Source organism: Nuphar pumila, chromosome 10 (assembly GCF_984573655.1).
Source record: "Nuphar pumila chromosome 10, dmNupPumi1.hap1.1, whole genome shotgun sequence".
Lineage (NCBI taxonomy): Eukaryota > Viridiplantae > Streptophyta > Magnoliopsida > Nymphaeales > Nymphaeaceae > Nuphar > Nuphar pumila.
The window spans coordinates 99,766,516-99,893,803 of NC_143258.1; the positions used below are offsets into that span (position 1 = coordinate 99,766,516).

The 127,288-nt window shown below is 37.2% G+C and overlaps 4 protein-coding genes across 8 annotated transcripts in view; 3 read left to right on the top strand and 1 right to left on the bottom strand.

Annotated features, from left to right (window-relative positions):
• Positions 1-10,924, top strand: part of LOC149827557 (uncharacterized) — a 13,928-nt gene extending 3,004 nt beyond the window's left edge. For 2 of the 3 annotated variants that reach the window (XM_090019483.1, XM_090019484.1), the window contains 4 exons: positions 8,092-8,406; positions 9,186-9,387; positions 9,901-10,129; positions 10,232-10,924. In XM_090019483.1, the coding sequence (XP_089875609.1) occupies positions 8,092-8,406; positions 9,186-9,387; positions 9,901-10,129; positions 10,232-10,499 (1,014 nt within the window). In that variant the 3' untranslated portion in view covers positions 10,500-10,924. The remainder of the gene's footprint in view (positions 1-8,091; positions 8,407-9,185; positions 9,388-9,900; positions 10,130-10,231) is intronic. The other variant, XM_090019485.1, reaches the window with a different exon arrangement.
• Positions 10,925-22,373: 11,449 nt separating this feature from the next.
• Positions 22,374-64,095, top strand: LOC149827558 (serine/threonine-protein phosphatase BSL3-like). The gene is made up of 22 exons (XM_090019486.1): positions 22,374-22,658; positions 22,790-23,286; positions 23,701-23,761; positions 24,056-24,134; positions 24,221-24,300; positions 24,387-24,481; positions 24,614-24,713; positions 33,810-33,879; positions 41,915-42,016; positions 42,149-42,230; positions 45,196-45,375; positions 47,807-48,074; positions 48,235-48,478; positions 48,611-48,781; positions 52,118-52,356; positions 58,965-59,049; positions 59,154-59,252; positions 59,340-59,539; positions 60,268-60,343; positions 62,808-62,943; positions 63,023-63,162; positions 63,258-64,095. The coding sequence occupies exons 2-22, from the start codon at positions 22,857-22,859 to the stop codon at positions 63,339-63,341; spliced, it is 3,021 nt and encodes a 1,006-aa protein (XP_089875612.1). The 5' UTR covers positions 22,374-22,658; positions 22,790-22,856; the 3' UTR covers positions 63,342-64,095.
• A 4,703-nt stretch (positions 64,096-68,798) lies between these two features.
• LOC149827559 (RNA-binding protein CP33, chloroplastic-like) lies at positions 68,799-71,664 on the bottom strand. Its single transcript, XM_090018164.1, has 3 exons — positions 71,111-71,664; positions 70,296-70,709; positions 68,799-69,330 (listed from the first exon to the last, which is right to left on the bottom strand). The coding sequence occupies exons 1-3, from the start codon at positions 71,492-71,494 to the stop codon at positions 69,238-69,240; spliced, it is 891 nt and encodes a 296-aa protein (XP_089874290.1). The 5' UTR covers positions 71,495-71,664; the 3' UTR covers positions 68,799-69,237.
• Positions 71,665-72,042: 378 nt separating this feature from the next.
• LOC149827560 (protein SUPPRESSOR OF PPI1 LOCUS 2, chloroplastic-like) lies at positions 72,043-95,027 on the top strand. Of its 3 annotated transcripts, none has more exons than XM_090019487.1 (11): positions 72,043-72,500; positions 72,577-72,652; positions 72,781-72,816; positions 72,906-73,050; positions 73,133-73,291; positions 73,419-73,489; positions 73,572-73,650; positions 74,004-74,119; positions 74,204-74,351; positions 94,286-94,355; positions 94,648-95,027. In XM_090019487.1, the coding sequence occupies exons 1-11, from the start codon at positions 72,467-72,469 to the stop codon at positions 94,803-94,805; spliced, it is 1,092 nt and encodes a 363-aa protein (XP_089875613.1). In that variant the 5' UTR covers positions 72,043-72,466; the 3' UTR covers positions 94,806-95,027. The 3 variants fall into 3 exon arrangements, with proteins under 3 accessions (XP_089875613.1, XP_089875614.1, XP_089875615.1); XM_090019488.1 differs by having other exon boundaries at positions 72,586-72,652; XM_090019489.1 differs by lacking the exon at positions 72,781-72,816.
• The last annotated feature ends 32,261 nt before the right edge of the window (positions 95,028-127,288 follow it).

Consider the following 127,288-nt stretch of genomic DNA (forward strand, 5'->3'; position numbering starts at 1 on the left):
AAAATCACCATGTATTCTCTCTCTCTCTCTCTCTATATATATATAGATGTGTGTGTGTGTGAATATATACATACATATGATAAATGGGTTATTTATAATAATCATGCTTTTATTGATTTTCTCTTTTTGATATAAAGAATGGGGGCCTTTATTCCCTTAGAAGGGTGTGTAAAGGAGGGTGAGAACCTTAGTTGGCAAACCCGGCGATCCAACTCGGGAATCATCCAAGTCTGATCGGATCGTCCAGTTGGGCTGACGATCCATCCCAAACCTGTTTTAAATAGGTTTCAGCTGGAATGGTCCGACTCTGCATTGACTTGGCAACTCGCCAAGTCAATGTTGGATCGGATAACCCAAGACTGTTTCAAACATACCGATTCACCAAGCCGAACTGGCTTTAATTTATATTGCAGGGCTTGAGTCTCTCGACTCTTCCCCTCCTTCCCCATTTTCCATAAGGCAGAAACCCTCCGCCTCTGGTGCCTCCCCTATATCTTTTGCCACCATCACCATTGTTGGCGGCCATCGACCACCGACGACCACTGATGAACGTCGGGGGTTCTCTCTCTCTCTCTCATATATATATATATATATATATCAGCTCTGAAAGCCGATGCACATTTTGGGTGTTTTTCACCTTATCGTGTACCATGTATGTGTGTGCATTGTGTGAAACTGTGAATCTATGTCACACAGACTCTTCTAACAGGGCACCGCACCCAGGCGGGGGCGGGTGCGACACTTGGACACAACTTCCTTTGTCTTAGGTGAAGTCAACCACATTGAGGTCCATTTCTATCCAAAAGTAGATTCAGTTAACCCTAATCAAGTTCATTTTTATCTATATTATATATATAAATACATAAATGCACACACATACACGTAGTGTTAACTTAAAACTGTTAAAAATTATATATATATATATATATATATATATATATATATATATATATATATATATATATATATATATATACCCTCCCTGCACCCCCGCAACCCCTCACCCAAGTTTTTTTAAAGTGCCGCATCCGCACCCACACCTATGTGACATAGGCGTGAATCTTTTTTTATTTGTTTCATTTTGCTGTAAATAATTAAAATGTATGAAGTGATAATTGTGCAATTTTGTAGTTTTTGTCCTTTAATGCTTTGATTTTGGTGAATTTGCTGCTTTGGCCTTGGATTTTGTTTATTGACATTCATATTGTAGAAAACCATAGTGTTATATTCAATATTTAAGGTATTTTAAAAAAAAACACTAAAAAAACGTAGGTCCTAATCCGTCCGAGTTACTGAGTCGACCTGCTGACCCGCAAGTCAAGGGTCGGGCGATCTGAGTCTGAATTACGGGTTTGCCAACTATGGTGAGAACCATCCTGCACCTAGGGACTATATAAATGAAGTTACATGTTCAATGCAGAATTAGAAAACCAGCTTAAACATAACTTCTACGACCTAGTTTTGTTATGGGGATTCCCAAGCAACTGGCCTAATCCTTGTAGGCATAGTCATCACTACTTTCATCTGCAGTCTCTTAGTTTTGTTTTATCAGAGCAGGTAGAGAGAGATAACGATAGAGGGCATGAATGAGAGAGAACTTCAATTCAAGAAAAGAAAAAAGTTACAATAGAAATAGGATCGACTCCTTTCATCTAATCGACTGACTTGATCTGGACTAAAATAATCCTATTGACTCTCCAACATTGACCCTGCTGATACATTACAAGAATGGACAAAAATAACCCTACAAATAACAGTGTATACAAAAGACGGAAACACCAACTAAAATACAACAGAATATTACATTTTTCAACAGAAACTGTGTTTGGTTGGGCATTCTGGTTGCTTTATTCTGCATCTTATAAATGTTTGGTGCATGTCTAACTTGATGGTTCATTTGGTTTAAAAGGAATAATAGGTTATTTAAAGGTGCTTTGCTAATTTCTTCATGTGAACACTCAAACGAGTGCAAGATGCATCAGTTGTTTCTCAAAAACTTGATTATATTTGCATTGGCTCATGTAGGGTAGGAAGTGGGTATTCTTTTTCTTTGCATCTTTCATAAAGCTTGCCTTGCAACATGTAGCCTACTTTCACAGAGTATTCAAGAGCAATGGATATAAAGAGCTAAAAAGTTGTTCTATATCAAGCTATGTCACATGGGTGCGGGGGTGCAGCAGTTTCAAAAAACTTGGGATGCGGGGGTGCGGCAAAAATATAAATATAAATATATATATATATATATATATATATATATATATATATATATATATATATATATAAAGTCCAAAAGTTGGACATAAATGACCCTGGGTGCATTGACTGCACCCAGGGTCAGGTTGACCGCATCGGGTGCGGGTGCGGCACCTAGTTGGAGAGTCCCTGTGACATAGATATCAAGTGCTTCTGTTTGTGATAGAGAATAAACAGAACCCAACAGATGCATGTTGTGGGTTCCATGGAATGTTGTAATGCAAGGGATTCAAATGAGAGCTTTTGGATGTAATGGTAGTGAAACTGTATAATTCTCTCCCCTAGCTCAACAGATGCAGTTCTGTGTTATTGATTTCTTCTAGATCTTAGTAGCAAATTTGTGTATGCCATGCTAGGGCCCAGTGTATTCATAATGTTGACTCGCTTGAGTGCAATATGCCAATATCTATCCATATCCAGTCCAGACTTCTCCATGTAACCCAACCCCAGATGGTAGTTTCCTTGGGTAAAGATTTGGTTTATTCTCTAAGCAAGGTTTGTTGCAATGCTGCATACACACAAAGACAAGCTATTTTCTACAAAAGTCAATTCAGATCCATGTTATTGTACTCAACCATTCTCTTTGTTGAGTCCTGTATTCCATGCACAATTGAGATAGTGATAGTGATACACCATGTAATCATACTCAACCATGGCCATGCACCGTCTGCCATTTCTAACACGGTGCCCCATATTTTGTGCCTCATGGGGCAATTACTCACTACTTTTTGCATTGGTAATACCTTTTTTACATGTGAAAGAGAGCCTGACTTGTCAGCACCAAATTCCGTAGTCAACCAGTAGTGGGAGTGGATCATGTCCAAGGTTCCTTGGACAAAAGATTGTCCAAGGTACCCTGGCTGTCATTCATTGACAAGACAAGCGACATCCAAAACCCTTCAAAGATGTTAATATTTTGAGTGTATCTCGGCTGTCCATTTGGTGGCCATGGAGTAAGTTCTATGAATTTCTTGTTAGTATGGTAAATATCTTATGGTTAGACACCAAGAAAGAGATCATGACAGTCCATTTAAGAATTTGTGTTTTTTGTGTTAAGAAACTTTCATGTTTATATGGGTTTCTAGGAATGTTAGTTTAGTGTCCTAGATTTCACTGATTGCATTGTCAAAATTCAAAACAGTTTTTTACATTAAAATAACTCTACTACGAAGATGTTTTATACTAAGTGAACCATAATTGTCACGTGATGTAACAAAAGTGAACCTATCACTTTATATTGGATGGTAGGTTCTATCTAGTGAACCAAATGCTAATCTATCTAGGGATATATGCTTCTAGGATAGATAATGGCGATTTTTGGGCCAATATTTAGTCTCACTTATGGACTTAGTTGTCAAAGGCACTAGGGGGTGAGCCCCTAAAAAGCCTTGGCGGTACCCCAAATAAAAAAAAACATACAAAATATGTAAACAGATTACTAAAATTAATAACAAACATGTATACAACATAAAATCAATCAACAATAAGCAATAGACAAATAAAAACAAACATTGTCAAACACTGTAAAACAATTATATTATATAAAAATAGTCAAATAGATAACTTCTACGCTTATAGATTATATATGAATTAAGTGCATAGATATGTGTATATATATAATTATATATAATTAAACACATAATATTATAAATTTATAATATATGTTTATGATATGTTAATATATATAATTATATATATTTATACAAAAAACATATATGTCTGTGCAACTGCGCATCAAACCGAGAGACTACCTCGCCTAGGCCGCCTAAGCAGTGCCTAGGCTCCGCCTTTAACAACTAAGCGGAGGGGTGAAAGGAGAGAATAAAAAATGAAAACTTTTGGGGCGGGAGGAAGAAGAAGAAAAGAAAGAAAGGCGACAATTTTTTTTTAAAAAACATGACAACTATGTCCCTACGGCTTAGGTGACAGCCTAGGCACTGCCTAGGCAGCCTAGGTAAAAAAATGCCCAACAACCTAGACCCATAAGCCTAGGCCCTAGGCACAGCTTTTGATAACTAAGCTTATGAAATGAGTTTGGATGTGAAGAATAAATCAATGACATCATAGATTCTAAATGTAGAACAACCTTGAAAAGCATTGTTGTTAAAATCGTATGTTTGAAGGCCTGAGGTGTATCCTTTAATCCGAGCTTGAAGCCTCAAGGCGCTTAAATGAGGCGTAGTATCCACGGAATCATGCACTTCATCTCGTGAGCTACAAACATTTCCTTTAGTTTCTCTCTCTCTCTCTCATAAAAGGTTGTGTCTCATCATGAAGTGCATGCCTCATGCAGTGAGGGTCAAATGGTGTTCAAAACTCGTCATTTGGCTAAATGATGTCAAAGATTTCATAATATGTAAAAACAAAGGGTTTGAGGCCATTGGTGATTAAGTTAAGCAACATTATCAACATGCTAAGGTTAATGTTGGTAGCACTATGGATGGGATGAAACATCTCCAACAATCCATTTTGAGACATTCTCTTCTCCTGATCCACAAGCTCATCATCATTTTGTAATCACTGAAAGCAATAGTAACATGTAGTCTGAGGATGGCTCAAAGGATGGTTTGGCTCATGGTGGTGACAATTTTCAGGCATGGTATATTTTCATAAATGTCCTTGCCATAAAACAACAAATGTGTTTATTCCTTGGACATGTCGTGTCATACTTGGTTTGTAACACAAACAAAGCAAAAGGTGGCATGATTTGAGAAAAAGAAGAGGCAGAGAATGTTGAAAATTTGCAGGGAGGTGGTAAATATTGTAGTGTTGAGTTAACTTGGTGACTTGGTCTAAGTTGGAGATGATACATGTTAACAAGTCAGGAGAATTACCAAGTTTGACCTAAGTCCATCGTTTACATATATTAAAATTTTTAAATCATACCTGATTCAGGTCTAGGGTTTTAGAAAGGCGGGAGTGTAGTCATTGTCTAGTAATTTGTTTAGGACCTGCCTCGCTTGCAAGTTAGGAGCGCTAGAACACATTGTTCTACATGTCCAAGTTGACCACCAGAAACTGGTCAATGCTTGAAAATTTCAACATGACCAGGTTCTCATTGAGGCACACCATGCCGCTTAGCTCATTCAAATTGGTATTTTCTCTTGTGATACCACTCAACCGCCTCCTAAGCTTAGTCCTAGACATACTTGCATCTGTTCCCCATAGTCAATGGTTCCTTTGCCATGAAGCAAAGGGGCCATCTTGGCCTACCTCGGGGTATGGTGCCATCTTCTGGTTTGAGTGCTTGATAGATGGTTCCTGTTAAAATATACTTATATATATATATATATATATATATATATATATATATATATATATATATATATATATATATATATATATATATATATTCAGTTTTGTAATAGCTAATGCTCATTAGGGGCATTTCTGTCTTTTCACATATGTAATAAATAACTGTTTTAGAAAACAATTATTTTCTTTTATTTATTTTTTTGTTTTTGTAATTAATAATTCCATTGGGGGCATTATGGTCATCAGACCATAAGAGATGTTGGGGGCTCCCAACGTCTCTATGTGGGAGCCTCCAATGGCCCTCACTCTCCTCTTTTTGCTGTGTATAAATAGGGGTGTTTTCCCTTTATTCCTTAAGCTTTTACTGAAGCCTTTGATCAATAAAAGAGATTATATTTTATCCTTTTGTGTTTTCCCTTTGTTGGCTATTGTATTGTCCCTTAGTGGACTTGTGCTTGTGCACACTGTGATTGTGATCTTGTAAGCCCTTAGTGGCATTGGTTCTATATTTTTCGCTAATTCATTACATGGTATCTGAGCCATAGTGCTCTTGGTCTTGTGGGAAGCATTATTATTTATTAAGTGTCCGTGGTGATATTATCAAGTGTTCGTGGTGACTCAAGTGGAGATATTCTTCCACTCTTTATTCTCTTTCTCCCTCTCTCTCTTCTATCACTCAAGATGGAGCATGAACAAAAGATTGACTTATCCTTCAAGTTAAATGGCTCCAATCTAACTTGAATGATACAATACTCTCTTATGCTTATACTCATATACTTAACATGCCCCCTCAAACTATGCATTATAAGTAATAACCATGATAGTTCGCCTTTGAAAACCAATGTCGACTTATACAAATAAGTTGGCTTTTTGTTTTTCCCTATATTAAATAGGGTTTGTAGTTCTTTGTCTGTCACTTTTTTTTTTTGCACAAAAAGTTGATCTAGTTGATCATGTTTCATCTTGCTATGTTGATTCGGATCGGTTGCAATTGCTATCACACTTATACTGTCAGAATTCAATGTTAGGATCTCTCAGTATTATGATATAAAGCTGTAAGAAGATGATGTATGCATAGAATCTTGCTTTTACAACAACCACAGCTCGATGTTTAGCCTCATATTAGAGCTGTTGCAGCTTTTTACAGTATACTAGACCAAGAAACAAGATGAGGACCCAAGTACACACCATGCCCTGTAACGATTAATCTAGTACGCAACTTACCAACCCAATTTGCATGAGTTTGCTGCCATTACTAGAGAAATATTTGATCTCATCTCAAAGTCTTTTATAGACAAGCCCATCTAATGTCATTCCTTTTACATATCTCAAAATCCTTTAAACTGCTTCTAGTGAGTTTGTATTGTAGCATGCACCATACTTAAATATCAAAGAGCCTCCACCATGCTTTCTTCAACAAGTGGGACATCTTCACTCTTGACTTACCTTCATGTTGAGGGCTACAGGAGTTTTGGCAGGCTTACACTTGATCATTCCACTACAATGTAAAGGATCATGTGCATACTTTATCTGTGCCAATATCAAGATGCTTGTTGGTCTACTGTTGCATATCCCCCGAGGCATCCTTCATGTGAAACTTAGTAGAATATGTTACAGTTCCTCAATCCTCTTTAAACATTATTTCTAGTGACAACAATATAATCTACGTAAACAAAAACAATAGTCATGCCAAAATCATTATATTGAGTGAATAAAGAAACAATCACATTGGCTTCCAGTAAAACCAAGAGACCAAACAACTGAGCCAAAAGTTTCAAACCGTGCTCGTGAAGTCTGTTTTTGTCCATAAATTACCTTTTCTTAATATGAGAATGGTGCTATGAGTGTCTCCTTTTGTTAGCCTGATGGATGTTCCATTGGAACTTCTTCATATATATTACCATGTAAGAATGTATTTATAAAATCTAGTTGACATAGAATCCGTCCATAAGTGGATGCAGGGACAATACTAACAATAAGATTAAATGTCTCATTGGAATGCAAACCCTACTCCTGCATAACCCCTTTGCTAGGAACCTGGCCTTATAACATTCAATGCTATCATCTTTTTTGGGGGGGTTAAATTTTACGGACTCATATTTTGTCTGTGTTATTAACAACTTCCCATGTGTCACTTATGGAGTTACTTCAATTCACCGTTGATTTTGACATAGTTCTACAAAATGCTTGGGTTCTTTTTCCTCAAAAAGTGCTGCAGCCGAATTTTAAAATTGAGGAAAAGGTATATTCTTCATTGGTAGTTTCTTAAATACAATGGTACCCCTATTCAAGGACATTATTTAACAGATATTCTAGGAGAAGAAAATATACTCAGTCCTGTAAAATGCTTGATTCTATATTACATTTTTTGTTTTTATTTTTAATCCACATTGAAAGAACTTGACCAGGCCATTCCCTTTCTAAAATATTGCAGCCATGTTTATTTTGCCCATATCTCTAATTTGTCTGTATATTCCACTGTACCTTTCATATGGAGGATAGTGTGGCTAATAATCACATTATTCATTTGTTTGACTGTTATGCTTTAAATGATCTGAATCCTTCTGTTGAATTTATTTGTAGAAGCAGGCAAAAGCTAAAGACGTGTTCCAGATTTTTGCTGAAAAGGTGAGAGAACATAAAAAGCTGGAATCCAGGTGGGCTGTATTACAAGAAACAAGAGTTGAGTACTTTCGGGGCAAGGATTTCACGAACTTTCTGAAGAATCACCCAGAGGTCAAGGAAGTATTGGGATCAGAAAAAAATTTGGACGTTGAGAGCATTGGTAATACTTTACTTAGAAAGAACCTTATTGTGCGCTGCGATCGATTAATAAAAATAATCCGATCTGGCAAGAAGAAGTTGTCAACATGGCCAGCACATTTGGAAATATTTCCTGTAAGTACTTAGCTTAGTGGAAGAATAGGAGACTATCAAAATTTAAGCAACTGCTCTTCCAGTGGGCATTTTATTTGGGCATGCATTTTACATTGGTTCTTGTTTACAGTTATATCATGAGTTGTGTTCATGGAAAATTTTGTAGACAGTTCCTATCGGTTGATTTACTATCTAAGCTACTTTGATTTAGTCTTCATGAAGCAGATATAAAGCTTTCTTTTTGCAGTTTTTTGTTTCTGATCCCAAGTAATTTGAAGAATCCTGCCAGTTTAAAACTTTAAATGGTATGCCATCTAAGTTGACGTATCGCTTGAACAAGGCTTCTAGGGAATATGGTAGCTGGAGCATTTGATCAGACCCGTGTTAAACCATTTTTGTTCCTTGCATGGGGTATTCATCTAGGTTGTACAAGTTCATATCCTATGGAATCCATGTTTCATGCATTCTGATGAGGGGTGTTTTAAAACTTACAGGATTCTATCATTAGCTCCTTATGATGGACAAGCAAGTTAACACTTGGATAAGATAATATGCTGATTAATTTTTGGTGAACTCAAGCTTATCCTATGGCTGGTGATGATTTTAGATTCAAGTTTCCAGAACCTGATATCATTCAAAGGAAATGGATATCTTACTTCAAACTGATTTTTCAAAATGCTATTTAAACTTTAAATGATATTCAACAAATTAACTTTTCCATCCTTCGATGAGTAGTTGCATCACTTGAAATTATTTGCATATTCAAACTGCTGATATTTGTCTGCCTTAATTTGTTGCAGGATCAGGTGTTTTCTGAGAATGATGCTTTTTTTGCATGGACGTTTGTGAAAAGAAGACCCCTCTGGCAGACGGTTCTTTCATTCCTAGTACCTGTGGTTACTCTGGCATGCTGCTTGTTCCCAGTATTCCCCCATTGGTGCAAGCTGCTAGTTCTTTATTTTTTGGTTGGATTTCTACTGTTCATCTGCAGTATGCTTTTCTGTAAGTTTCATTGAGTAATATTTATCTGTATTTATTGCAGATGTGCCATTGTTTGTCACTTTTTTCTTTATTCAACAAAAGGGGTCTGCCTTTTGAATCCTGGAGCTTGCAGTGCATCCCTTCAGCATTTCGATCTAGCTTGGAGAACTGTCTTCTAATATATACTTGATTGAAGATCATTGGGTCATGTGGGACAGTATTATTCTGCACAATCTTCATACATTGATGCAATAAATGTAGAAGTTGGATTCTTTGAACATAGATTTGTGTTTAACCAAGATGATGAGTGCAAAGAATACAAAACTTGCTTTTTGGATCATGTATGACCATATTAGTGTGCGTTTTGAATTTCATGGACATCATAGTAATAGACAAACTTCATTCATATATCAACTAAAGAAGTGCTTCACATATTGGCTTGTGCAGTGACCTAAATATTCTGTACTTCTCTTTTGTCACCTCGTGTGCTATTTTTTCTTGGAATGATCTGATAAAGTTCTGTTTAATTTGCAGTGCGATGGGTGATCTTTGGTATCATCTGGATTCTCTTGGGAAAACGTGTATGGTTCTTCCCTAACATCCTTGCTGAAGAGGCAACATTCTCTGAGTTGTTCCAGTTTTGGCCAAGTAAAGATGAAGAAGAACGCCCTAAGTGGACATCGAGATTGACTTTTGCTGTTGGGTCTGTTATAATCATTTGGCTAGCGATGCGTCACGCACCTGATGAAGCTGCCAGAGCCAGGTAAGTTTGAAATTCGAACATCTCAGTTCGCAGCTGGTAAACAAACCTGTAACTGATACATGTTGCTTTGCCTTATGCTCTCTGTTATTCATGCATCTGCAGGTACCAGAAGCGTGTATCTAACATTATCGATGATGTCCTCGAGTGGTCCCCGAGGTTGGCCTTGTCCAATATGATGGAAAAGCAGCAGCCAGTGTTCAATGCAACACAGAGCAATTATTCTGAATCTGCAGATGGCACTAGCCCTGATTCTGAAGAAGATAGCACATTAAAGAATGCCAAGGTTGAGTTCGGCTCGGATGTCCTCGAGGACGATGATCAGGAAGATGAAGGGGTCAAAGTAGATGTGTCAGATTCAAAACAAGTTTGATTGGTTTTTTGTTTGAGCTATGAGTAATTTGAAGTTCAGATTTGCGTGCAGTTTACTAAAACGAATTATAGTTGATATGTGGTGTCATCATAGTCTAGAAAAAGAAACAGTGGTACCTTTTCTTTTATGTATAATCATAGAAGCTGATCCTATCAATGGGGGTCCGCTTGTCTGGTAGGAGCAGCTAGTGCACGTCACCTTATGTTGGGACGTTGCAGGTTCAAAACCCAATGGTATAGTTGTATAACTGGGAGGGATCTGCCTAACCCCAGCTTGCCTTTCAAAAAAAAAGCTGATCCTAGTCCATTCAAATTAGATATACTATAACGGAAGTTTGGCAGTTCAAAAAAAAACTTTGTAGCATGGATTAGTAGTATGGTCACAGAGCCAACTTAATGGAGGGGTCTCATGTTTCAAATTTTCAATCTCTATAAGGGGATACATAAGCTTGTGCTGCTGCTTGCTATGGCGACAATTGGGGATGAAGGAGCGTCTGAATATTGATCTCGCCTTGTTAGATGCCAGAATTTATTTTAGTCCGTCTCAGGGACACACCATTTTGGTGGTGACACAAGCGGACGCCTTTGGACATGCGGACAGGGATGAACAATATTTTCATATTATTTTAATAATTTTATTGTTTTAACTCTCAAGGTTTTATTTCAATAAAAAGTGCATTTTTAATATTAAAATATCAAAAATAGTTTTTATTTATTAAAATTTTTAAAAAATTTGTGTCATCTTGCCTTATTTTCCAAAAAGAAAGTTCAAACTTGTGAGATGAACTGTGTCATGTGTCCTCGTGTTCACGTGTCTTTGAGTCAGGTTTTAGTTGGAGGTGGAGTTGGTCTGTCCATAAGGACGAGAAACCATCCTAGGGATGCAGGTCACTTAATGGGCCTGTCTTCTTATGAAGTAAACCCTAGGTAGTCCACTGACTTACAAAGACTGAAGGGAGAAATTATGGGGTTTGATCAGGCATCCTTGATCTTAAAATCTTCTTGCCCCTTGCTTGTAACGCCCCCAAAAGTTTGACTTGAGACAAGAAGATTTGAATGAAATTCTCTTTGAAAGTCAGAGTTTGCAGCTAAGATTTTTAGTAATACCAAAGGTTTTAAATAAAAGCACAAGTCGATTCTTCTGCGTACGTTAGCCAAAAGATCCAGCAAAACCTATTTTTTAATTAAGCCAAGCAGTGAACAAAAAGATAGAAAAGATTTTATCGGTAAAAAGGTTCAGTCTGTACAGAACAGTGGGGTCATCCATCCCTAACAACAAAAATACAAAACTCAAAGCGAAGTAGTTAGAACGCCGACAAGAAAGGTGAGGATTTGATCATGTAGCATTGCACCGCCGCCTGTAAGGAGAACTTACATGTCACCTACACCCCAAAAAAATGGGGTCAGTCCTATAAAAACCGGTAGGTGTGCAAAAAGAACAAGGAGAACAACTAATCTAAAATAGAACCTTATGATAGAAATTGGTGCAACAGGCAGAAAGCAAGAGAATGACCAAAACTGCAGCAAAGCTATCATAAGTATCATCATGAGTACAACCAGGCTAATATTACATTGATAACAAATCTAACTGTAAGCAATTGCAATATGACTAACCATGCATATTATTTAACTATCACAAGTAGCAAACCAGTAAAACATGCAATCAAGCTCAAGAGCAAAGAATTATTATGACATCACCAATGTGTCAATCTAATAATACTGTGAGCATGTCATATTTTGTTCTGATTATTAATTGTCTATTGTGGATACGCACAATGTATAAAACGTAGAAACAGTCGAAATCGAACGGTGGTCTATTATGCTATATATTTTATTATACCCCGAACGATTGACAGAGTCTGCTCCTAAGGAGACGACCAGTGGCCAAGAGAGTAAGTTCCCAAAGGCAAACATAGCCTAAGGATGCATCCAACTTCTGCAGAAGTGTCAGACGACTACCACCTAGAATACTTATGGTAGCCTCCATGTTTCCTACCTTCGATGACTGGGAACAACCGAACATTTGCTCGAAATAGCCATTATTGGCCTGTCTATCGGAGTTTTTGTACCATCCATCATTTTTCTTTATGAACCATCTCGAACAAGTACGACGAGGGGTTTTCTTCTTCATCATCGCCTTGTTCTTTATGCCCTGGTCTATTCGACCCACTCGAGCATCTTGCTTGTGAAGGCACATGATTATTATTTAGTGAAAGTTCACAATTATGCTTTATTGCATACCATGAGGTTTATCCACCTCGTCCTACTCATCGTAGTATCACCCGACATCATTGTCAAGAGATGCGACTACGGTGATAGCCAAGGGCCACAAGGAGGCACCCAAAACAAGCTCAAACCTATCAACATTCTCGAGAGAAACCTGAGCAATAGAAACAATGACATAATCACAATTTACATGGCACAGACAAGAAATAAAGCAGTAAGAGTATAAAATAAGCAAGTCGAGAACAAAGCCATGGTACATAAAGCGTAGGACAACAAAAAGGTAAAGTGCTGAAAAGTAAATAGCCAAGACGCATGAAGCGCGGGGCGACAGAAAAGTAAAGTATTGGAAAGTAAATAACCAAGGGGCATAAAGCGCAAAGCAATAGAAAGGTAAAGTGCTGGAAAGTAAATAGCCAAGGCGCATAAAGCGCGAGGCAACAGAAAGGTAAAGTGCTGAAAAGTAAATAGTCAAGATGCATAAAGCGCGAGGCGACAAAAAAGTAAAGTGTTGAAAAGTAAATAGAACAAGGATCGTGAAACCACATCCTTTAGTTAAAAGGCAGAAAATCAAGCCTAGGCACATAAAGTGTGGCGACAACAGAAAGTAAAGTGCTGAAAAGACAAAGATGACAAGGATCGTGAAACCGCGTCCTTGAGTTAAAGAATGTACATATATATCTTATACGTATACGTATATAATCGTCCTCTTGTTCGATTATTTTGTTTTTAGTTTTAGTTTTGTTCATTCAAGGTTCTTTTACGCAACTTTTCCCTACCTTGGGAAGTTGCGAGTTCCCAAATGCCTGCGGGCGTAAGTGCGAACGATCTCAGGCCATGAGACGCGAGTGTGTTCTGTCGTGCAACCTGCAAGCGCATAAGAACAGTTAGCGTGAAAGTCAAAATCAGAAAATGGGTCTGGCAACACCTGCAACAGTGTCGGACCACCCAAACAGGAGCTCCCTATGAGAAGGCAGTGGAGAGAGCACGACTAGGAGGACAGTAGAAGCATAGCCCCCTGTCAACAAGAAAAGAGGGAAAGGGGGAACAAAGCCCCATGTCGACACAGCAGATGAAACGGCCCCCCCCCTCCCCCTTGTTGGAAAAACAAAGAGTGACAGGACGAAGCCCCTTGTCGAACAACGGGGGGCAGGGGGCTTTGCCTCCCTACCGACAACCAAAGAGTGACAGGGGGGAACAGAGCCCCCTGTCGACACAACAGATGGCAGAGGGCTCCACCCCCTTGCCGACAACCAAAGAATGACAGGGGGAACAGAGCCCCCTGTCGAACAGCAGGTGGCAAGGGGCTCCGCCCCCCTACCGACAAGCAAAGAGTGACAAGGGAAACAGAGCCCTCTGTCGACAAAGCAGATGGCAGGGGGCTCCGCCCCCCGTCGGTAAGCAAACGAGGGATAGGGGGAATGGAGCCCTCTGTCGACAAAGAAGATGGCAGGGGGCTCTGTCCCCCAAACGGCAAGCAAACGAGGGACAGGGGGAACAGAGCCCCTTGTCGACAAAGCAGATGGCAGGGGGCTCCGCCCCCCTGCCGACAAAGCAGAGCCCCCTGTCAACACAACAGATGGCAGGGGGCTCCGCTCCCCCTGTCGGCAAGCAAACGAGGGACATGGAGAACATAGTCCCCTGTCGACAAAATGAATCGGCAGGGAGCTCCACCCCCTGCCAACAAGAGAAAGGGGAACAGAGTCCCCCTGTCGACACAACGAATCGGCAGGGGGCTCCACCCCCTGTCGGCAAGAGAAAGGGGAACAAGGGGAACATAGTCCCCCTGTTGACACAACGAGCAATGAAGGGAAGGGGTTTTACCTGAAAACTACCGACGATGACTCAGGTGTCATCGACAGACGCAGAGGAAAAAAGGTGGCTACGGGGACATCGATCGAGGTCATCGGAATAGAAGGTGGAGGCGGTGGGTCGCTAGCGCCCACGCTACAAAGAAAGGAAGAAGGTGGTGGTCAGCGACTTTAGTCGTCGACGCTTGCTTGGAGGGTGAGATGGCCGACGGCTTTGATCGCCGACAACGGTGGTTATGGGAAACTGAGAATAGATGAAAGAAGCAGAGAGGAGAGAGAACAGATCAGACATTAATTTTCCCCTCGCCCGAGGTGTCTGTGCCTTTTTAAAAGGCACGGGCTTCTTGAATAATCGAGAAGCCGAGTCTAGGTTGGGCTCGGATCTGACACTGCATACCGATCGAGGCACGTGTCTGACACGTGCCTAGTGCGTGTCCGACACATGTCAGACTCGTTTGTAAGTGGACTTTACACCCTGCTAGCCATGTGTGTTGAACCCACTGGGACACATGTTATCGGTCCTTGTTTTTCTATTGGAAATGGGAAGGGATGCATTTCTCTCATTTTCCAGCCTGGTTGTGTAGGTTTGGTGCAAATGATCTTTCCAATCATACCGTCAAGATTCATGTCCTTGTTGGACCTGTCTTTATTCTTGTAAAACAAGCATTGATTTGATCTCGTGTATTCCTTAGGTACCAGTAGGTTCTACATTTGGATCTTGAGTCGGATTTTTTATGTTGTGGCTGATCCAATATGTTGCATTTAGTTGGGCTTATTGGTCCAGCCCGGTCCATTTAGTTGGCCGCAAAGTTCGCTTTGAAAAGTGTTGGACGAGAGTCAACAGGGCCAAATGGGAAACCAAACAACCTGTGTTCCACCCTTTGGTTGTGGGCCTTTTGACAATTCTACCAGTTGTACAATGATATCCTTGGGATTTGAACTCGCAACCTCCCAACACAAGTTGACGTGCACTGGCTGCTCCTACAGGACAAGTGGAGCCCCCTTAGGTATGTTTACCAGCTTTCCTTAGAGGCCCAGATGGTATAACGTAAGAATTAATAACATTGGGACTTAATTTTCTGCTGGCAAAGCATGCAAAAAAAATGAGATTAATTAAGTTTGTGTGCAAACTGCCCCAAAAAAGTTTGGCATAGTGGGATTGGGGCCTAGGCCGCTAGGCAGGTGGTCTAGGCTCAAATCACATGGGGGTCATTCAAATCTCATGGGCATCATCCCTTGCACAAGCCGAAGCATGGTGACACCTTGGGAGCAAGGGGCAAGTCCATGGAGTTTTAGGTTGCGTAAGTACACCAGGCAGAGCCAGTGTGGCTAGGTCTCGAATCCTGAGGGTGGTTTCTCCGTGTAAATACCAAAAAAGAGTTTGTGAACAAATTGATCAAACCAAGCCTAGGTTGTTCAATCTTAGCTCGATGCATCTTGCTCTCAGGTTGAGCCTGAGTGAAACGAGCCCAACCTAAGCTGAATCGTACTTGGCTTAGTACTTGAGCTCGAGTCAAGCTTGATCAGGTGAAGCTCATGCAAACTCGATATTTGCTCAGGTAAGCTGAGGCCACCTGATAAGGTAGAGAAGCATTATCTTTTTATATGTACAGAACCTGCCTTGTGTTATTTTGTCTTTATTCAAGAATTCCTTGACGAGTTTCGGTTCAAGCTCGATATTAACTTATGTGGACCCCACTCTTTAATTGGCTTAGCTTATAGGCTTGACATATATCTTGTTTCTTTGGCTCTTGACTGAGACTCTTTATCTTTGACTTGTCAACCATTAAATAAGTCATATCAGCTATCACGTAATCATCCTGAACTCATACTTTGTTTGTAGTACTCTGTTAACCTCTAGAGGTGACGTCTAGATCCTAAGCATTGGATTTGCACAATTTTTTAAAATTCAACTGTAACATATCACCTTAATCAGCACCACTTTGCCCTCAAAGTGGAAGAGACCATAGCCCAACTGATTGGTTGCTCCTAACATGAGGTTTTGATCGAGGATACAAGAGATCTCATAACAATTATCGACACCACTTGCAATGAGTTTGGCTTATTTGCTAGCTCGTGATCTACATGGGAAGAGTTACAAGATGATAGTAGAAACTTCATCAAGCAAGCAACACTATTGATGTTGAAATCCTGCTAGATCAAATACCACATGGACTCTGAACTCTGCATGGACTTCAAATGTGAGAATCTATTAGGCCCTAATAGGGAAAGAATCACCATATGTGGCAAGTTTGTCAAAGTGTTATTCAACTTTATATAACTATCATGCATGGATTGAGGCATCAAAAAATGCCCCAAGGCCACTATAGTACATGTCAATTATGTTCATGTTTCGATCCACATAATCTTCCCATGTATGAGAATAAGTCACTTGTACCATCAGAATGCACCACTTTCAAGACGCGTGAACGCTTCTGCAATACATGCCTAGAGAGGAACATTGTAATATATGAAAAAAAACTTGAGCTTAAAAACCCACTTACGTACATTCTCACCAGCAAAAGAAGGTACTTCGTATCAAAGTTTCTTACCCATTTCTCGTGAAAAATCATAAGGTTGCCCTGCAAGAATAGGTTCGATCAGGTGTCATCCACAAGTGAAGGCTGGCAAATCTATTTGAGTTTATCATTATATAGGAGTTAAGATCCCTCCATGATATGTTGTTCGCTTTGATACCACTTTGTTAGCTTGCTCAAGATCCGATTTTGAATATTCAGAGTTTGGACCTAAAGGAAGCTCTGGTCTAGCAACAGATGAGTACTCTAGTATGACCTTAAAATTCACCGTCACACACGCGATGCTAGCTGAGACCACAGGGAGAGAAAAAAAAGATGTTAGAGAAGAAGCAACATCTAATAGGGAGGAAATAACAAAGCAGGCATCAGAGGTAGGGATGTCAAAGAGACAAAAGGATAAAGAGAGGGGGGCAACAAAGCCTTTTGAGAAATACCTATCATTAATGAGCCCTTCATATGGCTCATTGAGACCTCCTCATATATATGGAGCTTGGGTTGAGTCCTATTTGTATAAATAAACCAATTAAAATAGGATTTCTTCTTAATAAACTCCTAACAAGAACAAACCAAGCAAAAGACTATCTCATAATATGAGAATCTGTTCGATCAGGTGTCCCATTTGGCCACTGTTGAAGTTCACACTCTGGTCGCTGTTATGCCTTCACTTGTGATAGCGTTCAACCGATCTTATAGGATTGTTGTAACACTCTCAATGTGCTCCAAGCATCTAATTTTGTCGCCACTCTCTTTCCTTCGCTGAAATAATTCAGTTTCGGTTTGCTTGACAATAACCCGAGTGTTTTTTGCATGTTGATGAATTTCTTTAAGTTTATCATCATAAAGGGGTTAAGATCCCTCTATAGTATGTTATTTGCTCTGATACCACTTTGTTAGGCTCTCTTCAAGTTTCAGTTTTTAAGGTTTGAAGCTTGGACCTAAGAAAGATCTGAACTAGCAATAGATTAGTACTCTAATTTAAGTATGACGTAAGAGAGAATATCAAACTTGAAGTTCTTGGTCTTCTAAGGTTGGGCTAGAGTGTGGACCTTCACTGGACATGATGGGACAATGGTCTAAGGATAAACTTGGTAAAGGTTTTGATTGGTTTGGGAAAAAGACCTATAAAATAGATAAATAAAGTAGGTTAAAAATGGCTTTCAGAAGAGGGTTTCAGTTCAGATCTAATATGAACTCAACAAAAGGCTTGTTAATCACCTAGAAAGATGTGTCAGGGTTAAGATAAGTTGTTATAAATCAGAGAATAGTAAAATTGGTTGTTGAAAGGCTGTGAGGGTCAAACAGTGAAAACATGATTTTTCAGGTTAATTAGGTAAAAAGAGTTTTGGTTCTAAGGCTATGAAAAGCAATCTATTACAACCTTGGGTTTGGTTACAAATCTATGAAACCAATATGAGAGAGTTAGAGGGCTAAGTACTTGAGTTAGGCTTCAGAAAAAGCAGTACAACAAAACCACGAGTGCATAGGCTTTTGAATTGCTTTTTCAAGCGATGTAGCCTTCTTGAATATTTGAAAAAAAATACGTGAAGGGCTTAGACCCTTTGCGTAGGTTGGATCCACCACAACGCACGTGGTGCCAAGTGAGACTAGTGGGAGAGAAGAGTAGAAGGTAAGAACGTCCAAGAGGGAAGAGATAAAAAAAACGGCATGAGAGGGTAGGGATGTTAGAGAGATAGAAGGATAAAGAAATGAGGACAACTAGGCCATCTAAAAAAACTTAATGCATTAATCAGTCATTCACGTGACTCTCCAATGCCTCCTTATTTTGGGTTGAGTATTGCTTGCATAAAGAAATCAACTATACTACGACTCTTTATTAGCAAAGGACATTTCAAAATAAGAAACCAACTGAAAGATTATTCTATAATTAATCAATTAAATTAACTTTAATTAATCTTCTATAACTAAGGGACGTCCCCTAAGACTCTTTAGCATGGAATGCCCCCTCAATGGACCCCACTCCTTAATTGGCTTGACATTTGTCATGTTTCTTATGCACATCTTTGACCTCACAACCATTAGAGAAGTCATGTTAACTACCACATCATCATCTTGGGACCCACAATGTGCTTATCAACCCCTATTAACACTTGAAGGTAGTGTTTGAATCCTCACCATCTTATAAATTTCGAGTTGTTACATTCGCCCACCATACGAGTGTTTTAACATCTTTAATATAGATTTTAGCCTCATATATGGATCTCATATTGCACATAAATACCAATAAATATTTAGAATTTGGGTAATTTGAGAAAAAATAATATTTTTTTTGATATATAAATGCTTGAATCATTGTCATATTGGATCTAATTATGAGATTTTATCAATAACTTCTATATTGTAGCCTCTAATATGAATATTGAATTGGATCAAAGTATAAAAAAATGCTCAAAAGTTGGGTAATTTGTGAAGAAAAAAGAATTATTGTTTTTTATTTACAAAAAAAACATAAATAATTCATAAAACCCTAAAATATAAGAAAACAATTGGTAAACAAACAAAAAAAACCCTAGACAATAAGAAAAATAAGCAGTGAAATCAAAGAAACAATAAATAAACCATAAATTAAAGATAAAAATCCTTAATTCAAACCCTAATCAAATAAAAGAAAAGAAAAATAACTCTAATCAAATACAAGAAGGTATCTAATAAAACTAACTATAAAATTCCTAATTAAAAAATTTGATTCAAAGCCCTTATAAAAGAAAATTAAAGAAATGCCCCAATAAATTCTCTATCAAATTAAGTATAAAAAATGTTAATTTAATAAATTTGATTTAATGCCCTATTCAAAGAAAAAAACTAATCAAATAAAAGAAAACCCTAATCAAATTAAATATCAAAATCCCTAATTAAGGGCGTTCGATTCAAAATCATAATCAAAGAAAAAATCCTAATCAAATAAAAAAAAGCCCTCGTCAAACTAAATATCAAAATCATTTGTTAAAGATATTTAATTCAAAGCCCTGATAAAAAAACAAAGTAAAACCCTAATAAATCTAAATGTAAAAAGCCATAAATAAAAAATTTGATTCAAAGCGCTAATCAAAACTTTTTCTTATTCAAAATTATAATAAAAGCCCTAAACAAAGAGAAAAAGAAGAAGAGAGAGAGAGCAGGGTATCGTCGTCGTCGGCCTCTCGCTAGTGGCGTTACTGCCCCACCGCTATACACATGAGAGAGGATCGGGCTAGATCCCCTTTCTCACTCATTTTTTTAATCCCTATTTTCAACGCAATTGGGGGGGGGGGGGACAATGTCACGGTGGATGCGCACCGATGTTTGATCGCTACGGCATCCTGTGCGATGATCAAACACACCCTAAATGTACTTTGGTCGACACCCGATGCTATCAAGACTGAAAACTATACTTTTGGTTTGTTATGCCAAATGTGAGTCAAAGCCAAATTTGATTTGCGTCATATAAATCCTAATAATTTGAGGTCACTTGTGGTTTCGATTCTCACATAAATGAGAAAACAGACCCCACATGCAAAGGCAAATGATAGTTGGTTTCTCACCACTCATTTTTCTGATGTTTGTTTAGCTAATGTCATCGAGATTCATTCTCTAATCTGCATGAGAGTCCAGTCTCTATCGAGACTCGATTAAAACTCAAACTGTTTCATAATTTCATTGTCAAGAGCGAGTGGAAAGACAATGATGGTGCAATTTCACGATCACAGTAGCAAACATCAACCTGCAATGATGATCGAGGCTATGTGGAAGAATAAAAAGTCACATGATTATTTAGTATTGCAATGTTAACTAACCGTGTGCAATGTTAATAAGAAAAAACAAAAATCAATTCCTAACAAAAAAATGGCCGCAACACTTCTGGTTTCTTCCGTCACCAAACCACGAGATAGGAGCGTCAGGTCACCGATAGACGTCATATAGGAAAGTCTATTCCTATCCCGTATCTTCTCTCCCTCTTTTTCTCTCTCTATAGGTCCATCTTATTTTATTTATTTTTCTTTTTTTTCTACAGAGAAAGCTGGGGTTAGGGCTACCATTTTCACGACCATACCATTCAGGGTTCGGGTTCGAACCTGCAACGTCCCAACACAAGATGACGTGCACTAAGAGTTCCTGCTAGTAGGGATGACAGTGGGGCGGGGCGTGGGGGACAAGGTCTCCACCCCCGCCTTCATCCCCGTTTCATGTCCTCCATTCCCGGTTCAAACGGAGATGAGGCTGGGCGGAGATATTGCAGGGAAAAGTGATGGGGACGAGATGGGGCGGGGTGGGGAAAAGTGTACGTCCATCCCCGAACGGGATGGATTTTAAGCTTCGTCCCCGCCTCCATCCTCCTTTCATACCCTTCATCCCTGGTCCAAACTGGGCGAGGCGGGTCAGGGCCCCGCTTTCCCCAAGTCCACTGCCATCCCTACCTGCTAGACAAGCTGAGCCCCCATTGGTAGGTCCATCTTATTTAACTACAACATAATCGTGGTGCAAATATTATCATTATATTGGAATATGTATGATTATGAAAGTTAGTATATAAGAATTTAGGGTTGGTTGACTTCAATCCAGTCTTTAAGGATACAGGATCTCGGGCTCCGGGGAGCAAAACGCGGGTCACTAACTCATTTGTGACAGGTTTGTATCTCTGGCAAGCAAAGCTGTGAGCAGCCCGTATGAGTCAAGCCTGAACGCATGGTGTTAAGTTTGGGTTGGCTCGAGAGAACTTGTATAGAAAAAAATATTTTTGTTATATAATATATATTTCAAGTGTAATATATAAAAAACAAACAAATAAAATACATATACAAATAAAAAATGCATGAAAGATGGGCAAATATTTGGTAGCAATGAAAGTACAAAACCATTGAAATCACTTTTATTTATATATTTTTTTTAGATGAGACTTTATAAATGTGATCGATCATATTTGTTTTGTTTTGCAGGAAATGGGTTTTTGAATCATGTGAATGTGACCTGTACCAAAATTTTACAAACCAAGAAATCATATTTACTAAGTTCTTTTATTTATTTTTTTGTTTCATCTCCATTTATTTTGTTCGAAAGGCCGGGAATCGGACGGTGACCAAGAGGCGGGGAAGAAAGAATTTCCATAAAAAAAACAAGGAGAAAGAATTTCCATAAAAAAAGGCCAAAAAAAAAAAAAAACCAAAGAGGCTCGGCGTGGTTGGTTAGAGCTGTAAGTGGGACGTTGCAGGTTCAAAACTCCATAGTACGTTGAATAATAACTGGTGGGGTCTGTCTAACTCCAGGTTGGCTTTTTTAAAAAAAGATAAAAAAGGATAAAAAGAGAAGCAAAGGAGGTTGGGGGACTTCGAGATAGGGAAAACAAAGTGGTGGGAAGGGGACGAAGGGGTTGGAAATTTTCTTTACTTAGCCGCTTCTCTTTTTTTCCCATCTCTTCATCACAAGTGAAAACGGCATCTAACACCTAATAATTAGAAGCAGAGGGAGGGGAATTCTCTTTTCCCTTTTGTCTCATTTCGGCCGGGCCAGGAGGTGACGGTCGGCGATCGGATCTCAATCGACGGCAGCCGTCGATCTGGGACAACGAAATTCCGTCATTTTCCGATGAATCAACAGGTAAGTTCATGGTTTATCAGGATCGATCGAGGCTTTCCATCTATTTTTTTTTCTTTGCCTTTATTGGCTAGGTTTCTTGGAAAGGGCAGAACCGAAAAATTGAGATTCACGGGAAAAATGGTTCTTCACAGAGGCTGCCGTAGGCTCGTCCCATCTGATTCGAAGAACCGGTGAGTCGACGGGTTTCTTGAAAAGAGGATGGACGCGGATGCGGCGATGGTGACCGAGGGAGACGCGCAGGATCAGAGCCAGAGCACGTCCGATTCGATGTCTTCCCAAGATCAACACATTCACCACCACGGCGAACACAACGAGCAATTGCCTCAACAACAGGAGCAGCAGCAACAACAACCCCAACAGCAGCAGCAACAAACTCCACATTCCGCGCCGCCGGTCGTCGGCCCTAGACCCGCCCCAGCGTACAGCGTCGTCAATGCGATCATCGAGAAGAAAGAAGACGGCCCCGGTCCCAGATGCGGGCACACGCTGACTGCCGTCGCCGCAGTCGGGGAAGAAGGAACGCCGGGCTATATCGGGCCTCGTCTTATACTCTTCGGTGGTGCCACCGCTCTGGAGGGCAATTCTGCGGTTTCTGGGCCGCCGTCGTCGGGCGCGAGCACTGGCATAAGTAATTCATCATCATTTTTTTCTTCTTTGTTAATTTCTTGAGATATGGCTTTCTTCATCATTTGGAGATCAGTGCGTTTTTGGTTGGTTACTGATGAATCCTGGGCACTTCTTTCATAGTATCTGATAGGAGAAGTTTACTTGCCCACAACATGGGGTTCTTTGGTACAAGATTCCTTTCCCAGCAGATGGGTGGTTGTTTGTTTTCTCAGTTTTCCTGTCGAGAACCGCTGTTTGCCGCCCTTCCTCCTTTCTTGATTTCAGAAAATTTGATCAATATTCCCTAAAATGTGTGTTTTGGTGCCTTATTATTTGTGGGCATAACCATTATCGCTTTCATACAGTTTCATGAGTTAGATTGGTTATATGTGTAACCGTGCTGGTTCTTGATCGGCTCAGAATCTTGTATTTGCAGGATTAGCTGGGGCTACTGCTGATATCCACTGTTATGATGTGTTGTCAAACAAATGGTCGAGGTATGTCTTGACAGAATTGTGTGATACGTCTTTCTCTTGTAAATCAGATTTTGGTGCCGAGGGTGATATATTGCTTACCATAAACAACTCTAATGTTTGTATAGCTGTGTTTTGTCCATGGTATTGAAGAAAATCTGATTTTCGACATCCAGGGTCTTCATATGTTTTTCTCGACCCTCTAGAAACTTAAAACTTTGAATAAGGGCCATTTTCATGTATTGTTCTGTTCTTCAGTGTGTAAAGCAATTCTTGTTCTTGTAAGCATCTTTCTGATGGAAAATGAAAAAATGACAGACTTTTGCCACTTGGGGAGCCGCCGTCACCTCGTGCTGCGCATGTTGCAACTGCTGTGGGTACTATGGTTGTTATTCAGGTTATTTCTACACATGGTCTAGTTCTTAGATTCAGAGGGTAGTATTTAACGAGGGATTAAGATCCATTGATTCTTTTGATTGATAGGGTGGGATTGGTCCGACTGGTTTATCAGCTGAGGATCTACATGTTCTTGACCTGACACAACAAAGACCCAGATGGCATAGGTTGCAGTTGTATTAAGAAATTTTCTTATTTCCCGTTGGTACATTCAGGCTTGTGCTTATTGAAAACGGTTGTCCTTCTGTAATAGGGTGGTTGTGCAAGGCCCAGGCCCAGGACCTCGGTATGGTCATGTCATGGCACTGGTTGGCCAGCGGTTTCTTCTGGCAATTGGTGGGAATGACGGTGTGTCTTCTGTTATCTCTTTGTTTGTTTATGCTATATATTTTGGGCATTGTGTTTTCTATATCTTTTTGTAAAACTTACAAGGTTAACCACTAATCCTTGTTCTGAATTGTAATTCCAATTTTTCACTAGGAAAGCGGCCTTTAGCTGATGTGTGGGCTTTAGATACTGCTGCAAAACCTTATGAGTGGAGGAAATTGGAGCCGGAAGGAGAAGGCCCACCCCCATGCATGTAAGTCATTGAAGGTTATTCTCTTTTATTATTGTTGACATTTAAACTCTATACAATGTGTGTCATATCATGCTGTGTTCTTGGATATAAGAGCCCACTGGATGTGGCTTTGGAATAACTTACACACTCCAATAATTAATTTTAGACATAAAAACAGCTACTGTTGAGATGTTGAAATCATGTGTGAGAAAATCCAAAATTAAGATTTTCCTGATATTTTTACATGGCCTAAATGTTGTATTACCTTTACTCTCTTTCACGAGATTTTTCTGAGACATTTGTCGAACCAAACAGTATTGTAAAAGTTGTACCATGTACCGTGACATGTACTGAAAGGGTCAAATTACAAAAAAAAATTGCATGGTATTGTATTTCCTAATAAGACAAAAAAATTTGCAGTCTAAATGTAAACAAATTGAAAAATCTAAACAATTAAGTGAAAAAGAAAGAATGAAAAAACTGTTTGACTACAGAGAAAGAAAGAATAAGCACTCATAAGTAAAACAAAAAGAGAGGAAAAAATAGCAATATTGCATGGTGAATCTGCAATACAATAAATAACACAAGAATCATGATGCTAATATTAAAGCTAATTGGAGTTGATAAACATTTGGTTAGGTTAACTAAAGGAACAACTATTTAGTGAACATCCATAAAAACCTACATAAAATTAAAGTCTGTCAGGATGATGATATATTACCATGAAGTCATAAATATCAAGATTTGAGAGAGCAGTAAGAGAGAAGCACAACTTAAAAAAAATTATAGAGTATAATTTCCATCCAAAAGAAGAGCCAAATCCAACAACAGAGATTGTTACAATACATTGATTTGGGATGTGTCATATCCCTTAGTCATACGACACAATTGTGTCATACATTTACTTAAAATATTTATAGGATTTGCCAAGGAAACCAGTTCTTTGTAAATCTCCCAAGAAAATTTTGTTGTCTAGAGTATCCCAAGGTGTCTGTGACCATGACTTGGTTTTGGTTGGTTAAATCTCTTGCCTAGCTTGTGAGAATACATTTCAATTGGTTCATGGCTTTATGATACTGTTAAATATAAAATTGTGCCATCGTGTCACTTACAAACATTTGATTATGAGGAATTCCCATGTCTCCCTGAGGATATTGCATTCACTTAAATATATTGGCTCCAGCCCAGCCGACTCAGTCGGCTGGGCCTGGCAGGGTACTACACAGGCCCAGACCGGGCCTGCATGCGCTCGGCCAGGGTCTGGCAGACAGCCCCATAACAAACTGTTTGTTTTTACAGTTTTACTTAAAATTCTCTTGTTTCTTTTTTTTTTACAAGTGCAGCCCCACCTCTTAGGCCTGACAAAACATGCCAGCTGAATCCAGTTCAGCTGGACCTGTGAGGCCCGACGGGTTGGGTCAGGTCTGCGCAGCTTGACCAGTCGAGTAGGGCTCGGCTGGTCTGTCGGCCAGACTACAAGGCTCCACTAAAAAGAAAAATTTATGATGATGCCGTTGCCTAGAATGGCATGTACAAAAATTTTCCAATAAGGGTTCTAATGCAGATTCAGCTCCTTCTATTTCTGCAAAATACATTTAGTGGTTATTCCAACTTTTAATCTGAATGCCTGGAGTATGATTTATGTTTTGACTACTTTATGTCATCTTGATATTTGTAGTTGTATTCACTGTTTGCCGTGTAAGTAGACAGATAAAATGCTTATCTACCCTCACTGATGATAGGGTTATTGTGAATTACAAGTTGCAAGATGTTGTACACTGAAAAGCGCTTGTACTTGGTTTTTTTTTTGAGTATATTGACCTAGACCGTAAGAAGCACATGAATTCTTGTCCAGAACTTTCTAAGAGCCCTCGATTAATAAAAGTGGGTGAGATCTTTCCTTTCTGTGTAGGAATGCTACTGCATGTTATAGAAGCTGGATAATGCTATAGTTCTTACAAATTTGGAACTGGGGCCTGCGACTCAGTCAGCCCAGTCTGGCAGCACCTTACGAGTACTGCCAGGCTTGGCCGTGCCCAACCAGGCTGCTGGTCGCCATGGAATGGGTCTAGCACGTACATATATATAATTTTTTTTTCAGGTTTTCGAACATATGCATATGCATATGCAAAGATTTATCATGTACACAGTTCCATGACAAACTAAGATTATGCGTGCAGATTCACAACTGAGGTAAGCATGAATATGCATATCCACATCCAAGAATACATATACATTAGTATTTGCACAGATTCATAAGCCAATACGCATGCTTATGCAAATTCATACGGTGATTTTCATGAAACAATAATTCACCATGGAATATACATCTATTTCATGAACAAAATCAAGTATGCATTGGTTATTGACATTCACATGCGAACTTCTGTGAAACTATACATGCTTACACAGATTTTCCTTTTTCATAACAACCATACATGATATATATATATATATATATATATATATATATATATATATATTGAGCAAAAATGTAGGAATCGAATCGACTATAAAACAAGTGCTTAAAAGCCATCTTTAATATAAAATAAAATTCTGTTTTGGCATGGAAAACACATATACATAATTTTATTCTTTTAGAGTGCAAAGAACCAAAAACACACACATGAAAGAGGATCCATGGATCCTCATTTATGTATTCTAGAGTGAACATATAGATTCACTTAACTATGGATTTACACCAAATATTGCATGGAAATTGAATCGACATTCAATTTCTCACTTGATCCAAAAGAGAGAACCCATATCTTTGCAAAAATTGAAAGAACAAGGAAAACCACCGGTGAAAAATATCATATGGCTGGAGAAGAAGGTCCTCCTTCTTCTTCTTCATCTCTTTTCCTCTCCTCTTTCTTTATCCTCTCTCTCATCTTTCCCTCTTCTTTCTTTTTCTTTCCTTTCTCTTTTTTTCCCTCTTAAATAGAGTGAGAGGGGGCTGGAGAAGGAGAGTTTCCAAATTTTTGAAACTCCCTTCTCTTGTTTCCAAATTTTTTAAAACTCCTCTATGATGACTTTTTTTAAAACTTTTCAATTATTTTAAAAGTCCTTTCTTAATCTTTCTTAAGTCTTCTTAGGTAAGGATAAGGACTCTTTTAAGTATTCCAAATCAACCCTAATATAAAATTTTGAAATTAATAAATTTTAATTAAATAAATATTAATTAATTAATTAATTAAATATTTTCAAATTTTCAAAGTTAGTTTAATTACTTTAGGAGCCTTCCTAACTCCCGTTAGCCTTAATTTAAAGCTTTAAATTGAATTTAAAGGTAAATATTTATTGGACATGGATTTGGGTTCAGAGTCGAATCCAAAATCCAAATCCAAATCCATATCCAAAACAAAATTGGATCATGATCTAGATTAAATCAAGATTAAAATGGGTCTTGAATAAGATCCAAATCCGTAATAATTCGGATCATATGCATTGGATCCAACTTCGGATCCAGTTCGACAAACTGCTCAATTTTTGAAAAAATGTGATTTTTGGGCCAACCGAAACTCAAATTCAGAAAAGTAAAAATATCGTTGTGCTCAGAATTCCGAGACGCATCCAACGGCATATTACACGAATATCAAAATTTGAATTTTCATCCCAAAATAACTTGAATTTCGCTTGAATTTAAAGGTTGAAAATAAAATTCTTTCTTACGCTTCGATTAGCTCGCCTTGACCTTGTCGATTAGACCTGGGTCAAGCCCAGACTAAAAAACATCGGTCTAAAACCGAGGCTCAAATGTTTTTTCTCTCAGACTTAGCCAAATTTTTGAAAAAAACCAGAAAAATGTCTAAGTATGAAAATATGTGATATTACAATTATGCCTTGTATAAATGCATCCCTCTTTGAAGCTTCCTGATGTGCTTTCTACATTGCCTGAATCGGTTTCTGTGTCACAATCCAATTCGACTGGTGGATCTTGTAAGACATCTTGGCTTTGATCATGAAAAAGATCCGGTTGCTGTACCCTATCATTCATGGTTGAAAATAGGCCATTATCCAGCCAAGGCTGATATACTTCAATATTATTCTTGTCTTGCAAAATATAATGGATGCACTGATCATTAGAAAAGTTGCACTCATCAAACACAACATTTTTAGATATTTTAATTCTATCTGACTTAGAATCATAACACTAGTAACCTTTGTAATCATCAATATATCCAACAAAACAACACACATGGGCTTTATCCTGAAATTTGTTTCTCAGCTGACAAATGCCTTTAACTCATTATAATTTGGGTGCTTCCTATATAACATAAAATAGGGAGAATTGCTCTGCAAAAGTTTCATGGGCAATCTGTTGATAACATATACCGCTGTATGAAATGCCTCAGTCTATAACTTTAGAGGAACTTTACTCTCATGAATCATGGACATCACACTCTCTACAATATGTCAATACTTTCTTTCAACAATGCCATTTGGTTGAGGTGTGTGTGGGTATAAAACTCTTTGACCAATTCCATTATTCTGTAAAAATTCAACAAATTCCTTTAACGAGTATTCACCACCACCATCACACTGGAGATGTGGAATATTTGATGAAAATTGAGTACGAACATAGGCCCAAAAGGTTTTAAACACACAAAAAACATCAGACTTATGCTTTAAGAAAAATATCCAAGAGTAACGAGAACAATCATCAATAAATGATACATAATATTTGCTACCAGAAGGGGAAGGAAGTGAAGATGGTCCCTATGCATCAGAATGAATAATATCAAAAGGTCTTGAAGCTCTTTTATTATATGAATTAAATGACAAAACATGACTTACAAACTTGACAACTAGGACATAGACTATTACAATACTCTTCACCCAAGAAAGATTTGGGTAGCAATTTATTTGAAACTAGTCTTTCAAGAAAAACTCTACTACAATGACCTAACCTTTTATGCCAAAAATTTGGCTGATTGGACTTTGAAATACTGAAAACACACGCATATGACTCAGGCTTCGAGTGACTATCTAATGTAGCTCGAACAATCAAGGGATCTTCTTTAAAGAGGTACATGTTATCTTTCTCCCTCAGCGAACGTCTTCCTCGTTTGAAGATCCTTGACATACATAGAAGATGATGTAAATTCAACATACGAATTGGTATAATCAACAAGCTTAGAAACAAAGGTTATATTTTTTTTGATATTAGGGAAATACAATAGATCCGACAACTGGATAAAATGAATTAAACAAAGGAAGGATAACATCTCTAGAGTATGTAATGGGGGGTGGTGTCTACCATCTTCAGTAACAATGTTATTTTTACCAGAAAAATGAATCAGTTTGGAGAATTTACCTGCTTCACCTGTGACATGGCTGACAACTTCTTAATCAACGTACCAAACACCCTAATCGTTTTGCTTAAAACTGAGTCCGAAAGGGCATCCAACAAAAGCTCTTTGTTAGGGCCAGTTTTCCCCTTGACCCTTAGGTAAATATTTGCATTTAGCTTCAGGATTGTACCTCGGATTATCTTTGAACAAACACTTTGCTTTTACACGTCATTTCTTCTTGCAAATGTATCATGTAGGAATATTGTTATTGAATGCACCTTTTCCTCTTGGAGGGATGTCGGGAGTATGAAGAATTCCTCGGCCTCCCTAATTGTAACCTATGCCTCTACCACCTCCTCCTCCACGTTCACGACCTGAAAAGGATCTCATAAACTATAAACACATCATGGAAATCTTCTTCAGTCTTTTCTGTATCTGACATCCTCTTCAACAACATCTTATAACTGTGGAGTTTGGATTTCAAGTCATCAAAAGTACAAACGGTCTCAGAATACTATAAAGTAGTGCACAACACATGAAATTCGGGTCCCAAGCCAACTAGAGCTTGCTGAATTTTGTTCTTCTTTGACACTTGACATCTAATTAATGCTAGCAGATCATGGACTTGATCTTGTTGAAATATTTTATAATAGACATGGATGCCTCCGTCTTCAATATTTGAAATTATCTTTTCAAATAAATGATCTTGGCCTCTGAAATATGTGAGCAGGTTTGTTGTAATGTATTCCATAGCGTTATCGTAGTGCAATCATTTGGAATTCCCATAAATACCTCCTGAGATAGGGTCAAAGTGATGTAGACCACTAAGGCTTGATCCCTCTTTATCCAGTTGACAAAATTTGGATTCCTAACGATTCTCGTTGGAGTTACAACCCCTTTGTCATCTTTATCTTCTTGCATAAGAAACTCAGATGAAGCAACAACTGATCTATCGTGGTGACTAGCAAGATTCTGACTCCTAATAAAAGGAATAATTTGTCTTTTCCAGGTAAGGTAGTTGGAGTTATTAAGTTTTTAAGAAATTAATTGACTAAGAAAGTTAGCAGAGATGGATCTTGAAGAGGAACTTGAATCCATGTCAGGTGAAGAATCAATGCAAAAGGAACAAAACAGGACCACCAATAATTAAAGAAGAAAATGAGATAATCAATAATCAAGATGCAGAAATTTAGTGATTGCAATTGACAACAATAACATTCACGTCCAAGGTTTTAAAACCCGTGACTCAGGACTCGACTCATTCTTTATTGACTCGTGACTCGGCGGGTCAACTCGGTGACTCGGACCGGGTTTTGTTAACTTTTGATTTTAAAAGAAAAACAATTTATAATTTGTCTCAAACCATGTTTTTCAGTAAACAAGAGATCTTTGGGTTGTGTTGAGGCATGTAATCACTGAAATTGGGAGAGAGATGTGACTCTTTCTTAGGTTGCTTTTGAACTGATAACAATTGGCATCAACTAAATTAGCTTGGTTTTTGCTTGTATTACTTCCTGGGTTTGTCATTTTCTAGTTAAACCATTCATAGAGAGCAATAGCATTGAAAAATGCATAGGCTGATCTCTGCAGGAATATTCCCAACTTACCAGTTACCCTTGTGTCATGCCCCCTTATACTGTATTCTTAATGAAAAATTGAACAACAATGACATGCCATGTGTCCTTTTTGTTGTCCATGTGACCATATATAAATGTACATCCTTGACAAATGAACAAAGGTCATTAAAAGCAACTAATGCTGTAGCAAAAAACTCTAGGATAGCCTGCTAAACGGCCTTCAAATTTCTTTTTTAGACAAAGGACTATGGAGTAAGTTGAAGAATAACTATGGTGTAAGTTGAAAAATATGAAATTAAGTGGCATGACAAAAATTCTCGAAAGAGATGCAGCATATAAAATCCTGGTTGTTCACTCCCAAATAGAGCTAAAACTCTTTTCCCTATGAACACTGGCTCCTAATGCTGTTTCTTATGAATTAGCGGGATTTTTGTATTTTGATGGTTCTGTGCATTGTCAAGCAATCAAGAACTTATGTGAAGCTCTGTTGACATTTGTCTTATTGGTAGAAATTTATGGAAACGTTACGAATCCTCTCTTGAGTGACTTCTAGCTACTGGCTACCACAAGGCCCATTACCAGTTTCCAACATATACTTAGTTCGTTAATTTTATGCTTCTGATAATACATGATGAATATTATAGTTGATTATGCTATGATAGTGATACCTAGTACCTGTTACGAAGTTAACACACACACACAGGGAAGATCCAAGGGCACACATACCACAAATCCAATGAGCACATCAGTCCACCAAATCAGCCAACAGAAGGACCACTATCAGCCAACATAAGGACCACTAAGGACACACTCACAACACAAGAGACCCTAAGGGTCTGTCTGATTGCTTGTCCAAGATTGAACAAACCCTTAGAACATAACAGACATAACATATGTTCTGTCTGTAACAACCGTACTTCATCCCATGTTTGTTTCAACTCAAATAAAAAATCAAACTTCAAACATCCCAGAACTCGCCCGAGTCAGGCCGAGTCAAGCCGAGTCAAGCCGAGTCAAGCCGAGTCAGGCCCGAGTCAAGCCCGAGTCTTGGCAAGCCGAGTTTGCCTTGCCGGGTTGACTCGTTGGAGGGCCGAGCCGAGCCGAGTCAACGAGTTGACTCGGCGAGTTTTAAAACCATGTTCACGTCCTCTTTTTTTTTGCAGAAAGGAACATGAACAATAAATTTGATATACCGCTGCAAATAGACTATCTTAATGAAATTATGCATCAAGGTCAACTTGAAATCCTTTTTTTTATTGAATGACGCAAAATAGGAATCACTGGCCTTAGGTGACGTCAATTTGTTTTTCGGATCTAATAAATCTGGTTCGGCTAGAAAAATGCGACCCAAAACACAAATGAGCCAAAATTTATAAAGGACATTTCAAATCCAAGATCTTAGGAAGAAAAGAAAGAGTTAAGAAATATGCAGATCTGATTTGAAGGGGAAAAGTAACGAGAAAACTAAAATAAAGAGAGTTTATGGAATTAAGAAATACACAAATATGATTTAAGAATCAAGAATCAAGAATCAAGAATCAAGAGAAGAGACTCAAATTTGAGAAAAAAGGAAATAAAAAAGCGGAAGAGAAAAGAATAGAAGACTCAACTGTTACCTGAAGAAAGAAAGATCGAATCTTGAAGGTCACCATGATTTTCTAGCTCCACTCCGGATCATGGCTCTAATACCATGTTAGATTTAGGTTTTGAGGTTCCTGAAGAGAGAAAGAAGACGAGAGAAATGTTTGGGCTGAACTCTCACGATTCCCAATATGGGAAAGTCGTGCCTCATTGTGACTATTTATATTCACTTTACACTAGAATACATCTTTACTAAAACACCCTTATTAACACAAAATACAAGAAGACTAATAAAGGGTATTTTAGGAATACAATATATAATAAAATACAATATGGAACTAGGAGACATGAACAGTAACGACATGAATAGTGATATGGATCAAGATCCAGATCCGATCACCTCAAACCTCACGCTGTAATACTCATGTCTCAGTTCCTTTGTTAATGCAAGTAATTTCTTTTGCTTTAAAAAAGACCTTTATTGCTGGTATCAGATTACATTTGTTCTTATATTACAGGGTTTGTTTGCTCTTGTTTTAATATTTGTTTATTTATTGTAGTTTTACGTTTACTGTTTCTATGTATTTCTTAGAAGTTACATTTTTAAGACTTAGAATTGGGCTTATTCTTTTCCTTTTTTCATTTTCTAAAATGAACCTGTGCAGGTATGCAACAGCAAGTGCACGTTCTGATGGTCTGCTTTTGCTTTGTGGGGGGCGAGATGCAAACAGTGTGGTATGTGATTGCGTGGACAATTTTTTATTGTATCGGTTTAGGACATATATTTCACTAGTAGAAACAGGTTTATTAAAACATCAATCATTTGTTTACTTTATTACTTTTTTTTTGGAATTATCAAATGCTTACACTTGACTGTAACTTGTTAATCTACCTAACAGCTTTTTGGTTGGGTTGCAAGAAATTGCTTGTACCATTGCACTGATTTTATTTGTTATTTCCTGTCATTTTCTCCATCAAATTGTGGATGTTCCTTGGGTGATGGTGTTGTGTCCAGCATGTGTGTGGCTGGCCAATATTCTTGGGCCTCATCAGGCTTGAAAGCATCATGAGTGCAATCTTTTGGGACTTCTTTATATGTAAAGATTTGTTTCATAAAAATTTGATTAGCAAATCCCTTAATCCTTGATGGATTTATCGTAGAAATGTCTATTGTGCCGCTTGAGAAGCAGTTGGCTAATTCTTAGTAAAACCCATATGCTTGTGTTCATGTATATGTATGTATGGAATGTGTGTTGCTCGATAATCTTGTGTCTGGCATAGATGTCAAAGGATGCCCTCCTGTCCTTTTATAATGTGTTTCAATCTGCTGACAGATGATTTAGTTCAAAAGAAACTTCTTAGCACTTAATTAGATTCCTTGAAGAAATGATTTCTCATTCTCAATTTGTAGGAGGAGATAAAGGTGATAAGTATTGCTCCACCAGTTTTATTAGAAGCAGCACAATTTGAAGTAAGAGCAAACAGTTTGGTGGATCTAGATTCATTGAGGAAATAGCTAGATGGGAAAACTTACCTATGGGTGGTGAGATACAGAATATAGCATATGGTAAGTTCAGCTACCTTTTGTAAACATATCAACCATAGCCATCAGGGATGTGGGAACCAGGACGTTTTCTGACTCAAAACTAGAAACTCTGGTAACCGTTGGTGTTATCATGTTTGAATGGGGGAGGAATTTGAGCCCCTCTCGCTGTTTCAAAGTTAGACTTCTGTCAATTAAGTTGAATGGTACCAGGTTAATTATATGGTGACATACGTTCTTCCACTGTTGGCCTTTAGGTAAATGGTTTTTCCTTTGACATTTTGTGCCTGATAGAGATCGGCAAGAAACATCTTCAGTGTGGTAGGGTATGTAATGGCATAAAAGACACATGAACCTTAAGTGGATATGTTTCCCTCATCCTTTATGAGTTCCCTCATCCTTTATGAGTTTGATTTGGGATGTCGTGCAACCATTTCAGAGCAGTGGTTAGATTTGATGGTTGAATGGTTCATGTGGATAGGTTTTCACAGCTATGGCATTTTGTAGTATGATTGTTGCTAACAAACTGGCTATCTTTTTTGGGGATGGATTGATGCAGGGAAGAGGTGAATGTTCTCAGTTTAATCCAGTAGTCACATTCATCACGTTACAAGGATGAAGCAAAAAGCAAATGATCACAAGGACTCGTGGAGCCAAGTTACTCAAGGCCAGTTATTATAAGATTGGCCACTATGGTGGTAGTGTGGTACCATTTTGATCATGACCACGACCATATATATATATATATGTTTTTTTTTTGTATAACAAGTTTCGAAATGTAAAATTGTAAATTAGTATGAATTTTGCTCCTTAGTTGAATTCCAAAATTTTTAAGAAAAATTCCATCAGAACTCTTATATTATATATGATGCTAGCAAAAGACTCATGATTTTTTTGGTATTCTAATACTTTGTGCAAGAAATCACTGGTTTGGGCATCTCAAGACTGATTAGGATGATTGGTATCAACGGTGTTTATTTATTAGTGGACCCAACAAAACCCCAATTCTTGATTCATGTTTGTGCATCATATTGAAGCATGAATCTATATGAATTAAAATAAATAAATAGATAATATGTATATAGGGAATATATTTATTTGGTAGTCATTTATATGTGCAAATAACTTAGAAAATCCTTTTTAAATTTTTTTCCACAAATCTAGTCCCATGGATGTTATTTCATATTTGCATGCTCCATTTAGTGGGGATCTGATGCTGGAGCAGGCTTTTTTGGAGGTTGAAAAATCAATGGCTGGAAATGCATACTTTTTTTTTTGACTTCAAGGGACATTTTTTATTGAAAAATATGATCCAAGGGTTGATTCCTAGTAGATAGACCATGCTGAACACATCTACGGTGTTAGATATAGTCAAAACAACTTGCATAATGAGATCTCAGGTTGATTGTAGCATGCACACACACACACAAATAGATTGTGTGTGTGTGTGTGCACTTGTGCCTGTATGTAAGCCTTCGGTATCATAAATCTGACATGGGTTCAGATGCATATAATTGAGAAAGCCCAATGTTCCTTGGCCTCTTTGGGGGTAATTGTGGCATAACACATTAACCAACATGTTTCACACAACTTATATTCCACATTAGTTGGATTTCAGTGACATCAGTGAAGCGGTTCAAATTTCTGAAGACAAACTCTGAAAGGATCAATGCTGATCATAAGCTGCCTATGGATTACAAACGCATCCAGAGAGAGTTTCTATGGTTGGTTGTAATAGGTTTGCTGGATGGGACAATACCCAGTGTTTGGTTTACTTTAACATATAACGAGAACAGTGGAAAGAAGAAATGATTAATGCAATGTATGATACTTAGGTGAAAATGACTCATATGACACAAAACTTTCAAGGATTTTTGGTACTCTAGATGACCTTGGTTTTCATCATGGTATACTTTTCAAGAGCACATGGATGTTCATAATTACCACGCCTAGAATATTAGATACAATCTTGATCCTTGTGAAATTGTTCTTCACTTATCACATCACTTTTAACTTCCTGATCTTCATCAATATCACAATCACCAATCTTTGAAATTAAATCCAACATAAAAGAATACTCATTTATTTTCTTAGTTTTCTCAATTTCAAATTTTTTTTTTCAAATAAAGTATACATTCCTTGAAACATATAACCTTTTAGTTTTAAAGTCAAAACATCTATAGCCTTTTTGATTATTTGCATATCCTAAAAAGACCCAAGAAATAGCTTGAGGAGTCAGTTTATCATTTTTGTCGGTAAAAACAAAACACTTACATAAAAAAAACTCTCAATCTAGAGTAATCTGGTACTTGTTTGAAAAGTTTTTCAATAGAAAATACATTTTTCAAATAAGAAGATGACATTCTGTTAATAAGATAAACTGCAGTTAAAGTGACTTCAAAAAAAATCTTTAGGTATTAGGTTTGTAATACGTAAAGTTCTTGTTGTTTTTATAATATGCCTATGCTTCATTTAAGCTAAACCATTTTGTTCAGGGGTGTAATGACAAATTTTTTAATGTGTGATACCGTATAGGTCTAGGTAATCTTTAAATTCTTTTAATAAAAACTGGTCTCCTGAATTAGTGCGAAAGATGAAAATATCATTCTTGAATTGGTTTTTGACTAAATTGTGAAATGTTTGAAAATGTGAGAAAACTTTAGACTTGTGTTTAAAGAAATAAATCCAAGTGTCTCGTAAAATTATCCACAAAAATTACATAATACATAAAACTACCCTTTGATTATAATATGTGTTGGGCCTCACACATCCGAATGTATTAACTCAAGTGGTTGGGAAGAAACTAAGGTTCTTTCTTGAAATGATAATCTCTTCATTTTGTCAAGAATACAATTTGCACAAGTAAAATTTTCAAAATTACAAAAAAAATTCATCTTTGGAAAAACTGAATCTTGGATATATTAGGATGACCAAGTCTCTTATGCCGTAGATCCAAATCCAATTTCTGAACATTGCAACAAAATGTATTCTTGAGTATTTTCAAAAAATCTATGTAGTACAAATACCCTTCTGTATTGCCTTCCCCAACCTGCTTCATTGACTAACGATCCTGCACTCGACAACCATGAGAAAAGAAAAAATATTACATCGATGGTCATATAATTGAGAAAAAGATAAAAGACTTAAGTTCAATTTCAAAATATATCTAATTTTTTGGAATATAAAATCTTTTTGAATTTTGAGAAATGTTTTCAAAATTTTCTATTCCTTTTATCTGAAGAGATGTTCCATTAGCAGTGAAAACATTTGACCTACTTGAGTTATGACATTCTGATAACATATCACCATTTTGTGTCATATGAAAAGAGACACCTGAGTCAAGAAGCTAAAAAGATTTACCGGGATCGAAGAAACCGAAGGAAGAGACCGCAACTCCAGTGGATTTGGATGCTCCTTTGAGTAGAGGTTGAAGAGCCTCCACTAATTGTGCCATAGACATGTTTCCAATAGATGAATCTTGTGTAATTTTTACATCACTTGGCTCTTGTGGAGGTCAAACAAAGACAACCTTCTTCTCATAAGGTTTCTTCAATTTAAGACAATATGTTTTCACATGTCTCGGTTCACGACATTAGTAGCAAATAGCTTTTTTTTCATACTCGTTGACTTGCTTCTCATCATTTGGTCTTGCATAGTGTGGTGTTTTGTAGGTACAAACATAGTTTTTCTGTCTAGATACGACTAGAACTGAGTCATAATCACTCTTAGAGATTTGTTTTTAAGCCTATTCTCCTCCATACTTAATTCTTATATAGTGTCTTTTATCGAAGAGACTTTCTCTCGATGAAAAAGAGCAGATTTGGTGGATTCAACTCTGCCTATTTGATTTTGACAGAGTTCTATGTCTTTCGGACAATGTCACTTTGGTTTAAAAAGAGCCAACTCTGCCCATAGTTCGAACAAACCATTATAATATTCTCTAATGCTTTTGTCTCCTTTAACTATATTTCGTATCTTATATTGCAAGTTGCACACACATGTGCAATATCTTTAAGCGAATACATTCTCTTAAGATAATCCCATGCGTTATTTGCATGTTCAAATTTAGTAAGACTTGAACACTTCTTAATGTCAGTGCTATTAATGAGCCAAAACATATTTTTGGCATGTCCCATTCTCCGTTCCTTCCAATTCTTCTTATAATTGGTCATTGCCTTGTTTTTTCAACCTTCGTAAAAGTAGTCTTTCTCACCTTCTACTTTGGTAAGAATTAGTTTGGGTTGCAGATCGGTCCCATCCACTAATCCCCACAACCCTTTTTGCCATATGAGATGCTTCATAATTGATGCCCATGATGCATAGTTTGAATCATTGAGCTTGCTGGGTTTTATGGTGACATTTTGATTGTCATCCATTTTAGAAGGGGTAAAGATAAAGAAAAAAGACTAGATAGGAGAGAACAAGAGCAAGGGTGAAAATCACGAGCACTCCACCACCGATCAAGATCACAAACACTCCTTTTCTACGCAAGCACCATCAATCTATTACTTGAAAAACAATCACGATCTTACTAGCACTTGAATATGAATTGTAAGAGAGCTTCAAGCCTTCAACACTTTAAAATTTGTAGTGTCACACTTCTCAATGTAGCAAAAAATTTTTTGGCTTTATCACCGAGCTTGTAAGGAAATGAGTTACTTCAAAGATGTTCACTCAATCACCAAGAGTAGACACTCAAGAGAGTTCCATTAAAATACCAAAATGAACACTCAAAGAACCATAAAGGTTCACTCACAAACACCTACTAAAGGAAAATAAAAACAAGTGATAAAAAATAATGATTTTATTTATCTCAACATATGCAAGATGCATTACATTATAGTGGGGCGGTGCCCCATATTTATACATAAGTGGAGGCCATAGAGAGTCGTTGGGACCCCAATGGTTCCTTATGTTGACTAGTTCACATAAAACCAAAAATATAAAGAAACTAAAAGAAACTATTCCTAGTTACATTACATGTGACAATATATATATACATACATTTTAACAGGTATTATGTTTTTATTGGAAGAAATAAAAGGCAATCGCTCGTTCTAGCACTGATGCTGAATATTGATCCTTGGCTGCAGCTTTATCAGAGGTAATCTGAATTAGATATTTGTTGACTGATCTAAACCAGTAGATGCCGAGTTTCATTTTATTCTGTGATATCCAAATTGCAATTAAGATTTCGCATGATCAAATACAACGTTGAAGGACAAAGCATATTTAGATATATCAACATTTCATTAGGAGTAAGATAGAAAGTGGCAAACTTAACTCAATTTATTGGGACTCAAGATCAAGTAACAAACTTGTTTGCAAAGGGCCTAAGCAAACAACACTTTTAGTATTTGAAGAGCAAGTTGTTCATGATTCTCACTATGTACAACTTGAGGGGAGGCTGTTGAGACGTGATATTTGGATCTGGATCCAGATCCACGTCTGAATCCAGTTTGACATTTTTCATTGTAACAAGTTATTTAATGTACATTTTGTTTCCTGTTTGGCCCTTTAGTTAAATATTACCTTGTACATTGATACACGGGGCAGTTTTGTACTTGTACACAAAAGGGAAAAGTTATATTTTATTAAAAGAGAACCCTACACGTCCCATATTGGGAATCGTGTGGTGAGTTGCTGCAGCCCCTCTTTCTCCTGTCCCGTATTTTCCTCTCCTTCTCTGGTGATGCAGATCTGATTTTACATGATCGTGCAATCCACCTTTGGATAAATTCAGAAGAACGACACTATTAAAACCTTTTTTTAGCCAAGTCTCATTGTCATGGACATGGATGCACTTTATTACATATATATATATATATATATATATATATATATATATATATATATATATATATAGAGAGAGAGAGAGAGAGAGAGAGAGAGAGAGAGAGAGAGAGAGAGCATGCATCTCTATGCATGTGCGTCTGCATATAGACTGTATATTGCAAGCTGGGGAGGCTTGCCTCCTGGTAGCCACCTTTAGATAAATTGAGAAGAAAATACTATTGAAATCTTTTTGTGCATATGGTCATGGACGGGTGCATTTTATCTTCTTGGGATAAGTGTGTATGTGTGTGTCTCTATGTAACACAGATACAGGCAACACAGTGTGGCACTTCGACACAGTTTCTATAGTGTCAGGTGTGGTCAACCGCACCAGGGTCCATTTCTGTTTGAATTTGGACTTGACCCTAACCAAGTCCAGTTTTATCTATATTATATACATAAATATTTACACTATATGTATATACCCAAGCTTTTTGAAACTGCTGCATGTCACCCTTCGCACTCACACCCGCACTTATGTGACATAGGTTTGTGTGTGTGTGCATGCATGTGTGTGGCTTATCTTGTCCCTGGGTTTCCAACCTGTGTGCCTCTTTTCTTCACTGCAGTTTCTATAAAACATCCTGGTGCATCTGCAGTTCTTATAGAGGAATTATTAAATGCGTAGTTTTGGTCAGCAGGTAGTGTCATTGGTCGGACACCTACAAGTAAGAGGGGTTTATCTTGTTGCCCTGGTCTGCAGTCTGTTTTTTTGAGGAATGTGGTGTCTGAATTACGAAAGCTCACCATAAGACCACGAACATTAAGGAATGAAGTGAGAAACTAATCACACTCTTTTTTTTTTGGATGGGTAAAAAGCTTGAATTCAAACTCGGACCACAACCAGGTGGAAACTTACTGTAAGAAACTGAAAATATGAAAATTTCTTCACAATGATTTTAGAATAATTCACAAAGAAGCTGAATTGAAGTTTATCAAAATATCTTGAAGAAATTGCGGAGTGAATTCCTGCAGTAAGGTTTAAGGCTTCTCTCTCTTTTAGCCATGCAGTTTTCTTTTATTAGTATAAAGGTAAAATTTACAGGGGCTGAGAAATACATGATATATATTACTGTACCATGTTCATTGTGGGAGCGAGAGGTTTATGATGTAAACGTCATGTTCCTGTATGAACTGTTTGCTGCATATGCCTTCAGATGAAGGGGTATATGCCGCATTATATGTTGGGTATATCTATAATTTAGTCATTTTCTTGTAGTTTATCATGTGTTGACAATACAATTTGTTTTTTTCCTCTTCGAAAAAGGCATCTTTCATGATCATGCTTTCATTTCTCTGGGGAAGTTTATTGTTTTTGTAGTTTTGGCCCTGTATTTTCTACTTAATAATTCTTTTCTGCATATATGTGTGCTCTTTGATGTTTCTTTGTAGCCTTTGGCAAGTGCTTATGGTTTGGCAAAGCATAGGGATGGTCGGTGGGAATGGGCCATTGCTCCTGGTGTTTCTCCGTCGCCTAGATATCAGCATGCTGCAGTAGGTTTTCTCTTCTTTTTTTATAACATTGAAATCCATCTTTTCAATTACTTATTTTTCTTTTCTTTTCCTCTTCCTTTTCTATAAATGAAATCATCCTTGCTTGTGTTACCTATCCTTTTCACCCTTTAGGTTTTTGTCAATGCACGGTTACATGTTTCTGGTGGGGCACTCGGTGGTGGTCGGATGGTGGAAGACTCATCCAGTGTAGCAGGTATGTCCTTGTGTTAGTCATGTCATTTGAAAAGTTATCCTTTTCTTTTGAGCAGTTTCCATAATTCTGGTTGCGAAGTTTATTAATATGAGTAGCTCTCCATCAGCTGTTTAAGTAATTCTAGAAATCAGGCATATAACTGCTTGCTAGATCTCTGTCATGAACTTGCTCTCATTATCTGTGATGACTGATATTACTTGATTGTATTTATTGTTACTAAGATATGAATAATACGATGGTATACATTGAAATGATGATTGAACTTTGGTGTATCAAATGCTGATCCATTCTTGAGATCGCCCTACAAGGACCTAAAATATTGACACATATATGCTTTCAGCCTTTCAGCATTTTGAAATAAACCCTTTAACAAGGTGACTTAGTAGTGTCTTTTCCTTATCATCGTAGTCTAGTGGTATCAAATCTCAACAACCAATGAGGCATCTTCTGTTCTCATACTGCCCGTTGTGACATTTGATTGTAGCATGGATGCTTTATGATGCCTTCACATGTCTATATTGTATAGCTTTTCTGCACTTTGTGCAATTGCAATATCCCTACAGTGGCAACCTTGGGCACTCCCTGTTTCCGCTATACTGCATAAGACATCTGTAGTTTCACCATGAAGTCAACTTGATCTAATTGTGTTGATGGTGGTTGCCATCTGTTGACAACAGGTCTCACACATTTTCCCTTTTCTGATTTTTCTCAAATGACGATCATGATAAAAAACCATCTATTCTTAAAGAACAGTGTACTACAGTCGCTGTGTATCCTCTGAATTTATATACTGGCTAAGCTAATTGCGAATTACTTTTTACTTCTCAAAAATTTGCGAATTACTTTTGGAGATTGTCATTAATATGAAGTTATGGATTGGGCTCTAGGTTTTATTCCAAGGAGAAGAGTCCACACTTCCAAGTTTAGTTGGTATGGCAGATACATCTGGTTACAGATTATGAGTAGGTTCATGTATGTAAGGATGCACTTGACAAAAGTGGTTGACATTAGCAAATTTTTTCCATCCCAAAATGCCTTGAGAGGTATATGAAAGATTTTATTGCCTGGAACCTGGCCTTGCTAGGGCCCCTTTCTCAGTTAGAAATTTAGTAGGTCCATTGGTAATCTTAAGTAAAACATTAGCAGTTTCCATTAGCTGGAATCTAATGTCTTCACCATCTATAATTTTCCTATATAAACTTCTTCAGAATTGTTGAAGTAATTCTTAAACTATTTTCTTCCCTCCCTTTTTAAAGGCATTGTGAGAAGAGCTCTTTCAAAATCTTGAAGAAATACTTAAAGGGCATCTTGCTGTCCTGAAAAGAAATTGAATCATGTTTAGTGGTTGATTTTGTTTCTTGAAGCATGCTGGTAAACTATTGCTGTGATTGAAGAAGAGATAGAATATGCTCCGAATTCTCATATCTTTTCTTGATGTGAAAATTAAAAAAAGTCGCAAGGGGAGACCATTACCTAAAGTGAAATATGAAGAAAGTTATAGGAGTCAGTCTTCTATGGCCTTCTCATGATTATCATTGTTGAAACACTACCCCTTTGGTGTTGATTTGAAAGATCATTATCTGAAAAAATTAGTGATGAAAGGAAAATTAAAGTTGTCAATCGTAATCCAAGCACAAAAGCTTATCAGAATATGATGATGCAGCAGAAGAGTAAGAGAGTAAGAGAATAAACAGACTTCTGCTTGCAAACGGACAAGTTGCGCGTCAGAAAGTGCATCACTGTTTAACCATGTGGTTTCCATCTTTTCATTTTTAGTGAATTGAAGCATTCCTCAAATCAAGCAAGAAGAATGGTTTGTATTGCCCATCACAATTAAAATGATTAGATTTGTAAATTTCAAAATATGGCTTGCTTTTCTTATGTGAATATTAGTTGGGCAATGCATGAATTGGCCTGTCTAATTGACTGCATAGGCAATGTTACAGGTTGGGTAATGGTAAGATATTGTAATGCCCAAACCATGATTATGTACATTTCTGCATTTGGCATCTTTTTCTCATTATATCTTGACTCTTGACACTTTTATGCTAAGGGAAACTGGAGTGTCTACAGGTTTTCTAGCTGTTGAAGTTAAAATATTGTAGCGTGTTCAACACATACTTTGTTTTATCAGTCTCATACTTCTCTCATCTCGATCGATCTCTATACTAGGAAATATTTCTAGATGCCTAAATCCTTCATCTTGAATTCTTTACAGTTTTACTTAAATAATGAATTATCTAAACTGACCTTATGAAGCCCTTGTCTTGTATGGCATTATGGAAGCTTGGAAATCAAGTGCGTGCAACTTGATTTAGCCTATAAATGGATCTTTTAACTTTGCTCACGAACTTTCTTGGATAGTTTGGTGGAATTCCATAGGTTGTTTTATGAGCACTTCCTCCTTCAGTTCCCCATGTAAGAATCCATTTTCCGCATCAAGCTGATATAGATGCTAGTCAAGAGATAATGCCTGTGATAAAACATGCACAGTAACTATTTTAATGACGAGGTTAAATCTTTTTCATAGTCCATATGGTGTGCTGATTGAAGGCCTTGGCTACAAGCCTTTCTCTATATCTTTCTACTGTCCCATTTTATTTATGCTTTATTCTGTAGACTCATTTGCTTTCAACTATGTTTGTGATCTTGCGATATGGAGTCTATACGTAATTAAGATGCATGGCTTCTGTTTCTTTGCTCATTGTATTTATGTACTTTTGGTCTCTAACAACTTGATGATAGGAAATTGGTTCCCTCACTTTATTAATTTGATGCAAATAAACTTGGAATTTATGTGTGAAAGCTTCATAAAAAACAAACCTTGATTAGATGACTTTCTCTAGTTGATCTCCTTGGCTCTTGTGAAGCTGTAGTTTGAAGTCAAAGGAGCATACTTCCCATGAAATGAATATGTTTATTTGTCTTCCATATCTATTTTTATTGACTGCTTCTATTTGTACAGTTTTGGACACTGCAGCGGGGGTTTGGTGTGACACAAAGTCTGTTGTCACAAGCCCCAGACCTGGCAGATATAGTGCTGATGCTGCTGGTGGGGATGCTTCAGTTGAGCTAACAAGACGTTGCAGGCATGCTGCTGCTGCAATCGGTGATCTGATCTTCAAATATGGTGGATTACGTGGCGGTAAGACCTGGTGCTTCTGTTACAAACATGTGTAAATATGTTTCTTCTAATGATTAGTCAATTTTATTTTTTTTAATTTTTGAGCAAAACAAAAGGTGAAGCTTTTTTGCTGTTATAATCTTTAGCATTGCACGGGTTTCAGTTGTGGGATATGTCTGGGCCTGTTTACTCTTCTTGATGCTTTTATGAATTTGATTCCCTAATTAATGTTTACTTCTGAAGCTACTAATTTTGTGCTTCTCTTTCTCACATCAAACTACCTGAGTTTGTGACCAGCTTGCTTTGGATTGCCTTGATGATTGTTGCTACATCTATCCCATTTTGAGAAAAAAATAGCTAGGTGAAATTGGTTTATTTGCATACTGCTATACTCTTGCTTGAAAGCTCAGACCAGTGCTTTGCTATTGTTAAAAAGTTCTAGTTTTGTGTTCAATATCTTAATTAATCAGATGTAGCTCCTGAGTTTGAGTATTAGGATGATCTAGAAGTTGCACTTGTGGTTTGTGGATGGAAAACTTGTGCTTGTCTGGGTACAATGAAAATGCTGAGAAATGTTACTGGAGGAGCTTCAGAGAAGCATGTTAATTGAACTTTGAAGGCTACTCCATGTACGTAGACATGTTATTTTACATGTATTGAATCACAGTGTTAGGTTGCATTATGATCCTATGTCTTTTTTTATTTGTCACATTCACTGTTGGTTTCTTATCTAAACAAACTTTCTTTCCTTCTATCACCTTCTCACGGTAATTGTATCTTGTAGCATTTCTAAAATGTAGGATATCTCACTCAATAAGGAGGGGTAGTCACGATAAAAAGTTTTTTCCTTTTATGATTATTTTTAAAGATAACATTGCTTTTCAAAGTCAGAGTTTAAAATTTGTTTTGCTCTTGCTGTTGTATGAAATGTTGTTCACACCCTGAACCAGTGCATATGCATCCCCTTTCCAAAGGCCAAAGCCATCTCTCTCTCTCTCTCCATCAAAAGACACATTCTTTTATCTCTTTTAGGCTATGTAGTCAAAAGCGCTAGGCGGTGCGTAGTCGGTAGACCTCTAAAAAGACTAGTCGAGAACTAGGCGGGACTAGTTGGTACCTCAATTATAATCTAAAAAAGTACACAAAATATACATAAAAATATGCTTAATTCTTTCACTAATAAGATATTTTCACTACACCAAGTACAAAATTACACACGCTTTCACAAAATATATTAATATACACAACCAGAATATACATATATATAATTGTACACACACACACGCACATATATATATATATATATATATATATATATATATATATATATATATATATATATATATATATATGTGTGTGTGTGTGTGTGTGTGTGTGTGTGTGTGTGTGTGTGTGTGTGTGTGTGTGTATTCAATTATTCATAACATATTCAGTATAATCAACAAAATATGCTTTCAACCTTTCATAGAAGCACAATAGGACATACATATATAAATAACATATTACATAATTCATAATACTAAACATGATTTCAGGCTTTTATAGAAAAAATCGTCAGAAACAAAGTAACACATATATAAAAAACATAACCCATTAAAATTAATGGTGCATGCTTTCAATGTTTCACAGAAAAAATCCCAAAAGCAAAGTAGCACACACACACACACATATAAATATAATAACTAAGCATGTTTTCATGATTACACAGAATAAATCACACAAACACGCACACATATATATGATTATATATACAAAAAATAACAAAATATATATGAATAATAAATGACTAAACTCCCCTTGTGCCTTGGCGGAGGCAGCTTAGTCACTGACTCAGTGCCTAGTCGGCAAAATTGGTACCTTTTAAGGTACCCACCTAGGAATTGCAAAGCCTAAGTGTTTTACTTACGCCTAGACTGACTAGGCAGACTAGTCGGTGCCTAGTCGGGGCTTTTGGCTACATAGCTTTTAGGAACGAACATGTATCCTGCACAACTTTTCAAATGCCATTGAAAGCGAATGCAAACACATTTTATTTTTCTTAGATAGCTTTTAATTGAAATTATTGATAGGCAAAGTGGCAAACCCCTTCCCTCCCTCCCTCTTTGGTTGTTTTGCTTGTTTCCATTTATATTATTTCTATTTATTTTCAGATATAATGGTTTAAAAAATATATGTTAAGTAATAACAAAAAATGGACACAAGACATGCCCGGAAGTGCCTGTTGACTTAAGTTGCCCGGGTACGAGTGGCGGGCACTTCCACTTGTTTTTATAAGTTGTTTACCCAATTGAATATAGCTTGATTCATGAGCATATATATAAAATCTGTTCCATTCGTTTTCTTGAAGTTTTGTATTGCAAGGAAACAATATAGGCTTGATGAAGCATCTTCTTTATTAAAAGAGGCACTGAATTTGTCTCCTCTGACTTAGATGCTGGTTGTTATTTAATAGGAGTATTGCTAGATGACCTACTTGTTGCTGAAGATCTAGCTGCAGCTGAGACAACAAGTGCTGCGTCACATGCAGCAGCAGCATCTGCAAATGTTCAAGTAGGGAAATTTCCAGGAAGATATGTATTCAATGATGATAGAAGCAGGCAAGCAGCTCCGGAGTTGGCTCCTGATGGTGCTGTTGTGTTTGGGAGTCCTGTTGCACCACCTGTAAATGGTGATATGTATACTGATATAAGCACCGAAAATGCCATGCTGCAAGGTCAAAGGTGATGCCCTTGTGCATTTGAAAAGTATTGATTGAACATACATAAGCTATTATTGTGTTTATTTGTTCTTGCTACTGCTGGAGAAGAGGTTCACCACATGTCCTCTCTCTCTCATTAACATTAATTAGCAGTATTGATACTTAACAACTAAGCTGTGCAGGAGATTGAGTAAAGGCGTAGAATACTTAGTTGAAGCTTCCGCAGCAGAAGCCGAGGCCATAAGCGCAGCATTAGCTGCTGCCAAGGCACGCCAAAGTAATGGTGAGATGGAGCAACTTCCAGATGGGGATCATGGAGCAGAGGATACACCAAGTGGGAAACCGTTGCCTACACCCACAAAGGTGTCAGAATCTGCAGTTCCAAATAATGTCACACCTACGACAGTTCGGCTTCACCATAGAGCTGTCAGTAACTCTACCAAGTTATCAATCTCTGACATTCATTTTAAGTAAAAATGCTCTGATGCTGATTATGTATTACTTGGTTATGTATTTGTGCACTTTGCTGTTGTGTGTTTGTTTTTTCCTTAAATTCAGGTAGTTGTCGCTGCGGAAACTGGGGGAGCATTGGGTGGCATGGTCAGGCAGCTTTCTATTGATCAATTTGAAAATGAAGGCAGGCGCGTAAGCTATGGCACTCCAGAAAGTGCAAATGCTGCAAGAAAGCTTTTAGATCGGCAAATGTCTATTAGCAGTGTGCCAAAAAAGGTTACCAAGAAACTTCCATAATCATCATTTTATGCATAAAATGCATGCTATTGAAGTGTATGGCATGTTCTAAAAAATATCTTGAATTTGAGATGGTTCATGCTGCTTTAAAACCATGAAGAATGGATTTAAAAAAAAATCAGAGCAAGATGGTATTAGAGTTATCGTGTGTAGTTTTCTTAAAAGTGGTTATGATCCAGAGGTATTGTGATTGCTAAATCTATCTTACATGTTCTTTTCTTTGTTATCTTCCTATTTTTGCATTTGGTTCATTTATGCATGCTGTCTTTTCAATATCTTTGAAATATACATGTCTCTGTAATCCTATGTTTTCCTTTCCGGAGTTCTCCATTTTCAATTCCTTTTGTTCATGTTTTCACAGATGATACATCTGTTATATATTTTGTTTAATATTGCTGGTTTTCAAAATTTTCCTGTTGCTAAATCAAAATTCTTTTCCTTTTGTGTTGCATGTTTTGAATTTTATAAAATAGAAGAAAGGAAAAGGTGTTGCTCCCCCCTTTCCCCCCCCAGAGTGGAATAACTCACTATATAGCATTGAAATTTTTATTCAAGTATTTGCTTTGAGTTTCTGTTTTGAAACCTTAATCTTAAACCAACATCTCATTTCTATTTAGCTTTTTGGTGAAATTCAAATTACCTTAACATAGAATCTAAAAGATATTCCTCTGTCATCATTGTCTTGGATAATTTCCACCTTCCATTATCTCAATACGTCCAACTGCATTCTCTCGTGGTATGATGTCTCAATCAAAGAATTAGTATCGCCATGTTTCTGTAAATTAAAGAACTTTCCTGTGATATGTTGGATTCATATTGTAGTTTGATTTAGTTGAAATATCTGATGAATTTTAAGCTGTACAGATATAAATGATCAAGTACATGCAAGATTATTCTTTGAGGAAGAAGAAGCCCATTTTTCTGTTTGCTATCTGGTGGGCGGATTTATGTTGTTCAATATACTTGAAGAGAATTAGGGTCATATCAAGCAAATGTAATTTAATCATTTTCATCTAGTGGAGAGGCATCCCAAGTATCAGCATCATCTTGGATTAGGATGATTTTATTGCCAACATGGCCCTTCTTTTATCTTGAAATTAGGCCAGAATATTTCTTTTAGAATGGTGACCCAGCATTGTGGTGAAATCTCCTAGAGGATGACTCCTTAGAGAACTGGTAGTTTGGCATGGGTCACCTCATGAAGATCTACAGAATTGGATCGTGCTAAGAAGTTTTTAGCCATTTTTACGTCTTGCCATTAATCTGCATGCTTATAGTTTGGTATCAACAAGTTAGTATTATAAAGCATATTTTGCTGCTCCTAGACAGCCTACTTTTTAGAAAGCTGCTCTTGTGTGAGGCACCACCTGTCATGGGTTGAGAATATTATTTATAAAAGAATCAAAACATGGCCATTACCTCTCCTTTATGATTAGAAATTTGCTAGCTTTCTTATCCACTAGATATCCGTATTTGGCATTTCTCATATTGAGAAAATCTGAGGTTTTCACTATAGAAAATGATTGATTGGGACAATGCGCTATTTCTTTCTGAATGGATATTATTCCTGGTGGACTATGTAAGTATTGGCAGTTATTGTTTGAAATCTCACTCTGGCACTGCTTGCTAGAAAGTGCTGGATGTTCTGCTTGATAGCCATTAGTGGCCACAACTGATGAGAATGAACTACATCCTGCTTTCACCTTATCGGATAAAAATAGTTGAGTCTACAGTTTAGGCTTATGAAGATGATGGACCAATATTTTGAACCCACCATTCTACCACAGTTTTTACTTGAGAAAGTATGTGATTTAACAAAGATGCTTTGTGGGTGTTTTCTTAACTATGCAGTAGCAGTTTGCTTGTGGTGGCTGCCTGGATCAGTCAGGTTGGTGGCTGCAGTACTCTCCAAGAGAGGTCTTTTCATTGTGGAGTTTAGGGAATGGACACAATACATGCATCTTCACAATAATGCTGGATGTATATGTCCAGAAAATCAGTTTTTATTCACATGTGCTTAATAGCTGCTACTATATCTGATGAAGCCTTTCCTATTAAATCTCTATGGAGTAACATTTGTACGCTAGGGATCATGAGTCTGCCTGGTTAATTGTTTAATGGGATGATTCAACCTATTCCTCTAATTAGCCGTAATTGGATTCCCACAATAACTAGAGAATAATCAAGAAAAATAACTCAAGAATATTAGAAACAATTGAAAATCCAACATTGCATCAACTACTTTCATTAACCTCCAAAGATGTTATTTTTGATACAGACAACCTTAGGATGGACTCCTCTTTTCTCAATTAGAGAGACCTTTCTACTAGTTAAAATTGTCAGATTTTGTGGAGTTGCAGTCCTTGGGAAACGTGTCCATAAGGTATCTTGTGAAGCAAGAAAGAAAAGAGAGAGAAGATGAGAGTCAATGGGTTGTTCCTCAATGAATCTTAGAGGAGGCCCTATATGTGTCATTATATATATAACATCTTCATGACAAAAAAACCCTTATAACATAACATAATTACAATAAGATTGATTACAAGGCAAATGACCAGATTGTCGCTAGCTGGTCGTCAACACCTCTACCCTTAGCACTCCCCCTCAAATTGTGCATAGGTTAATGCCATGTACAATTTGTTTTTAAGCATCCAATTGTGAAATAAGGGTAATGGTTTGGTGAAAAGGTCAGCAACTTGAAATTCTCCAGTGATAAATAAACAAAGTGTTGATCCAACTCAACGTGCTTCATCTTGCCATGTTGAACATGATTATACACAACCACCACTGCACTTTGATTATCACAATATATGAGAGACTTATCTATCCTTTGCTTCAATGTTGAAAGAAGATGACCAATGGTTGGATTTTAGACGTGCTTGTGTCTTTCTAGTCAAATATTCTGAATATCTTCACTTGATGACTGATTCTTAGTTGGCCCCTAATGCATAATCTACCCATATGGGGTGCAGCCATAATTGTGGAGTTTTCACTAGTAGTAGTATATAAGAGGATACAACAGGAGTAATAATGAAGCATCCATTTAAGAAAGAATACAGACTACAGAAGCTGTTACAAAAGTATCAATAGCTTGTAAGGTTGTTCATAAGAAATACAATACAAGTTTATTCTTTTTATAAGCTAAATGTAGCATGGATGCATAAAGTGTTATCTTTTGGTTCATTCATGCAGACATAGTATGATGGGAACTTTTTCTGCCTATTGTTTATTTTAAGTTCTGTGAGTTGACTGCACCTTTCCTCTGTTGCATTTTATAGTTTGTTAATTTTAGTTACTTCCATTTCTGAGTTGCAGGTTATAGCACATCTTTTGAAGCCCCGTGGTTGGAAACCTCCTGTTCGCAGGCAATTCTTCTTAGATTGCAATGAGATTGCTGATCTTTGTGAAAGTGCTGAGAGAATTTTCGCTTCTGAACCAAGTGTTCTGCAAATTAAAGCTCCTTTAAAGATTTTTGGTGATCTGCATGGTCAGTTTGGGGACCTTATGCGATTATTTGATGAGTACGGGTCTCCTTCAACAGCAGGCGACATAGCGTAAGTATTTATGGTGTTGTGCATATCCACAAAGCAGTAAAAAAAGACATGAAAAATTAGTGGTGTATTAGATAGTATGGTTCTAATGACACGAGCACTCATGTGCATGCAAATACATACACAATATTATTGCTAACACTTTTTCTTCCTCATCTCCTCCTCTCTTTCCTTCTTTTCTTTCTTCTGACCTTCCTTTCTTTTCTTCCATTCTTCTTTCATTTTATTTATTTATTTCTTCTAAATTTCTCTTCCTGACATCATACACAGTATTTGAAAGATTTCCAATGTTCTCGTCCTTCCCTGCGTGAAAGCTGAGAAACAAGAGAGAGATAGAGAGGGAGAGAGAAACAGCAGAGAAAACCGATACCCACTATATTTCTTAGGGTCGGCTGCTGTATTAACCTCTTTATAATAACATACTATTACAGTGATTAGGGTACAAAAGTACCCTTATTACAAAAGAATAAATTACATCGTACCATTAATGAGAAGGTAATGATCACGGGTCTGGATCTCCAGATCCGTGACCCGTAACAAGGGGAATACACTTCTTTTCACCCTCCCTCAAGTTGTGCATGATCTTGAACCATGAACAACTTGCCTTTTAACATCCAAAATCTGTCTTTTGTCAATCCTTTTGTAAATATATTCGCCACTTGATCTGTAGTTCGTACAAATTCAGACTCAATCTCTTTCTCTTCTACCTTTTGTCTCACAAAATGCTGATTTATTTCAATATGTTTGGCACGACTGTGATGGATTGGATTAAAAGACATACTAATGGCACTCTGGTTGTCACACAAAAGAAGTGATCGAGAGATCGATTCTCCTATTTATGTCAGTAAGTGTCTAATCCAAGTAGCTTCAGCAGTGGCGGCTGCCATTGACCTGTATTCAGCCTCTGTACTGGATCTGGCAACAACCTTTTGTTTCTTACTACTCCAAGAAACCAAATTTATCCCAACAAACACACAATAGCCAGATACTGATCTGCGTTCATCTGGGTCTCTTGCCCAGTTTGCATCAGAATAAATAGTGATCTCATGTGCATTTTGCCCATTGGTCTTTCTCTTATATAAGAGGCCATCCCCAACCGTTCCCTTCAGGTATCGAAGTATCCGTTTAACTGCTTTCGTATGCCCTTCACATGGTGCATGCATAAACTGAGATACTTGATTCACGAAGTATACTATATCAGGACAAGTAAAAGTGAGGTATTGTAACATACCCACTATGCTACGGTACTGCGTGAGATTATCAAATGGATGCCTGTCTTGAGAGCTAAGCTTTTGATGAAGAACACTAGGAGTTCCCAAGGGCTTGCAGTATTTTATACCCGCTTTATTGAGGACATCAATGATATACTTATGTTGAGTGAGAGTCATCTCTTCAGAGGTACTGTCGACTTCAACTCCAAGAAAGTATCGTAGTTTGTCAAGGTCCTTCATTTTGAACCTCTGATTCAAGAGATGTTTGACTTCTTCAATGTGCTCATTGGAATTACCAGTGATGATGATATCATCTACATATATCAACAATAGAGTAACCGTGTTTTGGTTCTTAAATATAAATAAGGAGTGGTCAAAAAGAGATTTCATAAAACCATATTTTTGTATTTCAAGAGAAAAACTATCGAACCAAGATCGAGATGCCTGCTTCAATCCATATATCGCCCTTTTTAGTCTGCATACATATTTTGTAGGATTGCCTTCTGTGTAACCAGTGGGTTGTTCCATGTATACTTCTCTCAAATTTCCATGAAGAAAAGCATTCTTCACATCAAGTTGGCTAATAGTCCATTGATGTTCAATAGCTAAAGAAAGTATGACTCTGATTGTCCCCATCTTCACCACTGGACTAAAGGTTTCGTCATAGTCCTGTCCTTGCTCTTGTGTAAAACCTTTGGCTACAAGTCTCGCCTTGTATCGCTCTATAGTCCCATCTGGTTTATACTTTATTTTGTACACCCATTTCGAACCAACAACATTTCTGTCAGGTGGTCTTGATATGACATACCACGTACCACATTCATGTAGAGCTTCCATCTCCTCATTCATTGCTTCAATCTATCTTTTGGAATTTGATGCTTGGGAGAATGTTGTGGGTTCATCTTCTTTATTCAAGGCTGTTAGAAAGAGTTAAAAATCTAATGACAAATTTTCAGAACTGACCCATCTTTCAATTGGATGGCGAGAACGGGTGGATCTTCTGGTATCAACGATGCTGGATGTAGAGGATGTGTCCATGTCTGAATTAACTATGGTGGGCAACTCTCTTTCTCGTCGAGTGTAGACAAAGCCTTTATACCTTTCTGGATTCAAAATTGGGTTTGTATTTTCATGGGCAATCATTTCATCATTAGACACAGATTCCTTATCCTTTCGAGTACAATTTGAGCAAACATCACTAGCTCCGGAGACAAGTTCATAATTCAACCAAGGATAATAAGCCTCGATTTTAGATTTTGATTCTGAAGAACTAGTACATCGACAATCAAAATTCAATTCATCGAAGATGACATTTCTTGATATTTTGATGCGCTTGCTCACCGGATCATAGCACCTGTACCATTTATAGTCATCAGCATAACCCGCAAACCTGCACTTCAGGGCCTTGTCCTGAAACTTATGTCTCATTGAACTATCAACATGAACATAACATAAACAGCCAAACACATGCAAATCATGGTAGTTGGGATGTACTCCAAAAAGAGACAAGGAGACTTGTTTTCCAAAATAGTCTTGGGCAATCGATTTATCACATGAATTGCAGAATGAAAGGCTTCTATCCATAAAGTAATAGAAAGACTACTATCATGCATCATGCTCATCACACTCTCAACAATATGACGATGCTTCCTTTCAGCAATCCCATTATGCTGAGGTGTGTGTGGGCAAGACACATTTTTTCTTATCTCGTTACTTTGAAGAAAGTTAGTAAAGTCAATGGTAGAAAATTCACCTCCTCCGTCACATTGGAAACTAAGGATGTTTTCAAAAAATTGATTTTTGACAAAGGAATGGAAGTTCCGGAACAACTTGAAAGTCTCAGATTTGTGTTTCATGAAAAATATCCAAGAATAACGAGAATAACTGTCAACAAATAAAAGATAATATCTAGTTCTAGATATGGAAGCAACTGGGGCAGGGCCCCAAACATCAGAACAGATAGTCTCAAAAGGTCTTGAAGCTCTTTTATTGATAGAATGAAATGGTAAGACATGACTCTTACATAAGAGACAACTAGAACATTTGTTGTCATTGACATTTATTCCTAAACTTGACTTGGGAATGAGGTTATTTGAAACAAGCTTTTCAATGAAACTACTACTGCGATGACCTAGACGACTATGCCAAAGATTTGGCTTATTGATTTCAGAGACACTGAAGACACAAATAAAATTTTTAGAAGGCAACGATGAGTGGAGCTTCAAGTTTGGTTCTGCAGAGCGAATATGTGCTGAAGGATCTTCTTGAAAGACATACATATTGCCTTGTCGTTTTCCTCTAACGAATGTCTCCTTCGTGCAAAGATCCTTGATAAGAACAAAAGAGGGAGTAAATTCAACTGAGGCTTTGGTATCATCAACAACTTTAGAGACTGAAACAATGTTTTTCTTGATATTAGGAGCATAAAGAACTTTTGAAAGGTTGATAGAAGATTCAGACAAGGGTATAATAGAGTTTCCAATATGAGAGATAGAGTGGTGTGATCCATCTCCAGTAACTATACTACTTCTACCAATGTAAGGAACAAGTTTTAGGAGCTTACCGACATCACCAATAACGTGAGTTGCTGTGCCAGAGTCCACGTACCAGGTACCTTGCTCATTCTGTTTTAGATTCAATTCTGCTAAGGTTGACAACAATAACTCCTTTACTTCTCTGTTGGTCCTTGTACTGTCTGTGCCTCTTTTTGCTTCAGTTTGTGTTGATTTTCCTTTATTTAGGGGATTGAACCAGCAGTTAGCTTTGATATGCCCCTTTTTATTACATAGAAATCAAGTAGGAATTGGCCTCTGTCTTTGTGGATTGGAATATGTGTTGGGTATAGGTAATAGTCCACGACCTCCTTGACCACTTCTCCCTTGATATCATAGCTTCCTCATCCTCATGCATAAGTAATCCCTGTAGCAAGAACTTCTTGTGCCCCAGTATGCATAGATGATTCTTCAGAAAATCCCTTTAGGTTCATCTCATATTGTAACAATTTTGCACGCAGATCTTCAAAGTTGGGCAGCTCAGGTAAATACAACAAGGAAGTAACAATCATATGATAGTCGTGTCCCAATCCACTGAGAGTTTCCTGTACCAAATCTTTATCAGTTACTGCACTTCCAACAACTGCTAGTTGATCTGTGATAACCTTCATTTTGTTTAAGTATTCCATGATGGTCATGAAATCCTTTCTTAACATTTGAAATTCTCTTTTAAGAAACATAATTCTGGCCTGAGAAACCTGTGAGTATGTCTGAACAAGTCTGTTCCAAAGTTGCATGGCAGTGCAGTCATCTGGAATTGCTACAAGTACCTCTTGTGACAGTGTAGATGTAATATAAGTAACTAGCGCTTGGTCTCTTTTCATCCAAGCTACAAATTCTGGATTTCTAACATATACCGTAGTAGATTCCCCTTTGCTGTCCCTATCTTCTCGTGATATGAACTCGGGAGGAACTGGAATAGATCCATCCAGATGTCTAGAAAGATCCTGACTCCTAATGAAAGGTATGATTTGCCTCTTCCAAGTCAAGAAGTTGCCATTGTTTAACTTTTCAGACACGAGTTGACTGAGGAAACTTGAAGAAAGGACCGACTGAGTAGGAAGTGAATCCATGTTTCACAGTATTAAGAGTGTGTCCAACACAATCTGTCTACAGTTTCTGTAATTTTTTTTTGCAGAAACTAATTCAGATCAATGGGTGATTTAGAACAGAAACTGAATATCTGTCAGATTTTTGATTTTCAGAAAGGAATGAGTCCTGAATAAGAAAACCACAAAAATATGTGAATATGAATTCACACTTGGTATTGACGCAATGCTTTCAAGCTATAGGAAATGAAATGGTAGAAATGAGGGTATCGTCAGATTGGCTTGGTCAGATGTGATCAGGGATATAGCTGGATCAAGTATTTAGCTGGATCAAATAAGACCCGATTGCGTGATTAGATCACGCTGACAGATTGAAGAATAACAGATGGGGTTCTACGAAGGGTTTGAGATCGAAAACCTGGGCTGAGTTAACCCAGTCCTCTCTGAGTTAACTCAGATTAGTTAGAGAAGAGAGTTTGATCAAATCTGATTAACGTTAGATCTGATCGAGATCAAGAGACAGAAAAAAAATCGAGATTGGGAAAACTGGGTTAACTCAGATTAGTTAGAGAAGAGAGTTTGATCAGATCTGATTAACGTCAGATCTGTTCGAGATCAAGAGACATAGAAATCGAGATTGGGGAAACAGATGAGATTGGAGGAGAAAAAATTTTCTTGACTTAGAAGAGAAAAAATCGAGAAGAGACAGATCTTTTGGACGTACCTTTGAGATCGATTTCAGTTCCAGCTGTAGCGTGGCTCTGATACTATGAAAGATTTCCAATGTTCTCGTCCTTCCCTGCGTGAAAGCTGAGAAACAAGAGAGAGATAGAGAGGGAGAGAGAAACTGCAGAGAAAACCGATACCCACTATGTTTCTTAGGGTTGGCTGCTGTATTAACCTCTTTATAATAACAGACTATTACAGTGATTAGGGTACAAAAGTACCCTTATTACAAAAGAATAAATTACATCGTGCCATTAATGAGAAGGTAATGATCACGGGTCTGGATCTCCAGATCCGTGACCCGTAACAAGGGGAATACACTTCTTTTGAGTATTATGGTACTAATGACCTGATCACTCATGTGCATGCAAATACATACACAGTATTATTGCTAACACTTTTTCTTCCTCATCTCTCTTTCCTTCTTTTCTTTCTTCTGATCTTCCTTTCTTTTCTTCACACGTCTCCTTTTTCAACTTAATTTCACGAAAAGGAACAAACAAAACCTGACCAAATATATGATGTATTTCTCTATTGTAGTACTAACAGATTATGAAATAGAAACATTTCTTTCCTCCCCACATGTATAGATGAAAGGCATCCTTTTGAAAAAGCCTGATTTGATACTATGTAGTTGAGTTATGGCTTTTTTTTTCTGAAAAATCTTCCACAATCAATTGTTGTGAGAAACAATGTCTTGACTAATAAAGACTAAAATATTTTTCAAGATTTTATGTATTTCAAAAGTTTGGCATTAAAATATTTCAAAAGCTTGGCTTGTTTTTAACTTCAATTTTTTTGGTTTCTTACTTTTTGTTATTCATTTTGTGATTATTGTTTTTCTGTGGTTTTGTATTATTTTCTGATTGAAAATGATCAGGAATTTTATAATGATAACTCTTTCTGATTGGATGCTTCAGGCATTCATTCTAATAGGTTTCTGTTATCAAAAGGATTATCTAATGGATTTATGGCCTTCATATTCATGTTACGTTACTAATAGCAGAAGAAAATTTCTCCGCTGGTAGTTTTCTTTGCTGGTGAACAATACTCTGTGTTGTCTACATTTGCAGTTATATTGATTACCTGTTCTTGGGCGATTATGTTGACCGAGGCCAGCACAGCCTAGAAACTATCTCTCTCTTGCTTGCTCTCAAGGTATTCTACCCTGGCTGTTAGTTATATATCATTTCATGTGTATGGTGCCCTTTACTTGATGTATTAGCCAAAGTTTTGGTTTCATGTCTTTCTTTTTTATCCAGGTCGAATACCCACACAATGTGCATTTAATTCGTGGGAACCATGAGGCAGCAGATATAAACGCTCTGTTTGGTTTCCGGATTGAGTGTATTGAACGCATGGTATTTAATGGTCCTGTTTTAGTTATATCCTTTTGTGACTGCAGATTATTTGCTTATGGTTTTTAAATTTGATTCACTTACATCCAGGGAGAGCGGGATGGGATTTGGGCTTGGCACCGTATAAACAGATTATTCAATTGGCTTCCTTTGGCAGCTCTTATTGAAAAAAAAATTATATGCATGCATGGAGGAATTGGCCGATCTATAAATCATGTGGAGCAAATTGAAAACCTGCAACGACCTATAACTATGGAAACTGGCTCTGTGGTTCTCATGGATCTTTTGTGGTGTGTGACTTTCCTTTCTTACACACGCACACAGGCTTGCACCCTCATGCACCCACACAAAGACAAACAGGCAGACACCCCTCCCTCCCTCAAAAGGAAGACCGGTTCTAACCAATTCAAAAAGTGTGTTTCATGTGATTATTTTTTAACAAGTTCTGCAGATGTATTCTATTTAGTGGAGAACATTCATTAGATTAGAGGATTTTTATATTTGGTCAGTGCTTTAAAGAGATAGTAATTAACATATCATATTGCATTAGAACATTACAATAAAAATCGTCGATTTCTTTATTAAATGATTTGATCCAGAGTATGTCTTGTAGTAAACTAATACCAATGTACACTCCATGTTCAACTTAAGTGAAAGCACCTGTAATTATGACTTTTTGAATAGGTCAGTACTGGTTAGTCACTTAGGCAGTGAGGGCCTCATGTCTCTCTCTCTCTCTCTATCTATATATATATATATATCTATATCTATATATACATGCATGTATGTATGTATGATATAGGTATGAGATGCCATTTTTGAAAGCATGATTTAAAAATAAATAAATTTGAGATGTTGCATTGAATTTAATCCAATGGTTTAGATGATGTCATAGATGCTCCACATATAATTGGTTGCACATTCTCAATGCACACGTGACACACATATGCGTTTGTATGTATGTATGTATGTATGTGCTGATAAGTTTAGTAAAGCTAAAACATTGGTTTATTTACAGGTCTGATCCTACAGAGAATGATAGTGTTGAGGGCTTGCGCCCAAATGCAAGAGGACCTGGGTTGGTTACTTTTGGGGTGAGCTCTTTCTTGAATATTGGTTTTCTAAACTTGAATAGTTAGAACACATCTTGTATTTTCTCAAGCTCTTGTTTATGTTATCACTATGACAAAAAAGTCTATATTGGGCTGCTTTCTGTAGTGCATAAGCATTAGGAATACATTCAATACATTCTGGTTATATGGATTCTGCAACCTTAAAGATATGTTGCAATTCTAAATTCTAGAGAGTTTTCATGAAATTGGCTGTTTTCTCTTTTTTGTCGGTGAATGCGGGCTATTGTTATTATAATTGTTGCTTTCTAAATCCATGACCAGAAAATTTCGCGTCTAAATTTTGAAAACATATATGTAAGTAGTTCTGCATTGAAGAGCTACTTGGATTACTGTTATTCTTGGTAAGCGTTTCCAAAACAGAGGAAAAAAAATCCTTATCAAAATATTCATTAAAACTAAAATTTGATATCATGACTGGTTATATGTCTTTCCCAATATTTTCTCAGGACTGGAGGAAAAGAGATTTGTTAGAATTTGCTTTCAAACATCTGTTTTTCTGTTTGAAAAATCTTTGTAGCTTGTATTGAAATTGTTTTAGAATGACATACATGTCTTGCTTGCTCACTGTCAGAGCTCTTCTTAGAATGCATTGTCTGTGATCCATAAGGAGCTGCGGAATTGACGGTGGATGAAACCGACAAATAGCTCATTGTCTGGAAAATGAATGATAACGAGTGTTTCTCTTTAATGTAAAACAGTTTTGATAAAAGCTTTCCATTTGTTGTTATACTTGTGTTTTTAATTTTATACCTTTTTTTTGAAGATTTTGAATTTTTTTCCTAATATCTTTTTCAAAGAACAAAACTGATTGATAATCTTTAAATTTCTTTTTCACTCTGACCCAGTGGCTGGACTGACTTTTTGGAGCATTGCTCTTCTTCTGAAGTATGAAATTCAGTAAAATCATTTAGTTGCCTTGCCACCAAAGAATGAATTTCAGAATTTAGCTACAAATGAATTCTTTCCTGTCTTTCTTTCACTGCAGCCTGATATGGCCCCATTTGGATCTCTGTATGCATCCCGGTTCCTTTTTGTTTGTTTTTGGGACACAACTTTGATGATTGTGAAGCTTAGTTCGGTACTTCAGTTGCAGAGGTGGATTTATTTCTCAATCAATGTTGTGGGGATATTCTTCATTTCTTTCTGAAGCTTTGGAAGTAGATTGGTTTGATTGTTATGCACTTGTATTTCATGCAATGTTGTGGAAAGCGTTGAGGCGAAGCGAGGCGCTCCACAAAAAACTGAGGCGAGGCATAAGCCTCGGGGCGTAAAGCATAGGGCTCAAATATTTTTTTTTAAAACTTAAAAAAACTAATTTTTTTTTCTAAAATTACAAATAAATAAATAAATGCTTTATTCATGAAGCAACAACCAACAAGATCCCATCCTACATTTCTTCCCATTGTTCAACTGCAAAAATGCATATAAGAAAATATATATCAACACAGGAATTTATAAAAAATCAAAGAGTCACATGGCACCCCTAAAAAAACTGAGTCAATGCTTTATCTAATCCAATGAATTGGATATGTTTAGAAAGCAGCCAAAAAAACCAACAGGGCCTCGACTTGTCTAGTAGGAGCAGCTAGTGCACGACACCTTGTGTTAGGGTGTTGTAGGTTAAAACCCAATGGTATAGTTGTATAACTGGTAAGGGTCTGACTAACCCCAGCTTGCCTTTCAAAAAAATGTAAGGAGAGAGAGAGAGAGAGAGAGAGAGAGAGAGAGAGAGAGAGAGAGAGAGAGAGAGAGAGAGAGAGAGAGAGAGAGAGAGAGAGAGGTATACATTCTTCTTTTTCTTCTTCTTCTTTGCCAGAGACACAGGGAGACCGAGAGAGTAGGGAGGGAGATTATTTCCAGAATTCTTTCTCATAAATGTGAGGCGTGCCTCGCCCTGAGCTTGCGCCTAAAGGCAAAAAGGCCCTCACCTTGAGCCGAGGCACATTTTTAACAACATTGATTTCATGAGAAATGTTGATACCAATATGCCTAATTAGAATCACAATTCAAGGTAACATCTTAAACTACAAAGAATTCTTCCATGTCATAATTAAAATTTTGTAGGTTAATGTTAATCCTCATTATCCTAACATTCATAAGGTTGCAATACTTGGAAAGGAGAAAAGCAACCACCTGTGCGCTTTTATGATGCTTTCTGGAATTGACAATGACAGAAAATATTGCACGTGAAAAAAATAAAAAATACAATAGATCAGGAAAAACCAGACACAAGTTAAAGATTACTGTATGTAATATATTTATTTGAGAAGCCATCATGCAATGCAACTTTTGTTGATTTAATGCTCCATATGAGAAATTGTTTTGCTTATCACTTGTATTTCAGATGTGTTATTCTTGGATTCTTTAATTCTTTGCAGATGTTGTCTTCTACTCAATCACTAACTTTGTAGAACACTTTCTGCAGCCTGACCGTGTGATGGAGTTTTGCAATAATAATGATCTTCAGTTGATCGTACGTGCACATGAGTGTGTGATGGATGGTTTTGAACGATTTGCGCAAGGCCATTTGATCACTCTTTTCTCCGCCACCAACTACTGTGGTATGCAGCTCATAAGCTTTTTTCCCCTTTTTCTGTGTCAATTGTCGGTGCACCTTATTTTGTTGTGTCAACGGCACAGGTACTGCAAATAATGCTGGGGCGATCTTGGTTTTGGGAAGAGACCTTGTTGTTGTCCCAAAACTCATTCATCCTTTGCCACCAGCAGTTTCATCACCGGAAACATCACCTGATCCTCATATTGAAGACACATGGATGCAGGTAGGTCTAATGCAGGTATCCTTTTCAGTGAGAATTTAAGCATGTGAGCAGGTTTGTGTAGCTTTGCTGATTATTGTATGTTTCATGAAAATCAGGAGCTTAATGCTCATAGGCCGCCGACACCAACCAGAGGCCGTCCTCAAGTTGCAAATGATCGTGGCCCTCTTGCCTGGATATAAGACCGCTCAGTTACATTTCTTGTGCAATATCTCGCTTAGCTCTCTACTTTTCCATGTTCATACTGTGGCTGCTCATGCTTTAGGAAGACACAATCAAGAGTCATCTGACAAGGACTGGAGTTATTCACGGAGAGCACCCTTGGCATGCTAGGCATTACCAAGCGGGAAGGAGTAACAATCTGCTGGGTTAGCTTGTATCTCTAAATCCATGTCTGGCTGCTGAGATTGGTGGGTGCAGGTATTTCAAGTTTATTGGGTGTTCAAGTTCCCGTGAAGGCATCTGAACTCTTCGAGCTGCCAGTGTGATGTTACATAGATGTCGCCCTCTTTGTTAGCAATGTGAAAAGGCATGTTCTGGAGGTGGATGCCGAATTTGTTGAGTTTTTGGCAGCTGAGACTCTTACATTTCCAATTGGAAAGTTTTATGGTTGTAGCTGTATTCTTTTCTCGTTTGCCTCGGCCGCCAACCCCTCTCCCCCCCAACCTCCTTGCTTCTTTTGGGTGTTTACAGGTGACTATTTATAAGATATGAAACATGTGGTAGGCTGAACATGTATCATAGTATTGCTGGATTGCAGCACGACATTGTGTATTTTTTCTGTGCTGTTGTACATTGTAACTTTTGCGTGAAGTGGAGAAGATTGCCTGTAGATCCCGGAGACCTGAACTAGATGGTTTTTTGTGAATAGTGGAGCGCTGCGCAGGTGTGTAAGCTAATTTTACTCTTTATTATTCAATACTAGACATTCCCCTCTTCTGATGCCTATGAAGTAGTTGAATCTGATGTAGGGCAAACCTTTTTAGATTACAGGTGTATTATGTATTAGATATCTTTTTCTTTTTCCCCGTAACAAAGCTGGGACAATTAAGCCCCCTCCTTTTTGCAACAGTTATTCAACCACCTATATACCAATGGGTTTCGAACTTGCGACGTCCCATCACTTGGTGGCCACTTATAGATGGAAAGTTTCGGGAGAAAATTGAAAAAAAAACAATATACATGCATATCACCATTCTATCATTTTCCAACCTACTTATCGCATGACGGATGCCAGAGAGGTTTATTGGAGAGAGGGAGAGAGAGAGTGGAGTTGGTCTAATTAATTATAATTTTGGTGTTAATAATGGTCTTTTTATAATTATTGATGCATGACAACGGGTCATGATCATCATGATGGGGGAAGTTCAAAGTGATGGTGCAGGTGATGAAAAAGGGTTATTTTAATAGCCATTAAAAAATGTGATGGAGCTTTTATTATTGGTGATGTTTGGTTACTAATAATGAATCTAATGATGATGGACACGCAATTATTGCTTGATTTAATTGATACTAGAGAAATCTATACCAACGGGGCCTCTGCTTGTCTGGTAAGATCTGCTAGTTGTTGGGACATTGCAAGTTCAAATCCCAATGGTATCATTATTTAACTGGTAGGGGTCTGCCAAACCCCAGCTTGCCTTTCAAAAAACAAAAGTAATTCACGATGGCAAGTGATTAAAAATATTTAAATATTTTAAAATAAAATAAGAAGTTTTATTATCGGGCAGATAAATGAAAAATTATTGTATTTATTAGTATCACTAGAAAAAACCCACACATGTTAGAAAACCGGTTATACAAAAGCCGATCCTCACAAAAGGCCTTGTATATCATATTTTCGGGGTCAGATTTACAAACAAAAAACACACTGCATATGAGTGATTGGTAGGTGTGCACTAGCTAATGTGCTCAATCTAACCCTATTAATATGTTCAGCTAGTTTATTTTGCTAGCTTGGATAATGGTTTTTTTTTTTTTAGTTGCAAAATTTTGATATATGGTGGGTCGTTAGCTTTTGAGCCTCTTAAAGATGCTCCTTGCACAACATGATCACATGAACTAAACCTGTCCTTTGTAAGAAAGGGTTTTATGGGAATGAAGTCATGGTTGAAACCTGCTGACTAAGAGGAAGATTTTTTTTTGGAAAATGATCTTGTATCTATATAAGAATGTGCAATGTATCTATAGAAGATTGCCTAATTATGAGTCTCTGAGGGTTCATTAGTACACTCCAATATGCAATGTTTTTTAATATTTGATGACATTACATTGTTACTTTTTCTTTTCCCAGTTTTAGATGCGCGGATTTTCTTGATGCATCATATTAAAATAGAAGTTTGGAATCATAAAATAGGAATCACTACAAAATAAAAGGAAGGAGCTCTGTGTCTTGCTACATTGGGAAACTCTCATACGGAGCGATAAACTCCTTGATTCTTCTAAAGTAGGGGAAGCTTTGAGAAATTGGCTTTCAAAATATGAGAAACTTGATTCCTTTTAGGGACTGTTTGGGATCGGTAGCTGGGATGGGCGTTTATGAAGTTTATGCATTTGAGGAAGTGGCAGCTGCTTTGCCAGCTACTGCCAAATCCATCCTTAGTGCAAATACAAAGGAGAAAGGGCCTCACTTCCCATCCCAAATGCATAAACGCCCATCCTAGCGCTGAGATTCCAAATGAGACCATCATGGGTGTTTGACCAAGATTTTTCCTCGGAAACACCAAATGCATAAACGTCCATCCCAACATCGAGATTCCAAACTGGCCCTTAGTAGGAAAACCGATTCCTCCCCGTTTCTGAAATTTATTCTCTTTCACTTAGGGTTTTCCTCTTGCTTCTTGTCGCTTCTCACTAGCTTTCTCCTAACTTTCTATGTTTTTCATATTGAAAAATAATATTTTTTTATAACAAGTTTACATTTTGGGTTTATATGATTTTATACTTGTGTTCATGCCAATTTTTATTTGCTTTTGCATGTGCTTCATATTGCTTTATATGTGTTTCATTTTCATTTTTCATTCGCTTGAATAATTGCTTTGCAATCCTATCTTGCTTCCTATTTCATACTACTTTTTTAACTCACTTTTTTGCTTTTGCTTCACACATCACTTCTCATGTCCATTTCTTTTCCGGGTAACTATGGTTAAAACATTCACATATTTTAAACTGGTGCCATCGATAGGTATCCTAAATCGAGCCATGGATCATCATGCTCATTGGTGAAAGTTAAACACGAGGTCACACCATGAGCAACCATATTGCACAAAGTACGTGGTGCCACCAACGGTGACTCCACTTGTCTCGTAGGAGCAGCTAGTGCACGCCTCCTTGTATTGGGTTTGTTTGTGATCGAGCCTTCGAAATGGGGCATGTGCAATATGAAGTTCTACTGAGTGAAAAATACATAGTGTAGAAACATGCGATATGTGTTGACTTGATCGATGACGTACGGTGGTAGCATGACACACGATAGGCAACGATATCGTCATTGGTGCGACGATATGTGGTGGCACAAACGTAAAACATTGTTTGGTTAAGCGGTGTCAAAAGATCAAAGGATATTTTCTTTGGAGATTTGGTCAAGGACCTCTCGACATGGATGAGTTTCTCATGCGTAGCATTTGGATGCCTGTGAGTGCATGCGAGTTAGAGCTAATTTTCATAGGGATCATCTTAGGTGGTTTCAACCGAGTATAGTGACTCGAGACTAGACGAGTGAATGCCTATGAGCTGATGAATGAGTTTGGGTGATGCTCTTCGCTATGACATACAATCATCAACTGATCTTTAGATTAGGGGTCACAAGGCCTTGTCCCTTTTTTGACGAGGTTATGCTTGGGCATGCCCATGGAGTTGCGATACACTCCACGGCTGGCAAGAAATCCGTGCGCTTGCTAGGCAATATGAGCTGACTATGCATATAAGTGGCATGAACCAGATAGAATACACATTTGGAGAAGCGCTTGATCAGCTTTTGTTAGGCAACTGTGCACGAGGTGGTGCGTAGGGCCAATGAAATAATTCAACACATGAAAAAGTGTAGGTACACAACCTTTGGCTGTTAGGCTGGTAAGACTAGGTAGTCTGGCGTATCGCGGGTTTACGAAAAATTCTATGCCTGTGACAAATGGATATCAAAGCAAAAAGATTCATAAAGACCTTATTGTTCGTTCAGTACGACACTGAAGATGGCAATGATGATTTGTCCTGTTTATGAGAGTTTGCACAACTGAAGTGTGGTTGACCGAACGTGAAAGCAAATTGTTGATAAGGTGGTATGAGTCATCTTGTCGATGATAAGTAGAAGTGTAAGGTTGTTGTTTAGTTGGTTAAGAGAATGTGGATAAACCAAAGATTCTTACCAGTTGTGCATTAGACTCGCAGATGGAACGTGACGTTTGCCTTGTGCATGCAGAGAATGTACGTTGAATTCGATTGAATGTATTTGCACCTTTAAGATGAAAGACTCAATTAAAATTTATTCGTGGATTGTGTGTGAAAAAAAAATCGTTATTCGTGGCTCATCTATTTGGTTCATACGAGAACGTGTTGGCTGGCTTCAGATGAGAATTGCAACATGTTGACTCTGGATGTGAGTTGCAGTGTTGAGCCGTGAGTTGCCTCTTGTATTAACGGGTGACCGTGAAGATGCTTTGAATGACCACTCTGAGATGATATGCAAGTAAGTGGCTCTCACTTAAGACTAGGGCCATTAAAATACCACAAGTTGATGCTTTAAGAAAGTTGATACCACAAGGTTGCTCTCCGAGAGAACCATTGAAACCATGCAAATCTGCATTAATGTATGCAAATTGTTCTCTGGGTGCCATGGTTTATTTGGCTTTGAATTTGATCCTTTGATCAGCATGTATTTTCGGATTGTATGCTATTCATCTTTTTAAAATTCATTTATACCTAATCATGTGATGATTTTGTAGGATTTGAACGTCGTATCTAGTTGTTCAATAGATTGATCAGACTTGTTAAGCTATAATTCCATTGTCACGGCTGTTCATCTTTTTCGTTGTTTTGATTTGTTTCGAGTTCGGTCATTGAGGTGCGTTTTAAGAACATTTCTTTGCTTAATTTGCTGCTACGATAACATATATTATTTGGTTTAATTTGCTACTTATTTTCTTGTACATATGGAGTTAGTGGCAATTACCGAAACAGACAAAAATTGCAAAACACCCCCTTTTAATTGAATCACAAAAGACATAATAATCTAAGTGTATTAGTTCAATGAATCTTGTGTCTTTTGGTTGGATTGTTGAAAATAATATATTGTTCACAACAATTACAATGGGAGATGCGCAGTTAAATTCATCACTTAATTCTTTAAAACATACATCTGATGACAACATTTTATTAGTGCATATTCTATCTTGTTTGCAATATTTTAGGAAAAATTTTCCACACACAAACAAACAAGCTCGTAGTTTTCCAGCCTGTTTTTTCTCAAACAAGTGATTTTTTCTTTTGAAAAACTTATCATATCAAAACTTCTCGTAGGATTTTTTTTCTTCCTATGAGATCTTTTCTTGCTTCCAAACGTGCCCTAAGAAAGTGTTGTGACTGTGATTTACAATCACAGGGTCTTGAGAAAATCCAAGAATCACAGGGCATTAGGGCTTCTACCAACAACTTTCCATCATTTTAGCTAGGAACCTCCACATAACAAACAATGCGCGAGGGCTATAGCTATACCAGACAATACTTTGTTCACCACCTTTGGCATTGCATGCAGAGACCACAGATGGGCGCCCTGTTTCCCACAACACTTCATGCTGGCACTTTATAAGAGGAGCAGCAGCGACTCCTTTCTGATACAATCGTTTCCCTTATCATAAGTGGCAGGAAGCAACTCTAGGAACTCTTGCACCCTCCCCTGCTTCGAAAGCTTTACGCTTACCAACTAGACTCAGACTAGGCCACTCTTCTCAGTCGAACCTTCACAAAACGAATTTTAGCACAAATCTCTTCGGGTGACAAGTGCCTATTGGGCTTGCTGAATTTCCTAAGAGATTCACATAGAGATTAAGTGCTTCTGCTTGTTTCAGTTGCTCTATTGCTGCATCACTGAACATCATCGGGACCATCTACATCAGGTGAGCCTTGTGGGATCCTCTCAATGGCCAAATTCAGGCGAAGAGGTCTTCCCTCCAGCTCCTGCACATCACGGAAAATAACAACCAAGTTATGGCAGTGTGTATCTTCCATCTACTCCAAATAGAGCAAGCAGAATTCAATGTTGTGGATGCCTATTAGGCAACCAAAAAACAGATCGTAACAGGATAGAGGAGAAGAGAGAACTGCATAAACGAATGGATGGAAGGAAACACATGAGGAATGCTAATTGCAATTAAATACCATGCTCCCAAAGAAAGAAAGCAGATGAAGCTCTCTTGTTCTCGAATCAAAATGGCACTGCTTTGTTATTCTTGGAGTTTTTTAAAGATTAAATTCGAAACCAGTGAAGTCCTATACTGAACCAATTAAGGCTCTGTTCAAGAGCCTTGCATTCCGATGGAAACACCATTTTCATGTGTTGCCAAATATGGTTTTGCCAAAATGTTGTGTTGAGCGTTGAAGATGGAGTTGCCAAAAACATCATTGGTGATTTTTGTTTTTTTTTAAGACGAAGGAAAACGTTTCCTCACCAAGAACCAGTTCACTTAATGGATCCGCCTCCCTGCAAAGTAAAACTCCTCCGGGTTGAGGACACGATCAGCTAGTCTTACCTGCCCCCAACCATGATAAAACAACGGCAGCCCTCATGCACCAGCGAGATTCTATCCTGGGCCTTCAGGTTGACAGAGGACCCTCTGATCACATGGGTAACCACCGCAGTGGTCTCTTGTGAATGGTGTCGAAACGTGGTGTTGGAGCTTCAACTCCACTCACAATGTAGTGTTTTGGCAACACCACTGCTCTGAAGCAGCAGAAAGAATGAGAACACTAGGGGAAACCGCGACACACCTCATTCAAGGCTCCCAAACATAGCCTAAATCTCAAAGAAAAGAAAGAAAAACTTTGAACAGGATGAAGCTCTCTTGCTCTCGAATCGAAAATTTAAACGCAAGCAGAGAATTAAGATGCATGCACTTATTATTTTAGGATTTTGGCTAAATTACCGCGCTGTTCATGGCGGCCAAAGCCGACTCCGCGTCCTCCGGCGACTCGAAGGACACGAACCCGAATCCCCTGGACCTGCCCGAGTCCCTCTCGTAGAACACCTTGGCACCCACAAAGCCCGGCTGCGCCTCAAACGCGGCTGTCAAATCCTCAGAGGTGAGCGTCCACACTAGATTCCCGGCGTAGATCTTGTAAGGCGTGTCCACAAACGCCCGGTTGCTTCTTCGGATCCTGGGTCCCATGACCGCCCTCTCTCCTCCTCTGGGGACCTCCGGGAAGTTCACCTTCATCGTCCTGCCACCCACTTGAGACCCATTCAACATCCTGATGGCCTGCGTCGCTTCCTCCATGCTCCCCATCGTCACGAAGCCGAAACCCCTGCTCCTTCTCTCCACCGTCCTGTCGCAGACCACCTGAAAGAGTAGAACCAAGCAGAAGAAGGGTAAGGCTTCCGGAACAGATGGAGTGTCAGGATCAAATACTTTACAAAGTACTCAGGCCACACAAAACACCGAAAATCGCTGCGGGTACAGCGGTTTTCTGTGTTTTGTGTTCCACACAGAAAATCACTGCCCGCATAGGGATTTTCTATGTTTATGTACAAAGTTTTTTTGTGTTTTACATAGAAAATCAATGCCCAGGTAGCGATTTTCGGTGTTTGTGTTTTACACAGAAAATCGCGCTGCACTGTTAGCCATTTTCAATGTTTTGTGTAGTTTGAGTACTTTGTAAAGCACTTGACCTAACTAGGCCTCAGTCGCTGCAGAGTGAGTGCTCGTTTCATGAGAGAAGTAAAATGTTTTCTTAACGTCACCTCTGTCGACACTACGATTCCGGCTTCCTGAAACAACTCGGATAGTTGGGAGGAGGTGATGGAGTAGGGGAGGTTCCCCACGTACAACCTTCCTCTTTCAGCCACACTACCAGCTGCAGCAGCAGCAGAAGGAAAGGTCTCGATTTCTTCCTCATATGTATCCTCCTCGCCTTGTTCGATCTCTGGAGTTATAGCAGAGGCGAGGGAAGCGGACAGGACAACGGTTGATGGAACAAGGAGAGACCTCAGACATGGTGGTGATGAAAGGGGTGAGGAGGTTAGGGAATAGTGGGCGACCCTCCTCGTTTTCGAGCTGTAAATGGCGAGGCGAGGTGAAGATTTACGGAACAACAGATTCACGGCTTGGAGGCCAACGGCTGCCATTTCGACGAATGGATTGATGCTCAATCTCTTGCTATGCTCCTCAAGGGATGAGGAATTGAGGATGAGACTTTCACTTTCCTTCTTTTTCCCCCTTCTCCTTTTGGTACGATGACCACTTCTCTTCCCCGCGCTCTGGCTTCTGAAGACGATAAGGAGGGAACGCAGGAAGCGGGCCCGCCGCCCACCTATCATGTAGCCGTAAATCTCTCTCACTCTCTCTCCGCCACGAGAGAACAGAAAAACCAACTTATGGTCGCTACTTCGATAGTGCAAAACCGTGGCATACCTCACCTCTAAAGAGATGTTACTCGTGAGTTTCGAACTGGTGACATGATATACAGTCTAACTTGTTGTCATTCACAAATTTACCCCTACTACCATATGAGAACAGCAGCTCTTGTGGGCTCTATTTGTTGGGACTTTATTAGCATGAAAAATATGGTTACATTTTATTAAAAAAAAAAGTATAAAAAAGGTCGTAGATTTAAAACCCACTAAAAAACATTCACATGAAATCGGGCCGTATGAAATGAATTACGAATAAATTCCGTGTTTTTTCTTTTCAGTAACATATCAATGATCATAGGGGAACCCAATGGTTCTCAGAAAGAGAAGCAACACACGGTGCTCTACCGTTGCAGGACATGAATGAATTGGCCTTCTCCATCTAGTTACACTGTCAGATACACCACTGAATAGGAGAGAGGTTTTTCTTGACTAATTTTGTTATCACGTTTCGCGAGTGTCTCGCCTCTCTCCGTTTTTCATCTCTTGGAGGAACAACAGCAAGAGCAGCGCCGATCTAATCTCCCCAGACACAAATATATAACTAAAATAAATAGAAAGATATGTCGGATTTCCGCACAGACACTCAAAGCAAAATTCCTTTCACCCTCTAGCACGGCACCCACTCTATTCGTTCTTGCTTCTCTTCTCTCTCTCTGATGATTTTATGGTCGTCATAGACTGGGGATGGGAGCTCAAAAGAGCGTTCAGGCCGGAAAGGGTACATGGTGATCTGCTTTCTGATGTGTTTTCCTAAGATCTTGTCTTCGTTTCGTTGACTTCCATAAGCATTGCAGCAAAAATAGATGTGAACGTGGACTTCTCTCAGCAGCTGTATGGAGCCCTCGTGCCCGCCTACTTTCCTGCTTTCAGGTATTGGGTTCGTCTGATTTCCTCTTCCTTTTCATCCTGGCCATCATTGGTGGTCGCCCCCTTTTTTCTCTTGAAATCATCAAAAACTGTTGTTTGTATCTGTAATATTCTTTCTCTTCAATCATCAGGCACTTGGACAATCCCCTTTCTCAGATTATTGGGAGGTGACACCTTACATCACCTCCTTCATTTTGCTTTCTAACATATGTTAAGTTAACGTGGTTTAATGGATTCCCTGGTATATTTACTCCAGCCTCTGCATCAAACACCCGAATCTGTTTGGTAAAAGCGAAAAACTCGACGTGTTGTTGGATAAGGGATTGTATGATTCCAATATTCTCATTGCTTATAGGAGACCAAGTTCGCATTGGCTTGCCCAACAATCCTTTGTGATTCAGGTTGGTTTCCCAAACAATGGAGAAAACAGAACTTGGTGGATGTCTACTCCTTTATTCTTCAACTGATCATTGATCTTTACAGCACTCCATTGCACCTGAAATCGCTGTACACGGCATGCCGGTGGATAACTTCTCTCGTTCGGGCAGCGGGGGCGTCAACCTCTGCCGATTTTCTGCGGGTTTTAATTTCAATGAGCCTGCGAGCTCTGCCTGGAGCAGCACAACCAGTATAAGGTGTGATGTGAGTATTGGAGTTCCGACGTGCTCGCAGTAACTGAGTTTCTCATGGAAATATTGTAGCTTGAACGGACATTTCTTTATGTATACCTAGCCTGACTCATATGCTTGTGAATGTTCGTGTTTCTTAGCATGTTCGTCTGATGAATGACGAAGGTAGATGCATAAGTAGAGACATGGATGGAATTCCACTAACTTTCAGGTGACAACTAGTTCTATATTTGGCATCGTGATACCTATCGTATATGTTTCGAATTACATGCACTTGACTTGTTTTGATTCAGTGGTGGTCTTCGTGATAATATGGTGGTTGTGAAGACGAAATCTCAGTATGAAACAGCCCGAGATGACAGCTTCTCCCAGGTAAAGAAAAATACTGCAAGTTTCAATGTCTCCAAAATCATGTACACGCACATTTGCACTCGCATACGTACACCAACAAGCATGCATAGGTGCACTACATATATGTGATATAAATTTGCCAGTCATTTATACATGCAATCTAGTAGAAAACACTGTACGTTTTCACATTTTTTCATACAAATTTGCTACATTCGTTTGTAAATGCAATCTAGTAGAAAACATATATGTTTCCACATTTTTTCACTGCATATCCAACCTTATAGATGTGATCTAATATTTTCTCTAGTATAAAACATGTTTCTCTAATATATATAGTGCACACGTTTTTCACTTTTTTTATTTTGTATTTCCAGCTCAATTTTCAAATAGAGCAAGGGTTACCTGTTCTTTCAACATGGTTGGCATTTAATCGATTCAAGTTTCTTGCAAGGAAAGGTATTAAAGTAGGACCAGCGTTTCTCTTGATGAGGTAACACCATTCTTATTGCTTGGTCCTCATGTTTCACTTTCGAGCATACAGCTAGATATGGGGTTGCTTGTCTTTTCTTGACAGCCTTACAGGTGGTTCCATTGTTGGAGACATGGCTCCATACCAAGCTTTCTCTATTGGAGGGCTTGGTAGCGTTCGAGGGTATGGTGAAGGTGCTGTTGGATCTGGCAGACAATGCTTAATTGTTAATAGTGAAGTTTCAGTTCCCCTGGTATGATATATTTTGTGTTTAATTATTAGGGTATTTTCTAGTACTGCACAAAACTGCAAAGTTGTACCCTACATTGCATTGCTAACAGATGATTTTCAATTTTGTTGTCTCTTTGGATAGTAATTACCTTTGAGAATGATAAGCATAGTTGATCATAGAAGGCAACTTAAATGTGAAAAATGTGGATTTCAGATGGAACTTGATGGCCATTGGAAGATTGAAACTTTCATGGTACTAGCTTGGAACTTTCAGTCCATGAGTGTAAAATGATGAAGAAAATGGATCTAGTTTCTAAAAATTTCACTTCACTAGCCAATAATTCATTTTGACTCCTAGTTTCACCTGTTGACATGTTGCTTTCCATCACATCAGTTATGAACAGAATTTTAAAAAGGTAAAATTCATAGTAATTTGGTTAGGAAATTTAATGATAAGGTGTAAGCCTTGAGGAAATTGTAAAGAAAGGTCTACTAAAAAGAAATAAGGCTTTTTCCTTTGATCGACAAGCTGGGCGAATATGGGATTCAAACCTGAGAAAGTAAGTAAAGCTCTAGAAAAGTAATGAAGAAATTGGCTGGCCAGATATTCAATGACGCTATACATTTAAGCACGTCATGTCATCATCATTCATAAAATCAATTTGGAATACAGGGATAAGCTTTTGAGGAGATAACAGATATCATTTTAAACATATGAAAACAAATAATGTGTAATCATGAAACCATATAAACTCATCAACCGAATAAAATAAATTTTGATGAAAACATTCAGAGCTTTTGAAGCACTAAATTTATAGTTTTTAACCTGTGTGCTAACTATCTATAGTGGATAAGAAATGGGAAAAATTGAAGTGATCTACTATTGTTTGTTGCATAGTAATTTAGTATTCATTGATCCAATCTTGAAAGTCTACATCTCTGGAAACCAAAAAACACTTATCTCATTCCATATATGCCAATCATCTCATGCAAAATTCTCTTTTCTCCTGCCATATTCTCCTTTAAATGATACATCAAGCATGAAGCCTGTAAGAAGACTAATGTTGTACAAAGTCCTGTATCTAATTCTGTGTCAATGTATATACATAGAGGTATTTTAGTCTTTTGTACATATAAGGGTATTATAGTCATTATATACCCCTTTTTTCCTTTTCTATTTTTATTTTCTTTTTATTTTTACTTTTGTAAATGCTAGAATAGGGAAGGGCTTGATGGTCTTTGACCATAGAGCCGTTGGGATCTCCCCAATGGCTACATTTCTTGCCGTTGGGGAGGTCCCAATGACTCTCTATTGTCTCCTTTGTGTATATAAAGGGGTTGAAACCCCACACCTTGTATGCTTTTTCTTAGAGTGTTTTCTCAATAACATTTTACATTTTTATGTGTGTTGTATGCCCTTAAGTGGCTGATTTGTGTGACTTTTGTATTCATGTAATTGACCCATAAGTGATCATTGTGATTGTATATGTCCATAAGTGACATTTGAATCCCTTTGTATTTCATTACATAGTATCAAAGCCTTAGTGCTCTATTAATGTTATTAAGGCATTCAAGAGACTCATGAGAGATCAAGAAGATCGGGGAGAGCCTCGGGAAGCATGCCTATAGCCTAACTTCAAGATTGATGCTGGTGTGGCTGATTCTTTGAAGATTGCAAGAGTTTGTCATATCAAAGTGTGGAGCATTGCCAAACTAACTACCTCTTACTCTTCTTGGCTCTATATTTGTTTGTTTTCTCTCTTCTCTCTTCAACGACCGATAAGGAAGTGGTGACGGTGGTCCCTATTAAATTTGATGAAAATAACTATAATTTATGGGCCACCGCCATCAAAAGAATCCTAATCAGAAAAGGCTTGTGGGAATATGTAGATGGTTCCTCAATGGAACCTCAACCTACTCTTACAAAGACTTCTACCGAGAAGGATGAAACTACCAAAGAAGAGGTCCTTAAAGGAGAAGAGAAAGAAATTGTTCTCTTAAACTATAAGAAAGCTATGAAAGAATGGGAAATTAGACATGTCACATGCCAAAGTACTTTTCTTGTTTATGATAAGTATGAACATATTGGAATTTGAAAAAGCCAATGAAGCTTGACTCTTTATTAAACAAACTTATACTCAAAATGATGCCGCATATAAATGGAAGTTGCAAGACAAAATTCATACTTGCAAACAAGGAGAAAAGAGTGTAAGAGATTACTATGAAACTCTAAAAAGGTTGTGGGATCAAATGGCAAAAATGAAACCTATTTGGTAAACCCCAAATGATGCCTGACAAAGAAATAAGCAAATTTTGCATGAACAAAATTTTCAATTTATAAGGAGTCTACGACCCAAATTTGAGCAAATAAGGAACAACATTCGCTATAGAAAGCAAGAACTTTCACCTATTCATGAACTTTTGCCCCAAGTATGCATGAAAGAAACAAGATTAAAATCCCAAACTGAAGCAAAGGAGTCCAAGAATAATGTTTTAGCAGTTTCAAGACCGGATGCTAATTCTCATACATATAAACCTCCACATTGCTCTAAGAATAACTTTAAAAAACCATGGTCTTTTGAGGAAAAAGGAGATGGAAAGAAGAAAATTGTTTTTTACAATTGTGGAGAACCGGGACACATGAAGCCAAAGAGGAAAGGAAGATCACTTCGGTTGGTATTTCTCAAGTCGACAAAGAAAGCTCAAGCAAATCCTTTGGGAACATGTCGCTATCTCAATTGATGGAAGCTTTGCAACCACTTCTCAAGGGTTCCTCCACAACTGGTTCCACCGTCTCTACTTCATCACCCTCTGGCATGACTCCTTGGCTCCTAGACTCTGGTGCTTCATTTTGTATGACCTATAATGGTTCCATGCTTACCGATTATAATATTGATTTAAGTAGGAAAAATGTTTTTACTATGGATAAAATCATGTAATGAAGAGGGGCGGAAGCACCAATAAAGCAAAAGACACTCTTTAAGAGTGATCACAATAGCCAAGAACACAAACACTAAAAGTGTATACAAAAAACCCACAAGAGGAGAAAATGACTTAAAGTCATAAGTTGGATATTATTGAAGAAAGAAAGAAAGGGTGAGAACCCATACTATTACAAGTGAGAACCTCCTCTATTTATAGAGGAGGGGAGCTAAAGGAGGGACCATAAAGGGGGCTCCCTTCTAGTCGTTGGGAGCCCCAACGGTCATAAATATGATCGTTGGGGCCCCAACGACTAGGTGGGTGGGGCCCCTTATGGTCCTCCAAAAAGGAAAAATAAGAAATAAAAAAGGACAAAGAAAAAGGGGAAAAAGAAAGAAAAAAAAGTACATGGTATTTTACCAAAACACCCCTATCGGGTTTTTGGTTGTACGGTAAATGAAATACATTATGTATATATACATATATGTATATATATATATACTTATATATATACGTATGTGTATATATATATATAAGTATATGTATATATATATTTATATATACATAATTTAACATGCCCCCTCAAACTTTACGGGGAGAAGACCGAAAGTTTGCTAAGAAGAAACATAAATCGTGGAGTTGGGAGCGCTTTGGTGAAGAAGTCAGCCAGTTGATATTCTGAAGTGACGTAGGGTAACGTGATAGTTCCTCTGAGATATTCATCTCGAACATAATGACAATCCATTTCGATATGCTTGGTCCGCTCGTGAAACGTATGATTGCTTGCAATGTATATGACACTTTTTTTATCACAACAGAGCTTGGTGGGAGAGGAAATGAGGACGCCCATGTCACCAAGGAGACTTCTGGGCCATACGATTTCCATAGTTGTCATTGCCATGGCCCGATATTCAGCTTCAGTGGATGATAGTGAGACCTTCTGCTGCTTCTTGCATCTCCACAAAACGAGAGATTCACCTAAAAAAATGCAAAGACCAATAGTTGAGATACGATCATTGGGATTTCCTCCTCAGTCAGCATCAGTAAAAGCAATTAATTCAAGAGATGAGGAAGATGATAAGAAGAGTCCCTTGGAGATGGTATTTTTGATGTATCACAAATTCTCATTACGACTGCCATATGAACCAAAGTAGGTGCATGCTGAAACTGGCTTGCTGCATGAACACATGAGCTATATCAGGACGGGTGATGGATAGATAGGTGAGGGATCCAATTAATTGACGGTAGGGAGTTGGATCCTCAAGGAGAACACCATCCTCAAGCCTTAGTTTTGCATTGATAACTTCGGGAGTCTCAATTTTCTTCTCATCAGATATTCCAGATTTGGTACAAATGTCTGCTGCCAATTTCATCTGAGATAAAATGTATCCTCGCGGAGAGTAAGCTACTTCAATTCCTAAAAAATATCTCAAGAATCCAAGGTCAGACATATCAAAAGTTTCTTTTAACATAGACTTAACATCATTTACTCCATTTTTGTCATCCCCAGTGATGATCATATCATCAACATATAACAGAAGAATAACAATGAAATTACCTGTTTTCTTAACAAAAAGAGCAGTGTTAGTATAGCAAGAAGTAAATCTTAAATTGATTAATACATTACTAAACTTATCATACCAAGCTTTAGGAGCTTGCTTAAGTCCATATAAGACCTTTTTTAATTTCAAAATTTTACCATTTAAATTCATACCCGGAGGTGGTTCCATGTAAACTTCTTCATTTAAATTTCCATTTAAAAAGGCATTTTTGACATCTAGTTGAAAGATAGGCCATTTTTAGCAGATGCTATTGCAATAAGAGCTCGAACACTAGTCATTCGAGCAACAGGGGCAAAAGTTTCATCATAATCTACCCCATACTCTTGGGCATATCCCTTGGCCACTAATCTGGCCTTATATCTTTCTAAAGATCCATCACACTTAGTTTTAACTTTAAAAACCCATCGACATCCAATGGGTTTCTTGCCATTGAGTGGATCAACGATTTCCCAAGTTTGAGCCCTCTTAAGTGCATTAAGTTCCAGTTCCATTGCTTCATTCCAATGAGCATGTTGTCTAACATCATTATAATGAGTTGGTTCATGTATTGAGTGAAGAGCAAGCAGACATGCCCGAAAATTTGGAGAAAAAGAATCATAAGATACAAATCTATTTAGTATTTTTGAAATACGATTTGATCTTCTTTGAGAGGTTTCTTCAGTTGACTCATTTTGAGAGAATTTTTCAAGGGCACAAGGATGATTACTTTCATTTCTTCTAGAGTAGACTTGTATTTGCCTTTGTACATTTTCTTGTAAATTTTGGTCATCATAAGGAGGTTCAAAAAAATCGTCTATGAGCGATTCACTAGATTCAACATTATCATCAATGACCTTTTCTTGAGGCAATAAGTCAAATAAAAAGGAATAATCAATATCTTCATTTGGTTTATGCGAAAAACCACTTTCTTCTTCTAAGAATATGACATCTTTTGAGATATAAAGTTTATTATTTGATATGTCAAAGCACCGAGAACCTTTTTGTTTTTCGCCGTATCCTAAGAAGATGCATTCAATAGCTCTAGAAGAAAGTTTATCATTTTTGCGAGTTAAAACAAAACATTTACATCCAAAAATTCTTAGTCTTTTATAATCGGGAGACATATTGTAAAGTTTCTCAAATGGAGAAATATTTTTTAAAGAAGATGAAGGAGTTCTATTGATAAGATACGTTGAGGTTAGAACCGCTTCGGCCCAAAAAGATTTTGGAATATTTGTTTAGATCAATAAGGTTCTTGTGGTTTCTATTATGTGTCTATGCTTTCTTTCCGCAAGACCATTTTGTTGCAGAGTGTTTGGACAAGAATGTTGATGGCAAATTCCGTTTTCTTTTAAATATTTTTGAAATTCATTGGACATGTATTCACCTCCCAAGTCGGGCCTAAGAATTGATAGATTTCCCAAAAATTGATTTTTAACCATCGCATAAAATTCTTTAAAGGAGAAAACTTCGGATTTGCGACTTAAGAAGTAAATCCATGTAAATCGAGTGAAGTCATCAATAAAGACCACATAGTACGAAAATCCTCCTTTGGACAAAATAGGGGAAGGTCCCCATACATCGGAATGAACAAGTTCAAAAGGCCGAGTGGTGAAATAATTTCTTTGAGGAAATGGAGTAGCTTTAGATTTCCCAAAAATGCAATATTTACAAGTCATGTGATTGTCTTTACAAGTATTGTTCAAAAAAGGAAAAAAAGACATTTTTACAAAATTTGGATGACCAAGTCTCTCATGCCAAATTCCAATACTTTTGTCCTTTACAAGATTGCAAGATGACTTAGATGGAAGAGTAAAAAAATCTATAAAATAGAGATCACCCCTTCTATTGCCTTGCCCAATCAGCTTCCCTGACTGGAGATCCTGCACGGTGCAATCTTCAGGTGAGAAAGAAACTTGGCATCCATGATCGGTTATTTGGGAAACAGAAAAAAGATTTAGATTAATTTTTGGAATGACTCTTACTTTAGGAACAAAGAAGGTTTGAGAAGTTTTAAAATCAAGTGTTCCAATACTTTCAATTTTTAAGGATGTCTCATCGGCCGTTGAAACATAAGAAGATATGGGTTCGGAAAAAACATTAGAAAGCGAGTTTTTATGAGATGTCATGTGAAAAGAAGCACTAGAGTCTAGTATCCACGTACCTGGAGGTGATGAAGAGTAGGCGATGGCGGCTCCAGATGTTGAAGATGAAGAAGTCTTGAGAAGATGTTGGAGAACTTCGGAGATATGATTAAGAGTTTCTTTGATATCTCCCTCTTTGACACTTTCTTCTTCTTTCTTTGGAGAATTTTCTCCAACCGCGGCCACTTTTCCTTTAAGCTTTGGACAAACCGATTTAATGTGACCCGGTTCATTACAATAGTGGCAAATCACTCCCTTTCTATATCCATTATTTTTGTTAAAGTGCGGAGGTCTATATGCTTTTACATTTGATCCGGGCCTAGAAACGACCAAAACTTCATCACTCGTGATACTTAGGCCAAGTCAAGTTTCTTCTTGGCATACTTTGGCAAGGGCGTCTTCAATGGGTAAGGCTTTACTTCTATGGAGAAGGGATGCCCTAACTTGCTCATATTCCGGTCGTAGACCATGAAGAAATTGGAAAAAGTGCTCCTTTTCAATTTGTTCTCTTCTTAACTCAATATCTTCCGGAGCCACCCATTTAGGCTCAAGAAGAACAAACTCATCCCAAAGAGGGGTTAAAGAGCTAAAGTAGTCACAGACACTCATATCCGCTTGTTTAGTGGAACGAATTTTCTCTTGACAAAAGAATTGTCTAGCAAGATCCTTTTGGGTATACATACCCTTAAGGAAGAACCATGCCTCATTGACTCTTCTAAATTTTGCAATATTTGCACAATTTTTGAGGTCCACATTGTTCATAAACCATGCCAAAATTTTGGCATGATTACTTTCCCAATCCTCAATTTTGGATTGATGATCATTTATAGCTTTGATGCGTTCATCGCCATCTAAAGCTTTTTCAACATCATTTTCAATTTTAGTGAGAACAAGAGAGGGTTCGGGAGTAGTTCCCATAACAAAACCCCAAAGTTTCTTACCTCTAAGATGATTTTCCATAGCGGAGGCCCACATAAGATAATTGAATCCATTGAGCTTGAAAGAAAGCTCAACTTTAGAATCACGTTCCATAGGAGCCGGAATGTCTTCTTTCCTTCTTCAAAAGCTTGAGAGGCACGTGTTCCAAGGCACCAAAAAGGATAGAAGCCGGATTACTAACCACGCTTTGATACCTTGTAATGAAGAGGGGCAGAAGCACCAATAAAGCTAAAGACACTCTTTAAGAGTGATCACAATAGCCAAGAACACAAACACTAAAAGTGTATACAAAAAACCCACAAGAGGAGAAAATGACTTAAAGTCATAAGTTGGATATTATTGAAGAAAGAAAGAAGAGGGTGAGAACTCATACTATTACAAGTGAGAACCCCTCTATTTATAGAAGAGGGGAGCTAAAGGAGGGACCATAAAGGGGGCTCCCTTCTAGTCGTTGGGAGCCCCAACGGTCATAAATATGATCGTTGGGGCCCCAACGACTAGGTGGGTGGGGCCCTTTATGGTCCTCCAAAAAGGAAAATAAGAAATAAAAAAGGACAAAGAAAAAGGGGAAAAAGAAAGAAAAAATAAAAATAAAAATGTACATGGTATTTTACCAAAACACCCCTATCGGGTTTTTGGTTGTACAAAAAATGAAATACATTATGTATATATACATATATGTATATATATATATATACTTATATATATACGTATGTATATATATATATATAAGTATATGTATATATATATTTTTATATACATAATTTAACAAAAACCTCTCTTTATATTAAAGGAGTTGGAAAATTTGAAAAAACTTCAATTTTTTTTTTCAAAAATTAGAATTATTCAAAAACTCAATTTAAACTTACTTTCGGTTTGTCAAATCATCGATCAAGGTTGTAGTGTCTCCTTCACATCTTACCATTGCTCAATACAGGATCTACAGTCAGGGAAGCAAATTGGGGAAGGCCATAGAGAAGGCGATCTATACTTCATGGATCGGCTAATTATTAAAAAAAACCCTTTTTGTCTCAATGTTCAAAAAATGGATTTGATTTTGTGTCATTAAAGAGTAGGTCATCCTAGCATTACTAAACTGTCAAATGTATCTCATTTGAGATTTTTTTGCAATGAAAAAATCCAATGCACTGATTGTATATTTGCAAAGATGAAATCCATTCTTTGTCAAGATAAGACATTTTTTTGCTTCGAAACCTCTTGAATTAATACATTCTGATGTTTGGGGCCCGACCCCAGTAAAGTCTAAAAGTGGATACATATATTATGTCATTTGTGTAGATGCCTATACTCGTTATACATGGATTTACTTTCATAGGCACAAAAATGAAGTCTTTGAAAACTTCAAAACTTTTCACAAATCGGTTACAAATCTTTTTAAAACAAACATATCCATCTTTTGTTTTGATTCAGAGGGAGAATACATGTCAAATAATTTCAAAAGTTATTTAGAATCCAATAAAATCTTACACCAAAGGTCTTGTGTAAACACACCCCAACAAAATGAATTAGCCGAACGAAAACATAAACATATACTAGAAATAGCAAGGACCTTGCTCATCTCCAAAAGTGTTCCAAAACATTTTTGGGTAGAGGCAACCCTTACTGTAGTTTACCTTATAAATCAGTTTCCATCATCAAAACTTCAAATTGCAACTCCATATAAAAACTTTTTGAAAATTTCTCTGATTATTTTAGACTGAGAACCTTTGGATGTAAGTGTTTTGTGTTAACTAACAAAAATGACAAGTTATTTCTAAGAGCAATTCCCTGTCTTTTTCTTGGGTATGGTGAGAGTAAAAAAGAATTTCGATGCTATGATCTTAAGAATGATAAATTATATATTTCAAAAAATGTTACCTTTTTAGAAAAAGAAAGTTTTTTTGATAAAATTGTGCCTAAGAAAAAAGATGAATATATATTCTTAGAATTGGATTATACGAATGATAGTGATTTGATATCAGAAGAAATTCAAGTTGATGAACCTCAAATACATACTCAGTGTGGTGGACATCAAGATCAATCTCAAATTATTCAATATAAAAGAATACAAGATAACTATCATCCCAATGCTTTAGAAAAATATTCCAAACTAGAAGTCCAAGACACTAGAAATATTAGGCACCCTGAAAGACTATATAAAGAACCTAATAGATTCGTGACATATGAGTCCTTTTTCTCTCAATACAGAGCCTGTCTAGCAAAAATTTTCTCCTATTTTGATCCAGTCTCATATGATTAAGCTAAAAACTATCTAGAATTGCAAAATGCCATGTGTGAAGAAATAGGAGCTTTAGAAAGATCTAAATCTTGAGAATTGTCTGACTTACCACCTGGAAAAAAATTCATAGGATATAGATGGGTCTTCAAGGTTAAAACCAAGAGTGATAGAACATTAGAAAGACATAAAGACATACTAGTAGCCAAAGGGTACTCATAAGAATATGGGATAGATTACGATGAAACCTTTGCCCCTATGGCTATAATGACCATTGTTAGAACACTTATAGCTACGACTACTATTAAGAAATTGCCTATCTACCAAATGGATGTAAAAAATGCCCTCTTTAATGGAGAATTGAAGGAAGAAGTATATATGAATCCACCACCTAGGTATGATATTCCGAGAAGAAAGGTTCTTCATCTTAAAAAGTCTTGTATGGTCTCAAACAAGCACCGAAGGCCTGATATGATTGCTTTAGTTCTGTTATGAGTAGTCTTGGATATTTTTTATGTTATACTGACATTGCTTTATTTGTTAATAAATCTGCTGCAAGTATTGTGATTTTTCTCCTTTGTGTTAATAACATGATCATAACAGAAGGAGATAAACAAGGAGTAAATCATTTTAAGCATGTACTTAAACAAAAGTTAAAAATGACTGATTTAGGCTTTCTCAAATTTTTCTTGGGGATTGAAGTAGTTTATTCTCCTCGAGGATATTTGTTAACTCAATGTAAATTTGCTACTGAGATTATTGATAGGTCTGGCCTAACTGACGAGAAGAGAGTAGATACACCCCAAGTTATTAACTCAAAGATGAAGATTGATGATGGAACTCCATTAGACGACCCCACTTCATATCAATAAATGATTGGTGCCTTGATATACTTGACCATCACCAGGCCAGACATATTTCATGTAGTTCACAGTGCTAGTCAATTTCAACACTTTTCTACCGCGTATTGTTAGATATTTAAGAAATTATATTAACAAAAGATTATTGTTATATTTCTCCTCCCCTCTTGAATTAGTTGCATAGTCTGACTTTGACTAGGGAGGAGATCCCAATGATAGATGCTCAACTACTGGTTTCTGTATTTTTGTAGGACACTCATGGTGTCCTGAAAATGCAAAAAACAACAAAAGGTGTCTCTGTCATCCATAGAAGTCGAGTATCGGGCTATGACCATCACAACATCAGAGATTGTTTGGTCGAGGAGCTTACTGACAGACACAGGAGTACCATCAACAACACCATCCAGGTTATGCTGTGATAACAAAAGTGCCATATACATTGCCGAGAATCATATTTTTCATGAGCGCAATATGCACATTGAGATGGACTGCCACTATGTTAGAGATTTTTTTTTTAAGAAGATGATTTCGCTGCCATATGTCATATCTGAATATTAGCTTGGAGACTTTTTCACTAAATCCCTTCTTTGTCCTAGGTTTCATTTTTTGTTAGGCAAACTTTCGGTGATAACACCGTAAGTTTGAGGGGGAGTGTCAATGTATATATAGGGGTATTTTAATCTTTTTGTACATGTAAGGCTATTATAGTCATTGTACACCCTTTTTCTCCTTTTTTATTTTTATTTTCTTTTTCTTTTTACTTTTGTAAATGTTAGAATAAGAAAGACTTGATGGTCTTTTGACCATAGAGCCATTGGGATCTCCCCAATGGCTCTCTCTTGTCTCCTTTGTGTATATAAAGGGGTTGAAACCCCACACCTTGTATGCTTTTTGTTAGAGCATTTTCTCAATAACATTACATTCTAAACATTTGGGTCCCAAGCCAATTCATTTCTTTGTGTTGATTATCCAGACTGCAAAATATTTGCAATTCTCATGTGTGTCTCCTATATGTAATTGTTATCATTTGGAACCCAACCCACCTCAAGCCAAAAATATCAACCATGGTTTTCTCCGCTTCTCTTTTTTCTTCACGCATTATCTTTCTTCTTTTATGATTTATAAGAGTAATTTGATCTTTTATCAAGGATCCACTTCAAAATGGTACATGTTGCCATAGTTATCACATCAAAGGACAAGGCTGCTGCTTACACATTCTTGTCATCTTCATCATCCAAAGGAAAAACATTTGCTGCATTCTTCCTTGAATGCTGCTTTTGTGGTGGCTGCTTGTCAGAATCACCACTATGCATTTTCAGGAAAAGTATCATTTTGGAAGATCTGTTGTAAAGAAAGGAAATGATCTGTAGTATGTGTCTTTCTGAAGTCTCTTTCATCCACTCCCTTTCCTTTCTCCATCCACACTTCTTTCTCTTTCTTCCTCAGATTACTCTATCTTTCTTTCCCTTAGTTCCTTGTGCATGTATGAGGATGCTAACCGATATATGTGCTCTCATATCCATGCTTCGCTTTTTTCCTTTGTGTCATCAACGAAGGAAAACCTTGCCATTCATTCCTTTGCCATTAAACTCTTTATGTAGCTTTTATGTCGTACTTTTGAACATTTCTTAACCGTCGTTCCCTCTTTCTTTTGAACAGTCTTCTCCTCATGTTTCAAGTCAATCCTCTTCGTTTAAGCTCTTTTCAATTTCATTTTTCACCTAGTCTTTCATGAAAACTTGCTTTCAACTCTTTTCTTTCTTTTTTCTTTTTGTTCTTTCATGGTGTTTACCTATCTCCTTTGAGGAAAGATTGAATATCAAGATTCCCCTTTTTTCCTTAAATTTTCACCCTATATTCTGGGCATTTCTTTTTGGAATGTTGATTTCCTTTTTTCAAGTTTACTATAAGAAAGCTCTATTAAAGTATCGTGCTAATGGGTTGGATCAGTTTGGATCTGAACCAGACCCAAACTGTATATTGTGTGTCGACGTGTTTATTGGTGTTAGAAAGTGACTTGGAATACATTGGGTTCCATAATGAACCCATACTTATGCACGTGGAGTGCAAATATACCCATTAAAGGGAAACAACATAAGCACATAATGTGCTAACACATAAAACCCATAAAAAGGGAAAAATATGACATAAAGTCATAAGTTGCATATCATTGAAGAATAATGGAGAAGGGGTAAAAAACCCCATTACAATGGAGCATAAGCTCCCTCAAGAATACAAAATACAAAGGGGAAATCCCCTATTTATAAGCATGAAAAGGGACCACCTTGGGGGCTCCCAAAGGGGACGTTGGAGAGCCCCCAACGGTCACATTTGTGACCGTTGGGGGCTCCCAACGTCACTTTTGGGAGGCCCCCAATGTGGTACGAAACCCAAAAATATAAAAAACAGAAAATAAAAATAAAACAAAAAATTACAATGCATATTCCAATTGGAATATGCGTAAAATGCTAATTTACAAGAATACCCTTGAGGGTATTTTAGGAAGATAAAATATATATATTTATATATATATAAATAGAGATATGTATACATATATATATATAAATAGAGATATGTATACATATATATATATGTATACGTATCTTTATATATATATATAAATATATATATATATATGTACATTTAAGGATCAACATATTTTAACACCCCCCCTCAATCTTTACGGGGAAACGAAAAGATTGAACAAAGGGCAAGACTCCAAGAGGCTCCGGCAAGGATGCAATGGAACTTGAAAAGGCCTTCCTCCTATTGTCTTCAAATTTCCCGAACTATCCAGGGTACTTCTCTTTGTCCTATCTCCAAGATCCTGTGAAATAACAACAAAGAAACAAGTAAAACAAATCTTTGTACTTTTATTCAAATGGAACATTTCTAACTAGCACAGGTTAGAAGAGATGCAAATTATGCAAAAATGACCCCAAAGTTTCAAAATCATATATCATGTTTAAAACAAAATGAGCGGAAGCAAATTATGCAGAAATAAATTGCAAGAATGCATAATGCATTCATAAGGTCCAGCGTTGGACAAATATAACCCCATAGTGGGGAATAACAAAATGGTCCACTAAGGGACACCACAATAAGCCTACGAAGAGGCATGATATACATAAATATTATTGAATGAGGGCCCAAAAAGGCCATAAAGAGCATATGCATATACTTATCATGAAATGAATTAATACTCAAAGAACTCATTAATAAACATGCTTCAAACATGTAATGAAGTGCCAAACAAGAGAAACAAAGTCTCCAAGCATACTTTAGGCAAAATAAACCCAAGAGTTCACAAGGTTTTAAAATCATTTATGAAAGACATACTTAATACACATTTTGCATATAAGGGTGGCAAAAACCATAAGCACTTAATATATAGATTAAATGCTAAGAAATCAACTTGATATGCATATCAAAAATATGATTTGCTTGAAAAACACAAGTCATGAATGAAATTTGGCAAATTTCAACAATAGTTTATCCATTACAAACATCTTCCTCATTAGTCCTCCAAAACCCATAAATCAAGTGTATAAGCTACTAGATCAAGAATATAAAGCCATTAACGGCCAAAGACACACACAAAGGTGTGTAAAAGAACCTCTTGTCTACATATAATAATACTTGAAATAAGTGCATCTACGATAAGAACAAGAGAATACATGCCAACATAGACTAAAAAGTATCTCTTGTCTACGTAAAAAATACACTTAAAACCAAGTATGTTCAGCTACTAGAACAAGAGTAATAAGCCAACCATGGGCTAAAACATAATACATCTCTTGTCTACATATGATAGCACTTGAAATGAGTGAAATAAGCCAACCATGGGCATACATCTTAAGCGACTAAAACAAGGACACAAACGCCAACATAGGCTAAAAATCACACACCATGGTGTGAATCAACGTGCCTTGTCTACATATAAAAACACTCAAGACAAGTGTGTTCAGCTACTAGACCAAGAGAGCAAAAGCCAACAAAGGGCTAAAAACACACGAAGGTTTAATAAAATTTTTGTCTACATATGATGACACTTAGATAATGGGCATAAAAGGAAAAGATTTTTGAGGCAATAAACTTGTAATGAAAATAAACCTCGAATAAAACAATACTCATTTTAAAATGAATTCTCATAACAATAACATGCATGTAAAAAATATCTTCAACAAGATACTATAATCGATAAAATAAAATCCTTGAGAACAAATGTGTGAACATACACACACCAAGAACACTTAGAATACTTGTGCAAAATCACAAGAACACAAAATCATAAATGTGCAAATGCACTCATAAGATTCATAAACAAGAAAAGGTTGGGCAATAATCCCAAAACCCTTGATTTTTAATATACCTTAAAACATTTAAGGTTTTAAAACACCATATGTCCATCACATTTACATAGAAGCATTCATAATATCAATGGCCACAAGAGAAAAAATGAGTGACACACTCATAATTAGAGATCATACAACAAATCATTTTAGAGTCCCAAGGTGCCCATAACTCACCTCAACAACCATCTATAATATGGAAGGTGGACAAACTAAAATGATATAACACGAGGTGCCCATAACTCACCTCAACAAACATCTCTAATATAACAATAATAAGGCCAAATAAAAGATGCATTAAATAACATGTGATGGACAAATATAAATGCCACAAAAAGACAATAAACACTTAAGGAATCATTTTTCAAAGAAAAGAAGATCGATTAAAAAATTGAATCAAAAGGTCCAATAATCAATAATGTGCTTTATAACAACAATTTTGCATAAACACAAATTATGCTTAATCTTCAAACAAGTCATTTATACCAAAAAGGACTTATTAAGCAATAAACACAACAACATAAAGAATTCATCAAGACAATCAAGCTTTTAATCAAAGAAATCATAAGAACCGTAATGGTTCACAAAGAAGGCTTTAACACAATACTCAAGGAATGAATATTTAAAACACTTGAAAATTTATAAATTTGGGATTAAATCCCATACAACAATTTTTAAAAAACCTTTGATTGTGATGAGATATGCGGAAACATTCAAAGTGCTAAAAGCACTTACAATGATTTAAAAAGGACTCAATATCTAAATTCATTATATTTTTCACAAAAATAAATGTGCATAAAGGCTCCATAATGCAAAAATGTCTACGAAGAGACAATACACATGTGAGCACAAAAGGCTTTATAAAAGATGTGCACGAAGGCACTCATACAATACTTGAACAAATACACACCAAGGTGTAAACAAACATGCACTAAGGCATGTATTTCATAAAAAAAAGGGAATGCATACAAGCGCAAATATTTGAGAAACAAATGTGCACAAAACACAAAAATACACAAAAGTGAGCAAGTATGCACTTTATAAAAAGAGCAATGCTTGAAATTCTCAAACTTTAACACTTGCAATTGAGGACAAAGAAAACCATATTATGGCCAATGTAGGCATTTTTAAAAGATATTATTAAGAGGTTTCGAAACCTTATGAAAAATACAAACCAACAAGTTTATAAAGATGAAAAATGAAATCATTTATACCAAAAGGATGCAAAAGATGAACTATGCACTCTATGTAGTGTGAGAAATTCCTTTTAAAAAATCTTTCCTAATGGTTTATCATAAACAATTTTTCAAAAAAGAAACATTGAAAACTTTTAGGAGTTCTTATAAGTTATCATTAACAAGAACTACTTTAGGACTCAACAAAGATTTTTAGATGTGAGAGATTTTCATATAAGGATTATATCAAATTTTTCAAAAAATGCACTAAAATAAAAAATAAAAAGAGGAACTCAAATCAAATTAGGGTTCATATGAGAGTTAAGAAATTTTAAGCAAAGATCATTACTTTAGCAAGAAATCATATATATAATTTTAAAAATTAACTTATAGGTCAATCATGAGATAGTTATGTAAGAATTATAAATCTCACATAATTGAAGGTAATTTTAAAAAAAACATAAATTGCTATTATATGCGATGAGTAGTTCGATAAATACAAATTATATATTTGAACAACAAACGAGTTCACCAAATTTGAGAGAGATAATTCAACTATCATAACCATTTAAACGAACAAACTACATGCAAGAAACATATTTTCAAATGCATAATATTTTAAGAAAAAGGATACATACCGAATAACTTCAAAGCAAAAAGGAAGAGCAATGAATACTTCACCATTTCTTGAGCGACACGCTTTCCGTTGCACCAAAGGACAACCCCATCGTGACCTCGCTCTGATACCATGTTAGAAAGTGACTTGGAATACATTGGGTTCCATAATGAACCCATACTTATGCACGTGGAGTGCAAATATACCCATTAAAGGGAAACAACATAAGCACATAATGTGCTAACACATAAAACCCATAAAAAGGGAAAAATATGACATAAAGTCATAAGTTGCATATCATTGAAGAATAATGGAGAAGGGGTAAAAAACCCCATTACAATGGAGCATAAGCTCCCTCAAGAATACAAAATACAAAGGGGAAATCCCCTATTTATAAGCATGAAAAGGGACCACCTTGGGGGCTCCCAAAGGGGACGTTGGAGAGCCCCCAACGTCACTTTTGGGAGGCCCCCAATGTGGTATGAAACCCAAAAATATAAAAAACAGAAAATAAAAATAAAACAAAAAATTACAATGCATATTCCAATTGGAATATGCGTAAAATGCTAATTTACAAGAATACCCTTGAGGGTATTTTAGGAAGATAAAATATATATATTTATATATATATATAAATAGAGATATGTATACATATATATATATATGTATACGTATCTTTATATATATATAAATATATATATATGTACATTTAAGGATCAACATATTTTAACAATTGGGGCATGCTTGTAATATTGTTTATGTTGTAGGACTATTATGTCTATTAAAATCATTGTATCTCATATATAAATGAATGAAAATAGATCACAGATGTGTTGAGAAAAGACGTGACCTATTCAGCCCCGAAATCCCGCATCTTCTTCTTCTTCTTGCATATCGGTTCTGGTGCTATTTCAGAATCTAACAAGCTCAAGTAATCAAATCTTCTTGATTGCATTGCTTGGGGGCTTCACTAAGCATGCCAGGTGGCAGCTTGCTTTTGTAGTTCTAGCAGTTAGATGTTATTTTGAATTTGTTGTTACAAAAGGAGATTCTCATATTTTGCAGTTCCAAGATATGTCATTGGCTTGGACTGAAAAATGAAGTCATTGGTGGGTTGCTTTCACATGTTCAAAGCCAGGTGAATTTTTGGGAATCAATTAAGGGTAGAATAAATTCATGCTTGGTTTATTTCTTATGTTGTGTTTCTTGTGGCATTCATGTTTTTCTGTTGCAATATGTTCACTCTGTTGTTTGGTTCATGTAATTGTTCTTTGCTAGTAAATCTATCTTGTGTGCAGTGTTCATTTGTGCCTATCACTGTCACATATTCAGTTTTTTTATTTGATTGTTCCAAGTGCTTCTTGGTTCACCTGAAGCTTCTATTTAGCTGCTTGTACTTCCTGTATATTAGATCTAGAAATTAGGATGAGAGCTTTTCCTGTAAAGGATAATTGAATTTATGAATTCTAGGGTATTGTTTGATTGACACAAAAGTCTTAACAAGCTACTCGCAACCAATTGTATCAGCAAGTTTCAGATTGGTTGGGTATTCAATCTAACTGCATTATTGGAATTTCTTTGAAATTTGATATGCTTCTTACTCGTCAACTCATTCATTTTCAAGTTTCAGATGAGGCTTAGTTATTTTAAGCACTATCATTAACTGATGGATGCCTTGTGGGCATTTAATCTTTGATAGCTGTTAGGTAAATTTAAAGTCCAGCCAACATCAAATTGACGCTAGCTAGTTTAATTGTTATACTACTTCACATATACTTGATATCTTACTGATAGGGCATTCTGCACCTTCCTGTGTGTTCCTGAATGTTTCTGGTGCCTCAGGAAATATGCTTTCCTTCTCTTTAATCTTGACGGGTCATTGGCTCATCAAAATCATGGATATGATTAATGAACACGTGCTCACTTCTCAAGATTGTAGCCTTTTCTCTTTTTATTCTTTACTTCCTTAAAAGTCAAGAATGGGGCCTAAAACTTAGGCCAGTATTGTCATATAACCTTGTACACATTCAAGGGCTGTTTTGGAAAATAAAAGAGATGATCAAAGAAATTTTGGGCACAATGCTGTTATACTTCAGAAATAGCAGAAAATAGCTTTCAGGAAACGTTGTCCAATCTGTCAATTGGGACACAATTGTTTCTTTCCTAACATCCCCTGCTGATAATGTGGCCAGTAGCAACAGGTTATTGTTTGCTGCCTGTTGAGTATGCTACAAGATGCTTTGTATAATGTACTTATCTTTGACATTCATCCTGTATTCTAGTTCACTGTTTTCCTGTAGGAATAAAATACTCGGCTTGATGCCTTGGTGCCTAATTTGCTCCTGTTGGAGTTCAGTTTTTTTTTTCCAGGTAGTCAAATAGAAAACACAACTGAAATTAAGGGGCTACATAATGACTGCACCGACCATAATTTTTGTATCACAGTAGAGGTGCTGCCCCCTATGGAAAGCCCTCTCTTTCAAGACCCCCTGCCGTTCTCTCTTTATCTTTCTCTTCATCTTTCATTTCTTCTAACTCAAGTCTGCTGGTGATCCATAAAAAAAAAATCTGCCAATGATGCAGGACAGATCTCAGTTTTTCACTTTGTTTAGGCTCAAGGGACTAAAACATCTTGACTCAATAAGGCTATACTTGATCAAGATAGCACGCTTACTTGCACCAAGTAGGAAGGAAGCCATTGTGGTTATTGTTATGCCTTTACTGTTTAATTGCAATTTTCATATCATTTACTGTTTATTTCACTCGAACTTGAAGAATTCCATTCAATGTTTCTTGTGAACCTTTAGAACATGGAAAGAATATCCCTTCATGGTCCCCCAGTTAGTAGTTATTAATGCACCCGGGTTGAGTTTATTATCTTAGTTTCTTTATCCATCAGTCATAACCTGTCCAGCAATATTATCAAGAATCATTCATGTTTCTTTGAAAGCTTAATTTCTTGCTCAAATTCATTTGCTGAATTGCCTGTTAAAGGAGATGCCATGCTTATGTTAATCTAGATACTACATTCAGTTCATGTATGGTTTGGACATACTACACATACAGCATGGATTTGCACGTGGGTTATTGCTTTAGCCACATTTGTGTTTATGGCATTTAGATCTGCAGATCAAGGCATTCACTTATATCTTGATTATTTGATTTATGAAGACAAAATTATTCGATGGCACTGTCTTTATGGATTGCGGCACCGATTTGGGCTCTGGACGCCTGGTTCCTGGTTAGTTTGTTTCATACTCGTGCAATCTTTCTCTTTGCTTTCACTAGTTTCTTGAAGCAAAATGACATCTTGACCCAGCTGCTATATGCTGCCACTCTAAAGCTATAAATCCCTTAAACATCTCCTTCACCTGTTCTGTTAGCTCCAATTGCATCCTTGATTTTGTACTACTGGCAGCATGACATGCTGGGAACTTGATCTTGGGTTTCTGGTATGGTCAATTTTATATCACTATCCTTATTCCAAAACATTGCTTTATCCTGTTAAGAGGTTCTCTTCCCCTCTGTTCCAGGAAATCCTTCACTTAGGTGTGGAAAACCAGGGTCAGGAGTTGGATATGGATGTAGCCTTCAATTCCATTCACAAATGGGGCAAGTTCAGGTTGATTATGCCATCAATGGTTTCCAACAGAAGAGTATCTACTTTGGTGTAAGCAACTCTGCATCTTAACTACCAACAGGGCTCCGCTTGTCTGGCAGGAGCAGTTAGTGAATGCCGCCTTGTGTTGGGACATTGCAAGTTCGAATCCCAATGGTACATGGTTTTATGACTGGTAGGGGTCTGCCTAACCCCAGTTTTCTGTCTAAAAAAAAAAAGAAAAAAAAACTCCGCATCTTATCTATCTCAACTTCAGTTCCCATGAAGTTCTGGTTCATGGGTCATTTTTTCTCATACACTGAAATTCATTAAGCTCTCTCTCTCTCTCTCTCTCTCTCTCTCTCTACGTTGACCAAAATGTAAGTGTTTGACAAACCACTCTGTAATCATGACAAATTCACTTCACTTAAATCCGATAAAGTAACTTGTGTTCTTATTCCGACTAGGCAACTCTCTGCAGAAGTAGATGATCTAAGGTCTAAGTGTTCGGTGTTGCAATTGAAGTGGTTAAGAACAATCCAGTGAAATGGTTGGTTCAGTATGATCGGTTTAGGAATTTGTCAATCCTTGACAGCTGATGTCAAAAGATGGTTCAGGTTACAAATCTCTTTTTTTCTAGTCTTGAGCCTTTAATCAAACCACTAGATTGATTGGTCTAATGCTAGATCAGAGTTGGACCAAACCGAAATCAATGGTTCACCATCTCTTCACCAGCTTTATATGTCCGTAGATGTGATGACATCTGGCTTGCATTCTTGAGCATAATCACCCACTTTTAGATGATCACCAACCATCTGTTGACTCCAACATGCACTAGTGTAAATTGGGTTTTTGTCCAAAACTTGCACCGAAAGGGTCCAGTTCTTCAAGGGAAAACTGCCCTCAAGTACATTCCACACCCGGCATCTTACGCCAGTCAATCATGCAAGACTCTTTGTCCATGAGTTATACTAAAGTTAAAAGTCAAAGCTCAAATTTTTTTGATGACTAAGGTGTAATGCAAAAAGTTTTTTTTTTTTTTTTAATTTTTACAAATCAAAAGGGCTTATTTTTTTCCTTTAAATATTCACTGTATGCCAACAAAGTTCACACGTGTGACTAAGTGAGTCGCGAATGTGATGCTTCGCTGCAAGGACGAAGCCAACAAGATACTATCTTTGGTGGGCAAGGTTGTATTTCTCATGTTCTGCACCACATATAAAGTAGCACCTCTCAACCAATGTTGTCAGTATCGGCCGATACATATCGGCAGAAATTCTATACGATACTAACCTGAATCGGCTAGTTTTTAATAAATGAAAAAGATTACTTTAAATTAAAATTTCAATACTATTTTAATATTATTTCAATGGTTTTAACACGTCACGATTCTGAATGACACTAAATATTTTTTAGCCGATTCAGAACGATTCACTTGACACTAAATATTTGATTCACCTGAATCGTTGACAACATTGCTCTCAACCCATAATGGGACGTCTTAACAAATTGGTGGTTTCTCTTCGTTACCTACAATAGAAAAAAAAAAGTATTTTGTCTAAAGCAACAGCGAATGTCCTATTCCTCAGCTAAACCTCATAAGGTGCTTACAGTACATTGAAGATTGTCTTGTACCTTTTTTTTGGCAATAACCCTTTCAGAATATTTGGCTATAAAATTGGTGACATCCTAACACTTGGGCCTCGGATTGTGTTTAGTTGCATTCAGTAAGACAAAACCATATGCGTTTATAATCAGATGCAGATATGATTTTGATTTTTCGCTACCAAATTCGACAAATATGTGAATTTGAAGGGCATCCGAATTCGTTTACATGTAAAAATGCAGATTTGGTATTTCACATCCAAATCTGAATTCAAATTTGTATCTGTTTAGCCAACTTCCAGTTAGTGGAATATGGTATTGGCCACATGCAATCAAATCTGAACGGTTCACATCCCTAATCCCATGGTATCACGATTGCTGCAACCCAACCAAATCTGCTGTTACATATAAACCTAAATTTTATGCACATTTCACAATTTCCGTAACAGCTTCTTCCATTAATTATTATTAGCAAGGCCCTTTTGATACATTTGTTGGTATAGTCGCATCTGTTATTATACCCACACTATGAACATTTTTCCATTGGATTCTGCGACAATCTCAATTTAAGTTCCTTTGGGCTGCAGGAAGACAAATATAAAAGCAAGGATAAAGCTCTACGTTGAAATCTAGGACTTATGGTCAAGACACTTTTTTCTTAAATGATGAGGAACCATCCCAAGGACGCTGGTCACTTAGTGGGCCTGCCTCCCTACTAAATAAACCCCAGGTAGTCCACTGACCCCCATGCCTTACGGGCACTGACCAGAGAAAGACGGTCAGACACCTTTTGTTATGGCCAGGATCACATTCTGGAGAATAGCAAGGCTGGAAGCCAGAGGGAGGTTCCACATTGGCAGCCAGCACGACTGCCTCCTGTTATCGGCGTGGCCAACTTGTCAAGGCAAAAAACAGGCACAATATACTCAACTATTATTCATCAAACCGCATCCATAAGTTTATGAACTAATTAAGCATCAGCTTACACTAGTTTCTGTTTAGAAACACATTCATCACATAGCATAACCAAGCCAAGCCAAACCGAACACTATATTCTTACACATCAAATCCTGATCAACAGGGCTTTCCCTGCAAAGATGTTCGAAATAAACTATGTTTTTTTTCAACACCAAAGGATCCTTGTGTCAATGACCAGGGACCATTGACCAAGAAATTCCTTTAATGCGAACAAGCCAAGAATGATTTGCCTTTGAGGGCAACCTAATGGAATGATCAATCCCACGATCTGAAAATGCTGCAAAGTGAACAGAACCTCATAATGCAGTGATTCCTCCATTGGTTGCTTCAAGGAGGAATTCCCGAAAAATAGAAGCCTTCATTGGCTCAATGAAGGGAATCATACAAACTGAGAATGCCTCCTTCATGGTCTTCCTGCTGTCATACTTTGAGAAGATCACAGCAGCTATCAGCTGCTGTGACCAAATTGCACAGGATCCCATTAACCTGCCCACCGTTCCTCACATTGGAGAGTGGCTGAAAAGCAGTGAATTGGATATGCTCAATCTGAAAAAGACTTTCATCTTCATGTGAGTACACACTCGTCACCTCTGGCACAAACAGATTTAATCCATACTGGCCCTCTGCTGATTTTGAGTTCCCAGTATCAGAAATGGGGGTATCAGATTTCGGTGACCTTCCACCCAAAGAAATTTTCCCACCATTTATCTCACCATAACTCCCTTCTTCTGCATGCTTCACCTTCTTAGTGTTTAGGAAGAATTGCGGTCATTCCTCGGTTTGGCAATCTATTATCGGTGTTTCATCGAAGGCTATTCCCTCATTGCTGCGCCCCTCACAGATTTGTTAAAGAAGAATCGGGTATGGCTCTGGACAGGAGCGTGCCAAGATGCCTTCGATGGCTTGAAGAAAGCCTTAGTGAGAGAGTCAGTGATGCGACTGCCTGATCATTCGAGACCCTTTGAAGTCCACACTGATGCCTCAGACTTTGCCATTGGCGGAGTTATTATGCAAGATGGTCATCCGATCGCATATGAGAGTCGCAAGCTAAAGGATGCAGAGAGGCGTTACACAATGCATGAACGTGAGATGACCGCCATTGTGTATTGCCTATGGACCTGGCGTCACTATCTTTTGGGTGTCGAGTTTGTCGTCAAGACGGACAATGTGACCACAAGCTATTTTCAGACACAAAAGAAGTTGACGCCTAAACAAGCTCGATGGCAGATGTTTTTGACTGAGTTCGACTTTGCCTTAGAGTACAAGGTTGAAAAGACCAATGTTGTGGCGGATGCCCTGAGCCGTAGGGCTGAACTGGAAGCTGCGCGCGCAGAGTCTTCCGAAGTACATTTGGAGGGTGCATTGTCGAGCCGCATCCGCGAGGGTACGCAGCAAGATCCGACCGCACAACACTTTGTTTCTCTAGCGCAGGCAGGGAAAACTCGGCGATTTTGGCTACAGGATGACCTTCTCGTAACAAAAGGGGAACGCATCTTTGTACCACGGTGGGGAAGCCTTCGCCTAGAGCTACTCAAGGAGTGCCATGATATACTATGGGCCGACCATCCTGGTCAGGAGCAGACCTTAGCACTCCTTGAGCGCGGCTACTATTGGCCGCAGATGAGAGACGACATTGAGAGGTATGTGCGGACATGCCTCATCTGCCAGCAAGATAAGGAAACAAACCAGAAAGCTGCCGGTCTCCTTGAGCCTCTACCAATTCCAGAACGTCTTTGGGATAACATCTCCATGGACTTTATTGTTAGTCTGCCGAGGGTAGAGGGCCTCAGTTCTATTTTGGTTGTGGTGGATCGTTTATCAAAGTATGTCACATTCATCCCAGCTTCCAATGAGTGCCCTGCAGAGTTGTTCGTAAAGCATGTGGTGAAGCACTGGGGCATACCAAAGAGCATTGTGAGTGATCGCGATGCTCGCTTCACGGGCAAGTTCTGGCGTGAAGTATTTCGGCTACTTGGCTCTGAGTTGCTGTTTTCAACAAGCTTCCATCCGCAGACAGAGCGTATCAATGGGATACTGAAGCAGTACCTTAGGCACTTTGTTAGTACCAATCAGAAAAATTGGGTGAAGCTCCTTGATGTGACACAGTTTTGTTATAATATGCAGAATAACGAGTCTTCAGGCCACAGTCCGCTTGAGATAGCCACGGGGCAACAGCCACTGACCCCGCACACTCTTGCCATACAAGAAAAGGGAAGGTCATCATTCGCCTATCAGTTTGTTCGCGATTGGCACGAGCAAAATGAGTTGGCTAAGGCATTCTTATACAAAGCGGCATAGAGAATGAAGAAGTGGGCAGACAAACACCGTCGGCCCGCAGGGTTCCAAGTTGGGGACCAAGTGTTGGTGAAGTTATATCCTGGTCGCACATGCATCTTTCGCGGGCGGCACCGCGAACTACTTAGAAAGTATGAGGGACCCTTCACCATCACAAAGAAGGTGAGCAAGCTGACATACAAGCTGGAGTTGCCCCCAGACTTCAAGTTGCACCCGGTGTTCCACGTGTGCAACTTCAAGCAGTTTCATCCAGATGATGAAGACCCGTAACGCAGTGTGCCACAACGCGCTCCCATCATGCAGAGGGCCCTGGCATCACAACGGGCCGAGAAGCACCTCAGTCAGATCCTTCGCCACAAGGTCAACTACTTGGGACAAGCGAATAAATACATAGTGCAGTGGGAAGAAACAGCGGAACCAACGTGGGAGCCTGCATTTCGAATGAACAGCCGCTACCCGGCTGAAGTCAGGGCTTACCACAAAACATATGGCGCCGAGGACGATGCATGATTTGAAGGGGGGAGCATGTTCCCTTGCGACTTACAGTGTACAATTGCGCTTAGAGTCTGTTTTGCTTTTGTTGAGTCTGACGTAAGCTGCCCGGTTCAGGTGAATCAATACCCCGAAGGGGCAGCCCATATACTTGAACTGTAATAGCCTGCGGGCAAAATTGTGAATGAAGTAAATGTGTTGAGCTTTCTTTTGTTCACCCTTGTTGTGATTGCTTCTTGTGATTGCAATTTTTCTCCCTCTATTCTCTCTTGCACTCTGATTACACGCTTCCGCGATCAGCAAGCGAGTTGACAAGTAGGCTTGCGGCGGTGGGAAGGACCGTCGCGCCGCGCTGGCCCATTGAAGGAAATAGGCCCGTGACAAAGACAACCTTATGATAAATTTAGGTTTAACCGCTCAAGTTTCAAAAGTTTTCAAATAGGCGCCTACTTGCTCGAGTTACTTCACTTTTTCTTGTTAAAATTACTTATTTGGCCATAACTACTCGACAACGTGACTTTTAAGGAGTCCCAGAGTGAAGTGATAGAACATAGGGGTGGCAAAACCTGACACGACCCACCAACCCGCCTCTTAGGCGGGTTCAGGTTGGGCTTAAGCCAACCCGTTTATTAAACGGGTCGGGTTCGGGGTATGCCAACCCACCAACTCGGCTGACCCATTTAATAAACGGGTTAGGCGGGCAGGTCAACCCGCCAATCCGCCCGCTACCTGCCAACCCGTTTTCCCGACCCAACCCATTTATTAAACGGGTTGGTGGGTCATGTCGGGTTACCCGTTTATTAAATGGGTCGGGTTAGTGTTTGCCACAGCCGACCCGTTTAATAAACGGGTCAGATTCGGGTTGAGGTATGCTGACACGCCAACCCGACCCGATTGCCACCCCTAATAGAACAGCAGTGAGTAATTTTTTGAAAAGGCAAGGACATGTCCCAAAACTTTTACAATACAGGCGGTTAAACGTAATTTCTCCATAAGTTAGGCGCCTGTATGAACATTTTTCTTTTTTTTGGAAATTTTTTATTTAGACCAACCTTTTGCTTCTAATTCCAAATATAGGTATACTTTTCTTGAATTTCAAATATGAGCCAAAACTTTCCTAAAGACTGCATTTGATATTGTGCACCATAGCTAAAATTACAACAGTGGCCTTCGTTATTAAGAGTTAAAATTGTTTACTTTTTCTTTTCTTTTTTATACTTTTCAATTTTTAAGGGACAACACAAGAAACAAAATGTATCATGTAATTCCAAGCTGACCTTATGTCCTTTATTTGACTGTTTTCAAAAAAAGTTTGGCGAATATTTAAAATTTGAAACAAGTGTTGCTAGTATTTGAAATTAAGGACAAAAGGTTGTCAAAAAAATTTTTTTTGCTCCTTTTGTGACAAAAATTTTGCACGCTGGTTGACATGCTCTGTGATAAGGGTTACTGAGGGTACGTATGGTGACAAAAAATTTGCACGCTGGTCCACTCTTCTAAGATTGGACAAAACAGCCGGAACACATGTTTGGTAACAATTGTATTACTTTCAAACATTGTTGCCAGGACAACTTGAACATACATAGTGGGTTGGGTTGGATAACTTTATTTTGGATTGTATTACTCAATCTGCTTAACCATATGAGTGTTTTAATATGTTCATTATGAATATGGATCTCGGATTGGATCTAAAAACAAAATATTTAAAATTTTGATAATTTGAAAAAATAAATATTTTTTAATATATAAATGTTTTAAATAAATGTTTTGGATTTTAGCCTCAAATATGTATGCCAAACTAGATCTAAGTATGAAAAAAATATTTTAATTTTGGGTAATTTGAGAAAAAAAATAAGAATTTATATTTTTATATATAAATACAAAAACCATAAATAAATCATAAAACACCAAAATGCAAGAAAATAAATCATAAATAAACCAAAGAAAAAATCAAAGCCCTAATAAAAAAAATCAAAGAAAAAAAACCTAATCAATGACAATCAAAGAAAAACTCCCTAATCAATAAAAAACAAAGAAAAAAATCCCTAATCAATAAAAATTAAAGAAAACCCTATTTTTTTTTTAAAAACCTAAGATCAAATAAAAAATCAAAGAAAATTAAAGAAAAAAATTCAAGCCCTAATAAAAAAAATCCTAATCAATGACAATCAAAGAAAAACACCTAATCAATAAAAATCAAAAGAAAAAACCCTAATAAATGAAAATCAAAGAAAAAAATCCTAATTATTAAAATAAATAAATAAGAAGATTAAAGAAAAATCAAAACCATAATCAAAGAAAAAACCTTAATCAATGAAAACCCCCTAATCAATAAAAATCAAAGGAAAAAATATAATCATTAAAAATAAAAGAAAACCCTAGTTATTTAAAAAAAAAACTAAAAAAGATCAAATTTAAAAAATCAAAGCTCTAATAATAAAAATAAAAGAAAAAACAAGTAGTTTTGTATAGCAGTTCTAGTTTGATGCGTGAGGTGGTTGTGAATGTACGCTTTGAGAACTATTTGGATTTAGTTTCTTTATTTGAAGTTCTTTTTAACGTCGAAGCAAATTTGCTGTTAAGATTCTTGCAGAAAAACCATGCTGATGTTTGTTTTCTAGTGTTGTAACTGTACTCATATGTGCCTGTGTGTTGGAAGTATACATGCATCTTTGTGCATTTTCAAAGCTAAGTTCAGTTGGATTTTGCATAAACACACATGCATGTGGTTTGGCGTCAGGATGCCAGACCTTAATCAATAAATAGAACCCCATAGTTACTATGGTCTTAACTTCATACCCATTATTTTTAATGGTTCTTCTTCTTCTAATTTTGATCAATGGTAACTAACTTTCTGTGAATCTTTTTGTCAGTGTTTAAATTCATTTATGAGTAGAAAATGAAAGTCTTTTTCCATCTGTGAATCTCCAAAGAAATATAAAACAGATCATTGAATTTAGTTCTGTCGTTTATTAGTGGTTCTTATTTAAAATTTTCATTAGTTTATTAATATTATATATTTTATTATTTTGATCATGAAGCTTATGCTTCAACGCCTCGCTTCATAACAGGTTCAATGCCTCGCTTCGCCTCATCGCATTTAACAACCTTGTATACAATTTTAGCAAAACTTTCATAATAAAAACATTATATTTGCATGTGCACAAATGTGTGTGTGCATGTGTATCTTTGGTACCATTGATAGTACTATACTACTATTTAGTAGCCCCATTCATTTTCTCATATTCATATCAAATGTTTGTGGAACAGATGTGATTTCCATAGCTTTTTAGTGGAGAACATGTACTAAATTAGGATATTTTGACGTTCAGACAGGTTTCTAAAAGAATATAGAAAAATCAATCACCTTTGATACACCCAAATTTCACAAGAAAATCAACTTTTGCATCAAAACGATTAAATCAAAAGTACTTTTCTTTCCTAGTACAAAACCATGGCAACCACATCAATAGGGTCCAATTGAGTAAATAATACCTGTAACCTATGTCACAGGGACATGTCAAAATCGGCGTGTGTCAACTGAATACGACACGACATGGTCAGACGACACCAAATATGCCATGACTCGCCCTGGACACGGTTTTCACTGTCTCTGACACAGTCAGCTACCATTGGCTGAATCAGGCACAGTCAATCCTAAGGCACTTAAAATCTAACATTTTAACTTTTTGGAGAACTAGGTATAAAGTGACCATTTTTCTAAAGCCCATTGAACCATCAGATGGCTAATGAACCCTGCACCTCTCACCTTATATATAAAAAAAAGTGGTCTATCAGGCTCTCATTTGGTCCATATGGGACTATACTTGCATCCTATAACCTTAAATGAAAAAGAGAGGTCCATGAGTCTCTCTTTACTTGAATGAGCTTGCAATTCAACGGCTCAACAGATTTTCGTCATTAAAGGACATTAAATGCACTTTTGACAGCAGGTGAGAGGTTGCAGGTACCTAGTTTGTCAGCATATGAAAGAGTGTGTGTTTTGCAAAATGTGAGAGGAAGAAAGTACATGGCACCTAAGAATACGACTCTGGGTTTGGTTAAGGCCCAAAACTAAACCACTACATTTTGTGTCATGCATGTTAATATATATATTCTTCTTTGTGTATTTATATCAAAATACCCAATAAGGGTATTTTGATAATTTTTTGTACCTTTTATTTTTTCTTAGGTTTTTTTTTTCTTATTTTTTTTGTATTCTTTTTCTTCTTCTTTTCTTTTTTATTTCCAATGTATCGGGACCATTGGGGGGCCACCTTTATAGTCGTTGGGGTCCCCAACGACTATAATGGGAGCCCCAATGGCCCCCTCTTATTAGCTTTTCCCTCTTCTATAAATTGAGGTGCTCTCACTCATGTAAAGATACCTTTTTTTCTTTTTTTCACTCATCAATAATATTCTTCTTTACCTTTTTGGCATCTGCCCTAGTGGGTTTGTGTATTGTGCACATTATATGCTTGTGCTACTTGGCTCTTTATTAAACTCTTTTAAGAGTTATCTTATTATTTGTATTTTCGTATCCTTTGTCCGATACAATTGGGTTATTTGTAATCTTGGATGTCTTTTAAAGATTTTTGTAAGCTCTTTCTCATTTTTACCTTTTTTGTCATCATGGAGCACGACACAAGAGTGGAGCTCTATTGTGGGCATCAACGATGGAGAATTACCTTCGTGGAAAGAAACTATGGGGTTTCGCGATGGGGACCACTCTTGAACCGACATTAAAGCTCACCAAGATCGAAGGTGGTGTTGAAAATGCTCTTGATGGTGAGGATCATATTAAAGCAATCAATATGCATCAAACTAAGGTAGAAGATTGGGAAAGTAACCACACCAAAATATTGGCTTGGTTCATGAACAATGTTGACATAAAGATTTGTGCCAACATTGCTAAATTTAGAAGATCCAATGAAGCTTGGTTCTTTCTTAAAGGTATATATACCCAAAATGATCTAGCTAGACAATTTTTTTGTCAAGAAAAGATTAGATCTACTAAACAAGAGAACATGAGTGACCAAGATTATTTTAGTGCTTTGTCTTTCCTTTGGGATGAACTTGCTCTTCTTGAGCCCAAGTGGGCGGCTTTGGAAGATATTGAATAAAAAAAGAACAAATTAAAAAAGAGCATTTCTTTCAATTTCTTCAAGGTTTTAGACTGAAATTTGAGCAAGTAAGAGCATCCCTTCTTCATAGAAGCAAGGCCTTACCTATTGAAGATGCCCTTGCCGAAGTATGCCAAGAAGAAACGCGTCTTTGTATGACTTATAAAGGTGATGAGATCTTGGCCGTTACTAGGCTGAGATCCAATGTTAAACCCTATAGGCCTCCCCATTTTGCCAAAAAATAATGGCTTTAAAAAGGGTATTATTTGTCACTATTGTAATGAATCAGATCATATCAAACCGGTTTGCCCCAAGCTTAAAGGATAAGTGATCGTGATTGAAAATATCCAAAATAAAAAAGAAGTGAGCAACAACGGAGGAGACATTAAAGATACTCTAAATCAAATCTCGAAGGCACTTCAACATCTTCTTAAGTGTTCCTCTACTTCGGGTGCCATCATTGCAATCTCCTAATCTCCTCCAGGTATGTGGGTTTTGGACTCCGGTGCTTCTTTTCACATGACACCATATAAAAATATTTTTTCTAATATCTATTTCACCCCCGTAACATCTTATGTTTCAACGGCCGATGAGACTTCTTTGAAAATTGAAAATATTGAAACACTTGATTTAAAACATTCTCATTTTTTTTTGTTACAAAAGTAAGGGTGGTTCCAAAAATCAACTTAAACTTATTTTCGGTCTCTCAAATTACCAATCAAGGTTGCAAAGTATCTTTCTCACCTAAAGATTGCACCGTGCAGGATCTCCAGTCAGGGAAACTGATTGGGCAAGGCCATAGGAGAGGCGATCTATATTTTTATAGATTTTTTGACTCTACCATTCAAGTCATTTTGTAATTTTGTAAATGTCAAAAGTATAGAAGTTTGGCACAAGAGACTTGGCTATCCGACTTTTTCAAAGATGTCTCTTTTCTCCTTTTTGAAAATTTCTTCTAATGAAAAAATTATGACTCGTAAAGATTGCATCTTTAGTAAATTAAAAGCCATTCCATTTTCACAACGAAGTTTTGTCTCTACTCGGCCATTTGAATTGGTTCATTCCGATGTTTAGGGTCCTTCTCCTATCATGTCTAAGAGAGGTTTCTCATATTATGTAATTTTTGTGGATGATTTCACTAGATACACATGGATCTTCTTTCTAAATAAAAAATTTGATGTGTTTTCCGTATTTAAAGATTCTCATGCAATGATTAAGAATCATTTTTTAAGTAATTTATCTATTCTAAGATCGGATTCAGAAGGAGAATATATGTCAAATGAATTTCAAACATATTTACAACAAAATAAAATGTCATCAAAGATCTTGTCCTAACATACCGCAACAAAATGGTCTTGCAGAAAGAAAACATAGGCATATTATAGAAACAACTAGAACTCTTTTAATTTTTAAAAATATTCTGAAGTCTTTTTGGGCCGAAGTCGCTTTAACTTCAACATATCTTATTAATAGAACTCCTTCATTATCTTTAAAAAATGTTTCTCTTTTTGAAAAACTTTATAAAATGTCTCTCGATTTCAAAAGGCTAGAATTTTCGATTGCAAATGTTATGTTCTTACTCACAAAAATGATAAGCTTTCTCCAAAGGCTATTGAATGTGTTTTCTTAGGGTATGGTGAAAAACAAAAAGGATACCGATGTTTTGACTGATAAACTTTATATTTCAAAAGATGTTACATTTCTTGAAGAAGAAAACGGTTTTACAAATAATGAACCAAAAGAAAACATTGACTATTCTTTCTTATTTGATTTACTACCTCATCAAGATGAATCAAATTCGATTGAGAACCTTGAACTTTCTAACGATGTTGACAATCAAAATGAACAAACTTTTAACGATGAAAGAAATAACTCTTATGAAAATATAGATGAACATTTAACAAATAATACTCAAGTTTATACTAGAAGTGAAAATACTCATCCATGTGATTTTGACAAATTTTTTCAAAATATATCTTTGGAAGAATCATCTCAAAGAAGGTCAAATCGTATCTCTAAAACACCAAATAGATTTGTTTCTTATGAGTCTTTTTCACCACATTTTAGAGCTTGTTTATTAGCCATCCACTCATTTTATGAACCATCTCATTACAATGATGCTAGACAATATACACATTGGAATGAAGTCATGGAGTATGAACTTAATGCACTTAAGATAGCTCAAACTTGGAAAATTGTTAATCCTCCCCAAATAAAGAAACCTATAGGATGTATATGAGTTTTTAAGGTAAAAATGAGAAGTGATGGTTCCTTAGAAAGATATAAGGCTAGATTGCTAGCCAAAGGATATACACAAGAGTATGAGGTAGATTGTGATGAGACGTTTGCCCCAGTAGCTCAAATGACAAGTGTTTGAGCTCTTATTGCTATTGCTTTTATTAAAAAATAGATATTTATCAACTTGATGTTAAAAATGTCTTTTAAAATAGAGATCTTAGTGAAGAGGTCTATATGGATTCTTGTGAACACCCCAATTTTTTCAAAGTTTTGTAAAAGTGACCTTTTTTTGCCCCTGGCCCCATTTTCTGAGAAAATCAAAGTTAATTTTCAGTTGTTCTTCGAATATTCTGGATCGAATTCCATTCAAACTCGATTTCGGAGCCGAACCCGGTGTTTAAGGTCCAAATTTGAGCCTCATTACTCAATTTACAAATCGAAATTATAAAATACCAAAAATATTTTCTGAATAGCTCAAACAGCTCATTCGGCACCCATTCAGATCCACTATTTTTATATTTTCTCGATTCAAGGTCCAAACCTCGAATATCACCTCAAATTTCGGGTCCAAATTTGCTTTCTGAAGAATTTTTCAGAGAAATAGCTTTGAATTCTCAGAAAAACTCTCTTTTGTAAATATTTTGCAAAAATACAAAAAAAAATAGTTTTTAATCTTTGTTTTCTCGTAAAACTTCAGGATTTTATTCTAAAAATGCAAAAAAAAATGAAAAATAACACAAAAACCAAAAAAATTGGAAAAACTGCGAGAAAAATAAATGGTTTTAATCTTTTTAAAAGTTAATTTTGCTAAAAACCTCATTTTAAACCATTTTATAGATTTTTTTCTTAAAAGGGACCCTTCTTTTGAAAAAGGGAAAAATCTACAATGGCTCGTTTCTGTGCACTCCTCCCTCTCATTTTCTACCCTTCGATCTTCAACAACCTTCCTCTTTTCCATCTTCTATCTTCAACTGACCTCCCTCTCGAACCCTCCATTTTTCCTTTAAGAAGAAACCTCCATCGATTCTTGAGGACATCCATCTTCAACCTTCCCCTTTCGATCCATTTTTTTTCATCGACTTGATATCCATTTTTCCCATCCAGCATCGGATCTCACCCATTATCCCCTTTCTTCCTCCCTCTAGGGCTTCCCCTGCAAGAGCAGAAGAAGGATCTCTCTGCAAAAACGCCGCAGTTACTCGAAAGAGACCATATCCTCTGCAAAAGTAGGTAAGAACCCCTTGCTCACCTCCAATTTTTTGCAGATATCCCTTTATATTGTTATTTTTTTTGTTCTTCTTCCAACATCTCATTCCTTTCTTCTTCTTTTTTGGGTTTTTCCCCATTAACGCACCACTGAGGGCTTCAGTTTGCTTGTAGCAACACCGACCCCTCTCGTGCAAGATCAAAGGGATCACCGTGTTCTTACATTTCTTTGATTTTATTTTTTATTATTTATTTCAGAACTCCTTTTTCGCATATAATCCCTGTTCATATTCCTAAATTCAAAACTGCTCTATAGCAATATATCATCTTCCGTTTTTATCATTGTCATCCCCATTATATCAGTTTATTAATACTTTTCTGTGCCTCATGCTCTTGCACGCACTTGTGCATCTTCATTTTTTTTTACTGTACACTAATCTCTGCATCACAGGTGTGTTTGTTACATTTTTTTTAGTATCCCACGATGCACCTCTTTTTTTATCTACATCTTCTCTTTTTTTTTTAGTCATTTTGATGCTTTACTTTATGTATTCATTTACTTCATTGTCGATCTGTCTAATATACTGGTTTCAATCTTGTTAAATCAAGATTTTCCCCTTTTCCAGCCTTTTCACCTTGGTTTACTTAAGTTATTTCTTACTGAAAGCACTAGAATTTGATGTCGTTGGGTAGTTGTGGTGGCCCACGAATAGTTGACTGGATCCTATGCACCGGGATGTCAATTTGCTTTAACCTGATGATGATGAAGGGATCTTCTGTGCCAATATTATCACTACAGATAAACCAGAACTTCAGCAGGCGTCTTTTCTTCATGGGCTGGAACATTAATTGCGTTAAAACCATGGATCCAACAGTTCATTTATTCAATCACTTACTGTTTCACTTGATTTCATTTTTGTTTGTCGATCTAACCCTGATCTATTTATTTTATTATGATAGTCCTCTTTATTCTCTTTCCTCCATCATTTTACCTTTCTGGTGATCTTAAAATTGTCTAGTTACATTTTTTTTATATATTTATCGATGCCCTGTTTCTAGTTTAAATCACATATCACGTATGATCTCTTGTTGATATAATTGATTTCTAGTTTCTAATTTATTCTTGATTTTTGATCTCACGTTATACATTCACATTACATGTATGTGGTCAATGGTGGTTTCTTTCTGAAATCTACTGAATGTCAGTGAAGGGTTTCATAGCATCAATCTCACGATGATTCACATTTCTGAAAGGTTTTGCGATGGAGCAGATTGTAGTGATTTATGGCTTGTATTCATGGAGTAATGCTTGCATGAATTACCTTTACCAAATGTTGTGCATATTTCATATCAATTAAGCCTGATTCAGCCCTTACTAAACATCCAGTTTTGATAATCAATATAAATCGCACCATTTCAGAAGTTCAGTTTGACCTCCACCCAACTAGGTATATGCGTATGGCTCAGGCTGAGCAATGCACTACATTTTTTTTTTGATATATATGACTATTGCTTTTGCAGGAATCCATAATCATTACAGTAGTTCTGAAACAATTGGTCAATATTAGAGTGACATGACTATCAAAGACATGGTTCGAAACAAATCAGAGCTAGATTGAGGCTATTTTTCAATATTTTTTTTTAGCATATATATATCATCATCAGCCTCTGTTAAGTCCAGTTGATGCACATCATTTGTATATTACTTGTCACTTTGGAAAGACCCATCAACGTGCAACAGACATTGTAGAAAGAACCAGTGGCTAGTCTGTCCATTAAAATTCTCCTTTGTAGGTGGCAAAGTTTCACATCACGAGTCTGTCTCCACTCCTTACGATTGTTCACAGTGAAATAAAAAAGTACGAAAAGAGAGAGGAACATCAACTTGAGTTCTGCTACAGGTAAACAGGAACTCCATTTTTTCTTTTTTTCTTTGCTACTGTTTGAATGTTGTTATCAATTCAAGAGCCAACTTGTTGGTCTATTTGGTCCTTTTCTGTGGAGTGACCCATCGTTGGTGTTCTTGTTGATCTTTGGTTTGGTAGTTAGCTCTTTACTTCAAGCAAGATTTTCACAGTAATTCATGGATCTGATGATTTAGTTGTCTAATTTTTGGTGGTTGTGGAGATAGAACTTTCTTTATTTATGGGGATGTTCTTGCTTGATGATCATGATGCTTAAGGTTTTAGTTTAGGAGCATATTTGTGTGTTAGTTCTGCGCTAAGTTTTTTTTTTTTTTTGTTTTATGGGAGGGTTTATGCCTTGATGTAAGCTGGTGATAGTTGGTTGGTGTCCTTGCATCTGCATCACAATTTGCCCAAGAATTGCTAAAATTCGTCAGGTTTTAATCCTGCAAATGTAATTTCATCCACTATTGTGTGTTTCCCTACATCATGGGGCATATTCATCCACACTTCATGGCATGCTGCAATCACTCACTGTCGCATCTCCAGATTTCCAGCATATTGGCATTCCCACGTCAGCACCTTCATTACACCCCCCCCCCCTTTCACTCCCTGCTTCTTTTTTTTATACAACATCATTGCCTTTTCTCCAACACTTTCCACATTATTCACTATTACATCAACATGTAACACACCTTTACTACCTGTATCACCTCCTAACCACCATCTCTGCTACAACACTCCCACTGCTACCCCGCTTGCAGAAGCTCAATACACACAATATACACCTATACTTCCATGCTTTCATTTCCTATAGCCCTGTGTTATACCCAGCATACTCATTTCTTGCTTCACAGCATAGCCCCTACTGCTATAGGACTATTTAATGCTCGTATATCTCTTTCCAGCATACCTATGTTGTTATCAATTCCAGCTACAAACAATACCTCTGTCATGTCTTGCTATACCTACCACCCTCATCCCTACATGTCATCACTCATGCTTTCATTACATCACAGCAGTGAATACCCCTTCGTCATTGGCCTCTACCCCAGCAGTCCCTTGCAACCTCTCTTTTGTTTTGAGTTATTCACACAACAACATAACTGTTGTATGATCATCCCTGCATAACCTTATTCACAACCTCATCAAACTGCTGCAGGTGATGTGCATCTCCAGCACAACACTTCCTCTATCGCCTATAACACATCACCTACACCTGCTTCAGCTTCAACTCCCATACAACCATACCCAGACCTTCTTTCTAACACCTGCACACCTGTTATTTTATTCACACATTTGCTGAATCACTATGCATGTGCATAGTATGTCATTCATCACACAGTAAATAACTGTGTAAATGTACATTTTATCATTCATTTAAGGTAAATTTCGAATGACTTCTCATATATAGGTTTTCGTTGCTTTCAGATATTATATATATATATATATATATATATATATATATATATATATATATATATATATATATATATATACCCATATGCCCTCACAGGTTTTGTATATATACATGTCACCATAAGTATGGTCACTTATAGGCACAAGCATAGGCAGTTTTAATGGGTCTTTCTATGCTTTGTATTTCCATCATATCATGCTAACTCATTTTCTTTTGCAGGAAACTCATAGGAATTGCTATTTTCTTTGCTTAGAATTAGTAACTCTTGTAATTTTGAGTTAAACTCAAACATTGTAATAGTTAGATGTCAATGAAAATTTTACATTTTCCTGTACTAGGTAGAATGAATGAGCATATAAATACCATAAATCACTTGCTTTCATATCATTTTCATCTTATTCCTCAAAAATTCCACAAATGGGAACACGAATGGCACATGCACCATTTTTAAGAGGTAATTAATCCTAAGTTGATGATTTACATCAATGGCCATAGTCAGGATGTAAACAAAACTTAGAATTTTTATCTTTTGTAAAATAACACTTGATCCTTTTCAAAATTCAACATGATTTCTTTTAATATTTTCCTCTTTTATCAGAGTTTAGTCTAAAATTGATTCAATACATATATCAATGGCCATAGTCAGGATATATTGAGAATTAATTTCATTTTAAACTCTATAAAAACACCAAAATGTATTTTATTCTTCATTTGAATTTAGATATGATTATTATATAATACATTCAATGACCATAGTCAGGAGTGTATTATACCTTTAATCTTATTTACATTTATTTAAAGAATGACATATGATTTTCAAAATCCAAATTCAAAAATTCTTTAAATTCATTCATCATTTAGGATAGAATTGCATCATATTTTCAAAATTCCCTTTTCAAAATTCCCAGTGATTCTTTTTTTCCATTTCTTAGATCAAATCTTATTCAATTCTATCTCACTTCAAGATTCAAAAATTCAATTTCAAAGTCCAATTTGACTTTGGAATTTCGAAATCATCTTATATTCAAACTTCGAATTTCCAATTCAAAACAAAAATTCAAAACTTCAAAGTTCAATTTAAAGTTTCTGATTCATTTTCTGATTCAAAATCAAGTTTTTATCTTCTTATCTTCAAATTTAAAATCAAAATTTGAGATGGATTCTGAAATCTCAAAACTTGACTCTCCCTAAGTTTTAAATTCGATCTGGGTTTTTCAAAACCCAGACCCATCTTCTAAAGTTCCATTTTGGACTTTCAAAATCCAAAACCAAAGTTAGATCCAAATTACATCTTGGATTCCAGGTTTTGAATCCAATTCCCATTTAGGATTCCAGATCCAGAATTCAACTTTCATCTTGATTCTCAGACTTCAGATCCAAATTCCATTTTAGGATCCAGAATCCTGTTTCACCTTGGATCTTAGACTTTAGATCCAAAATCCATTTTAGGATCCATAATCCAATTCCACTTTGGATCTCAGTCTTCATATCCAATTTCATTCCCAATTCTAGATTTCAAAATCCAAATCTATCTTGATTTCCAAATCTCAAATCCAATTCCACTTTCAAATTTCATCTGGACTTCTTAAATCCATTTCTATTTTTAAATACCATTTAGATTTCTCAAATCCATCTTGATTTCAATCTCTAAATCTAGAATTCAATATCACTTCAAATTTCATCTCCTTCTCCTAAATCCAAGTTTAAAGTTCAAATTCAAAAGCCCTTTTCTGACTTTGAAATTTCCTTTCTTTCTCTTTCTCTAAATTTTCAAATCATTCTTCTCAAAATTCAAAGACTTATTTTCCCAAACTCTAATTATTTCAAAAACTTAGAACTTTAAATCTCAAGTTCTAAGTTAGAAACCATTTCTTCACTCTATCATCAAATTCATCTCAGAAACACTTGGAGATTTCTAAATCATTTTTCAAAAAGAGCATACATCTTTGCATTGCACAAACATGATTCTTTGTGCATTTAGACTTAGAATAAATTCTTAGATAGTATTTTAGCAAAACAAAAAGGCATAAATTCGACCTTTGGTTCGATTACCTCAGGTAAAGGCATCAGGAACGGTCGAACCTCGTACCGACGAGCGAATCCCGTCTCCTAGTTTTCCCGCAAATATTTCAAAACGGAGGTGAGTTATTTTCTTAAATATTTTTAAAATTAAGGTCAAGTGAGACCTCGCAAAAGAGTTCCTCTCTCTTCTTCATTTTTTTTTCATTCTCTCTTCTTTTCTATCTTTTATTCTCCTTCAAAAGAGGGAAACATAGGTTAGAAAGGCGAAGAGAAAGGAAAAAGAGGAACAAGAGAGGAAAACTTTTGCGATGATCACAATTCTCCTCCTGGTATGAATTTAAATGAAAAAGTTTTGAAACTAAAGAAAGCATTATATGGTCTTAAGCAAGCTTCCAAGGCTTATTATGATAAATTTAGTAATGTATTAATTAACTTGAGTTTTGTCTCATGTTATACTGACATTGCTCTCTTTGTTAAGAAAAGAGGTGATTCTATTGTGATTCTTCTTTTTTATATTGATCACATGATCATCACAAAAGGTGACAAAGAGAGAGTAAATGACATTAAGTCTATGTTAAAGAAAACTTTTGATATGTCTTGACTTGAGTTTTCTGAATTTGGCATTTTTAACTTCAGAAGTTTCAACTTTCTTATCATATGAAACCCCCGACTTAGCACAAATGTCCGCTGCCATCTTCATTTGGGATAAAATATAACCCCTCTGTGAATAAGCCACTTCAATACCTAAAAATGAATGTGCTTGGCATGGTGAATTTGCTAGGAATCAACATGGGATCGTGTATTTTCGATGAAAAATGTGATTTTTGAATGCTTGAATGTCAATGAAGATTATGAGTCATTGATTTTAAAGCCTTAAAAAAAACTTGTTCATGCATCCAAATCGGATGATTCAAGAGCGGTTTCTTATAAAACCAAGCATGTAGATCACATCCGTACATTTAGATTCAAGAGAAAAGAACAAAAAATCCATGAAAATCGTGGTTCACACATTAGTTCTCATATTTCCAGTTTTCATATTCTAGTGACTCCATACATATGGATGTATATATGTATATATTTGCATCCTCGTGTCCTAATTTTTTTAATTTTCTTGAATCTGTGTCTCATCTACTAGTTACTTATGCATATGTGCCCATGCCTTTGTGACATAGCCTGAAATTTTGACTTTCACCTAGAGAGTATGGCACTATTGATGGTATCAAAGATAGTCCAATATAGTGTTTGGGTGTTTGTGCACATGGACAACGTTTTACATTGCAACGCATAAAATTAATGATGTACTCTAGCGTTTTCTGGTATCATCCAGCATCAGGTTGGTGAAAGATCAGTATGGCTGGTGCCACCTCACTGTTTTTTGGCCAATCCATTACTCCAATGGCACATGACAAGAAGACAACTTTGATTGGTCAGAAGAAGCTTAAAGTTAGCTTATCAGCACCAATGAGAATACAATAGTTGGTTCTTGCTTGCCCTAAGTCTAAGTAATGGTAAAGAGGGCAATCTTTCTAAGATGTTGCCAAGCCTATCAATTTCTGACACCACCATTGCCAGAGTGCATAGCTAGACCAATATACTAAAGTGCACAATGCATTAGGATATATGCCTAAATGCATAATACTTGATCTGACCTCATAGATGTGTTTAGCATGATTAGGAAATACACTTGGAGCAAGTTGTTTCAATATAAAAGTTGGTCTTTTTAATCAATAAAATTTTTGCATATTGTGTGGCCAACTATGTCACATAGACACGACTGTTTGGCAGTCGTATCCCTGTCGACATGGGTGCTGGTACCGGATGCAGCATCGATACGTATTGGTGCGGGTTAGGTCTGGTACAACCCTGACCCAACCCAACTTTTTCTTTTTTGGTTTCTCAAGCGAAATACGGGAAAGAAGAAGAAGAAAAAGGAAGAGAAGGAGGACAAAGAAGAAGAAAAAGAATAAGAAAAAGGAAGAGGAAGAAGAAGAAAAAGAAGAGAAGGAAGAAGAAGAAGAAAAAAAAGAAAGAGGAAGAAATAGAGAGAGAGAGGCCATACGGTTGGGGTTGGGCCTCTTCTTCTTCTTATTTTCTCGTTCTCTCTCTCGATTCACCTCTCTCGTCTCTCTCCCCTCTCTCGGTTTCCCCCTCTCAATGACTGGAGAGAGAGAGAGAGAGTACCTCTCATCCTCCATCTCTTCTTCTTCCTGCAACAATCCACAGAGAGAGGGGAAAGGGCACGCGCAAGAGAGAGAGAGAGAGAGAGAGAGAGAGAGAGAGCCCTTCCCTTTTTATAAGATATGTTATATATGGATCCTAATATAATGGATTCATATATAATCCAGACCAAAACTCTCTCTTTATATATATATATATCATGTCCCTATACCAGCATTTTTTGAAATTGTCGTGCGTGTCGTACCCTCCGTACCCGTACCCTTACCCATGTGACATAGGTGGCCAACTAGTTTTCTAAGTTTCCAAGTAACCTGTTTACACATCACAATAACATGATCCAAAACATGCTTTTATTAATGATCTAGACATATTTGTAGGTTTTGATCCACAAAGCATTCAATAAAGTGTTAAGAAACCAATGTGATCTACTAGATAGTTTGGTTATATATATGGGGCTTTATTGGCTACTGTCACCATTACCTACAAATGCCTTTTTATTTTCATTTTTTTAATTTTTTTTCATGAAACCAACCTTAAGATGTGATCTACATGTTTCTCACTTAGTGGGAATTGGCTTTTGAATCATTCAATTACGACATGTAGGTAGGATCTTATAAGACTTCAAAAATCGATGACCTACAATGTGCGATACTTTCTCGGGTCATAAAATCATGTTTTTCATTGAAAAAAGATTATCTAAAAGCCAGTTCCCAATATTTTGAGCATGCTGAATCAATCCATGAGGTTGGTTTGGATCAAAACAACTCATGCATAGGAGATCCAAACTCATTTGTACGTAATGGCACCATTACTAAAACATTACACACACACACACACACACACACACACACACACACACATATATATATATATATATATATATATATATATATATATATATATATATATATATATATATATATATATATATATAGAGAGAGAGAGAGAGAGAGAGAGAGAGAGAGAGAGAGAGAGAGTAATGCTACAGTGCTCTAGGAGCACCTATTCCCACCAACTAGAAATCATAGTTGTAGGTTGCATTTTCTCAATTAGACCTTATAGATGTACTTAACATACTTTATTTGATAAGAATCATGTTTTGGATCATGTTTCTTAGACATATAAATAAGATTTTTTAAGTCATGACATTTTGATACATTGTGAGCCATTGATTTTTGAAGATCATAAAAAACCTGCATGTATGTCATAATCACATGATCCAAAACTTGTTTTCCACTAAATAATGATTGTAGATCATACCTGGACGGTCTGATAAAAAAATGCTCGAATTTTTTGAAAATTTAAAGCCATTATTAGGTAGGTGCTCCGGGAGCACCCTATCATTACTAATATATATATATATATATATATATATATATATATATATATATATATATATATATATATATATATATATATATAACATACTTTAAAAAGACCATGAATGAGAGCTCCTTCAATTCAAATTAAAATTAAATCACAGGAACACTAGCAACCATACCCTAGACTAGGGGTTTCGATCTGGTAGTTAATAGCTGAGATCAGTGTTGTGAAAAGCATTGAGGCGTAGCGAGGCGCTCCACCAAAAACCGAGGCGAGGCGTAAGCCTCAAATAATTTTTTTGAAAACTTTTAAAAAATATCTAGAAATATAAATAAATAAAGAAATGCTTTATTGATGAAATAACAACCAATAAGAAATAAAAAATCTCAAATAAGTATTAAAAAATATGAGATTAACATATAAAAGTAACTAAAAACTGATTACATAACTGAAAAATATATAAGATTAACCAAAAAAAGTTAAAATATACTAAGAAACTGATTACATAACTGAAATAACTGGAAAATATATGAGATTAACCAACAAAAGATAAAATATACTAAGAAACTGATTACATAACTGGAAAATATATGAGATTAACAAAAAAAAGTTAAAATATATGAGATTATTCTAAAACATATGAGATTAACATATAAAAGTAACTAAAAAACCGATTACATAACTGGAAAATATATGAGATTAACCAACAAAAGATAGAATATACTAAGAAACTGATTACATAACTGGAAAATATATGAGATTAACCAACAAAAATTAACATATATGAGATTATTCTAAAAAATATGAGATTAACATATAAAGATAACTAAAAACTGATTACATAACTGGAAAATATATGAGATTAACCAACAAAAGTTAAAATATACTAAGAAACTGATTACATAACTGAAATAACTGAAAAATATATGAGATTAACCTATAAAAATTAAAATATATGAGATTATTCTAAAAAATATGAGATTAACATATAAAAGTAACTAAAAAACTGATTACATAACTGAAAAATATATGAGATTAACCAACAAAAGTTAAAATATATTAAGAAACTAATTACATAACTTAAATAACTGAAAAATATGCGAGATTAACCAACAAAAGTTAAAATATAGTAATATACTAAGAAACTGATTACATAACTGAAATAACTAGAAAATATATGAGATTAACCTACAAAAATCTTGTTGATCATGTCTCAGACATCTTGTTGTAAAAATAATATTAATAATAATGTTTTTTATTTTTTTTTGCACCTTGAGGCACAGAAGGCCGCACCTTAAGGCGAGGCGTGCATTTTGCGCCTCAAGGCACATTTTTGATAACACTGGCTGAGATAGTGAGATGAGTATTAACCCCACAAACTGTGCCCATGTCATTGTGATAAGAAGAGTCCTAGAAAAACTGCAGACGATTCTCAGTTCCATGCATGTACTCTAAATTTTTTATTTCTTTGCCATATTTCTCTTCAAACGTTGAGCTTGCCAAACTACGAATGATTTCAATCTGTTGCAAAATTATGTTAGATTTTTAAATTTAGGCATAGAATATCCTTAGTTATTAATACAAGACGGACAAGTTACATCATTGCCCTCAATTACATGCATATAGCTATACTCTTCCCAACATGCCTCTACATTTTTTTTCCTGACCTCATATTTTGGTTAACAAAAGTATTACAAATGGAAATGTTCCAATTATTCCAACTCTCAAATTGAAAAACTCAATTGTTTGAGTTCTTGTCCTTCCCCAAATAAATTTCTATTTTCAAAAATTAAAGGAAAGAAGTTACCATACCTGATACCTGTATATTTACACTTTGCATGAGAAGAACATTTTGAGGAACACAATGCTGCATTTAATGAAGTAGAGCCATGACACTGATGAATTTTAAAAGAGGCTTGACCATGTTCCCATGGATCAACTTTTACATCACCCAATAAGGCTCTATCTAGGGGTGGCAAAACCTGACACGACCCACCAACCCGCCTCTTAGGCGGGTTCAGGTTGGGCAAAAATGAACCCGTTTAATAAACGGGTCGACCCGCCTAACCCGTTTATTAAACGGGTCGGGTTCGTGTTAGGGGTATGCCAACCCGCCAACCCGGCTGACCCGTTTAATAAACGGGTTAGGCGGGCGGGTCAACCCGCCAACCCGACGGTCAACCCGCTGACCCACCAACCCGCCCGCCAACCTGACCTGCTAACCTGCCAACCCGTTTACCCCAGCCAACCAGTTTATTAAGCGGGTTGGCGGGTCATGTCGGGTTACCCGTTTAATAAATGTTTTTGGTTCGTGTTTGCCACAGCCGACCCGTTTAATAAACAGGTCGGGTTCGGGTTGAGGTATGCTGACCCGCCAACCCGACCCGATTGCCACCCCTAGCTCTATCCTTCGCCTTGTGGAAGATCAGTCTTTGAAAGCACGCTTTGATTTATTATTATTAAAGTTGTAAATGTAAACGTTGCATTCGGGTTGTCAACATGGGAAAACAAAGTGAAATCTTTAGTAAGAATAAGGGAGTGCCTTTTTCCTCTGAATTTCATTCCTTCAAATGCATGAGGCCAGGAAAATCAAATCCATGATGAATAGCAAATCACATGTCTTGTCCATTGATGACCATAACAGATTTACATGGATACATTCTGTTGAAATAAGTCAGAAGTATTCATTGACTCCCAAAATTTAGAGGTTCTGGTGGAATCCAACTGCAAAAGGAAAACCACTGGTTTTGTTGCTCTAAAAAGGTGTAAAAAGAGAAACCTCCAAGACCTATGGAAGCTAAATTTTTTTTTTTTGCATGTATATGCATTGAAACCAGCGTCCAAAGCATGATTCAACATCTTTTGCTAGGGATAACATGGTTTGCTGCAAATTCTAGCTAAAACTTAATTTCCTTTTACTGTCATGGACAGTATCATCTTTACAAACAGTTGTGGGGCTTACTTAAATACCATTTCAAATAAAGTGGAAACCATACAATGTACATTCACGATTGAAGATGGAGAAATCATTTTGGATTTGGGGGCACAACATTATGCATTGGAATTTTTGAAGAAAACATGAATGATAATACAATGCAAATTGCCTCGCTTGATCTTCTAATAGGATAGCTCATTGCAATCTACATAGGATAGAACTTCAGTGTGGCGAAAATCTCCCATTTAAAAGAATTAGTTTATTCATGTATAAAGCAGCGAAACACATGAATGCTATAAATGAGCTAGTTCACAGGAAAGCAGATGCAAGACACATGGAATCTCTCTCAAAGTTCTTATCGTTCTCTATGCACATATGTCAGGTGATCTTACCATACTGAAGTCAGAATGTCAGATGCAAGTTATCATAACCTTGAATCCCATTTCACAAAATGCAAAAGACTAGCCGTATCCAGCATGCTACTAAGACAGAATGTGGTCAGTTTGTGAAGCCCTTTTTGTCAAGATTCTGTGCACAACTGCACACTTATTTGAGGTAGGGCTGCAGTATAAAGGTTTTCACCTGTGTAATCTCATAAGAGTTACATATTTTTTCCTGGTGGCTTTTTTTTATTTCTAAAATCTATTTCCTATTTTGGTTTTACCTTATGTCAAAACATACATTTGATTGCAGCCTCAAATTTATGTGTTATTTGTAATCTGGTAGTGTCTACATTTTCTAGCCTTGTGTCATTAATATTTTTTTTGTATATCCCACCATATTTTCTCATATTTCTTTATACTCTTATGAAAATCTCTCTCTCTCTCTCGGTGAACTGGTGATGGTCACCCTTTTCCAGTGATCTGACCGCATGAATGTGTCTGGCATGGTCCATCTGCTAGGAACCCACTCTTGGTTCATGTTTTTCCATGAAAAAATACGATTTTATAATACCTGAAGTTTAAAAAGAATGTGGACTGTTGACTTTTCAATCCTTACAAGTTGGAATCAGACAATCCAAAAGCTGATCCCCACTAATTTGGCCTGGTAGAAGATTTGTACAGTTAGAATAAAAAAATGAAAATTGGCGTGCTCATATCCTAGATCCATATAAACAAGAGTGTGTACCACCGTATGGTATCATGAAACAGAACCACCTTATATACAGAGAAATGGGTAGGTGCGAAATTGATATGTGCTAAATGATACATGATAAATGGGTTTTTTTCCCCCTTCCGGTGTTTTTTTCGCAGTTCCGACCCTATAAATGTGTTGGGCATGGTTGATTTACGAGTAATCTACACCTGGATCATGTATGGTCGATGAAAAAATGATATTTGGAGCCTCGAAAATTTACAAATATTTTGGACCGTTGATTTTTTGAACCTTATAAAAACCCACCCATGCTTCCGAATCTAACACTTCAAGAGCTGATCCCTATAAAATCAAGTACATAGATCATATCCGTAAGGTCAGAATTAAAAAATAAAATGAAAAAACCCTGAAAAACTCATTTAAGCACTTACCTATTACTCATATATATATATATATATATATATATATATATATATATATATATATATATATATATATATATATATATATATATAGCTATTGGTAGCGGCTCACACGTTAGGTGCAAAATAAACATGCTAAATGGGGTTTTCAGCCTTTTTCATTGTATTTTTAAATTCTAACCGTACAGATGTAACCTATGTGCTTGATTTTATAGGGATCAGCTCTTGAAGCATTCTATTCTGACACATGGGTGGGTTTTTATAAGGTTCAAAAAATCAGTGGTCTAAAATCTTCGTAAAATTTTTAGGCTCCAAATATCATTTTTTTCATCAAAAACACATGATCTAGGTGTAGATTCCTCGTAAATCAACCATGCTCGACACATTTATGGAGTCGGAACTGCGAAAAAAACACCGGAAGGGCAGAAAAACCCATTTAGCATGTACAATTTTACGCCATAGGTGAGCAACTACCACATGTTAGGTGTGAAATGATACATGCTAAATGGGTTTTTCTGCCCTTCTGGTGTTTTTTTCGCAGTTCCGACCCCATATATGTGTCGGGCATGGTCGATTTACGAGGAATCCACACCTGGATCATGTGTTTTCGATGAAAAAAATGATATTTGGAGCCTAAAAAATTTACAAAGATTTTGGACTGTTGACTTTTTGAACCTTATAAAAACCCACTCATGTGTGGTAATAGAATGCTTCAAGAGCTGATCCCTATAAAATCAAGCACATAGATCACATTCGTAACATCAGAATTTAAAAATAAAATGAAAAAAGGCTAAAAACCCCATTTAGCACATTCATTTCGCACCTTCCGGTGAACAGAGGATAAGGTGGCGAAGGGGAGAGAGAGAGAGCGGGGGGCCGAGAGGAAGGCCACACCGTCCTGGGCATGGTTGGCTGGGATCACATCACATGTTCTTGGTGGTCTTTGGTTAGAATTGTGGACGTCCGAGAGCTCTAGGTTGAGCTATACTTTTCTCGTTTAAGGTTTTTTTTTAAGTGCCTTCTGATGCTAACCTTGGGGACCACTTTGGACGCAACAGCCAATCATAGCCATGACAAGCGCAGCCATGAGGGTGATTGACAGGGTTACCAGGTGAGTCAACGCAGCCACGCGGGTTGGTGACAGGGTGACCGAGTGAGTCAGCGCAGAACCGAGTAGGCAGTGACATGGCATGACAGTCCGATAGTGCAACTGCCAAGCAACATCAACTGACCAGGTTTAGGGATGGCAGTGGACCGGGGGAAAGCGGAGCCCCGCCCCAGTTTGCCCCGTTTGCATTGGGGATGAAGGGCATGAAACAGGGATGGAGGCGGGGATGAAGGTTAAAATCCATCCCCGCAGGGAATGGACTTATGCTTTTCCTAGCCCTGCCCTGTCCCCGTCTTGATCCCCACCTTGCCCCGCCCCACCCTGCCCCATCCCCAATCCTTCTAAGGGATGACACTAAATTGAGGGGAAATGGGGTCCCGCCCCACCTCGCCCCTGTTTGGACTGGGGATGTAGGACCTGAAACGGGGATGGAGGCAGGGTGGAGGTTAAAATCCATCCCCATGCGGGGATGGAGGTTTGGATTTTGAGATGGGGCAGGGGTGGAGACCTTGTCCCTCGCCCCGGTCCATTGTCATCCTTAACCAGGTTCAGTGCATGGGCGCGTCAATGAAAGGACCACTTGGGCTTGGGCGGTAAAATTGGTTGAAAACTGGGTAGCTTTCTAACAGCTTGAGTGGTATTTATTTTAACGGGTTTATTTTGCCTTGTAGCCTATAAATAGGTGTTACTTTGATTCTATACTTATTATTGAACTTTTGAAATTGGAATTGAATCTTGTTGAGAGTTTTCTCTCTTGTGTCTCTAGGCATTAGGATCTCCTTGTGAGATATAGGGCATTTTGTGAACCAAATCTTTGGGCCACTTCAGTCAACTTAAGGTTGATTGATTTGGATAGAGCATGGTTGGACAATCGCCTTGGCTTGCTCATTGCACAACTGATGAAGGTGGAGTGTATTAGTTAAGTTCATCATTTACAGTGCAACTTTAACGTAAAATCCATTATGGTTTCTTCAAGCATCAATGAAACTATGAAGATGTCAAGAGTGCAATGCTCTACTGTAGAAACAACGAGTACTTGATTCTTTACAGACCTTTAATCATTTCCTTTGGTGCACACATTCACTGCTCATGCATTCTTCTTGTATGCCGCATGCTTGCTTTGGATTGAACTCTTTGGCGTTTGTTCTGAATCAATCTGCATCTGGTGTTCAATTGCGAGACTCTTCACAATTATCGCAAAGCCTAGTGAGGTTTTTTGCCCTTGCAATAGCCTACCTTGCTGCCTAGCGAAGGGAGGTTTTCAACCTTCCTCTTCATGAGTGCGTAAAACTGAATGTGGAAGAACAGATCCGTGCACGGGTCCAGTTCACCATAGGTCCTAGGATCAAGCTAAACTTCTGCAGCAAGAACCTCTGCCAACATTATTGAACCAGACCGGTGTCGAACCCGATTTGGTGCGCATTTGCAAGGTTCCATTCCAGCCGTAGACACTGTGTCAAAATATAGTCATAGCCTTGTCGCCTCCTGCAACAGCGCAAGACTGAGCATAGATCTCACATGCCTTCTTATGTGCACCAACTATGCCTTATCATACAATGCCACACTCTACAACAACACTTCAGTTGTTGTGCACCACATCCTTCATCGTGCACCGCAGTGTTGCATTCACCGCAACACACTGCCGCATAACATTCACCGCAGCGCACCACAATGCATCATTTGACGCACACACTGCAATCCTTCCTTGTTGCGCATACTTGGTGCAGCATACACACATAGCTTCTACAACAACATTACTTGAGTCGCGCCTAATGCGCAATACACAAATGCAGTAAGACAGTCTGTGCATCCTTCACATCAACACAGTCGCCCAATAGAGTGTGTTCCCATCAATTGCAAAATGCACAATTGTTTGCATTCTGTGCAACCTATGCATTCAGTCTGTGTGTTTGCCATAGGCCACAACCGTGTGGATACATCTTACCGACAACAACAAATTAGTACTACTTTTCTTGTTTATTTCCATTAAAATTGATATTGAGCTTGTAACTCCTAGCATAAGCTAGACGAAACCCCCTCCAAGCCTTGTAAGAATTTAAATTCCTAGTCTAGGTGTGGTTGCACACTAGCACACATGCAAGTGGCACCTCGTACATGCTCATGTGTACTTGAGGAGCTTAGGTGATTTGGTCTTGATTTTGAACATTCATCTGCACACCAAGCTTTGGAGGACCATCCACAAAGTCCTACGCCTTCAAAAATGGATCCGAAAACTAAGGACCCACTAAGTGGTATCAAAGCAAACAAAGGCAATAGACTCGATGAGAGGTCTACATCTCACCAAAGAGATGAAGGTTTTACATGCCCTTTTTTCATAGAGACTCATACGAAGTTTATGAGAAAAATAAGTCAAAAGAAAAATGAAGCAAATTCCCACATTGATAGGTTGGAAACGCTGATGATGCAACTCAAACAAAATGTCAACAATTTTGTGAGGCAAGCACATGAGAGAAGTATAACACATAAAGCTCAAGATACTATGTTGAAGCGAGATGAAGAATGGGGCCATGAGGTTCCGAATTGGATAGCCAATAGGAACTATGCACAAAAAAATCATAAAATTAAAGTTGAACTCCCATCTTTCAAAGGACAGAATCCAAGAGAGTGGCTTTTTAAGGCACTCCATTATTTTACTTGGCAACAAACTCCATGTGATCGCAAAGTAGATCAAACCATCATCCATTTAGAGGGGAGTGCACTAAGGTGGTATCATTGATACGAAGTTATGTGCGGGAAGCCTAGTTGGGAAACCTTCCAAGATGCTTTGTTGGAAAGGTTTAATCCGACCATGATGGTGAATCATAGTGTGGCCTTAAAGCAATTGAAACAAAGAGGCGCTTTAGACGACTACCAAAGTGAGTTTGAAGAGGTACGTTCAATGCTTCCACACATAGATCAAGGGACCTTGTTTGGCTCGTATGTGGGTGGTTTGAAAGATGAATTGTGAATTGAAGTGTTTGCTTCAAATGTGCACACCACAAGTGAAGCTTACAAAGTTGCCAAGTTGTATGAAAATAAACTCAAACTTAGTTGGTCGTTTCATAAAGGGAAGGCAAAAGAGGTTTTCAAGTACTCAAAATTGGCTCTTAGAGAGGAGAAAAGAGTGGGCTTTCAAAAGCCTAAAATTGAGTATGTGTTACAAGCACGACTCAATGAAAGAGGAAAAGAGGTGAATAATTTTGTTGTGGAAAGCCTTGGAACCCAAGCCATAAATGTAAGTCTCAAAATTCTCCAAATCCTTGATGAGGAGAATGATAATAAAGAATCTACTCAAGAGGAAACATTAAAAGAATGTGATGAAGCATACATTGAGTATCATGCTCTTTCAAAAGTATCAGGACCTCACTCCATGAAGCTTAAAAGAAAGCTAAATAGACAAAAGGTTCAAGTGTTTATTGACACCGAAGCAACTCATAGTTTCATCAAGAAAGAAGTTGCAAAATTGTTGAAATTAAAGTCCATAACGCATCCAAAGTTTGAAGTAGCCATGGAAAATGGTAAAAGGCTTGAGTGCCATAAAAAATGCAAAAACCAATGCTTATGTCTACAAAACAATGAGTTTCGATTAGACCTATATTTACTTGCCATCAAAGGAACGGACCTTGTGTTGGGGATAGATTGGTTAAGAACTCTTGGCACAATCACTTGGGATTTTCAAAACATGTGTATAGTTTTCAAAGGTGGCCAACATCAAATCGTACTCAAGGGAGGAAGAGAACCATTAGACCATGACTTGAACAAAGGTGAGGTTGGTCTAATACTCCTCATGACTCTTACTTGCAATTGGACAAAAAGAGTTTTTGATGAACAAAAAAAAGGATGAGGCAATTGAGAACCTTATAACAAGTCTCCTTAATGAGCCATCATCCTACCCTAACTATGAAGTAAAAGGGAGCATCTTGTATTTCAAGGGGTGAATAGTGGTTCCAAGTGAAAGCACTCTTATTAGAGAGTTACTTGAAGAGAATCGTGACACATTAGAAGTCGGACATATGGGAGTTTCAAAAACTTACCAACAGTTAAAGAAGAGTTTTATTGGAAAGGAATGAAGAAGGCGGTTCCAATTTATGTGGGGCAATGTCAAAAGTGTCAAGAGAACAAGTATGAGGGTCTTAAAACTCCGGGTCACCTAAACCCTCTACCTATTCCTAAGGGGATATGACAAGACATAAGTGTGGACCTCATAGAGTCTATGCCCCCATCCAATGGAA

What these genes read in the sequence shown, in the direction of transcription:
- LOC149827558 (XM_090019486.1), top strand. Translation starts at nt 22,857, where the DNA reads ATGGACGCGGATGCGGCGATGGTGACCGAGGGAGACGCGCAGGATCAG. An exon ending in TTGTCAAACAAATGGTCGAG is followed by an intron (nt 23,762 to 24,055) that starts GTATGTCTTGAC and finishes AAAAAATGACAG; the next exon opens with ACTTTTGCCACTTGGGGAGC. An exon ending in TTCGGCTTCACCATAGAGCT is followed by an intron (nt 48,479 to 48,610) that starts GTCAGTAACTCT and finishes CCTTAAATTCAG; the next exon opens with GTAGTTGTCGCTGCGGAAAC.
- LOC149827559 (XM_090018164.1), bottom strand. Translation starts at nt 71,494, where the DNA reads ATGGCAGCCGTTGGCCTCCAAGCCGTGAATCTGTTGTTCCGTAAATCT. An exon ending in GAATCGTAGTGTCGACAGAG is followed by an intron (nt 70,710 to 71,110) that starts GTGACGTTAAGA and finishes CTACTCTTTCAG; the next exon opens with GTGGTCTGCGACAGGACGGT. An exon ending in TGGCCGCCATGAACAGCGCG is followed by an intron (nt 69,331 to 70,295) that starts GTAATTTAGCCA and finishes CGTGATGTGCAG; the next exon opens with GAGCTGGAGGGAAGACCTCT.
- LOC149827560 (XM_090019487.1), top strand. Translation starts at nt 72,467, where the DNA reads ATGGGAGCTCAAAAGAGCGTTCAGGCCGGAAAGG. An exon ending in GAGCGTTCAGGCCGGAAAGG is followed by an intron (nt 72,501 to 72,576) that starts GTACATGGTGAT and finishes TAAGCATTGCAG; the next exon opens with CAAAAATAGATGTGAACGTG. An exon ending in GGAATTCCACTAACTTTCAG is followed by an intron (nt 73,490 to 73,571) that starts GTGACAACTAGT and finishes GTTTTGATTCAG; the next exon opens with TGGTGGTCTTCGTGATAATA.